General features: G+C 48.0%; 5 protein-coding genes and 1 long non-coding RNA gene across 12 annotated transcripts in view; 2 read left to right on the top strand and 4 right to left on the bottom strand.

Annotated features, from left to right (window-relative positions):
- Positions 1-17,281: 17,281 nt before the first annotated feature.
- MRPL22 (mitochondrial ribosomal protein L22) lies at positions 17,282-24,091 on the bottom strand. The gene is made up of 7 exons (XM_057412097.1): positions 24,012-24,091; positions 23,878-23,923; positions 22,104-22,242; positions 20,209-20,274; positions 19,621-19,698; positions 18,722-18,791; positions 17,282-17,572 (listed from the first exon to the last, which is right to left on the bottom strand). The coding sequence occupies exons 1-7, from the start codon at positions 24,037-24,039 to the stop codon at positions 17,361-17,363; spliced, it is 639 nt and encodes a 212-aa protein (XP_057268080.1). The 5' UTR covers positions 24,040-24,091; the 3' UTR covers positions 17,282-17,360.
- Positions 24,084-40,966, top strand: GEMIN5 (gem nuclear organelle associated protein 5). The gene is made up of 28 exons (XM_057412083.1): positions 24,084-24,305; positions 24,482-24,636; positions 25,319-25,500; positions 25,994-26,145; positions 26,362-26,493; positions 26,679-26,811; positions 27,269-27,428; positions 28,035-28,247; positions 28,775-28,860; positions 29,351-29,445; positions 30,047-30,183; positions 30,667-30,740; positions 31,135-31,316; positions 31,411-31,550; positions 31,962-32,133; positions 32,339-32,566; positions 33,014-33,127; positions 33,990-34,118; positions 34,682-34,777; positions 34,911-35,048; positions 35,499-35,646; positions 35,752-35,871; positions 36,692-36,902; positions 37,130-37,387; positions 38,011-38,173; positions 38,553-39,111; positions 39,567-39,663; positions 40,362-40,966. Exons 1-28 carry the CDS (start codon positions 24,149-24,151, stop codon positions 40,515-40,517), a joined length of 4,587 nt encoding a protein of 1,528 aa, XP_057268066.1. The 5' UTR covers positions 24,084-24,148; the 3' UTR covers positions 40,518-40,966.
- A 1,950-nt stretch (positions 40,967-42,916) lies between these two features.
- On the bottom strand, positions 42,917-50,077 carry CNOT8 (CCR4-NOT transcription complex subunit 8). 4 transcript variants are annotated; one of them, XM_057412095.1, is made up of 7 exons: positions 50,022-50,077; positions 48,995-49,192; positions 47,024-47,217; positions 45,481-45,642; positions 44,516-44,660; positions 43,790-43,900; positions 42,917-43,465 (listed from the first exon to the last, which is right to left on the bottom strand). In XM_057412095.1, exons 2-7 carry the CDS (start codon positions 49,109-49,111, stop codon positions 43,316-43,318), a joined length of 879 nt encoding a protein of 292 aa, XP_057268078.1. In that variant the 5' UTR covers positions 49,112-49,192; positions 50,022-50,077; the 3' UTR covers positions 42,917-43,315. The 4 variants fall into 4 exon arrangements, with proteins under 4 accessions (XP_057268078.1, XP_057268076.1, XP_057268079.1 ...); XM_057412093.1 differs by lacking the exon at positions 50,022-50,077 and adding an exon at positions 49,897-49,989; XM_057412096.1 differs by lacking the exon at positions 50,022-50,077 and adding an exon at positions 49,569-49,708.
- Positions 50,078-54,202: 4,125 nt separating this feature from the next.
- FAXDC2 (fatty acid hydroxylase domain containing 2) lies at positions 54,203-65,732 on the top strand. Of its 2 annotated transcripts, XM_057412090.1 has the most exons (10): positions 54,203-54,652; positions 57,297-57,361; positions 58,427-58,474; positions 61,017-61,105; positions 61,206-61,309; positions 62,025-62,146; positions 62,473-62,678; positions 63,565-63,670; positions 64,236-64,402; positions 65,320-65,732. In XM_057412090.1, exons 3-10 carry the CDS (start codon positions 58,427-58,429, stop codon positions 65,474-65,476), a joined length of 999 nt encoding a protein of 332 aa, XP_057268073.1. In that variant the 5' UTR covers positions 54,203-54,652; positions 57,297-57,361; the 3' UTR covers positions 65,477-65,732. The 2 variants fall into 2 exon arrangements, with proteins under 2 accessions (XP_057268073.1, XP_057268074.1); XM_057412091.1 differs by lacking the exon at positions 58,427-58,474 and having other exon boundaries at positions 54,206-54,652.
- Positions 65,733-71,331: 5,599 nt separating this feature from the next.
- LARP1 (La ribonucleoprotein 1, translational regulator) lies at positions 71,332-111,285 on the bottom strand. Of its 2 annotated transcripts, none has more exons than XM_057412086.1 (20): positions 110,888-111,285; positions 95,449-95,475; positions 83,013-83,074; positions 81,400-81,465; positions 80,469-80,637; positions 79,777-79,908; positions 79,446-79,589; positions 78,606-78,768; positions 78,193-78,337; positions 77,806-77,980; positions 77,028-77,197; positions 76,359-76,718; positions 75,495-75,618; positions 74,692-74,897; positions 74,488-74,594; positions 73,837-73,988; positions 73,464-73,608; positions 73,115-73,224; positions 72,526-72,653; positions 71,332-71,950 (listed from the first exon to the last, which is right to left on the bottom strand). In XM_057412086.1, exons 1-20 carry the CDS (start codon positions 111,231-111,233, stop codon positions 71,729-71,731), a joined length of 3,153 nt encoding a protein of 1,050 aa, XP_057268069.1. In that variant the 5' UTR covers positions 111,234-111,285; the 3' UTR covers positions 71,332-71,728. The 2 variants fall into 2 exon arrangements, with proteins under 2 accessions (XP_057268069.1, XP_057268067.1); XM_057412084.1 differs by having other exon boundaries at positions 80,469-80,640; positions 110,888-111,284.
- A 27,323-nt stretch (positions 111,286-138,608) lies between these two features.
- The window catches only part of LOC130600625 (uncharacterized), a 10,651-nt gene continuing 8,546 nt past the window's right edge, over positions 138,609-140,713 (bottom strand). The window contains exons 4-5 of one of the 2 annotated variants that reach the window (XR_008972497.1): positions 138,986-139,123; positions 138,609-138,889 (exon numbers count right to left, since the gene is read on the bottom strand). This is a non-coding gene — a long non-coding RNA (uncharacterized LOC130600625). Of the gene's footprint in view, positions 139,124-140,713 lie in introns of both variants that reach the window. The other variant, XR_008972498.1, reaches the window with a different exon arrangement.

A 140,713-nucleotide genomic window follows, 5' to 3' on the forward strand; every position in this document is an offset into this window, starting at 1 on the left:
ACTACTTCTCGAGGAGAAACCCAGGCAGATGGTGTCCTTCCTCCTCACACTACTTTCACACTTTGCATTGCTGAGCTCTACATCTTTTTCTTGCTCTGAACGCGGTAAGGTGCAACACCTTTTTATTCCACCTTTAATAACATGGAAACTGGCATTTAATTTTTAATGTTAGCTTGAAACCCAGGTGGTTGCCGAGCTTTACACATCAGCAAAATCAATCTCCTTTTGGGTTATTTAGAGAGTTCAGGAGTCCGACATTTACTGCCTTCAACTAATCCCTTCCTCCTCCCTCAAACACCCTAGCAATTTTGCCAGACTAAAGGCAGGGTAAGGTCAGACAACAGCAGGGCTGCCGGGGTACTGCAGGGGCCATAAACCAACAGGAATGAAAGCAGGATGTATACACCAGGTTATCAAGCCCATTTCCCTGCTAGTGCAGTTCAGTGCCCCACGACACATTCCCTTGTGTGTTACCTACAGCTCTTGAACAGAGTTTGCTACTATTTGCTTCCGGTCACTAGGACCTGGCAGCTTTTAGGATGACCTGCAGGCTGGTTTGATCCTACCTGCAGAGCCTGTCTTGTCTAAGAAAAAAAAACACAACCCAAACCAGTGTATAAAGGAATAGGTAAGAACATGTTCCTGCAGAGATGAGCCCCGTTGGTTTTAGGGTTTCATGCGCTACCAGCGAGTTCATCGCACTTGTGAGATATGTCCGTGCCATCAGTGTTTTAAAACCTACATTAGAGAACAGACTGCTTTTTCTTCTCTTTGGATTTGCTAAAAGGAAAGATCAAGGAACTGGAATGGAAGTGGGGGGGGGGGGGGGAAGCCACAAGTAGGACTAGTTCCAAGAATCAGCTACTTGTCAGCTCTGCAAAATAGCTGTTAATTTATAGAGAAGTGTGCAGGTTCTTTCAGAGCTATACGTCAAAGCTTTCTCACTATGACACCTGGCTTTATTTGGCCTTCATATCATGGACCAAATTGGATTTCTCTGGTTCTGGCTAAGCCACACAAGGGTGATGTACATTGTGATTTATTGCTGTAAGTGCTCAGAATGCCTCCCACTAAATTTGTTGTGACCTTATCACACTATTAAAACCTGAAGTAAATAAGTGCACTGAGTAAAGGTTAACAACACACCAAATAAAACAAACAGGAAACAGAGGGGATAGGACCTACTCACTCACATCGCTGGCACGCTCCAGGGAATGAGATTGCTGCATGTTCTGGCAGCACAAGGGAAGAGCCTCAGAGCATGCGGAGCCATACAAAGATAAGGAATGGGGGTTAACTCCCCAGAGCAGCCCCCAGCCCTGCAGCCCACTGACTGTGACAGCTCTGCTCATGCTTTTCACCTCCAGAGGCCCCTGGATCAGGCCCCATGAAGAACAGCATCCCTCTACTTCCAACTTAGGTTCACAGGGCTCCCTCTGCACATAGGATCCTAACACCAAATCCACTGAAGAGGTCTCTATACAAAAGCATTCAGGATTATACGTACTGCCAGGAGGTAGCAGCCTTCAAGATGAGCCTGAAAGGAGCTATACAATTTATTTGCCTGCTTTAGCCAGATTCCTCTTCCTAAGGGGCAAGATGCTCCCAGCCCATACTCAAAAGTACTCAAAGCAATGAGCACAAGCAGGTTCATGAGACCTTCCCCTTCTCAAACAAGATACCCTGAGCTAGAAGTTCCCCATCTCCACAGCCTCCCTGAGCTAGCTGGAGCCGAAGGGCTGAACACCACAGGAGAGGTGAGAGGGCAGATATGCCCATTTCTGTAGCAGACTTAAACCACCAGATACCAAATCAATAACACATCAGGTATATCACTGTCCCCCTTTTCAGTGCACCAGTTCACATCCCTCTCCAGACAGGGCAGTAACTTCTACAGCAATAGCTCTGTTGCCACGAGATGCTTTAGAGAAAGAAACTTTACATTGTGGTCTGAAGGTAAGAGCCACGAGGAACAGATCCAGCTCAATGTTTTAAAAAAGGGCTGAGTACTTTTGTTATAATAATTGTATTAATTTGATTTTCTATGAAAAAAAAAAAAACAAACCATACCTAGGTCATGCCCTGTATTATCTTTCCCAAGCATTCAGACCTTATCAAACACCTGAACATAATCAGTGCCAGGAAGCAGAGAAGCCTTTGGAGAAACAGGAGCAACATGAAAAAATGCAGACAATGACTAAGAGAAAGAAAAAGAATCATTTAAATGCCTGATTCAAACAGATTCTTTGCTGTTCTGTAGGAGGAGATGCTCTCATCTCCAGGTGCTCATTATAGCTAAAGAGACTAATAAAGCTTTATGAAACTCAGACCAACAGGACACACCTGCCTGAGGGTCAGAGCTGGCTTCAGTGAGAAGCAAAGGTTAGGGGGTGGTGGCATTTTTCATTAGGGAGCCTCGAAAGTGTTTGAAATCCACAAGAAAAAAAGGCAGAAAAACCCCAAGCAAACAACAATTTCTGAATAAAAACCAAAGCAAGTTTGTCTCTGTGTTCAGCTCCATTAGGAAAGGGGGTTTTGCTCCAAAGTAAGTATTCACATCTCAGGGAAGAGTGAAGTTTCTCCCCAAATATTAACCAGAGCATAAAATTCGGTATTCCAAACCACATCTTCTCTTGATACACCAGCAAAGGTGAGCAGGGCACTAACAGCTGCTTCTTTGTTAGCCCAACAACAGTTGTGATAAACACGTTATTTTCATAATTGCTCCATTATAATTCAGTAACAGGTTCACATTCATTTCAAAAGTCCCACCATGAGGCGTTAGCAAACAAAACGACAAATTAATCTGAAACCCTGCTTATGAGAACCACAGAACTATAAGGCATTAATAAAACAAGTAACATGCACCATGAAGTTCACCTAACACCCAATTAAAAATCGTGATTTTGAGGTCAAAATAGAGCATTTCTTGTACCTAAAAGCATATAATTGACTTTTTCTGCTGGGCGAGAGCAGCCAGCCTGTCGCAGCGCTAGAACACAGACGCTGGGCAGCCAGGGAGGGCCACCACGCCAAGGCTGGTCCCAGAGCCCAGCACCACCTCCTCTCATCCAGCCCCTTTCGCCCTCTCCCGCGTTTTCCTCTATCAACTCAAGGATGTTTCCACACCATTCACTCACTGTTGGCAGGGCAGCTCCTTGGGAAGCCTTCTGTGCAGGATCCTGCTACCGTCAGCCCTCAGGGTTAAGAAATCCCTCCTCTCTGGCTGCAGGGAACCACCATAGCCGACATCTTCTTCCCACCGGGTAACCACAGCCTCACCCGTGCTGCTTCCCATCCCTACTAAGCCCATTACCCTACAATGAGGGACAGCTGTGGCGAGAAGCGCTCAGCCCCTAATCACAAACACCTTTTCAGCTGCTCTGACCTGGGTCCCACCTGCTCAAACCAGGGTGTTTTAAGGAGAAAAGGCTGATTTTAAACAACAGGCACCTGCTGTGCCTGTCTGCTTTGGGTGTTCGTGCTCCATCCTTGCAGGCATCGCAGCAGACCGCTATTTGGTCCCCGAGGCTTCTCAGACTTTGTGGCACCATTACCTTGAAGCTGCTTTGTTGTTACCTGTTTTGGGGAGCACTAAGCCCCACCTTAGAGTGCTCTTTCAAATGTCCCTCCATTAGGTTGTAACCACTTTTAAACTAAACCCCTCATAGTTCTTTTGTTTTCAGCATGTGTTGAACTGCTCTTGCTGGAGGAACGCGTTTTCTCTGCAGCAGTGGAACTTGTATTAATGCAAACCAGCCTTCTCTGTAACACATACATGGTAACCTTAACGCGTTTCTTCAGTACATCTCAATATGTAGGTCATAAACAGCATTAAGAAAAATGCTACAGATCAGATTCCCATCTGCCATGCCCCACAAGGGGAACTAATAGCATCATTTTATACGAGTAACTTGAGCTCAGCATCCATTTTTACACTTCAGAACGTATATCCATGTTCAAAAACATATTCAAGCAAACACTGAATTCCACCCCTGTCACTTATCTCCTGTCTCTGCCTTCCTGAATGAGTCATTAACTGCATTTCATCTGTTCAGCTCCCAAATCCTCAAATTCATCTGCAAAAATGGAACCCCTTTGATCTCAGATTGCTGCTAATTCATTATTGATGACCCAGTCTGGAAAGAAGGGATAAAGCTCCGTCCCCATTAGTTGTTCCACTTAGATGTTCTGGTGCTTCAATTATGCAAAACCCAACTCTGAGGGTGTGACTGCCTTCCACAATGTGAGTCAATGGGGGGGAAACAGAAAAACTGGAATAAAGCTGGATTGAATTAATCCAGCTGTAAATCTTTGTAATAGCATAGATGTCACCAGAGTGATATCCAACACTGAACAATCCTGTTTGTTTCCCGAGCTGCTGCTTTGTAGAATTCCCAAGGCATCCATTAAGGGTTTCTCAGTGAAGAAGGACTCATTCTCCCTCACTCACATTTTTCTGGTCAAGTCATTATTCTGTGTGCTGTAATGACCCTTTTTGGCCCAAGGCACTAAAAGCCTTGGAGTAATATATGAGCTGGTGAGTGAGTAAGCAAGAAGGAATAATTAACACAAGTCATTTTGCTCTTTGTTTTGTAGAAGGGAAACTTCCACTTCTTTCTGAAGATGTCTGAACTATAAATGTTATGAATATGAGCCTGAAAACACCAACGTGCAGACATCACTGGGCCAAAGCGTGCTTTTCTACAGGGATGCTCTGACAGAAGCAGGACTACACAGCAGGAAACACAGCTAAAAAGGCTCATACACCTACATCATCTTATATGAACAACCAGCAGTCAAAAATACGGATATGCCTGCACCTATGTTCAGTCACCCAGCAAGTTTTTGGGCTTAGAGAAGAATCATTTGACTCACATTTCTCTTAGACTAAACTGTACAAACATGCAGCAAGCTCCCAGGAACCGGGGGAAATTGAAGACTACAATTGGACAAGGACTGATTTGAGGCAGAGGATGTCCCATTGAAATCAGGTGGATCAGCTCTTCAGGACATTCTGGTTCCATAATTCTCCTGAATTCACCCACATTAGCACAAAAAGAATGTAGTTGAATTTTCTGCTAGCTTTTGTCAAGTGACTGATGGGTTTCATGCTTCAGGAAGGTGTTAGCTCCAGTTGTCCAGGACCAGGTCTCTCTTCTGGAGCCCATCACAGCTTTTCTTATAGGATCTTATGGGACCTCTGCTCTACCTGTCACTGGTTTTCTATAAACTTCATTCTCTTCCATACGTGTCTTCACCTGTCAAACTTGATCAACAGATCCTGGCACTGTTGGGAAGTCTGGCTGATACACAGAGTGCAAAGGCTTAAGCTTCCTTCCTGCAGTAAACTATGCTAAAGAAAAACACAGATACTTTGCATCAGAAATTCACATCCTTTTCTCTCCCATGCACTGAGTTCCCCATAGCGACAGAGTAAAGTCAAAGGCTCAGAGCAAATAGAGGAAACCTTCACACCACATTTATTGCCAGAGTATGTCAAAGCCATCACAGAAACCTCCTTGCATTTTCAAGTACATTTTAAGGGCTAAGCCATTAACCTCTTATATGGCCAAATGTATGCAGTTCTCCAGGCTTCCCTTGCTTTGTCCATACTTCCCTGCTGAAAACTCTTTCAGTACCTGGAAATTGCAGAGTAGACAATGGCCTTTATAGACAGACAGATGCTACCTGTCCTCACAACCATCCCCTTTCCCCTCTCCGCCACATGCTGCAGCCCATCCACTCTTTCTTTTGCCCTCCTGCCATTCCCAATTCTGATTCGCACCCAGATTTCCCCTTATTTCTTAAGAGAAAAACACACCCCAGCCTTACACAAGTTGATGAGAGCAGGATACTGTTATCTTGCTTCCTTGGCAAGACCCTTCCCCATGCCACAGGAGAGGTTTGGGAGTCCCATTTCAAGGCCAGGAGGACCAGGACCATTGATCAAAGGCCAGTTCTTGACTTACATTTTGCACCTCCTGCTTTGCTGCATGTTCTCCTCTTGGTTTTATTTCTCACAGACACCTGGCAAAAGAAAACCCCTGCACCTCACAGGCATTTTGATCATTCATATTCAACTTCAGTGACTGCAAGTGTAATAAACAAGCACTTATTAGAATACAATAACTTCTTAGGGCAGGCAGTTTTCAGGAATAAAATCACAATAATTACCTCTAAGAATATGTATGAATAACAAACATTCAGTCCTCCTGGGTTTGTTGTTGCATTCACTTGCGTGGAAGCCTTCCACTATTCCTCTTGCCTTTTTTTTGCTTAGCAGAGACCTTGCTTTTAATTGGATTAAATATTCAGCTGGGTTCAACCCCAAATTTGTAGGTAAAGAAGCCATACATGGCAGGCAGCTCATCCTGGAATCCATTAAATAGGGACTGAAATGAGATTATTCCAAGAGCTCTCCTGCATTCATAGGAAACCAGATTTACTGCTGAAGAGCAGCTTTCCCAGGCCAGGGAGATGCAGGTGATAACATTGAGTCCTTCTGGTTTTCCCTCTTATCCACAAAGCGGAACCATGCACATTTCTGAGCTCATTTCATACCTGAGAAATGGCTTCCCATGCACAGATAGCCTGTTATCCACTTCTACACCGAGACCAATTGTACTTTAAGCACAGTGATGTGCCAACACTGCCTGTTTCTGCAGCCTCTTTCCTTCAGCCCTCCCTTTGTGTGCTTTGCAGGCCCCCATGAAATTCAGCTGAGCACTAAATGGGAGCAATGGAGAATACAGTAACCTGTACAAAACAAAAACAAACTAGTCACTAAGGGGCGACTACGATAAGCACACCTCCAAGACCAGAAAGCAGGTTGAAAAGCAGCCTCAGCATCATGCATCCCTACCACCACCCCGGCAAGCACAGCCACCCTCTCATGGGGCTTTAATGAAACTGAGGCTCACCACATCAGCAGCATTGGGTAGATCACAGTGCCAACTGCAGCCTGCCACCTCAGCTGCTTCTTCACAGGAAGAAACCCTACTTTAGCAAGGTAATGAATTGGTTTTGGGGACCTGCTGTGGAACTGTTTAATGGCAAAGAACATGGGGAAAAGGACAATTCTGACTTTCTCAGCAGGGAAAAGCGACACCTTTATAAGTCAGAGGCACACACTTTCAGGCTGTGGCTGAGTTTTTGAAGGGAAAGCCCTCTACCAAGACTTGCCTTGCTGGTTGCCCTCTGGGGACCTCATACAGCAGTCCCAAAAGAGGCCTTGAAGTCATAATCTCCAAGCACACAGTCTGGGATGTGCCTCCTCTGAGATAACATTCCTTCCCGGGGAGAATGTACATTTGACTCCAGGACTACAAACAGAGGTCAGGGTGAAGCAGCAGCATGTTCTCCTGTGTCAGGTAAAGTATGGCCTTTCAAGTTGCTCTTCAAAACAGAGCATCTTCCTTTGGACCACAGAGGCATACACAGCTTCAGCTGCTGGTGAAAGGTCTGTGCTCAGAGAGGCTGTGATTAGAGGCCAAGCAAAACAGGATAAATCTGTAGTGGTTTCGAGAGCATGTTTTACTGACTGTCACACACCTTTAAGTCTTGAAAGTCTGTTGATCCCCAAAGGTTCAGGCCACTAAACAGAAGTCACAGGAGCCAAGGCAGTTTCTCTGAAGTCTTGCTTCTAGTTGCTCTCAAACCAAATGAGCTGAAGTTTGGCTCTCTGTAGATAAAGGTCTTACATCTGCAGTATACCAGAAGAGCTCCCAGAGCACAGAGTAATTCTTCTGTGCCATGCAGATTCCTGTAAGAGTTAATCACTGTAAAAGTCTTTGGGTGAAGGGCATTAAAGAAGTCAAGCCCCATTTTTTCCTTACACACTCCACATCAAGCTAGTTTGTTTTTTTCCTAAGGGTGAACTGACCGTTAGCATGGCTCAGTTCTGAAGTAGAAACTTAGCTGATGTAAATTAACAGAACTCTGACCCATATGACTAATGCACACCTTCTTGCCAACCCGATTAGATGTTTGGTGGTGAAGCACAACCAAGATAACTGAGTTAACTATAAAAGCCTTGGCTTCAACAAGGTTAAGGACTCATCAACTTACTTCCATTGTGATGTCCTCATTCTAAAACTAGAAGAGGAAATAGGCTTTCATTTCAGTATCCTAGAGTTTTTCCACCCTCCATATGAACCCAGAAGCATTTTATAGGAGCCTGTGACTTCTGTCATTTGCCAACTCATTTTCCCTGGTGTATTGGCATAGAAGCATGCTGGGCAAAAGCAAAAACCAACCCAGCAAAAACCAGTGACCATGTTTGGATCTAACCTAGTTTGGGAATTGATGGGATGCAGGGGAATCTGAACTGGCTACCCAGTTCTGGCTGTGTGAAAAAAAAAAAATGGCTTCTTTTTAAGCTTATTTATGTACAGATCAAACAAACAGACTTCCAAGTGCTTTCATTTAACTTTGATGCCAAACTTTGATGTCTTCACCATTTGCAGTAATCATTTTTATGTGCATTTACTATTATTTTTTAAGTACAAAATGCCACACATAAGACCAACTTCATTTGAAATACGCAGCATTTTTGCTATTTGAAAACTGCGTTTTTAATTTGTTTCTTATCAGCAGAACACTTCTGGGGCAAAGAGAGCATCAAGTTTAGAATGCCTTTCAGATGACTTAAATTCACATTTTATGTTTGTATTCAGAAGAGCTGGCTAATAGAAGGGTGCTGACATCTTTTCACACTCTTTCTTTGGCATGTGTTATATGCAAAGTAATGGTTACTTTTCAAATGTTTGGTGCTTTGCTCTGTGATGAGTACCCAAAGGTGACATTTCCACACAATTTAATCCACTTGGATCACTGCTCAAAAGCCTTGTGCCCAAGCTGGGGAGGAGAGGTACCCCAGCCTCTCAGGACTAAGATTTAGTTGATATTATCAACCCTTTGCTTTAGATGCAAATACCTACTTTTGTGTGCTTGAAAGCCCCATTACCCCCCCCCCCCCCCCAAAACAGAGGAGCATTTCTCATCCTAGCTCTGTATTTCTGCCAGGCTTTTTCCCCAAGAACATAGGAAGCCAGAGATAAGAGTGAAGCTTTTAATCAAAAGGGGCCTGAATGATTTCTATTGCATTTAATAACCACTTCATCACTGTCACTAGATGAAAGTTCTGTATTGGATTCCATAGCTGACAACAGTGGTGAGGTAGAGGATACTCTTCAATTAGGAAGCGATACCTCTCTCCTTTTAAAACTGATGGAGGAGGACAGTATCTGAAGTTACTTTTTCACTGCTGAACACTCTGGCTAGCTTTAATCTAGGTAGCTCAGAGGCTCATAGCAATCTAGTACCAATAGGATGGAGCTCAGTTTCTATCTATCATTGTATTTAACAGAATTAGGGTCAGAGTGATGCCATGGTCATAATGACCAGAAACCTTCCAAGATTCTGTTAAGAAGACAGTACTAGATGGCTAAGGAAGTTGGGAATCATTCCCAGAAGGCATTTGCTAGTCAGAAACTGAGTTAACTCCGTACTTAGGATTCACTTAAGAGATGACCCCTGGGCTTCCAAAACCAAAAGTAGCTTTTTAAGTTGGGATTCTTGCCATGCTACTCCTGTTTAGAGCACAGCTAACTTTTAGCTCACTGAATCAAGAGCACACCTTCAAGCAGGAAGGATTACCATTCTGCTCCTGACATAGCCACATATATTCCAAACATTTTCTTTGTGTTTGCGTATAGACACTTACAGCCATAAACCTCCCCAGGGGTCTGACTACTCTGAGAACTTCATGTACACACAAACTGCTTATGTTCCTCAGTTGAAGCTACTGGAGTCAACCTGGACCAGCTGCACAAACAAGCCAGCAGAAGGTCACCACACACATAAGAGAAGTCCTCACCGAGCATCTCCTGAAGAGTCTGAAACACTCTGGAAGCGTTAATTCTTCCATCGCTTTGGTTTACAGGAAGCAGTCGAACAGCTCAAAGAGGGGTCAGCAGAGATGCAAGCTCTGAGACTATCCCTGCTAAAGCTACAAGGACGGACAAGATCTACAAATTAAGTGAGGACAGGGAGGGAACTCAGAGGAGGAACATAATTACACAGCTGACTTCCGTGCAGGTGTTAGCACCGCATTTTTCCAGAAACCATTTATGCCATTATCCAAGAGGGCAGAGTAGAGAGGAGAAAGTTTTCCTCTCGAGGGCAGCTGAAGGAGGAAAGCACTGAGAAGCAATCATTAGTAAAATAATTGGCTGCCTGCTTTGCACAGTTGCCACAAAATGTTTACGCTGTCAGTGCCATGAATGTGTTGGCTTGCCAAAGGCACAGCTGTGCCAAGGAACTGTCTGCTGCTGGTGCTGCTGTGGCATTTCACCTTGTAGGTACATGATGCACTCCTGGGTCATCATCCAGATTCCCCTGCTACCCCAGGAACCAGATTGGGAAACTTTATCATTAGTCTCCTTCTGAAACCAAGAATGCTGTAATTGCTATCAGAAATAAGTAAAATACCCAGATCCTACTTCTGATAAACAAAGACACTGAGCTGTCTGATAAAGGATGTGAATTAAGGAGGTCTTAAAAAAGCAGTAATAAATTGGAAGCTTCCATGTCAAAGAATAAGACCTGTTGTTTGTTAATGTTCTAGATAGAAAGAAACACTGATGTCTTACATTCAAGGACAATGATACTGAGTTTATTGCACTGTGCTGGAGTGGAGTAGAAGTGTTATTTAGTGGAAGTATTTTTGTTGCTTTTCTCTCCTCATTTTCCAACTAACTTTAACAACGTACACCTTGAAGAATGAAGAATGTCTTTGCTTCGTACCAGAGGATGGGCATTGAAAAGAGCTCCTAAAAGACCCCAAAAAGTGGTTAACTGAGCACAGGCTCGCTTATGAGCAAACAATCATATTAAAGAAGGGTATGGTCTAGGAAGGAAAGACATGCACCACACGTAACTTATTCATATATTCCATGTGTAAAGAAAGCTTCTAAGAGCACAATCCTGAAAGATGCTGCAGGCTCCCTGCAAGTTACTGCTGCTCTCAGTTCTGGTGGTGTGGAGCATACTCAGCACACTGCACGATTTAATTCTGAGGGCTAACTGATCCAAAAGCCAAACTGTTAAATTAATAAAAGCCCTGCATGCTAGAGCAGGACATGATTAGATTGCCTATGCTGCAGAGAGATTATCAAGTGAATAAATCTAGCATGCGATAGATAAAACAAATACCTATTAAAAATACAAATCTCTCAACACTAGGAACAGAAATGCATTCCCAGCACAGAGTCTGAAAGCCTTCAGAAAGACAGGCGTATCCAGCATCAGAACAGATGGAGATGAACAATAATTGCTTTTCAAGCATCCATCCCCAATGAAGTAGTGAGCACAGGCCCCCTAAAGAGACAGATAATAAAAGTGAAAGGAAAATGAAGAGTATCTTTGAAACACTTAGGATTAGATAAGAATGGATGGGAATCTCAGCTTTCAAATGTGACATAGGAGAGACAAACCCAGACATTTCTAGCTGCTTAGCCGACAGTTTAGTTGCTATTGCCTTGATCTTGGATAGAAATTTTCACTGACTTTTTGTAGGTAAGAGAGGTTTCACCGCACCAGAATTCTGACCCTTAATCTTGGCTCCAGCCAGCCCAAGGTAAATCCAGGTTTCACATCATTTTGTCCCTTCCTTTCACTGACTTTAGAAATTGCTTTCCCCTTCCGGTCACCAAAGTTCCACTTGATTCACACTCAGATTTCTCCAGATATATCTCTGTCATTTTACATTTACCTAGGACCCTGGGCACACTCAGGATGAAACTTAGCAACAGCCCTATTGAAGAGGTTGCCATCAACAGGGCTCGAGTGGCCTCTCCAATTCACATAGGGCAGAAAGCAAAAGCTCTATCAGTTATGATAGAGCACCTTGGCAAAAGGCATTTAGTTGCTGCAAGGGAAACTACCACAGGGCACATGTCCCACCTCCGTTCTGCACCACAGTGGGGCTCAGCTACACCACCTTTCTGGTGAAAACTTTACTGATGTGCAGCCCTATGAAGAATTTTGCAGTACGTTCCGCTGTACTGGAATAATTCAGGGAATTCAAACTCCAGAAGAGAGGGCAGCAGGATGAGACTCATTATTAATGATTTAATCAGCCATTTGTGGGGGTTTCTGGGTTGGTGCCAACTCCACCTTCAGAATTTTAGGACACACACTGCGTGAGGGGAAGTAGGGCTTCTGTGTGCTCTCTCAAGCTGTTCCACTACACCTGATTTATGGCATGACTCCGCTTGTTCTAGCCCGTAACCTTGAGCTTGTAAACTATACAGGGGAAAATTTACTGAGTTCATCTTGAGACACTACTGGGCACTATTTTAAGTGGGGAAAAAAAAGAAGGCAAGTAATCAGGGGCAGCTTGAAGAGTTGTTTTTGAACATCAATCCTTTTATGGCCCAGTGCAGTGCACCTCACAGTCCACTCTGTTTTCACTTAATTAAGGTTTTAATTTACATGGCCAGCATACAGTAAGGGCCCATGTTTGTCTTGCTCTGAAGGAGATAATCAATAGGAGAGGTGTAGACACATTTCACTGCTTGTTAGCTGCATACCCTGATGGAGTTTACCATAATAGCATGTACAAATGCCTTTACTGCACTCTTAGCTAGCCTGTTTGATTAATAACAGAAGCCAGAAAACCATTTTGCAACTTTTCTATTAGGAAAGACAATTATAATCCACACAGCAGAACAACAGCCTAGTGGTAAAGGGGTCCTCATTAGCGTACACTGGAAAGCAACAAGAGCTGGGACACAGCTGCCACAGGTACTTACCGCAGTTCTGATGAGCAGCCTAAAAAGGTCCTGGTTTTTGCATGATCAGGCTGAATATGAGCCAACATGCTCTCATCACAGTTACAGCAAACTGCATACTTGGCTCCACTAAAAGCATGGCCAGATGACCAAGGGAAGTTATCTCCCTTTCATCGGTGCTGCTGAAGCTGTACGAGGAACACTGAATCTCGTTCTTGCTTCCCCACTGCAACAGACAGGGAAACTGGAGAGAGTACAGGACAAGGGCTAGAAAACGAGATCTATGAGGACAGGTTGAAGCTGGCTTGTTCATCCTGCCAAAAAGGTCATTAGCAGGGTGATCTCAGAGCAACAGGAGAGTTACAGTGGGATAGTCAACCACTTCTCAGTAGCACCAGGCAACAGAATGAAGGATGAGGACAACAGAGCTTCAGAGACTCAGGCTGGGCTTTATAAGAGGTTCTCAGGGAGAGTAGCATAGCACTAGTACAGGCTACCAGAGAGGTAGCTGGATTTCCAAGAGACTTAATGCAGTGTTAATAATGGTCCTAAATCCAAGCTGGTTTAAAATAAAGGTATCATATGAACACAAATATGGTTTAAGCCTCCATTTCATTATATTTGGAAAAAAAAAGGCAGTGAATCTAGGTCCATATATGAAAAATTCATTTTACCACACAAAACTCCTACACAATACACAGAAGCAGCACCCACAGAGGCAGCAGTTATTCAGATGCTTTGCCCCACACCTTTGGTTTCAAGAATGCTCTAATCAAGTGTAGGACACAGACATTCAGCTTAATTTCCTCAGCTAGTATCGGAGGTGGATGCCTAATTTGCCCAATATAAAGTTACACTCTCCTTGGCATGTTCTCTTCAATGTCAGTCTGCCCTCTGTATTACCATATAACTTCCCTGAAACAGGAGTGTTGATGTTATAGAGCAAATACAAAATTATCTCTGCATTTGCTGACTATGCCCAGGAGGTATCGTGTTCCTTACTTCAGCCTAGTACTCAAAAGTCAGTTCCTGAAATTCTTCTCTCAAGTTATTTTCCCTAGGTAAGGCTCCAGCAAACACTAACTTGTGTGATTATTATTGCTGTTTCAGTCTCTTGTTTGTTTAGTAACTATTTTAACTTACATGGCTGAAGTGCAGCTGGACAGATGTCACTCGGTAATAACTGCTTGTTCTTTGAAAACCTTGAAATAGGGGCATTTTCAACAGGACTGTATGGTGAAGAATGTCACACTTTGTTCCTATGGTTCATGGAGGATATTAGGAGTAACAGTATTTCTATTTAAAGGAGAATTTTGTTTGCAAATGACTTTCCAGCCTCCCAGCAGTGTGTTTTCATAGGGACTGGAAGAAAGCAAACCGTGATTCCTGTTGTTCCTTCACTCCAGTGGCTGAAGGACTGTCCAAGCAACTCCGCAATGCGGTGGCAGCACTGTTACACACCTCCCGTTTGTGCAAACAAGAGTAATGGGAAGATTTGTGCTGTGTGACCTTGATCGAGACAAGTTCATGCCACATACAGTGACACAGCTGAAGCACTGGGCAAAACACGCTTGTCTGGGCACAGATACCACCCAAGCCCAAAACAGCAGTTTCCAGTACAGACCTGAACAGGTCCAGTCACTATCACATTTATCTTCCGTATTTGTCAAGAAGCTGATGACCACTTTATAACACTATCCCTGAGTCTTTTTTTACCTTTGATGAACTACCTCCCCAATAACTGCCCAGGAGTTTTATAAAGGAAGAAAAAATAATCAAAACATCCAAAAACCCATCAGACTGACAGAAGTACTTCAGCTTTCTCACTGGATACTTTAAAATGCTTGTGAAAACTTGCTGTTGGGCTTGTTAACTTTTCCTCAATTAAACCTCCCATTGCTGAGCACAGCTCACAGTGCTGCTCTCTTCAGATTTCCCTGAAGCCTTACTACACCTTCATGCATACTTGTTCCTTCTCCAGCTTCTGACATCAGCACATACATACATGAGTAGCGAGTTTACAGTGCCCCCAAACGTCACTCATAAAATCAGCATCAAGTAGAGGTGCCACTCTCGCTCCCTCCTGGTGATGGCTCATTTAAGAATGTTCTTTTATTGGAGGTCACAGTAATAAATTATCATCTGCTAAAGACTTGTTGAAGTTAGCATGGCATTTTCTGTCTGAATCCGTATCAAATACTTAACTGAAGTGTAGATGTATCACTTGGCAAGAAAGCATGGTGGAATCAATCCCCCCAGATTTTATTTATATACAGAACTTGACAGTATAAAGTTTTATCTCTAGATCTTAACTGAATTTTATAAAGGTTCAGACAGGTTTTTATAGCAATGTTTTAATGCTTCTATCACAGAAATCACTTCAGACACCAGTGCCAGGCAGAATAAGCCAGCTGAAGCCCCTCATCTCACCAAGTCTCCCATCTTTGTATGTTACTGACATGACCATGGAGCTTCCTTGGCCAGCACCATAAGAATCCATGATAGGTGATGCTTAAGAAGGCAGAAAGGGGTACTAAGGAGTAAGAGGAATGTTGAAAAGCAAGTCACAGTCTTCCCACATAGTATTTTGAGAAAGAAAACAAGAATGAAAAGCAAGAATCTTGCTTTTTTGACTGAGAATTTTAAAAGCCAGGTCTGTTTATCTAAAGGAGCGTCAGGGCTCCTTTTTGCTGCATAACAAACAAGCTGGGAAAGACATCAGTGACATTCTCACTTCTCTCCCCACCTGCAGATTCACAACTATAGTGATGATATATATAACGACACAACCTTGTCTTGGAGGTCCAGAAGGGACCAAAGCAAAATATAGAGCATGCAGGAGAAACAGGCCCTGGAATAAAATATCTAGAAGGCAGATTTTACATGCTTAGATGACAAGGGCTTATTAAGCTTGGCTTTTTTTGCAATTCCTTAGTCTTCTCCCAGATCACTGACTCCAAAAAAAGATTAAGTCATTTAAGTTTGCTACAACTTGTAAGAGATTCAGTATGACAAAAGAGTGTAAGAGCAGCTGGCAGAGCAAAGCAGAGCTGTTTATCACAGCACAACAGAAACAGTTCTTCAATCCCCCATCAGGGACTGCAGAGATAGTTTTATCAGGAACATACCTTTCAGAAAAAAGTTACTAAATCGGAGGTTTAAAGCAGGTAATGTGTCTGAAAATGCACTGCAGAAAACCAGACTGCAAGCAAGCACCCATTAACAATCCCAAGCTATGCATGTACTGCTTGTGTAACTTCACAATCACTCTTTAACATCATGAGACCTTTTCTCTGGTAGCCAAAAGAAACAGCTGTATACAACCTTCATTAAGACACAAAGCTAATTTGTTTCCTTACAGGAACTGTCCCTTTGTCATCATTCGATTACTGCTCAAAGAAAATACCTGTAAGAAAAGCTACCGCTGGTTGGTGTGGTAAAAAGACCCAAATTTAAGCAATTTATCTGACATTCTAATGTTCTCAGAATGGAAAAGGTCTAAATATCAGACATTTACATAAACAAGCAACTACTCATTCTTTTTATGCTGATGTGATTTTATGCTGATATTTTTATCCTGATGATCTCTGGCCATCCCAGTTGAAAATGTGTCTGAGTGAAATGAGATTGCCCCCTAATGACCTCAGCCTTTTTCTCTCCAAAGAGTAATGATAAAAATGGAATTGTTTTCAGAGTCTGGATTTGTATATTCAACAAGCCATTCCACATTAAATCCATCAAGCATCTTACTTGCCTCAAAATTAAAAAAGCAATTTGTTTCCAAAGCAGAACCATTAGTTCACTCTTCAGCAAGACAAGCTTTTCTCCATACTGTGCCTGTTGCCCACACTCAGTTTCCAGAGAACAACCTGAACCCCATGCACCTATCAGACTGTTAACGCCATGGTCAGAATAAAAACAGTTCCAACACTTGAGTTTTCACTGCCACTTCCCTCTCTGACAAACTAAACATTGCCACCTACTGACTGACAAAACCTGAACTTTAAATGGGTTTTTATTCCCCACTCCCAGACACAATGCCCAAGATGCATAGCAGACTCTAAGAAAAAACATGACAGCCCAGATAAAGAAACCATAAACTGATGCCTGATAATCTCAACTATTATTGTTACTTGTTTTGTTCCATTGTTGTAGCTACTTTGTCAAATTTTAGCAATTTTCGTGCAAGTCTTGGTCTTGCAACATGGCTGTCAAGCACTGATTTTTACAATAAAACACCCAACCATACATAACCAAGACAGCTGCATGAATGTAGGACAAACACAGCTCCTGTCAAGCTTTATAACAGCACTGTATACTCTAGATCTGATAGTCCAAGGTAGAGCCTGAATGCTCTGGTTCGAATAACTCAGAAAAAGTAACATCTGTTGCTGCTTTTCCAAGACTTTTCCATACCTATGGCTTAACAAATAAGAACAAAAACCTATGACCATTCTTGCATCATCCAGCTCCAACATCAAAGATATCACTAAAGCATTATTTTAATTATTCTTTTACATAATTACATTATCAAACAAATACCTAGACAGTCACAAAAGTTTGTCACAGTGTGTTAACAAGGGTTCTACTCCGCAGCTGCTGCACGTATTCTTTGGCTTGGTCAAACCCAGTCTTTGGTGGCTCTGGAGGAGGAGGGGGACCTTCCACCAGCTTCACAAAATAATGGCACCTGACGATTTTCATGATGCCAAACATGCCTTTGGCATGGTAACGAATCCGCTTCGTATAGCGGCCTCGGCCCGTCGTTGATTCGGCTGAAAGAAAACGGCAGGAGGGAGAGAGAAGAGTGTTCAGTGACTCAACTACTACACATCTGCAAAGAAATGCTGTCTTGCCAGTGTATTTTTCATGGCTGCATATGAAAAGTTAATTCTACTCAGGATTCCCTCCTCCATCTTTCTTCTACTACAGTTAGCAGATTACTGCTATAGAGGAGCCTGTTAGTTGAATTAACTCTCTTCAGGAGCATCAAAAATGTGAATTTAGAAAGTATGCATGCAAAGATGAATGTGTAGTAAAGGAAAAATACAAAGGAAACCACACTGAGCACTGACTGGGTTATACAGCTCTTCTGAAAGTGGTATTAATTTCACTGCTTTTCGGCAATTTGTCTCATGAATTCCTGCAGAAGTCTTACAGAATTCATTTCTCTCCTTTCTCCCTTTATTGCATTCATCATGAGTATTTTCATTATCTACACATCCAGTCCTGCACTAGCAGATAAACCTTCTTATGGCAGAGGCCTGGAAGGCTCCAAAGACTTCTAATCAAATCTGCTCTCCAGTCCAGGTTACTTGAAGCTTATGAGGTCAGCTTAATAACATTTATGCCATATTTGGAAAGATGGGACTTTTCTCCCCTTTGGGAAAAAAACCACCTACAAGTAAACATTTCTCTAACATTTTTTAGACAGCACTGTAGTTACTACAAACTTATCGTGTAGTCATCTAGAGCAAAGCCTTTTTATAAAGAAATCTACTGTCAATATTCATTTATACTGTTTCAAACAGAAGTTTAGGTTCCCATCCTGCAAATCTAGTAGTACTAAGCCATGGGCAAAGCTTCCAGCATCTACAATAAAAAGTAGTAACTGTTTGCTTCTTGTTGTCTAGTCTTTCATGATCATGTCAATCATCCTCCTCTTCAGGACTTTCTGTTCACATAGAGAGCAGAAATTCAACTTTAAGACGAACAGGTCTTAAAAACAATGCATCCAGGTGTCAGAAGAACACCAGTCAGACACCAACACAAAGTGATGGCTGAAGGCTCAACCACCTCACTAACTTCTGTACACTTGCCTTTCATGTTTTGGTAAAGCCAAGTGTACTAGAAACCATCCTCCATCACTTCAGCTGATTTAAAGCAACAAAACCTCACTTGAAAGAGCAGGGAGGAAAAAGTACCTATATGTAAATTTGATTTGAATTCCACGTTGTGCTTTTTTACTGCTAATTCCTGAGCTTCTAACAGAACCTGTAACAAAAGGAAAAGAAATGGAAATGCTGAGTAGGAATTTAAGCAATGCTATTTCTTATCTCCAGATAAGATGGAACAAATTGCAAACTTGTAGAATACTTTTTCTGTTAGTGCCTTAGAGATCTATATTGTTAAAAGACAAGCATCTTGCACATAAATATGTTCTTTGCATACAGAATGAAAAAGGTGCAGGACAATTTTATTACATTTTTGGGAAGGAAAGGGAGTGGAAAAGATGGTTTCCACCAGCATGTATCAGCCTTCCATCCATGGACCTTTGTCTAATTACACATCAGACTGGAAACAAATTCCATGACGGGCAAAATGAGCTTAGGCCATTCAGTATTTTCAGCTAATACAGTATCCTACTTGGTCATTATGATGCCAGAAATCAATACTTTGGCCAAGAAAATGAGTAATTTGAGACTCCTAGTAACTACAGTCTATGAAAAGCTTTCATGCCTTTACAGAACCTTCCCTGATGGTTATCTTTCATCTCTCACAACTTTAAGAACCAAAGCACATACATGTAGGAACTGTTAGTGCAAGGATTCTGCATTGTTTACCATGAACTTAACACCAAACACTGTTAGAGAGGTACCCAATGTAATTTATTATTATTACAAGTTAAACCAGCAGCACAAAGGACCTTGGCATATTCCTAAGCCACAACATTACATGACTGCTACAAAAGCATTGTTTGACTCTGCTCCCAACGAGCTTAACAGAAACAGAAAAACACAGAAACAACTCCAAACTTCTGGTGATGGGTATTGATTTGAAAGTTTTCTTGAAACTAGGAATGTTAAAGAATCCTACTGCATACCTCTTTGATCACCTTTGCTCCCTTTTTATCACTGAATTCCAGCTGAGCCAGAGCCTGATCAATGGACATCCCTTTTATCTGAAATCAAAGTGTTAAAGTTAGCTTCTGCAATTACAAACATTTCCCTTCTCTTATTCAGAAGACAGTATTGAAATTATTTTGCCATTATAAAAAGCAAATCAAAAGAACTTCTTTAATTACCATTTCTTCAATGTAATAAATACAGAACTTCTGAGCTAAGTATTAAAAAAATCTTGATATTTAATTATGTTTTCTTTAAAGAGAAAACTAGTCCATTACTATCCTTCAAAGCTCCACTTGCCAGCTACTACTAGGCAGAAGCTAACACAAAAATGCTTCCACAGTGCATGATCTGCACCTGATCCTGGGTACACATCTGAGAGTGTAGTAGGATAAAGCAGCTAAACCAAACTACACACAGCCGCTCGCCTGCACAGATGCATGTTCTTCCCCAGGACTCTATTACAAAGCTGCTGATTAGACTGTGCCTGAACAAGGCTGTTAAGGCAAATACAGCACTTGAATTTGGTGTTCTAACAAATACAGTACAAAGCACTTCTTGCTTACCAGTTTTGCTAGGTACCACATCTTATCTTTGCTGTATTTTATCTCCCTCCGACAGTGATATATTTCCTAGGTGCGAAAAAAGAAGTGGGAGGATCAGTAATTCTGCTGTGAAAACAAGAATCAAGCATATAAGCCTTACACTGTGTTCTTACTAAGAATAGAACTAATATGACTTCTCCTGTTATACCATGAACATCACAAATCAGGCACACTTTTGAAGCTGAAAGCATTAAAAAAAGAGAAGTAGCTAGACAATCACAAACTTTTTTTCATCATCTCTTCATTTCCTCCTCCCCACATTTTGAAGCAGTCTATGACAGACATGACCATTCAGTCTAAAAACTACTACTCTTGCTGTCAAGTCAACTTACTGGAAGAGCAACTACACAATATTCCAGACTGAACTTCAATAGCTCTTCAGAAGTGAAGAGGGTTTCAAGTCTGACTGGCATGAATAGCTGTCTGAAAGACCCAGTTAACATTATTACTTTACTAACACGGATTAAAACTAGCAAGTTTTAACACCAATATATATGTTTGGGTTTTTTTTTAAAGAGGTGGCATTAGCTATGAACAGGTAAAAAACCCTGATTTAATAACAGAGTTGGTTGATAACTGCATTTTCACATACACTGCATTAGTTAGCACAGTATTTCTATGTCCTAGGCCATAACGTTCACAAAAGTGATAAATTCTCATGGCCCAGAAAAGCACATCCAAAAACCCTCTATCCTTTTGAGATGCAAACACTTCACTTTGCTGCCTAACAGAGGCCACAGCACATTAATTCTTAATGAAGAACAATTACAAAAATGCAATTTCAAAATACCCGTTCTTGAGAGTGAGGAAATACTGAACAATTAACCTAAAATTCTCCCAGGTTGTGCTATAAAGAAAGCAGCACTGGTTAACCCCTTCAGTGATCAAACACAGGACACTCAGTTTTCAAGCACAACTTAAGAGGCTTGCTCCTATTCACAGGTAACTGTACTTCCCAGGGACAGGGAGAAACAGGCATAAACCTGCTGTTATCAAAACCCAACCTATTTTGACTATATTGAAAAATGTGACCGGTTTATGTATGCTGACTTTACCAAAAGTTGTCTTGAACAGTAGAAGACCCTACACTGAGCATACAGGTAACAAAAGGATGTTTAGATTCTTTGCTGCAGTTTATGGCTTAGTAAAACACAAGTTCTTGTGCACCAGACTGAAGAAACAAGCCCACTGACAGCATATATAAAACAGTTTCCTAAGAAAAACACCTCAATAACATGCCATATCTGATTCACACATCCCTCCCCATAGAACCTTTCTCAGTACATATTGAATGTTTTGAGCAATGGCTATGACAGAAAACATCTGAAGAGCTTAGTTAAAGGGGAGACCACAACAACAGGCAATGCATTATATATTCTGAAGTCCGATAACACAAAGAAATTAAGAAGTGAAAAGAGCACGTCCTCTATTGTACCTACATCAAAGGCACCACTAGTTCCACTGCTCAAGGAAAGTTACATTTATATCTTTGTGCACAGAAGCAACAATATAGTGACATTCCTCTCTAGTTACTTACTGTCACTACAAACAGCGTATAATGACACATCCTTGGTAACTTCTACGTCCTTGTAGTTCAGAGACTTCTACATAGAGTGAAGCCTCAGCAATTTACATCACATACTTGCAACGTGAAGCTCCAATATAATTTGTAAATGAGAAACATACAAATTGATGTTAACTTTTACAATATAAGTGTGTTAAACTAACTAAAATATTAAATAACAGACAAATAAACTATCAAACCAATGTCTTGTGGAGTCACTCAGAGACAATCACAATTTAATCAGAAGCAGCCAAACACAAACAGGTAAGTAAGTTCCCTGGGACATCCTTACAGCTGGTCTGCGAGGTTCTCCAGGCAGTTGTGGAGGGTAAACAATCCTGTTCTTTTTCTCCCACTTTCCAATTTGCTGCAGAGCTGTGCATGATGTGTGGATGCATGACAGAGGAAAAAGGCTACTGGCTGCTAGCCACCTGCAAGACAAGACCACAGTGTTTGCTGCTGAACATCAGGGCTCTTTGTCCCTACCCAGTTTATCTGGAAACTTGTGAACTTACCTGTCCTGACAAAGAGAACTGACACATTTGAGTACTCGCAAAATAAAACTGTTCAAGTCCTCTATAGCTTACATTGAAAGGACACTTTAATTCAGTAAGAAGCCTCAGGCTTCCTAAAGCAAACCATGACAGTGGTTTGGTAAGTGGCAGTGACATAGCATGAGGTTTCACATTCAGTGTCCCAGGACTGTCACACAAGGATGTAGTCACCTTTTTGTTCTTATGGAGGGTTTATTACTCCCACAAACCATTTACTTCTTTCCAAGACTGTCCAGTATACATTTACCTTTTACCTACAACATTTTGGCAGTAAACAGTTCATTTTTCAACTGTGGACTGAGTATCCACGAAATAATATAAGTTTATAAACCTTCTGAGATTTGAAAGGAAAGACAATCAAAACTACTTTCCAAATGCAATCACATCAATGTAAGCCAGTGACAGCAAAAACCTCCAGTTCTCAGTCGCTCACCTCGGATTCAGTAGAAAAACCAAGCTCTATTTTGCCATCTGCTGACCAGATAAAGCAGTACAGGGCAGCCACTTCTAACTACAGGAAACACACGAGCTCAAGACCAGACACTGTGAATTTGACTAAGGTTTGAACAGCTTTGTGTACATATTGATCAGTTTCAAAAGGCCGTTGTACACCTTAAAGGTTTCACATCCTAACAGTAGGGAGTAGCAGAATATACAGATTTAAATGTTACAGAATATATTTCAAAATATTTAACAAAAGCAATTTATTTGCTTAATACTTAAAATTTTCACTCACCGGGACAATAATATATCATCACCAGACACAATAGCATCCACTAATACAGGGAAATATTTGAATATCATTTTTGTCCTTGAACAACTTAATCACTAATGAACTTCTGGTATTAACAGAACATTAATACACTTAACTAAAGAATCGTGCATTCTCCCCACCTTAAGGTAATCCAACCTCATATGAAAAGCAACTATCATAACGTTAGAACAGGACACAAACACTCATAAGCAAATGGTGACAAGCAACAAACAAAACCACATTAGAGATGGGTAAATAATGGGAACAGGAAATAAAGCTTTCTAGAAAGCATCATGCATAAGTAACAAGTGGGACATACACAGACTAGAAGAACTGAGTAAAGCATCATCATGTAACTGTTCAAATGCAAGTCAGTAAAGCACAGGAGACAAGATGCCTGTTTCTTCTTCCTTCAGTGACACAATGACTCCAATTTACCCCCACAGGCTCTAGGAAAGACCAAAGCTCTGCACTTTGAGAGCCCACACCAGCCTTTCTTCTGAAGTCAGGGATACAGCCAAAAGCAACCGATGCTCCTCCAGCACCACTCTGCCGTTCCTCCAGATTGAGGGGAAAGACCAGCAACTACAGAAAAGCAACGACTAGGGAGAACGCAGAGAGAAGCAACAGGCACTACATTCCCCTGACCTGCACCAGACACCACACCACACCATGCCACAAGCACACAGAAAGACACCTCAGGGGCACGGAGCGGCCTATTCCCTGCAGCTCCAGGATCACGTCAGCGCCACACTCACCTCTCTGGCCGCGCCAAACCCAGCAGACCGCGCACACAGGCGTTACCTATAAAGAACCAGCACAGGAACAAGCGAGGAATGAGCAGGCAAAATCCTCCTGACACCAGCGCTCTGCCCCGGCCCCTCATACTTACCCACACCTGCAGCCCACCGCGCCGCCATCTTCCCGGCCTCGCTTCACGGCAGTCGCACGCGCGGCGAGGCGCGTTGTTTTGCGACGGCGTGCGGGGCGCTTGGCGGCAGCGCCCGTGCGGTGGGCGGAGGGGGAGCGATGGCGGCGGCCGGAGGGGTGCGGGTGCTGCCCGCCTCGCCCAACTGGTACAGCAGCCGCTGCAGCGACGCCAGCAGCGACGGCCGCCTCTTCGGCTTCGCGGCGAGGCACCGCGTCTGCCTGCTGGAGATCGGCGGCGCCGCACCTGCGTTCTACGGTACCGTTACAGCGGGATGCTGGGCCCTCAGCCTCCCTGGTTTATACGAGCGCCACGGGGCCGCGCTTCCGCCGGGAGCTGCCGCTCGGACACGTGGGGGGCGGCGGGACCCATGGAGGGGGGGGGGGGATGCTGAAGAGCTCACGGGGGTCTGATGGCGGTCTCTGTCGGTGCAGGAGAGCTGATCGGGCACACGGAAAGGATCTCCGGGTTCGCGTTTTGCCACTGCCCGGGGCAGAGTAGCCTCTGCGCCAGCAGCTCCGACGATGGGAGCGTCAAAATCTGGGATACGGAGACGCTGGCTCCCGTGGTGGAGCACAGTCGGCACCAGGTGGGATGTCCCCGGGGGCCGCGGGGCTGGGGAGGTGGAAGAAGGCACAGGGTAGGGAGGGATGTTCGGGTCTTGCACACAGAGCGGGGTAATGTCGCTGTAACCACGGTTGAATTTAACCAGAGAAGCTGTGGTTGCCCCATCCCTGGCACTGTTCAAGGCCAGGTTGGACACAGGGCTTGGAGCAACCTGCTCTGGTGGAAGGTGTCCCTGCCGTGGCAGGGGGTTGGAACTGGATGAGCTTTAAGGTCCCTTGCAACCCAGCTCAGTCTGGGATTTGATGATTTCAAAACCAATGAAATAAATAACATTGAATGCTTCTCACCAGCTTTTTGTTGTAGCCTTAGGCCAGCGTTGTTGTTACATCACCTTAATAAGCTGTTGGTTACCATCAAAGCCTCAGTAAGTGCCTGTGCTTGTAGCGTGTACTCACTGCACTTAACCCAGCTTGCTTTAAATCTGTTCAGCAAGTTACTGTTCCACAGAGGAGAGACTAAGAACCAGCATTTGAACAGCTATCTTGACTCAGGACACCATATCGGCCAATGCCTAGAAGAACTGAAAACCTTTAGAACAAACTCAGCTGATGCTGAGGTGTACTTGCAGATTATTTTGTACCTCTTATTCCATGTTAGATGGTAGCAAAACAGCTTTGAAATGTATTCAATCCTCTTCTCTTCAGAATGCGATCTCAGCACTGCACTGGTCACCTCTTGTGAAAGATCTGATTGTGTCTGGTGATGAAAAAGGAGTCATTGTTTGTTACTGGTACAACAGAAGTGACAGCCAGCAGTTCTTCCCAGAGCCTCGGACAGTTTTCTGTCTCACTTGTTCTCCTCATCATGAAAACCTGGTGGCAATTGGGTAAATATTCATTAAGTTTCGTTTTCCATTTTTCTTCTGCAAGAACCTTATTGTGAATTTTTGCTGCACAGTTGTAAGGTTAATTTTAAGTGGTTTTCTGGTATAGAACAAACTAGAAATAACATTTAGATTTGGTAGACCTGCCAAACACAGAAATCTGTAACAGTGTAAGGGCCCAGGTTTCGTTTGCTGCTATGGAGTATCTTAAAACTCTAATTTTTTTAATTAGACTTGACTGGAAGCTGTATTACTAATGAATTGCTGACACTCTTTAAGCCAAATATATTGGTTCTTGAAAAAGCAGCTGCAGGTACACCAGTGCTAAATGGAGCTCCCCTGGACTGTTAGGCTACTGCTGCTCCCCTTGTGGCTTGTGATTTGGCTTCTCTGTAACACAGTAATGGTGATCCTAGTAAAGAGCTTGAAAATTGACTTAGGTATTATTCCAAAAGGATCCAAGAATCTTTTCATTAATTTAAATCTCTGGTTTTAGCTACAAGGATGGCATGGTGGTTATAATTGATATCAGCAGGAAAAGAGAAGTACTGCATCGGCTGAGAGGCCATGACGATGAAGTACATTGTCTGGCCTGGTGCCCTGTGTCTGGTGAAGAAAGGTTATCTGCTTGGCAAGATGAGTTCCCAGGTATGTAAAACTGATTAATAGTTTATAAAGTTGGGTTTAGTTTATGTAAATGTCCTTCTAGTACATTGAATTCCTTATAGAAAGTCAGTAAGTCACTAAGCAAAGTCAACTGGTAAATTCAGTAATGTATATTCTGCTAAAAATCAATATATTTTCAGGTAATTTCTATAAAGTTTGACTTTTCAAGTATAATAACATGACTTCAATGGTATTCAGTTGTTCCTTCAGAGGAAGGCGAAGTTCCAAATGGGGAGCTGACACCGGACACAACCACGAAGAAAGGTTGTTACCTGGCTTCAGGAAGCAAAGATCAGACCATACGAATATGGAGCTGCACTAGAGGCAGAAGTGAGTAAGATTGATAATGTGAGATAACAGGAGGTGGAAGAACTCTCTAAATGCAGCCTTGATTGGTTAACTTGATAGTTTAAAGCATGGGGAGCATACTTCAGATTGACATGACTTCTTTTTCTCTCTGAGAATGTTGATGTGTTTGATGTTGAGGGTCTAAATGATCCCTCTTGCTTCCATAGGTGTAATGACTTTGAGGTTGCCACCCACAAAGAGAAGAGGTGGAGCTGTTGATCCCACTGTTAAGGAGCGAATTTGGCTGACTGTTCACTGGCCGCCTGGTCATCCCACTGAAATTGTATCCAGCTGTTTTGGGTAAGTAAGGCACACAGATCCCAGCAATAGCTGTGGATTAATTTATTGAGCCTTAAGGAAGAACTGCGTAGGAAACGCTGACATCCCCTTCTTCCTTCCCAGTATAACTAGAGAGAAAACAGACCAAGAGTTAAAGTGTGAGTTCAGACTTCTAGAAAACTACTAGTCCTATAATTTGTCTGATAATCTAACTTAATATGTCTGCTATACTGGGCTTTTGCCCATCTACTGGGAGGAAATGATGTCAGTTTTCAGTGTGGGTAGCTAAGGATATGGTTTGTAGGGTGAAAGCTGCATGTGCATATCTGCTTATAGTTGCACGATGTGGATGTGTGTCAAGCTGTATTGCTCTTGTACTTGCAATATGTATACATGTTATACGGTGTCTATATATTATTATATTAACCTATATTATAATTTTGAAGTGAACAATGAAGTACACATTTACATCTTGCAGAGGAGAACTGCTGCTCTGGGATTTGACCCAGTCTGGCAAACGCAAGTGGACTCTTCTAGGATCTTCAGAAGGACAAAATCATTCCCGGATTGTGTTCAATCTGAGTTCTGTGAAGCATCAAGACAAAGAACTGCTTTTTTCGATTTCGATGGACAGAGATGTAAGAACCATTCATAAAGTTAACATAAAAATAGCCCTACCTGTATAGTTTGACTGAGTGAGCCTACCTCGTTTAGGGCCACAGATTTTCTCTTAAAGTGGGTTTACTGCAGCTTTTTGTAACATCGTTGCCTAAAATTTGTCCGAGTCCCTGTGTATATTTTTGTTAGTTTATAAACTCAACCGTTACCATGTTGGCGTGAATTGTTAACATTCTAGACTTGAATGGTAAGCATTTAATAAGGGAGTTTACCATCTTTTTCCTGAATGTTTCATTTTAAAAAGGTCTTTTTCCTTCTTAAAATCATCTACTTGGTATAAACTAAAGGGATTTTGTTTTTGTTTGGTTTTTAACTTTCTGCCTTTTCCAGGCAGGAGAGTGCCTTGTATTTTTAAGTTAGAAGAGGACCATAGGATTAAAATCTAGCCATTTTGTCCATTCCATTAGAGTCTTCCAGCTATTGCAGCCCTGACTGTGACATGTAATCCGCAGGATGGAGACCACATACTATGTCAAGCCTTGAATTTGACCCTTTATCTCACTCATGCTTTGCTTCTCCTTGTCATCCCAGTCTCTGTTAACCATTCCTTTTTCCTTACTCTTCAGGTAAAGTGCTGGGACCTGTCAACTCTTGATTGTATCTGGACCATGCCCTCCCTTGGGGGATTTGTCTATAGTCTTGCATTCTCCCCTGTGGACACGGGCTGTCTTGCCATTGGTGTTGGAGACAGCATGATCCGGGTGTGGAATACTTTGTCCATGAACAATATTTATGATGTTAAAACCTTCTGGCAAAGCATAAAGTCCAAAGTTACAGCAGTAAGTGTCCTTTTGATTCCTTCTTTTTTATCTTTTCACTCCCATTTTTTTTTTTCTTCCACTCCAAAGAAGGTTCTTCCCAACTAACAATATATAAAGCCAAGTTGTTCCTTTTCTACTTGATTCTTTTGGTACACAATACATTTTAGAATCTGGCAACAAATTTTCACCTACCCTAGATACTTGCATTACATAGTGAAATCAGCTGAAGTCCCGCTGGCTGTTTCACTGCTCTTTGACTTTTGTCCTACTTCATGATCCTTCCTTTCTTTATCTATGACTGCACTTGCTCTGCTAGGTAGTTTAACACGCTCAAAACCACACCAAAGTCTTCTCACCATTCTACCACAGTCTCCATTTCTATTTTGTAATGCAGACGTCAAATAGTATTTCACTGATTTTAATCCTTTTCATCTTATCCCATTATAGCTGCAAGGGGGGAGCCTTTGCTCATAGCAGAGTGATCAGATCAAGTGGCTGTAGTTGTAGCTTGTGTCATTCTGAGTCTCTTTTTGTTTTGCTTGCAGTTATCCTGGCATCCAACTAAGGAAGGCTGCTTGGCTTTTGGAACAGATGATGGAAAAGTTGGCATATTTGACACCTTCTCCGGCAGGTAAGAAAGTAACTTTCAAATTCATTAGTGTCAGATCCTGCTGGTATGTTACCATGTAGAGGGGCTGTGGTCTTCTCTGAGGTATATCTTCACTGTTAGACAAGAGTAGGATTAAATTAAAACTAGTCAAACAGTTGGATTGTCAGTGCATCTTTTAATCTCTCCATTATTGTTTGTTAGCTTCTAAGGTAATCTTTACTTAAAATTGCATGACCAGAGAACCCCTGTGCAAGAATATCAGTCAGAGAAGGCTTTAGACAGAAAGGCATTTTCAGAGAATGAAAAGCAACATGCAAGTAAAGGTCATCAGGACAATTTTGTTACGATTTTAGTAGTGTCCTACAGGAGATGTTAAGGAAGGCTTGGTTATGCCATGGCTTTAGGATGCTAAAGCGCGTGGTGTCTTATTTCATCATTGGAAATATGTTGATTTTATTTTTGTATTCCTCTCTGCTGAAATCTGTCTCTGCTTCCTTATCTTCCTGCCCAGTGCTAAGAATAAGCCACCTCAGATCTCCAGTACGTACCACAAGAAGACTGTGTACACATTAGCCTGGGGGCCTCCAACTCCTCCTCTGTTTCCTGGTGAGTCTTCCTGTGCCTTGTGATGAAGTAGAACATCCATGCAGAGCACACAGATGCCATGAAGTTGGTATGCCATCCCTTCATAGGAAAAGGAGCCCTATTTGCTTGGTAGCAATCCTTTCTAGCAGCTAAGGATGCATTCTGCTGAAGGAGCTGTTAATAGTTTTGCAAGGGAGCAAAACAACCTTTTCCAGTTTGAAATCTAGGAGCTTCAGGAAGTAGGTGTGCACCACACCTGCTCTTACTTCAGGGTGTTACAGAGCAGTATCTGCACAGGCTTCCTGCAAATATGTGTTCCTTAGCTCCAGAAGTCTGTTTCTACCATTTGAACTGATCAAAACTCCATTAGCTCTTCACAACTTGAATTTAAGGACTAAACTTTAAAGGGAGTTTTAATGACTGCAGGGATGATGCTATGGAGAGATCTGTTTGTAGAAGCAGAGGACTGAATTGTGAGAATTTCTTAGTCAATTTCAGCACAGGCAACTGAAGCACATCTATATCCTTTTAAAATGTTTTGATTTATAATAGGAGTGATTCCTTCTGGGAAGACTGATGAAGAACATGGTATATTTAGGGTTTTTTTTCCTCTATTGGATAGGAGGAGAAGGTGAACAGCCCTCTGTGACGTTATATAGTTGTGCTGGAGAAGGTATTGTTTTTCAACACAACCCCTGGAAGCTTAATGGAGAGGCAAATGACATCAACAAAGTCATCCGAGACACTAATTCAATCAAAGTGAGTACAGTTTTGAGGGGATTTTATGGATTCATGGTAACTAAATCATAGTTTCTATGCCCTTGTAGTTGTAGGTTTCTGATTTTGCCCGCATGATGTATCTGTAACAATGAAAAGTTTGAAACCCACAGTCTCCACAGATGAACTTCAGACATATATTGACTCAAACAATTTAAACAGTTTGTCTCTGAAAAAGGGTCTCTTTACCCCCTGATCTCAACATGCACATCTGTTTCCAGCATCAGTTACTCCATTTTCTTAACTAGAAAAATAAAATTGAAGTAGAATCTGGTTTTAAAGCTGTGTGTGGCGGTTTGAAACAATCAGTTTATATAGAGCTTTCCAGTTTCAAAGCACTTGAAATAATATCCTGAATAATGTCCTGAATGATTGCTGCTCCATCCAGTTGCCAGCCTTGCCCTGTTGAATGCACGTGAAAGAGATTGAAGAGTTTTTGGCAATCGTTGTGTCTTCTTTCTACAGCACAAACTGCCTGCACGTACAGAGATCAGCTGGAAGCCAGATGGCAAACTCTTGGCTCTTGGCAATGAAGATGGGTATGTGTCACTTGGAGGTTAAGGTGGTTTATGTGCTGATCTGACCAGAATCTCTGTCATGAAGCAAAAGTACTTTTTGTTGCCCTGGTTTGTCTCTGTTCTTTCACTGATGATGTATTTGAATTGTGATAATACCGCATTCCTTGCTGTTAGTTGGTTTAGCTGCTCTTGGCATGGAGGATCCACATCATCATGTCAAATTACTTTTTAAGGACCCACTCATGATTAAAATGCACTTTTACTGATGTGTTAAGTGAGGTTTTGAGTTGAATCCAGAAAAGAAGCTCATTTAGTTACTCTCTTTCATATCCTGTAATTCTGCTCATGCAGGATAACAAAAAATACCCATTTTCACTGACTGCTGGAATTCTTACACTGTTGTTCTTACTTTCAGCTCAATTGAAATATTCCAGGCACCAAACTTGAAGTTGCTCTGCACTATTCAGCAGCATCATAAACTGATTAATGCTATTCGTTGGCATCATGAGCATGGGAGCCAGCCAGAGCTGAGTTACCTGATAGCTTCAGGCTCAATCAATGCCACTATTTATGTGCATAATCTGAAGAGCGTCATAGGTAACAGATTATATCCCAAGTTTTGGCATCTTGTTCTGGTTTACTCTCAGTTTGTTTTGCTGCCTGTACCCGATGCTTTTCTTTTTTGTTTCAGAGAGCACTTCAGAAAGTCCTCTGACAATAGCAGAGCCGTTTCGAACTCTGGCTGGGCACACAGCTAAAATCACAAGTCTCTCTTGGAGCCCCCACCATGAGGGAAGATTGGTATCTGCTTGCTATGATGGCACTGCTCAGGTATTGCTCCACAGCCTCTTAGATGTGTATCTGAGATCATCCATTGTATAGTGTTTTAGAGCTGACTAAACAGCAAAGCTTCTGTGAGATAAATGACTGAAGTAGTGCACATTTGCCCTTGGGAACTATCTCCTGGCTCTGGATACCTGATTGCAGGTATCTGTGTGGTTTTGCAACTCACAAATTGATTTGTAAGTTCAGTTGTTACCATTTTCATACTGGCACTTTTAGATCCTTAAAAAAGATGTTAGGCAAACAAAGGAAGCTCTGATTTTTCTCCATGGTGGTATTTGAAATACCTGTTCAACATGCATAGAGAAGCTCCTACAAGTGCAAATCACTGAAGAGAAAAATGCAGAGTATTAGGGAAGATGAGACTTTCTGAGTAACTGGATTTCTTCTGTTTCTAAGGTATGGGATGTTATGAAGGAAGAGCCGCTCTGCAACTACCGAGGGCACCAGGGCCGGCTGCTGAGTGTCCAGTGGTCACCAGTGGATCCGGATTCTGTTTATACAGGAGCAGATGATTTTTCTGTTCATAAATGGCACATCTCAAAGCAGGAGCATACACGGCCTCCTCAAGGTAAGTATATTCAAACATCAGATCCTTTCCTGAACACGATGTTGGAACTGGGAAATAGAGGGTTGCCACATTGATGTGATAAGTTCCAATGCTGAATTCCAAAGAATAAACTGTGTCTAGGTTTAAATTGAGTTGTATCCTTACTTGGAAACTAATTGTTGATCTCTAGAGATAATATCCAGGTAACTTTTGCAACCTTTTACAGGCAAAAAGAGTATAGAATTGGAGAAGAAAAGAAGTATGCAACCAAAAGTCAAAGCCAAGAAGAAGAAAAAACCTATAGGAAAGAGCCCAGGCAAGCAGGATCCAAGTGATGCCATGAATGGAGATGAGAGCGCAAGGGAGATGTTGCCAGAGGAAAACGGAGTGTCGGACCATGAAGAAGAAAAAGAAGCTCAGGAGGCAGAGTTGCCTGATAAAGTCTCCACAACTGGTAATAATAAAATCATCTTAGCTCAATGGTTCCCAGAGTGTTCAGTGCTCAGATCATCATCAAGTTCAATATTTTCATGAAGATTTTCTCATAACACCTATTGAAATAGTCTTGGTGAAGGAAATGTGGTCCTGGAATGTATTTCACCATTTTCTAAACTAGTTTGGGCTGAAACAACGTCATTTTTGATCAGTGTTGGCTTCTGGTCATAAATCTTAAAATAGCGGTGGACCTTAGTGTGTTTTACACCTTGTTCAGCTTTCTGACAGCTCTGTAATGTTTTCTTAATACTTGCTTGCCCTAAAAAGCTGTTCAGTGCCATGGCAAAGCAAAGCTTGCTTTCTGTGTATTTCAGAATCCATGTAACAGGATGTGAATATATCTAAGTGTTCTGCTATGGGCTTTTCCATGAATCGTGTTTCCTTTTTTTATCACTTACCTCCACAGTGTCCAAGGATACACCTTCCTTTGCATATGATTATTCATCACTCAGCTTGCCAAAGACTTCTGTGGCCCAGAAAGCCATTCCTGTGAAGAAGGATCCACCTAAAGAGAAAGCAAGTTAGTATGTTTCAGTTCTGGTGTCCTCAACATAAAAGGGACATGGAACTGTTGGAACAAGTCCAGAGAAGGGCCATGAGGATGATCAGGGGACTGGAGCACCTCCCATATGAAGACAGGCTGAGGAAGTTGGGGCTGTTCAGCCTGGGGAAGAGAAGGCTGCGTGGAGACCTCATAACAGCCTTCCAGTATCTGAAGGGCACCTATAGGGATGCTGGGGAGGGACTCTTCATTAGAGACTGTAGTGATAGGACAAGGGCTAACGGGTTCAAACTTAAAACAGGGGAAGTTTAGATTGGATATAAGAAGGAAATTCTTTCCTGTTAGGGTGGTGAGGCACTGGAATGGGTTGCCCAGGGAGGTTGTGAATGCTCCATCCCTGGCAGTGTTCAAGACCAGGTTGAATGAGGCCTTGGGTGATATGATTTAGCGTAAGGTGTCCCTGCCTGTGGCAGGGGGGTTGGAACTAGATGATCTTAAGGTCCTTTCCAACCCTAACTATTCTATGATTCTATGTTTCAGGTCCTGTATCAAGGTCCTCATTCCAGGCACTCTCAGAGCACTTCTAAAATCTCTTGAACATTTTAAGTTGCTGCTTCTTTTACCTGCCCGGATTGTCAGCTGTTCAGTGTGGGCTTAGACGCTGCCTTTTGTTTGCTAGTTTCATTCCAGACAAGATGGGCAGAAAACTATGCCAAGTGATCAGTATTCAGAAGTCGTAGTAGAAGTGCATGTGGCACTTGGCATCTGGTTTTTGTTTTCCTGTGTGAGGAAGAGGGGGTTTGGAATACCCTGAACTGGAGAGCTCTGCTGTAGGGGACTTGTAGCTCTGCAGCAGCAAGTAAAATGTCTGATTTTTCAGCTCCTGATGCCTCTCTGAAGAAGAGGAAGCCTCGTTCTATTCTACCCTTCAGCACATTCCTGGACCACAGATCAAAAGACGAAATGCATCAGGACTGCTTGAGGCTGGCTGCGTGTCTGAAAACCAAAGGTATCAGTCTAAAACTAAAATACTTGGAGGATAGGGGCTCAAAAGTATTCAGAAGCACATGTCCAAGGACTTGACTTTGACCAGTAAGCATTATCTTTCTAAAATACTTCCCTTTATCTAAGTGTGTGACTAGTTGTGGTCTCTTACCTGACTTCTGCAGTGTTCCAGCACTCTAGCCACTCCAGCCAGGCTTTGAGTAGGATACAGCCAGGCCTTGATCTGCGAAGAGTAGGATTCTCTGTTCATGTGCAAAGTATTTTTACCTGCAGAGGCATAATATGGGTGGGAGAAAATAAACCATGAGGAAGATGTTAGTATTCTCACAGTATTGCTCCTTAGAACATGCAAAGAGATATGCTGTGCTACATTTAGAATAAATGCTTTGCACATATATGGTCCTGATCAAACTTAGAAGTATGTTCTAGCTGCTGATCTGACAGAACATAAGAAGACTAAAGTATTTGCCACCAGTTGAGTGCAATGTAGTAGTAGAGTGACATGGAAGGTCCCAGTTCCCAGTGTTGTACCAAATCTTCAATATTCATTCTTCTTACCTGGTTTAGATCATAATGAAGACGTGTCCCCTGACCTCAAGGATCGTATCCACTTGGGACTGTTCACAGACAGGGCCTCTCTGCACAAAATGATTGATGTGGAAGGTAAGTGGAATAATGAATCCACTTTGATAACGCGTTCATTGTAACTTATATTCCAGGAGAAAACAAATTGGGAAAAATGCTTGAATAATGCTATTGCATTCCAGCTGATAGGAAGTGTGTTTGGTTCCAACAGGAAAACACCACTTGGAGAATGGACATCCAGATCTCTTTCAGCAGCTCATGTTGTGGAAGGGTGATATGAAGGGTGTCCTCCAGGCAGCTGCTGAGAGGGGAGAGCTGACAGACCAGCTGGTGGCCATCTCACCCATGGGTACGTTTGGTCTTGTAACACATAAACAGATGGAATTAGCTGTCAAGAGAAGCCCCCTTCTGATTGTTCAGGGTTGGAAACTCGTGATTGTTCCAGACTGGAAGTTGCTTCTTTAACTGCCTGATAACAAAAATCAGATGTAAAACACATCCTGTTTATGACTGAGACCTGAATATTTCCACAGGCACCCACAGGTTGGGATAGCAGGAAACAGAGTGGCTTCCTTTGGGACTTCTTGAAGGAGCAGGCTCTTACTTCCAAGCATAAAGTTGGTACTTTGTAATATGTTGTGGTCCTTACAGCTGCCTGATGTAAATATACTTTAAACTTTTTTTACTGGTAGTGAAGCCCTACAGTTGGTTAAGAAACTAGTCTGAGGCAGAGAAGAGATACATGATGTCATCCCGCCGGAGTTCTTCCAGTTTTAAAACTTTGCCTTCTCTTTTGCAGTTGGGTATCAGGCCTGGGTTTGGACAGTAGAAGCCTTTGCAAAGCAGTTGTGTTTTCAGGAGCAGTACGTGAAGGCTGCGTCCCATCTCCTCTCCATCCATAAAGTGTATGAGGCCATTGACCTCCTGAGAGTGAACCAGTTTTACAGGTTGCTGTATATTCATGTTTTCTAATGGGTTAGATTTGATATTTGGGTTCACTTTTTGTACACAGTCAATTAACTTCCCTATCTTGCTTCTCTTATGTGCATTAGGGAAGCAATTGTAATTGCTAAGGCCAGGTTGCGTCCAGAAGATCCAATTCTGAAGGATCTCTACACAAGCTGGGCAGCGGTATTAGAAAAGGATGGTCATTATGCTATGGCTGCCAAATGGTGAGTGGGACTGGGAAGAAGACAGAATCGGTTCCATGCCTGAAACAAAGAAGGTTCTTGGTTTGTAGTAGCTGAAATCTGTCAACTGCTCTGGTTGTTATTTGTCTGAGGTGGTTTCTGAGCCTCATCTCACTCGATTCCCTCTAACACAGGTGGGAAAGGAAGCTACAGAGGACAGTTCAGAGCAGAAGGTCCAAATGCTGTATTAAAGGAGAGCCAGCTCCTTCCATAGGCATTACTGGCAGTCTCTGAAAAAGAGTCTAGCAAGACTAAGAGTAGGATGTCTATGAAGAGACTGGGGGATGTTCCCAACCTTTCCACTGAAAATGTGCAGTGTAGGACTTGTATCCTGATCACTGGGTCATACTCCTCCAGTCAGATTGCTTCAAATTTGTGATTATCAAAATTACTAACACTGCTTGAAATACTTTGGCTTGGAATAATGGCCTTTGCTTGATGCTGGTTCCAGTTCTTGCTTGTGTTCACGCTTGTGAAAGTATTCAGCTGAAATCCAGAGCAATGCATTAAGGATAAACTACTGTAATCTTCTCTCTTCAGTCTATCTCTTTCTGTTCCTTATCCAAGGTGTGCACACCACCAGAGGTTTCAGTCCAGAATATTAGGCTGTCCAACTTCCCCTTTGTAGCTTTGCAGCAGATCAGGTACCATACGTCTGTTGTAAACTTTGGTAAGGCAAAGTCATGACAGCTCTGAGAACCCATGGAAAATACAGGTTTATCTCCAATTGTATGTGCTGCAGTACAACTCAAAACCAGTATTAAAGTACTAACCAAGTTGACTTGCCATTCTCTCTTTTCAGTTATTTGGGGGCTTCCTCACCCTATGATGCAGTTAAGGTGCTGGCAAAAAAGGGGGATGTGACATCCCTTAAAACTGCTGCTGAGCTTGCGCTGATATCTGGAGAGGAAGAGTTGTCAGCAACTTTGTCTTTCAGATGTGCCCAGGACCTGCTGCTATCCAGGAACTGGGTGGGAGCTCAGGAAGTCCTTCAGCAACATAAAACACTATTTGTGAGTTTGGTAGTTTCCTCTCAGCTTTCTTTAGTGTTGTTTCTCTTCAGATTAACACGTACCTCTGCAGAGGCAAAGGGCCCATGGTGGGGTAACAATCTATCACCAAGCTGCTGCTAGCCATGATGTTCTTACATTTGTCTATCTGCTGTGATCAATAAGGATTTGCTTTTCTTTGGGCAGCAGCTCAGTGCTCTCGATTGATTTATTTTTCTTCCTTGTTAAAGGGACAGAGACTTGTTTTCTGCCTTAATGAACTGCTTTGCAAGTGCCTTAGTGAAAGAAATCCCTGCAACCGAAAGAGCCCTGTGCCTCCCTGCTACCACAGCTGGGAGCTCAACAGAGAGGCCTCATTTTTGGACATGGTGATAGAAGTGTGGCAGAATGTACTGGGCATGGACACCACTGAACAAGCCACATGTGCATGGGAGCAGCTGCATAGTGTTGAGCATCCTCCTTCTACCAGCAACACACACCCAAAGCAGGTAAATGGATTTAGATCCATATGCACACTAAGCTTTACTATGGCATATGCAGGAAAACACAACCCATGGTGCTGTGCCAGCCATTCCTAGGGGCTGGTGTTGGCACCCTGTTGCAGAATGAGGCTATAATGTGGGAGAAATAGATTATAGGCAGCTGGGACAGCTTACATAGCCACCAGTTTGTCTGCATTTGTTTCTGTGCAGGGTAAGAACTGACAGATGGTGTCAGTGACAAGCACTGAGATGTGCTGGCTGTGACTGGCAGAGCTGAGTGGACTCAGCACTGATTTAGGGCTTTGTGTCGAACTGTTGGAGTCAGGGCTGCTTGTTATTAAAACACTCTGGAGTTCAGAAGGTCTGTTCATTGCCTGGTGCTCCTGCAGCTCTTGTGATTGACCTTTGATGTGCTCCCATCTCTCATCTGTTTAGTAGGACACAAGTAAGCACAGCTGCTGAGTTTACCATTATAAGTAATGTTGAAGTGCTCTTATCACCTGTGTGAAGACGACTATGTAAATTGCACTGTTGCTAAAATTGCTTTTGGTTAAGTGCTGTGTTTCTTTGCTCCTCCTCAATGTTCATACTTTACAGTATTCCATCATGCTCCCTGGTGCTTCCTGTAGGTGCTTTTCCATATCTCCCATGACCTGAGCCTTGCAGCCCTGAGCTATCGGAGTGCTACTTGGCATGAGGCAGTGAAGAGTATTCTTGGAGCCGTGACCCGCAGTTATGATGCTGGTAATTTCACTCTGATGCAGGAGATTTGCAGGATCATCCTTCCTGAAGGTAAGGCTCTTCTCTTGGCACTGACAGCCAGAAGGATCTTCCCTGTAAGTGTCCATTATTATCAATAGGCATAGTAATGCTTGGAAGGAGCAAGACATACCCATATCTGTGGAAACCTGTGGAATTTGGCTAGTGCAAGGGCTATTGGGCCATCAAAATTCAGACATGCGGTCTCATGGTAGAACAGAGTACTGTGTTTAAAAAGATGGCAAACATGTCTGCCTTTGCTTCCTCGCTTCCTGCACCGCTCCACCAGCATCCAAGTAAATCTCTGGTTTGGATTTCTGGGAATAGCTGTTAATTTAAACCTCTTTTTCTTCAGAAAGTTGTAGAAACTATTTGTAATGCTTGGTTTTTGGTGTTTGTTTTTCTTTACTAGGGTGTGATAACTTGAGACACAAACTGGACAGCACACATCCTCAGAGCATGGATGCTTGTAGAAGTTTAGAGGGCTTTGTGGCTTATGGACTGCTGTATGACCTGTGGTGGAACCCACCCAAAAACTCCCTTGCTTCACAAAAGGCTTTGGGTCCTGTGCTGTGTCCCAGTGAGCAAACAGGTCTTGAGAAGAGTTATATTTCAGGTCAGTCCTCCTCTGAAGAAACTCCTGATCGAAGTGCAGTTGAGATGGATGAAACTTGCTGCCATACAACTGTTCAGAGAAGTGAGGCAGAAAGTGACTCGAGAACTACCTCAGTTGATTTAGTAGACAGACAGTCAGAACTGAATGGCTGCAAAGTGCTTCTTGTAGAAGAGATTGCTGCTTTACAGAACACCCAGAGAGATATAGCTGAGGTCCAGCAGATTTTAGCAGGTATGATCCGTCAGCATCAGCAGGAGAGGAATAATCTCCAGGAAAACACAACTGGAAGCACCCAGGAAAGTAACCCGGAGCAAAGTTCAGACAAACCACACTCTGACAGCAACCAGCTGAATGGGTAAGCTTCAGAACATGAATGAATGGATTGAAAGTTTTGCTGCTTGTGTGTGTTTGTGCAGCAGATTTCTTGCTTAGCTCAGATTGCCTCTAATCTCAAGATCATCACCCAGGGACACTTTAACATACAGCTTTCAACACTTCAGAAGTCTTGCATTTTCTTGGGGCTCAGCCACTGTATACATTCACTTATTGCAGCTGGAGAATTCCCTGATACGCAGGGTCTGTTGTTACAGTGAATAAATAGGGCAGCCTGAGAAGGGGAGGGATAATGAAAAGGACAAGTGTGGTCTAAGAGGTCTGTCTTTTTGCTGAACAGTTACTTAGGACTTTGGCAAGAATGAGCTAGAGCATGTTACGCTTGTCCAGCTCTCTCCTGTGCTTGCTGTACAAGGAGAGGCAATGGGGTCAGTTAAGCAAACCAGTTGTTCACAGCAGCTGCTCTTTTCTTGACAGTAAGGATGAAGTAAAGCAACCAATTACGCTACCTGAGCTCACAAAGCAACTTCTGAAAGCAAAGGAGAAACTAGCAGAATTTCCAGACAATCTGAAGGTAAGTTTTCAGAAGAGACATTGTGGTTCTGGAAAAAGACAGTCTTTTTATAAGGGGCAGCCTCCTCATAGAATCCCTTTCATACAGAAAGTAAGGAAAAGTGACTTTCTTTCTGATCCTGTGGCAGTTTTGAGAGAGAACTGACACATGGCATCAGGGTGATAACTTTCTTTAAAGCATGAGTTTCTCCATACAGTTGGGAAGTATAGGTGAAGATCCTGCATGGAAAAACTTAATGGGATATTCACAGAGTCTAGAATGGTTTGTGTTGGAAGGGTATTCTGAATGAATCTCTCCCATGCATTTTAAAAGTAATCCCTTGTTACTTAGAATTAATTATGTAAGCAAAATCATTGTGATAAACAGATCAGAAATTTAAGGTATAAAATGGCATTTAGGAACTATAAAAACTACACATGACATGTTTGAAAACAGTGTTGCCTAGGTTGTCTCATCTCCTCTGTTCTTTAGTCTATAATATAACTAAAGGTAATCATGGTGATTGTGCAAAAGGGGGCAAACCTGGTTACAGGTAATGCTCATGCACTGGAAGAAGAGTCAAAAATACATTCAATTTATGACTATCATCTGTTCTAAAGATACTGCAGAGCAGTGTCTTTGGAGAGCTGCTGCCTCAGGTATGTTATAGCTGAACAATTATAATTGAAAGACATCACCTCGTGTTTGTTGTCTTGCAGATCTTCCCATTCCCGGATGTGCTGGAGTGCTGCCTTGTGTTCCTTCACACTGGGTCACAGTGTCCTCCTAAGCTGTTGGAACAGGCTCTGGATCTCCTTCGGAAACACGGCAGTGCTGGTGCCTATAGGAAGGGTGGCAGGAGGTTCTTGACGTGACATCTTGAGACCACACTGTCTCCCTTGAGCTTCCTACACTACCACGGCTCTTCTTTCTTCAAGTGAAGGCTTGTTTTGATGGCTGGGGTAATTTTGGATAAAACCACAATAAATCAGGAGTAAACAGACTCACTTGCAGTCAACTACTACTCCTTAAGGAGATTGTGTTAGCAAATTGCAAGGCAGTAGGTTGTGGGCTTGAACTGTATACAGGAGTTTTGTATAGTCTTTTTTTATTTGATGGAAGTTATGCTAATGAAAGCTCTTACTACTGACATGCAAGAGAAGCAGTTTGGAGCAGCTATATTTGTTTTTCAGCAGAGAAGGAATAGTAGCTACCCTGAAGAAAAACAATGGTTTCTGTAAGCAAACTGCCCCTTACCTGAGTATTGTTCTTAAAAGTATTGTGAGTTTATCTTCCCTCCTTTCAATAAAGTCTTCTACCAGCATGAACTGGCATTTCATTTGATGTATAGAAATCAGTATCAGTCAAAGGCACAGGTACTGAAAATAAGCCTGGGGTGGTTTTGTTGTTAAACATACTCTGTAAATCAAAGTTAGTAGATAAGTGTGCTATGATTCAGTTTTGCATGGTGAAGCCACCTACACAACGTAATAGGGAGGGTGAGATCTTCTATATTTGTTTCCAGCACAACTAGCAAAAGGTAAGGGATTTTTCTAGGTCAAGAAAAGTCCCTGCTTTTGGCAACATACGTGGCTGAACAAAGTGGTTTCTGCTCCAGCAGTGGTAAATTTAAGGTACTATATCAAGTACTCTAGAAAAGATGCTGTTTTAGAAGTGCCAAAACCAACCCTAAATTACAGGGTCTTGCCCATTCAACACTTCAGCCACTCTTAACAGTTTACCTGGAGGGCTTTGCCTGTCTTGTTAGCAAAACTAACTCTTCTTAAGAAAAGAACAAGACTGCATAAGCCTTAGTGACCACAGCATATATCTTAGTAATTTCTAGAAGCAAGTTTTCAATTGCAGCAAAAAGTGTGGTAGGATGGGGTAAGGGGTGTCATGAATCTAGACAGATTCTAAGTACAATGGGAGTAGGAGGAATGGATTTATCAGATCAAGACCTGTTCCAGATTCTTTCCAGACAAAACGCAGACTTGCTACTGATAATTTCCTGCTCCAGGCTGAGTAAAGCCTCAGAACAACGTGAAGAGCAGTACATGAATGCTGGGGGTTATACTACAAGATGCGTTAATGCGGCAAACTGCTGCCACTAACTTTAACTTGCCACATTCTGTGCAAAGTATTTGCAAACCAGGAGGGGGAGCCAGTGCTTCACCGAACCGCCTCTTGCGCTTCAAGCAGTAAATTTAGATGGAGCACGGGAACTTCACACAGAGCACGAGTGAAACAGCTTTGGCTAATACTGCACTGAAAGAACACTCAACACCACCAGCTGTGCTAAGGTGAGCAGGAAGAGAGCACCAGTTCCCCAAAGAGAGCTTGAGCTCAACTTCCATCAGCTCCTGTACAATAACCTCAAAAGCAGATTTTACTGAGAACTACCACAGTAACACATCATAAATGGTAAAGTTGAGCATCTTTAAGCACGTATCACAACTTTAAAGCCTCAATTTTGGGAATTTTAGTGCTTGATGGAAAATCCAAACCAAAACCTGGTTTAAAAAAAATATTTATTTTACAAAAATTAAAAACAAGTAGTATTTACAAGCATTTGAAAAACTAGCTCTAAACCTCGGCTCCTACTCATGGATCAGTTAAGCCTGTTTAAAATGCAAGATAAAGTCTTAACATTTTAAGCTTGCCATGTCCAAAAGGGTTAAAGGGGCTTTTAAGAAACATTAGAGCTGTTGAAAATAGAATAGCTCATTGTTTAAAAAGTCAGAATCCCAAATTGTTCCTCCATCCTCTAATGACTTCAGATGTTTATAATGAAAAGAAAGGGAGCTGTTTCATTTGTTGTTAAGCAGACAGTAAAATTAGGGGCTGGAGAAGAGGATCAAGAAGAGGATCAAGTATTGAAGTTCTTGTGTTGCAAGGAGAAGAATAAAATTTGTAGGTTAAGTGAAAACTAAAGTCAAAGCATTGGTCCAAGTCTCTGCCAAAGGCAAACTTCTAGGCCTCAAGCTATTTCCAGAACAGTTTCTTAATACCCGTAAGAACTAAGCTGAGGCTCAGTGTGGGTCAACCTGTACCACACAGAATTAGAAACTATGGAGAGCTGTTCAAATCAGCTCCAGGAGTATCCATCCGCACCGTTGTTCAAGCAAATCTCTGAATATTTTTAGCTGCAAGGATCATTTTTAATGTCACTGTTACCAAACCTCCACAGTGATCAAAGGGAGCCATTTCCACAGACCACACCAAGATAAAATAAGCAACAGATGAGGTGAAGTAGTCACCCTCACAACATGCAGAAGTTTTAAAATAAGCTTTATAAAACACAATTTACAAATCTGTGTGCATGTCTGTGTCCATTTTCACTGGATTTCCACACCCTCAGCCCTACTCAATATTCTACCCTTCCTTGCAGATTCTGTACAGTATAAAGAGGAAAAAAACAGAGGTATGTACAGTAGGTTCTTTTGCCCTTGGTATTAAAAAGATGGCAAACCACAAATGCTGGCATTAGGAATTCATTCAACTCTCTTCTTGTGGGTTTCAAATGAAGATGTTGCTCTTCAGCAGAACTGCAGGCCTTGTGCAGGCTGGATGTGCTGTAGATGCCTTTTGTTTGAGACAGTATTAGGGAAAATGGCTGAGGACAGCAGCTGCCAATATGGTAAAACCACGTTGTGCTGAGGGGTGCCGCTCATCACGGCTGCATGTTGTTGATAATAGCCAAAATGCTCATTTTCTCCTGGACCGAGTCCACATCTTCATTCTGTTTCTGAGCCACTCCTGTGCCGAGGCCATACAGCCGCCCGCAGTACTTTGCATCATCAATTGTATCCTCAAAAAACAACTGCAGGTTAAGAAAAGGAAGAAATGGGTATTGTTTAGCTGTGCCTCCAAATCAGAAACCCCCCAATGTAAATTAAACAGCTTATTTGAAGTCAGCCACCTCTAAGATGCAGCATGTGAATTAAAGGAGGTACATGAAAGAGGAGTAAACAAAAGTCTGGGCCAATATCAACACTTCCTATTGTTGACAGTTTGAAGTGCGATGGCCACAAAGCTCAAAAAAAAGCCCCCCCCCGAAAACCAAAACAAAAACCACATTGTGCAGATTGACATTCATGGATAGGAACTGGAGAAAGGAGAACTGTAAAGAAGAACACCACAGTACCTCTTTCATTCTGAAGAACGCCATTCCCGTGAGGAGAGAGTCCGATCCTGCCTGGTGCTGTCGTCCAATTCGCTGCAAATCCAGCTGATCCGCCACTTCCTGAAGGCCACCCTGCAATGTGAACACGACAGTGTTTATGTTGGAAGACCCATCTCTTACCAGAATTGCCACACTTTTCCAAAGCATGCTGAGTGAAACACAGGAGTAAATATTGTTTAAGAATTCATAAATACTCATCCCAGATTCAGGAACCTTGCTTTCCTGCTGCAGATACTTGAGATGACTGTGGGTACATTAATAGGTTATAAATGCTGGCCCTCTCTCTCCCTCCCCTCCCTCAAACAAGGCTGTGATTCAGTAGATAAGTTATTTTCAAGCCTCTGAGTGTCTACCAGTTAATCAAGTCATGGAGCAGTTCATGTAAGAAATACTCCACCTTGCACAGGGAAGATAAGCAACGCTGCATTGTAATTAGCCTCTGACATTACTGATACACAAACCGGAAGGTTATGGGAACATCCCCTATGTAAATACATATTGATAAGACTAAAGTCAGAGAGGCATTATCTATGAGATACCAACTTAGTCATAGGTACTTATGTGCGACTACGAGCATTTATACAAGTTCCAGTTCAAGGATGACATATGCAGCAGTTCTGTCACTTGGCTTTACAATTTACAGGGTTGATGCCCGTCATCACTTGCTTGCTAGGGACATACAAGTACCTTGAGGTTTTTGCAGCTCTTCATTAAGTACTTTACATCATAGATAGATGGGAAGAAAAGGTTCAAGATATGGAAAAATTCATGTTCCTCTTCTGGTAACCTGGAATCTGTCAACAACTTCACCATGTAGCCAAAGTCATAACCACTGGAAACAAAAACATACAGAAACCAGATAAGCAGAAAACACCTACACTCGGTTGGTACCAATATCTCGTTTTTCACAAGAGTTTTACTTGCTGTAGCTTTAGGACCTTCGCATTTTCTGACATTCATAAAACTTCTCTGGACCCAAGCCAGAATTCTCCCTGATCATCTATGTCAGTGTATGACTTCTGAATGCTCCCTGGGTGCCTCGCTAACCTCTTGTGGAACAGCTAATCACTGCAAAGAACAAGCTTCTCTTCCCAACACTGCAAGTTTCTGTAACTATGGGCAAAAGAGGAAAGCAAGGAAACCCTGTAAGCACCTGTTGTCACTGCCTCCTCCTCTCTCAAGTCCTTTCACTTGTGATGGTATCAAGGACCAGAGGATTTGTCATCAAATTGCTCGAAACTCTACAATAAAAGATATCTTAGCTACACAGATTTACATAAACACAAGATGGAAGTTGGGAACACCACCAACACTGTAAGGAATAAGAAACAAAACCCTTACTTTACAACGCACACAAGTTACTAAGTGTAGAAATCATATTTCAACTTCTTCCATAGAGGAAGACTGTAGCAGCAAAAGGATTTGCAAGCAACGCATACACAAAATCCAGACCACAGCAAGTGCTAGTACAAAATCAACTGCTAACTGCCCTGGCTTCTTAAACTTGCCCTTCATATCTTCAAGCTCATTTTAGGAACTGCAGAGCTGGTAACTCTCCGTAGAATCTGTGTCAGCCTCCATGGACAAAAGCAGCGGTATTTCAATCAAAAAGATTTCCCACTTGCCAGCATCAGTGACCATCCCAGACCTACCTGTGGAAGGACAGCCACTTCACACTGTCACTAAGCACGACCCCAGATGTCATAAGCAACTCAGCAAAATGCAGAGTATCGATCCCTTCTTCTTCATGCTTCTGGAACTGCAGCCCAGAGCTGGCGAGAAGGTCTATGGAATCCTGAGAGTACATGTCCTCCCTGAAGGAGAAAAGCAGCTTTGCACTTCAGATGTTACCAAATTTCATCAGTATTAAAACCACTGCTGCAGCCTCCCACATCTCTAACAACCTGCTCTGCTGTCATTAATAATTCTGTTGCTATTGCAAATTCCAAAGATTCCTCTGTAGAACTGAATGACTTTGAGAAATGTCACTTCCGCACGACAAACGGAAGCACCATGGATGAGAGCCCAGAGAAAAGGGGAATTCTCTCACGTAGGCAGATGTGCAACTCCAAAGCACTGAGCATCATTCCTGTCTACATTTTTCTTTTTCACTTCACAGCACACAGCATTGTGTCATCATCTCCAGCTCTATCTCTGGGAGTAAACAAAATTGCCTAACACTTGACTCAGGAAGGAAGGCAAGGATGAGTGATGAGATGCTTGGTGGAGAGCTGAGCAGGAACCCGACTTCCACACTGGTTGGTCTCATTCGAGGGTTGGGGGAGGGAAGGACGTGACAACACACAGCAAAATTCAGGCCAAATATGATAACAGAGTCACATGAAGCGATTGCACTATGCAAACTTCACTGCGATTTCAATGCTTCAAGAGGCTAACAAGTTTGTGGAAGCAGAGATTGCAACTTCTGGGTTCAAGAACTGGATGATCAGCACACACTAGCTATGAGTTTTTGTCATGTTCTCCAATGACAGTTTCATAAAAACACTGACCGGTTTCCTAGAAATGTGTGGGTTTGCCAGATAAACCCTCTCTTTACTTCCAGGCAGCTCTAGTGGTAATTATGCCGAGTTTACAATTACTTTACTATTACAGGGACAGGGATAATGAAACTTCTTTCAGCTGTAACACAGGATATTACAGTATGGAGGAGAGAAGAACAACTGCCACACTCCACTGAGCAAGACCCATTCTCCTGAACCTGGTGTGACAATTACATAAACATTCTTCTTTAGATCCTAGTTTATATTTTAGCAAGGATCTGTAAAGAGGTATTTCTCTTTCTGCAGAAAACAGCACATCCATGTATTTTTAGCAGAAAGAGATAGATTTATCTATATATTCATATATAGATATGTATACGAAACGTATAAAGTTTCAGACTCTAACAGTGTCCCAGAAAAAAAAAAATTAAGGAACACAGAACTACAGGGAAAGGGTATTAAGGGTATCAAGGGAAAGGGTATTAAGGATAGTATTCTGACACAGCTTTGGCTTCCAGAGACACTGCAAACTCCATTCACACCACAGCAGTTTCCCACAAAAATCTGTTAGAATCTGAACATTTATTGCTCAGAACCAGCCAGTAATGAACATACAGGCACCTGTGTTTGCCAAAGGAAAGCATCACTTCAGCAGGAGAGAAAAGGCGATTATTCCTGAGCTCAGAAGACTCACGTGAGGTTGAATTTGAAGTTGAACTGCCAGGTATTGATCCCAGAGGGATATTCTCCTTTCTCATTTGTGAAAGTCAGGCCCAGCTGGATAATTTTTAGCAGGTCAACATTACACCGGAGGAGCTGGTACTGATAGTCTATGGAGCTGCGGAATTCTCCAATCGGCCTTACAACAACTCCAGGAAACTCCGTGTCCTAGGAGAGAAGGGAAAAGCTTATTGCACCACTTGTTCTACTAGGAGTCATTATTATCACTCTATACGGAGTCTACTCAGTTCCACACTCACAGGTCTCAGCACTGCATTCCCTGAATTGTTTTGTAAAAATCACTTCCCCCCTCTCCTTTTTTCATATTTATAAAGGTTTTAAACTGCTACATGTCAGACACTAAAAAAACCCCACACAACTTGCTAACCATTCCATTATGTAATAGTTCTTATTCCACAAGAAAAACGTTACAAACTCATCCAATATGCACTACTGTATAATCTAAACATCTCTCTCGCAAAGGACTCTCTCGTTTTCCCTAAATCTACTAAAATGGACTTTTATTTATTCAGCGCTCTTTCATGTTCTAAATACAAGTGAAATTCAGCACTCTGACCATCTTCGTTTGACAGTCCAGGTGGTGATAACCTACCTGGTTTTGAGGAACAGCCAATGCCTACATGAACAAACACTACTACCAATCAAAACAGACCTTAACAACAGATCAACCATCAAGTAGATGAAAAACATTTTACTTGGCCAGTGACCACGAGCTATCTTTGCTGAAAACCCAACTTTCACACTATTTTTATTCTCAGATGAAGTCATGTCACTTCTACTGACTAGAGTGTGTGCAAAATCTTTAATGAAGGGTCCAGTGCTGCATATGTGGCAAAATCTCTCCCAGGCTCAAGATCTCTGTGTGTCCACTCTGGCAGCACAGCTGCTAACACAGGTCACAAGCACACTCTCAGTGAGAGAAATTCTTTACTGTTAGGGTGGTGAGGCACAGGTATGGGTTGCCCAGGGAGGTTGTGAATGCTCCATCCCTGGCAGCGTTCAAGACCAGGTTGGACGAAGCCTTGGGTGAGATGGTTTACTGTGAGGTGTCCCTGCCCATGGCAGGGGGGTTGGAACTGGATGATCTTAAGGTCCTTTCCAACCCTAACTATTCTATGATTCTATGATTAAGATAGCCCATTTCCCACTGACATATGGTAACAAAAAATCACATTCACTTACACAGCTGTGTTCTACTCTGAAATACCACACACTCTGCTGGGGCATGTGGTTTTATGACATGCTTTTATTTAGGACTTCTCATACCTTGAAGATTAGTGTTCCTAAGCAAAATTAGTGTAACTTCCAGTATCATAACTAACCCCAGTTATCTATGTAAAAAACCGACTCCAGTCAAGACTTTAAGAGCAGGAAGAGATTCCTCCAACCTGGGGGAGATTTCGGTCTTCTTAAACAGAGCTTTCTGAAGACGCTGTTGTACTTACAGCCAGAATGTTTCCCTTCCCTAAGAATCAATATTTGAGCTCAGTGAAAGCCCAGCTGACCAGTCAGCAGCCCAGCTGACTAGTTGTCACTTCCAGACTTTTTGTCCTACAGGACCACAGCATCTTCCGTAACCAAACAGAGAAAGACATTCAAAAGACAAATACACTGGTGGAGAACTAAAGATTTATACCCAATTGTACATCTGGCACATTTCATTTTTCTGTTGTGCAAACTCATAAATTATAAACAGCTAAATATTAAGTGAATTCATGTTTTTAAGGTGTATATTTCTCCCCTTTCATTCAATCCATACTCAGCACTACTTGTATTAGACTCCAGAAAGCTTCTGCTGAACAGCTTTCTACCTTTCTACCGCTTCTAGCTCAGTTTGACTCAGTTTCTCACTCAAGAATCAACTTCTTCCTCTACCCCCAAAATCCCTTGACTAAGGCAACTAGATCCAGTATAAAACACTTACCATTGCAATGTAGCTGTAACTCAGAACAATCTCTCGGATTTTCCTCATCTCTTCCTCCAGGTTGTTTGCCCACACCTCACAGATAACCTGGCTGTTCTCTGCCAGAGCCGCCGGCATCTTGCAGGGACCAGAGGAAAGGGACCGATGCTGAATTCAGATGAAGGGTTGAATTGCAAACTATGCGATCTTATCGGTGTGCTGTGTTAAAGAGATCAATAAATAATGCTTTATAGGAAGAAATAGCTACATATAAGAATGAATTATAAGTCGGAGTCAGTCACACTTCCATTTTCAGCTTCAAAATAGCCCATTAACGTTTATACCAGCTCTTTTTCTTGCTTTTATCGCTTCCCATAAACACACTGAGAGAGATCTAGAGCATCCGTTCAGGTTACAGGAGCGGCCGTGCAATTAACAGAGCAGTTATTCATGAAGAGAATCATTCTCCCCGTCTTTTTCTCCTGCCACAAGCTCAGAAACTTTCGGCCATCAGCTGTACAAGCAGAGAATCCCGATGTTTAACATTCACCTACTGCAACAGCTTTTAGAAACAGCCACACAACGCCTCACGGACCGCACTGACAGACACCAGTTCCTCCGGCGTAACCCAGGAAACACCGAGGTGAGGTCTTTCAGCTTACACTAACGGCAGCTTCAGCGGTAAACCGCCGGTTGTTCAACATTCCCTGCACCAACACGGGCACAACGACCCCAGCCTCTGTCATCGGTGAGGCCGGGGGAACACGGTGAGGGCGCGGGGGGTCAATGAGGCCGCGGGGGGGGGGGGGGGGGCTCAACGCTGCCGGTGGAGCCGCGCTGGTGCCCGTTTTCCCTCAGCTCTCCCTCAGTCCTCCCGCCGTCCCCTCAGGCTCGGAGGCCCCGGTCCGGCACCCTCCCCGCACCTGCTCGCGCGCGGGGCGCCGCTCTAGCCCTCCGTCCCCCCCGCCACTCCTCTGCCCCGCCGCTCCCCATCGCCATTCCCTACCCGTACACCCTCCCCCCCCTTTACACACACACACCCCGCTACCTGCCCGGAAGCCCGGGCCCGACCAGCCACTGCGCATGCGCGATACGCCCCCTCCCCAATCGCCGCTCGGGGGGGAAGGGGCGGGGTTGCGTCCGGCCCGTTGGCGGGGGGGTTGGCGGGGGCTGGTTTCCCTCTCGCGAGATTTACGGGGAAGCCGCCCCCGGAGCGCGCGCGCGTTCCCGCGGAGGTGGAAAGAGGAGGGGTGTGACCGCCGCGCGGGGCTGTGCGCGCAGTGCGCCTGCCCGCAGCCGAGGGGCGCGCGATGAGCTCGCTACCCCTGTCCACCCCCCAGGGCGGGTAATGGCATCGCCCGGGTTGCCTGAAGAGGGAGCCCGGGCGAGCCCATTCGCCTCACTTGGGAGGGGCGTACGGGTGGTAGGTGTGCCCTCTGCCTGGGGAGCACTGCCTGGGATGGGGCAGCCACAGGTTCTCTGGGCACCCTGTGCCACAGCCTCACCACGCTCTGCCTTATATCCAGTCTAAATCTCCCCTGCTTAAGCTTGAACCATCGCTCCTCATCCTATCACTACAGTCCCTGGTGCGCCGTCCTTCCCCAGCATCCTTGTATGCCCCGTTCACATACTGCTATTTAAATTGCTATTTAAAATCTGAATGGCTATTTAAATGATATTTAAATTACATTAGCACAGATGTCTGTATTCAATAAAGCAGCATAATATAAGTTCTTGTGTAACAGAGCTGCCAAAGGTTGCTTTGCTGGCTGATGCTGATGACAGATACACAATTTATTTGGAAGCTTGTCTACTATAATTAAGCTTAGATAGTATTTCCTTTCTTTTAGAGTGCAGCATTCTGGATCAGGTTGTATTTGCTATCAAATAATGCAATTCTGGTACTGATGCAGAACTGGCCACCAAATCTCAGCTACTTGCCTACTGTTTTCATGTAAGTATCTGGAAGCCCAAATCATGGCATCTTTTACCCTTCAGACATAGTTCAGTGCCTCACATTTAATGTTCATCCCTCAGCACAAATGTAACTTCTAGAAAAGAGGAGGTTTTTCCACGTGCTGCTCTCCATCAAGTGACCTTGGTGCTGTCAGCATCTTATGACATCCCATTATTGAGCGCTACTTTGACTCACAGTTTGTCTTCATGGATGATAGATAGCCACCATTCCTCCTTAGCTCTGCAGTCTCTGGTGTTGCATAATTTATGTATTAGGCAATAGACTGGCAGAATGTAATCGCCTTTCTTCCTGTGCTCACTTGAGGTTGGGATTTCATGCAAGAAAACACACGTTGATAGCAGGTAAATAGAGCAGGTTGGTTTACAGCACACAGTAAGTATAAGGTTAGGGTTTTTCCCTGCAGAATTCAGAGCAAAACATAGATATCATTTGTCTTGCTCATAAACACAGCACTTAAAGGTATGGTGAATCCAGGGGGAAAAGGGAGGATGGATCATCTCAGGACAGGAAAAATGTGTGTGCCTTGCTACTGGAATAAAAAATGTATTGCAGGAAATAATCACTTGGGATAAATTGCGCCTATAATGTTTGTGTGTAGTTGGAAATAAAGCTATTCAAGGATGCACCTCCCGTATGAAGACAGGCTGAGAAAGTTGGGGCTGTTCAGCCTGGAGAAGAGAAGGCTGCATGGAGACCTCAGAGCAGCCTTCCAGTATCTGAAGGGGGCCTATAGGGATGCTGGGGAGGGACCCTTCATTAGGGACTGTAGTGACAGGACAAGGGGTAATGGGTTCAAACTTACACAGGGGAAGTTTAGATTAGATATAAGGAAGAAGTTATTTACTGTGAGGGTGGTGAGGCACTGGAATGGGTTGCCCAGGGAGGTTGTGAATGCTCCATCCCTGACAGTGTTCAAGTCCAGGTTGGATGGAGCCTTGGGTGAAATGGTTTGGTGTGAGGTGTCCCTGCCCACGGCAGGGGGGTTGGAGCTGGATGATCTTAAGGTCCTTTCCAACCCTAACTATTCTATGATTCTATGTTTAGAACCACTGCTGGGGAGAGCTGGAGACGTACTTTACTGAAGGAGATCAGAATTTGTTTCAATCATGGCTAATTTTGATCCCTGCTAATGAGGATGAAGAATAGTGGGAAAAGGCACCCTGCTGTTTAAGAAAGTCCCATAATTCTTGTATTTAGAAGTAACCAAATTTGCTTTCAGGTCCAGCCTCCAAAGGAGGTTACTGAAAAGCCCTCGTACCATCTGTTGTTAGCACCAGAGTTAAAATGCTTTGTGTAGATGCAATACATCATAAGGTGGAATAAAGGGCCGTAGCTCAATATTTTCACATCCGCTCACTGGAGCCCCATGTCCTGGATCATGTCCTGTTGAAACAGTTCTGCATTTCCTTTAGAGCTTAGTAACAGCACCACAAATGGTAAAAAGCTTACTTATGGAAACCTTATAAAGTGAATAAAGAGTTAAAAGACACAGCTACTGCTGAACATGTTTGAACCCTAACAACAAAGCCATCATTTGCATTTTCCTAACCTTTCTGTTGCCCAGAGATGCTCCCAAAGCCTGCCACTGCAGTACTGAGTGGTGGCACACATCTGCCCTGGCAGCTGGATAGGAATACAGTTGAGAATGCAGGGGATTAACAATGAAGTGAGGTGCACTCAGTTCAGGTTCCTCTTCCATGCTAGAGGAGCCATCAGTTTGGGTTTTCACAATCCTGAGACACAGTTCATAGCTCATATCCTTCTCATGATTTTTTCAACCAGTGAAACAGTGACTATTGCAGAAATGGAGAGTGAGCAAAGAGAAGTTATTTTATAAAGCATCAGATCCAAAAACCTTTCTGCTGAGAAGAGATCAGACTTCTTGCATGCCTCAGCACTAAGGTTGGGGTGTTTGTAGTGAAGACAGCAGAGCAGGACACAAGCCACCTGACAGAGGCAGCTTTTAGATTGCTGCCCACCAGCCCTGGACACAAACTTGCAGTAGAAGGTAAATGACGTTCACATCCTCATGACTAATACGCTGAGCGCTCTGTTCCTGTTGGGTATAAATATTTCAGACATAATCAATGTCAGAATCAAACAGCGCTTTAAAAGCAGCACTGACACCTGTGAAAGCCACCAGCTTATCTCCACTTTTGGCTATTGGATGAACAGTCCTCCCAGTGCAAGCTCCAGCCCAAAGAAAGGTCATCGCAGGACAGCGTTCATACAGCACCCCTCTTGAAATGCCAATTCCCACTTCCCCCTCTGCACGTGTGGAAATAGCTGGAAGGGATCGCATTCCTCCCTGTTGAGTCTGCTGTCTTATGACAAATAACAACTGGTAGCATCAGCTGAAAATTACAAACTCTTTTCCTACTAGGGAATAGTTAGGAATAGTCAAGAGAAAGCGACAAATAGAACAGTAACACAGTCTTAAATGTGAAATGAACCAACATCGAATGTTTACCGTGCCAAGAGGACAGTGTGAGGGGAGTTCTGGGAATACTCTCTTTCCAGAAAGAAGTTAGTAGTGGTAGGGATAAGGAAACGGGCGCAGGCAACGAGGCATCACTGGTCTTCATGCTTGCAGGTCTCTCTACAGCAATAGCTGGTGCTAGCTTGAGGTTTTGCTTCACCTATGGATGGCCATACAGGGCTGTGAGGCCAAGGTATTCCTTGTTATTCCTTGTGTGGAAAAATAAATCTCAGAAGTTATGGCAAGCAACACCCTCAATTCTCCACACTTAATTCATAATAGAGCGCTGTATATGAGGTAAGTAACAGAGATTGGGGCCACATTTGCATAATAAAGACCGATGCTACTGCAAATTCCATCTTGCTCTTTGCAACAGCATAATTACAGACTTTGTGGTCTCTAAACATTGTATTTAAAGACAACTGAGCCCAACTGCATTCTAACCTATTTGCATCTTGTCCTTACAGATGGAAACTATACCTGTAGCTGGTTGAGGACACCATATAGTAGCAGCATTGGTTTAACTGCTAGACACCAGGAAAACTGGACTGCTGGTGTTTTGCCAAATTCCATGGTGACCCTTACTGCTTTTAGCAAGTACACTTTTGGCCCATTCAGTTGCACTGGCTATTTTGTGCCCAAAACATGAGTTAGTGCATTATAAAAATTATTTATCTTTAAAGGTTAGGTGGCTTTTTTATTCTCAGATACAGCCATTAAGACTCTTACCTGCAGAGATGTATGCCTAATGCTTAACCGAGTGACAGCTTGTGTATGCATGCTGGGAACGCTGCCAGTACTAACAGTGACATGGCACTGGCTTCACATGACTTGCCTGGGAGGGGACAGCCAGCTCCTGCTTGGAAACACCCCCGTCTCCTTCGCCTAAACCCTCATAAAGTTTCCACAGCAGTGATGAAAGGTGAGGAGCTGAAGCCCAGGCTGTAAATGGGCACAGAGGACCTCTCCTAGGCTGCCGTCAGCAGAACGGACAGGCAGAAGTCAGGGATGTAGCAGCTTGAAAAGATGTGATAGAAACATTGAGGAAGTCATTCAAAGGCAATGTATGTCTGTGTAAAGGATGAGTGTAAGCTCTTCTAGGAACTCTGGCTGCCTTCAGACCTGTGCAGTGCTTGGCACAGTGAGACGTCCACCAAACACGATGTCTAGTCCTGTGTCTGCCCATATAGCGTGGCTGATATGAAACTCTTTGGGTGACCAGGTAAGCTGGCCTTATATTTTTCCCTTTCTATACTTTCATGGATGGCTGTAGCCTTTTTCCCTCTCAGGTGGGTTGTTTTCCATTGTCTGGGCACTGTAAAGGTTGATTCCAGTGAAAGAAGGTTTACAACAGAAGAATCAAGCAGGAGGGAGGAATAGCAACAAGCTGGCGTGGGCAGGCAGTCCATCACAGTGATGTACTTAGTAGTAGTAGTGTATTACTGCGTGTTAGTGTAGTGTATTACTGAGCTGTGCCTGCCAGCAGCAGTATGGTCTGGCTGTTGTCAGGACACAGTACTGGGTACAATACGCGGAGAAGCCTCAGCTTGGGGCAACAGAAATTGATGGGACAGCCGAGATGAGACATAAATAATAATATGACTGTTAAATATAAAAGGGCAGTTCTTTCCTTTTCAGATGATGTTGAGCATTTTAAAACATGATTCAGACAAACTGGCTTTTTCTGATACCTGAAGTGGAAAATTCAGTGAAAATACATCTCTGACTTAATGAACAGTTGTTGGACAAGTGATGAAGTACATGGAAATAATTAAACAAAATGCATTGGAATTCTTTATGGACCAGTGTATGTTTTGTTTCCGCTTTAATATCAAGGCCCTGATTGGAAAAACAGTTACTTTAGGGGTGAAAATTTAGTTTGAATCAAATTTTGTGTTAACTAATTTGAAATAAGCAAAAAGGAACCTTTTTTACCCCCCTTTTAAGTGAGCACCAGTTCTAGCTGATATTTGGAAATAGCTGCAGGCAGCTGAGATCTTCACTGGTTGATTCGGGGCTGTGTAACATGCCAACATGAGAGCAGTGCCAAGCAGCTGAATGGCTTTTTTGTTTGGCAAAAGAGCTGTGGTTACACCAATGCTTTTTTAATGTATTTGATGTATTCTGAACCAGAAGAGAGATTTTCCAACAATAAAAGAAAGTAGGCAATGATATATTTTGGGAATCCTGATCCATTGAAGTTTATCTTGTTTTAAGGCACGTAATGTCAATTTCTATCCTGTAAATACGACTTGACTGAGATTCTGGGGAGAGGGAGGGTAAGGAGATGCACAGGATTATTTTGAACTGGAAGTCTTTGCCCAAGCAAGACTTGTAGCATAATTTGGTTATTTAAAAGGAGTACTACTAGAAACATGATTCTAATTTTAACTCTTTCCTAAACTCACAGAATCTGGGACTTGGTGAAGCAATGGCTCTTCTTCCTCCTAAACTCTCAAAGCAGAATCACATTCTCTTTTGTGCTCTGCTTTTGAGCTCATTCACACACAAAGATTCATCAGCCTTCCATCAAGCAGCTAGCTGAGATACCCCTCTTATGTCTGCCTCCCTGAGAGGTAATGTTGTACCGCAAGGTCATCAGAGCTGAATAATCTCTTTAACCACAGAAAACTGTGACAATGCTCTTTGCTGTACTGTGTCAGCAGAATCATTTCGTATTGCTGTTTTCATCTCCCTCCTGGGTGGTGGTAGAGAAGATAACACAGCAAAAGGGCAAGGGATACGAGATATAACAAGGGACATTCTGATTAGGAACTGCATTGGGGATATCACAGCAAGGGTAGTCAAATCCCTGGACAGTTTTCCCAGAGAAGCTTTGGAATCTCCCTCCATGCTGACACTCAGAACTCAACTGTTCAGGGCTCCAACCAACCTGCTAAGAAAGGTGGAATGGAGCAAAGCCTCATAAAGGAATGGATTATTCAAGCTTGACATGTTTTGAGCATTAGTAGTGCTTTCTTGGAGGCAGTGGGCACACCTGCATTGAGAGGACCTGTGTGACAAGATAGGTGCATAGTGCATGTTTCGTAACGCGAATGCATCACTGCAAGCAGAAGGGCTTTTGGAAATGACGATAAGATCCATTTGTCCTGTGGCAAGTGATTTATGCTGTTCTGTTCAGGCTGGCAAGTTATTTGTGGTTGCTTTCAGGTATTCCTCATAAGATATGTTAGAGTCCAACTATATTTTTTCAATCAGGTTACGTTGGCAACCTTGATACAGTGGAGAAATAAAATACACAGAAGACCTCTCATACTGGCTTCAATAGTTCACAAGTCTAATAGTGAGGAACTGCAGATCTCAGGAAACATGAGAAGTCCTAGGACACTGTGACTTCCTTAACACATTCTCATTTTAAGCAACACCACCTCAGGGCACTTCTCTCACTACTGCTTTGGCCAAAGGAGGCAGAGTTAATTTGTTTATGTCTTTCAAGGCTGCTACCAAAAGTGAGCATTTCCCATAGGAGCACATAGAGCCCTGTTTCGAAACAGGGGGGTTGGGAGTTCAGATCCATGGCTTCAGGTTTCAAATTGTTTCTTGCCTAATTTTATTTCTTCTTCTCAGAACCATTTATCATCAGCTTCTTCCACTGAAGTATATGGTGTGGTGACTGGGCTTGTCTTTTCCTGTCCTTGGGAAAACAGGAATACGAGCAGAAAGATGGTCTCCAATTTTTGTCTCATGCTCCTTGACGTGCATGCTAACATAGGGGTATAACATAGGGAACACAGGGAAACAGAGCTGGAAACTCCTGTAAATAAACTGAGTTGCATTTGTAAGGATGTACCCAGAAAGCTATCATTTCAAACCTTCTGGCTGACATAGGGACTTATTTTTGGCAGTGTATTCCTCCTCTCTGAAACGCTGCAAGAGGAGTACTCCCAAGAGGCTTGCTACCATCAGAAAGGTAATGGAATATCATCTTTCTAATGAATACATTTCCAACTGTTTCTCTTTATACTTTAGGTAACACATTTTGCCTCTGCTTGAATATTCTTCTTGAGTATGAAAAGCAAAAAGGATTTAATTCTGCAGCCATGAGTAATCTGGCCATCATATTAGAATTCATGTGTTTGTGTTCAGGTGAAGCCACGAAGACATTAAGGAATGTTTTGTTAGCTTTTTCTAGTTAATAATTTATAGTAAGAATGCAGCAATATCAAAACAGTTACAATAATTCCTAGGACAGCAACAGCAGGTCCTGAATCACAGAGATCTTGCCATGGCCACAGCCAGCAGTGAAACCCCAACAGCTACTTTAACCTCGGGGCTTATTTTATTTTAATTCTATTTTATTTTTTACCAAAACCAGCAACAAATGGTCAAATGCAGGGAGATTTATTACAAGATTTTGTCCATTTAGGACTTTAAACCACCAAACTGACCATAGCAAGACTTGAAGCAAAGATGATTTCCTCACAACTCACAGTTCCTCTGCCACAAGAGTGAAGGCTGTGGGGGGCTCTACTGTGTTAATTCTTCATGGCACAAACTCACTTTGTTGTAGCTGGATTTTTGTTTCCATCCTTGTGAATTTAACAACATGTCACCATTCTGGAAGAGCACAGGTTCCACATCATTATTTCCCTGCAGTCAGTGAAGGGCTGGAGTTCTCACTGGGTGCAATGTATTCCTGGGCCAGATCAGGGGAGGAAGCTGTGCCACAACACGAGTGGCACGATCACAAGCTTTGGGTTTGGCTGTTCTCCCATGTGTCTTTGTTACCCTTGCATCCCTGTTAGTCTTGTAGACAATACTCATCAGGACATAAGGGGATTTCTCTCCTCAAGAGCTCAGTTTGCTCAAGTAGCCAAGACGAAGGAGGGAATAGGACAGGACACAGCACAGAGATTAAGTACTTGACAGTTTTGCAACTGAACTAGAAGCTGAGGGGGTTTGCTGTTGTCAGCAGTGTGCTCTTCCACTTTTCAGCTGTACAAGGCTCACTTACTTAGATCACCGTTTATTTCAGATGAAAAGAGTCTCTGGGTATCCCACCATGGCTGAGCAGCAGAAGCAGGTAAAGACTCAAGGTTATCTTTTAAAGTATCATCTCTTGCCACTACAGCAACAGCTTCCCAGCATTTTTCCCTTCCAGTGAGCTGCAGCTGAAGGGTGTGTTACCTTTGCTTGTATGGCAAGAGACCACAGCACTCCTCTGTAACCAGAAGCTGTGCCACCTAACTGAGCCCAGTCCTCAAAGTGGTCCTGCTGAACAATGTTTCCCTCTTCTACACTAAAGGAATATTCCAACTTCTACAAGCCCTTTAAGGGCAAGATGGATCAAAGTCTGGCAACTAATGTGCTGGGGCTGTTGGCATGAAGAGAAACAGGGTGTTAGCACTGGGACTTGATGAACAAGATGTTTTTTTTCCTATATAAACTTCTGTGCTCCTACAGCTCATGTAATTCCACAGTGTGGGATTCACTCATGTAATCACTTCATCACATGAAATAAAAACACAGCCTCAAAACAAGCCAAAGGGCTTTTAAAATAGCTTAAGTACTGAGCTTCAGCCACTCTCTGTCCTGTCTCAGAGCAGGACACACAGAGTGATGAGCATTAGGAGTTAATAGATTTTGAAGCTCAGTTCTTCAGCTGGAAGGTGCTAAATAACTGAAATACTGTTTGGTCTAACTAAAAATCCTGACCTTGTGAGACATCAGAGTTTTTTCTTTGCTGTGTTCTTCCTTCATCCCAGAAGAAGGATTTATGGATACCACTCCCTTAAGAATGTTACAAAAGCTTTGTATAGCTTTTGTAACCTTTTTTCCAGATAATAAGAAGATGGTATTCCAGGGCCTAGAGATTAAGAGAGTCTTATCTCATGTCAGCAGACACGAGATACCACACGGATGCGATTGGAAGTATGAAACTGCTGAGAGAGCAAATCTCCAACCTTGAATCCAGCAGGCACCCTCTGAAGCTGGAATAGGTGGCTTTTGCCAGCCTTGCAGCTATAGCTCAGTGCGCCAGTGATAATGCGGAGGCCCTGGTTGCATTGCTTCCAATGTAAAACTGCAGGGTTCACAAACAGCAAGCTGTAGGGCAAGAGTCCTTTAAATTACTCCCAGTTCCAACTCGATTAAAAAGAAATGATAAGAGATGAAGGTTGGTTGTTTTAACAGGGAAAGTTTCAGTGCTAATGAGCAAAGTTCTATCCTGGCACAGACGTAGTACTGACAAGTCTTGGGCAGTGTTTAATGTTCTGTAGCTGTTACCGAATCTTAAAGCACTGAAAGCTGTGTAGAGAGGATTCCTCCGTATTGCATTACCCTAAACACACCTGCATTCAGCATTTATTAGTGAGCTGCCTCTCTTGTTTGACCTCTCTGATGGGAGACAAGCAGGACAGCAACTGTGAATCATGCTATTTTTACTCCAGTCTGTTTGTGCAGCACAGCAACACGTATTAAAAACAGGAAGGAGAGAGTAATGAAACAGACACTCACTGGTTAGTACACTATAGTCTTTTAGAACTGCACTGATTTCTTTTTAAACAGTTATTCTGCAGATAAATACAATACACAGCAACCCAAGAAAACTGAAACTAAGATTGCTGAACTCCAGAACCAATTCCACCTTGGGCTACTCTAAAAGATAGATGGTTAATTATACAGTTGTCGTATATTTGGCTAAACAACTTGGGTTTGGATCTTTAAATGCTCACATTGAAGATGCTTTTTGTAGTTAAAATCCTTACTGTAATAAAAAAAGTCACAGTAACATCACATTTTATGTCCTTATGCTGTACACAGGAATATTTGTTCAGTAGATATCATTTCTGTGACTGATAGCAGAGACTTAGAGCACTTTAGAGTATTTTAGCTCCTTGTTCATGTGCAATTGTTCCATACAGATGGCACTTATTAGCCAAGTGGTACTCTCAGTACTAGAGCTTAGCTGTACCTGTGATGGCCTAAAGGCACATAAAGTGCATTATGCAAGGAAAGGTATTAAACCTCTCTTGCACTTGTAGGGAAAAGAATAGGCAAGGTTCTGGGCACATGAGCCTGACTTCACAATCAGTCTTCAAAGCAAAAGTGGAAAGGAGTACTTCTGGATTAACTGGAGCTATTATTCAGTTCATCTGAGCACAGCAGGTCTTGACTGCTACAGGGAGGAAGCATAACTGCATACTGAGAGGGAGAAGATACAGAGGGAGGGAGCTGTTGAGGTGGAGTTCCTTACACTTTCTTCCTTTCCAGCTGCTTGTGGTTATCCAGAAGCCCCTTATGCTGTAGTCCTCCAGGTACCAGGAAGTGTGCCAGATGAAAACAGAGGGAAAAATCAGTGGCCCGTTCTCTCCCTTTGATTATTCCAGAGAAATTCCATGTCAGACCCGTCAGGTCTCTGTAAGCATGGCAGATGGATGTGTGTGTACTTCCCCCCTGCTCAGTCACACACAATGTCCCATAACAGCTTTGTTGTTGTGCTCTTTAGAGAGTTTGTGAAACAAAACAGCCCATCATAGGACTGCCTTCATCGCCTGCGTTTCAAACACAGAAAGTGCTAGCGCAGGACACAGCAGCACACGCTCACTCTTGTTGCTTGCTCACAGGAAGAGAAGCTCTGGGATGCCATGAAGGTCACTGCCTGTGTCCTCGGAGCAGGTCTTCTCCTATTCACTGCCTTAGCGAGCTCTGCTTGGTAAGATGGTTTGAACAAAGGGGCTTGAGGAGAAGCTTTTCTGTGGAGAGGGGAAGTGGGTGATGAAAAGATGGGCAAGCAAGAACACTTATTCCTGCAGGTACGTGCAGGATACCTGGGACACTTTGGGCCATTTCTGGCAAACAATGTGGCTAAAGCTCTACTACCTGTTAGAGGGAAAGGAGTCAACACTCTTCTTACTTGGTGAGTTTTAACAGCTCTCTACTGTAGGAACCATCCTTGTGTTACATCTAAAAATGGGACGTGGGCATGCCTGCCTAAAGTCACTAATCCTCTCACTGAAAAAGCACATGTAAGCTTCAAAGAGAGACAGAGCTGACACAGTGCCACTGTGCTGGCTTTGGACTGTTCACATTAGACACCCTATACAGATCAAAAGGTTGACCTTTCTGCTGCTGCTGAAAAGACTTCATAAACTGGATACACTTTGTTCCTGTAAGAACTGAATGACTCAGTAGAATTACTGAAAAGTGAAGTAAAATCAGTTAATTTCACTCTTGCCATAGCACCTATATAACTTCTCTGTCTGTGATTACAGCTGGTGAACAGACCTGGTAGGCATCTTGCAAAGGTCCTGTAGATCAACTCAACCTTATCCTACTTGCATTTAAAAACCACCCATGATAAAGATCCCACAGCCTCCCAGAAAAGCCCTTCTTGGCCTCAGCTGTGGCACGTTTCAACTGATGAGACATTTGTCTATAACCTTGTCCCATTTCCTAGGTCTTACTTGGATGTTGAACGTACCCATATTCCATTTTAAAGCACCTCACTGCAGGGGATATGCATCTGGCACATCTGGGTCCTAGCAGGATCCTCTGGGTACGATGCCACTGTATTTTGTTTTTGATTTAGCCTCAATATATTCACACATCTCTGCCCTTTCCTCATGCCACAGGGGCTGCACTGGTGCCTGCCCTTGCTTTCTGGTGCTTCAATGGAATCCTTATGGTGGCTGATATAACAGGAAAGCCAACTTTCATTACTCGCTATCGCATTCAGCTGGGCAAGAATGATCCTGTAAGTATTTCTTACTCTGACTCTTCTGCTTGCTAAACACTTCCTGCTGTCTCTCAAGCCAGGAGTAGGGAGAAGAACCTGTTATGCTTTCCTCTTGTAACCAGATAGGGTTCAAGGACAACCAAGCTGAATCTTCCATATGTACTGCAGAGAGGAAGGCAGTTCCTGGGATGAAGCTACCGATCAGCTCTGAATTGGCTGCTTGTTAAAAAGCTGATCACAAAACTAACATGGGAACTGCCTACAGAACTTAGAGCTCTTTCTCCTTCCCATTCAAAGCTGCATTGCTCCTGACTTAGCCTCAAATCCCGAATTCTCTTTTGCAGGTGGACACAAAGAAGTTGCGCCAAGCCATCTACACAGCGCTGTGCAATCAGGTCTTTATCTCCTTGCCCATGCTTCTGCCCATGTTCTACATCCTGCAATGGTGGGGTAACACCTTCAGCAAGGAGTTACCCACCTTCCGCTGGTTCCTTCTGGAGATGAGCATCTTTACCATAGTGGAGGAAATTCTCTTCTATTATACACACAGGTGAGCTGAGCACAGGAACAGGACTTTGTGGTTTCCTCCATGCCTTTAAGCTCATACCCATCCCTTGAAACAGCTGTAGTCCCAGTCCCCCCTCTTCTACCTATCTTCTATACATATGAGATGACTTACAGTCCTGAAATCCACCCTTACAACATGAGGCTTTGGTGCTGCCAGTAACTACAGTAAGAAAAATGGGTAAAATTACAAAGGTGGATCAGCTTAAAGGCTAAGGAAGAAACAGCCCTGAGGGCTTTACACCAAAGCTGTGACCCAGTGTTCCTCGAAAAGAGAAGAACAAGACTGACTGTCCTGAAAGAAAAAAGCTCAGAAGGTCAATGACTGAGGTACTGTTCATTTGTACGGCACCTACAGAACAGGGCTGCTGACACTGCAGGCTTTCTAAGCACTAAAGCAAGGAAGAAAAGAGCCTGCAAAAGACTGTGCAGGAGCAAGCGCAGCATTCTCAGCAATAGGTTTCCCTTTTGGACAAATACAGATAAAAAACTCAAAAAGCCATTTCTTACAAAGAACCCACAGAACCTGAAGTTCTGACTCTGGTAGCTGCCAGCAGGAAAAGTCAAACCAGTGAAAATACAAAGCATGTCTTTCCCTAAGGAGTGCTCCCAAGGTTGAGCAAGAGTCATTCAGGGACTGATTTATGGGACTTATCTGGACTTAAGTTTAACATCAGCCAGTGGGCACATCAATTGAGTAAGGCTACAGTATTCAATACAGAGAGGAAAACTACACTCTTATTTCCACTGCTCCAAAATTGTTATGTTAGAAGGGGTATGAGCAAGTCCCCAGCAGGAATTCTGTGTTATGATACCTTATGTTCCTTTCCTGCAGAGCTCAGACCCTGCCTTTCTCTGTGTTCTCTGCTTAGGCTTGTTCACCTCCCACTCCTGTATAAGCACATTCACAAGAAGCACCACGAATGGACAGCCCCCATCGGTGTGGTCTCCATTTATGCTCACCCAGTAGAGCACATAGTAAGTGGATTCTCCCATGGTCACCCTGCACAGTGTGATTTCCATGGGATGTGGAGGAGTGGTAAGAAAAGCAAATTAAACAGCACTTCTTTCTTAGGAAGTTCAGCTGCACTGCCAAGTGCTACTTGTCTGTAGAAGGGTTGCAGTATCTGTTTATACCAGATGCTTTAAGAGCACAGATCCAAGGACCTGGGCAGCAACAGCCGTTCATGCCACTGGTAGGACACAGTGAGGTGATGCAGCCGGATCATCACACTGATGCTGTTGAACATGTGCACAGGCTCTGCCCTTTTACACTGAGGTTTCCCAAGAGCAGCTTCAGATTATTCCAAGATGAAATTCAGACCTCAGGCTCCAGGGGGATTTACTGGAATGATGCTGCCTCCACAGCTGTGGGTTGATCTCAAGTCTAACTTCTAGTACAAGCTTAGAGCTTGGGGTGGGACTATATTAGTAAAACTCAGCTCACTAATTCTTTCTTTGATGCTGCTGTGATTTTAGTAAGGTGTTTGAATCTGCTTGTCATGGACCCATTAATAAGGCTGAGTTTGCTATTCATTTCTAGCTGTCCAACATGTTGCCTGCCATGACCGGCCCGATGCTCATAGGCTCTCACATCGTTTCCATCGCAGTGTGGTTCTCCCTTGCTCTGGTAACAACGAGCATCTCACACTGTGGATACCACCTGCCCTTCCTGCCATCACCGGAGTTCCACGACTTCCACCACCTCAAGTAGGTCTGGGAACCGCTCGGCTCCCTCTTCCCCTCCTGCAAAGCTCCTTTCTGAGGGTCAGATAGGTCTGCATAGGAGAAGCTTACCCCATCCCAATAGGCGGCTGAATGCTGTTGGTTCCTAAAGCAGTTAAAGAGACCGGGGCTTTGGAGGACTCCAGCCCTACAGCTGCTGGGCACTTCATTGACATCCAGCCTCCTCCAGCAGCTGACTTGGAAACCTCCTCCAAAGCATGAATGCTGAGGCTGGCATTCCAAGTTCCTGGAGATTATATGGGAACAAAGCACATAGTAGGGTAGAAGTAGCAGCTACCACTGGACTTTCCCCAGCATGAACATAGAGCAGACAGTTCTGTGCAAGGCTCTTCCTAGGAGTTCAGGAGAACTGCATGTGATCTAGAATGAAGACAGAGCAAGGGCAAGCCACAAAGCTGGAATAGATTTGCAGGAGCCTCTCTGTCCCTTTCCCATAGAGGGGGATTAGTAACAGTGATCAGGTAACACCTTGCTTAGGCAATCCCCATTAACCTAGAGGTTCCAGGCCACCTCTTACACTGGAGAGAGCAGGGTTCCAGCAGGTTGTTCCAGGAATATAATGCCATAGCAGTGCAAGAGCTGTTCCTATCTCGCACATGTGCTCCCAGTTCAGACATATTCTCCCCTCAACAGCTTGCCCCTCCTGCAGGAAGAGCCAGCATGACAGCTCTATCAACGCCCAAGTGCTGAACACCACCCACACCACAGTGCTGGTTCTCATTAGCAGTCCTATCCGCAAGCTCAGCTCATGTCAGCACTGCAGAGCTGAGATGCTCTCAGTGGCAGAAGTTGCATGGATCATCAGGGCTCCGAATAGAGATGGAAGTGGGGAAGTCAGGGTAACCCCAATAACATCCAGTGATGCTCGTTCCATTTCCCAGGTTCAACCAGTGCTACGGAGTGCTGGGAGTGCTGGATTACCTGCATGGAACGGATACAGTTTTCAGACAGACCAAAGCCTACGAGAGACACAGGGTCCTGCTCAGCCTCACGCCGCTCTCCCAAAGCATTCCTGACGCACCCAGGAGGGCAGAGTGAGCCAAGGCAGCAGCCAGAGACAATGATTTGTGCCAAACAGTACTTGCATTGGGACCCAAGTTATTGTTCACACATAGCAGAGCCCAAAGCTGAACATAAACACACTACTTGAGATGACTGCACTTTTGCTGCTGTTATTTTCTCCCCAAGGCACAAACCACTGCTCTAGGAAGCTATTTTTAAACAAAGTTGAGTGTTTTCATTACTTGCACTGTTGCTTGGTTCCAGCTGCCTGCACCGGGGCAATGTGCTCTGTGCCACGGGGGGAGTTCCTGGGGTGCTCTCATGGCTTTAACACTGCAGTGTTCACAGGCCATGCTTTGGCCTCTCTCGGCAGCATTCTATAGAAATACCAACCAGATCATGGTAACTACACGGGATTAAACCCGCTATTCTGAGAGTCAGGATGCCTGGGATGTGCGATGCAACCCCATGAGAAGGCACGGAGCTTTAGAAACACCTTACCCTGCACATGCGGAGGTCTGACTTCCCTTGAGCAGTTTCTTTGTGCCAGCTCTGAATGAAGGGCAATCACATCCTCATCTGTGCTCCACAAACCAACACCTGCAAACAGTGAGTTTCCCCTCATGGGACAGGGAAGGAGAGCCGGGAGCTGATGCATGACACGGCAGAAGCCTCCTCTGAGCTGCATCTCATTCCCCACACACCCTAACGAGACACAACCCAAACCAATGTACAGTGACAACCTATGGAAAGAGATTTGCCAAGGGAAGAAGTTGGGTGGAGAGCAGTGGAACCCTAAGGAAGGACTCAACAGAACACAGCCTCATGCACATGAGTTTGTATCTACACAACCAAGATGCTGCCAGTGCCCTCCAGGATCTTTTCAAGCCTCCATCCTGTCTGAAGGCCTCGGGCAACAGTCATGTATCTCTCACCACCTCTAGACCAGGCCCAACGGGGGCACACACACAGGGCAGACTGCTCACCCCCCCCCAGCTGAGTAGAACACAGCTCTGTTGTCTTTTGAAGTTTTTATTTTTATACATTTTTTTTGTATTAAAAAGGAAAAAGCATAATTACCACAAATTACAAAGGACTAAAGCATTACTAGAATAATGAATCACATCAGCCTAGAAAGCAGATACTCTGAATAATATTAATGTTATAATACAAGCTCTCATTCAAGTATTTTACATTTTTTTTTCCTCTTTTCCTTTTATACGTGATGATGATCCTAGCACATGGGTCAAAGATTATGTTCTATCGACAGAAGATGGATCATGTACAGCAGGGCCATATTAACAAGATTTTTCCTCCCAAGTGATACATGGTCTGTGATGAGTCATTTTAGGTTTGTCTCTACGATAAATGCAGCTGAAGAAGGTTGCACACACTTTCTAGTTTGGGGGAACAGAAGGCTGAGGTTGGGACACACACGGGGTTGGAGAAGGGCCAGCACATGGAAACACCCCTTTTGCTCCAGGTGAACGCGCAGCTCAATGAGGGGTTCTGAGCCACGCATCCAAAGGTTTCCAACCCCAATGGGACCAGGACAGGAGGAAGAGGAGCAGGGCTGCTCCGGGGAGGCTCGAGGGACCAAGAGGTGCCACTTGGGCTGTCACCCAGAGGGTAAACCACAGGGGACAGTGCAGGGACCCAGGGCAGGCGGTACCCAAGGTGCTCCCTGCTCCCTCTGGAGCTTCCCACTGAGGGGATGTGCTTGTCACAGATACATCGGTCCTATGTTCAAGTGTCTGCAGAAAGTGAAACTGTAAACTACTCATTGAAATGCTGCCCCCAGCCCCGAGATGAATGTTGTCTTTACAATAAAAAACAGAAAAGGAAAAAAGGAAGTAATCCATCTATTACCTGGACTGGAAACTTGGGGGGGGGAACCCAAAGAAAAGAGTCAGTGAGTCATTTAACACCAAGTGTAGCAACCCTCTCTTAAAAAAGAGCCTAGCAATCCATTTCAGAACAGTGACAAAGGGACATAACCAGCCTCGGAGGAGATGGAGAAATGAGCATTGCAAACACAGCTTGCTACATGTACAGTTTTCCTTTTTTTTTTTTTGTCCTTTTTCTTTTCCTTTTGATACGATAACTGGAAAGGCATTAACAGCTAAAGGCCCCCTCTGCTCTGCCGTGCGGAGCACGTACGGACGCGTGGCAGGATGCTGAGGTTAACACATCGTATTGTTACAGTACAATCGACCAGTCCCAAGCAAGATGAGCAGTTGCTTTAACTCGAGGGACCCCGAGGGCTACAGTGGCACCACTGGGGTGCAAGGGGGGCAGCAGAAGAGGGACAGGCAGGCAAATGGAGCAGCAGGATTATTACTTTAATTTATACCCCCCATCTCCCCCCCAGATGAATATGGCAAAGCAATAAAGACCCCTCCAAACACACCTCCTATGCCAGGGCTGCGTACCTGTTGCAACTGCTTGCATCCCAAAGGGAGGCTGACCCTGCAAGGAGCCCTGGGCTGTAGCAGCCTGGACATCCCAGGAAGAGGGGTGAGATGGGGAGTGCTCCCCATGCTCTGCATCCCCCAGCCTGCCCGAGGGCAGCCAGGGCTCCCCCTGGCTGTGCCGGTGGCACAAGCACCACGCAGCCCATGTGAGCTGTGGGGTGGAGCCGTGCACACAGAAGGATGCCACCGAGACCACTAGGATTAAACATAGCACAAATACGATCATGGGCAAACATCCAAGCCAGAAGCAAGGCCTAACACAGGAGAGCAAGAGCTTCCTCCGAAGCACAGCCCCTCTCTGGACAGCCTGCGGTGGTGCGAGCAGTGCGCGATGCCTTCTGCATGCAGCTCCGCAGCACGAGGTCCAGTGTCTCTGCAGACCTATGCAAGCTGCAGGACAGGGAGAAGCCTCGCTGCAGTCAGCCCTGGCACTGACCGCACGCTGCACAGGGGCTTTGCCATGGCCACCAGCAGCACACGGGTGCAGGACACTGCCATAACCAGAGCACCGTGGAGCTATGACCAGTGGGCATTGCAACCCAATGTGACCAGCCCAGAGACAGAGCTGGGAGCAAGCCACAGCTACCTCGGGCTGTCGCATCCTTCTTTCCCTGGCTCCCTGGCTAAACTGCTATCCACAGTGAAACAAGGCACATGCTCCACAAAGCTGGAGGGCAATGGGACCGCTGGGACTGATGTCCTGATCCACCTCCCCCTGGGAAACAGGGGAGGGGATTCACACAGAGCCCTCAGCCACACTGAATGCGACAAACCACTGACTCAGCAGAGCGGGGGAAACCTCTCCTGTGCCAAGAGCCTCAGCCTTAGAAAGTAAAGAATAATTTAAAATCAATTCAGATTTGGGGAAATTCTCTGGGAAATGTCTTCTCTCTTCTACCACCTGGCAATTCCACAGTCTGCTCCACAAGCACCGACTCCACAGCAGCAGCTCCTTCCTCCTCACTTCCTATTTCATTTGTGGCTAAAACGCAGAGAGTTGGCTTTGAAAGAGAACACGCACTGACAAGGAACACAGACACGGCAGCAAGGACCACCCTTGGCGCATCCAGACCCGCTTCAACTTGCAGCCAGCCAGCAACGCATCTCCAGTGTCCTTGATCAACCCGATCTCTGAGGCTTTTCCTTCCCAGATTGGAGCAAACCCGGCCGCATCTGTAACCTCAGAGATCTGACTCCATCCAGCTCACAAGAGAGGGGAAACCCAGGGATAACAGTCATGGCCACAGCACTGTACAAGCATTACTTGCCTGTCTTGCCCAGTTACCACCCTGCAATCCTAGAGCACTGCTGCTGTAATGGAGCAAGCCCCGACAGACTGGTGTGCTGAAACAGGGCCTGTGAGCGGTACCAAGCTGCAGGGTGGTGGGGCAGAGGTGGACAGACCAGGGCAGGATCACACCAGCAGGAAAACAGCAACGTAGCAGCTACCCTCACTCAAACCCAGCTGTGCTTTCAGTTCCAGCAGCAGTTCACAACGCTGCCCCCCACCTGCCCCATCACCAAAGCAGCACCTCCGGCGCAGTGTCAGTTTGGGGAGGTGACAACTTCAGCCAGAGCCGCTGATGGACAGCTTGCCCCAGCTCACCCTCTTGACCTCTGCTCACCCATCAGCCTCGCAGCTGTGTAGGGATTGAGATCACTCCTCCCTCCCAGCTATGAGACTCCACATCAGCTGGATACGCAGGGGAGACACTGTTCATTACCAGCTTGTGACTCTGCAGATTGAGTAACGCAATTAGCTGCATCCAAGTAGCCCATCTGCTCCACACTGTACACAGGAGCGTGCTTTGCAGCTCAGAGTGCCAGCCAGATCCACAACCAAGCCAGCTGCAAAGCAGGTATTCCAACCCAGGAGATGGAGCACAGCAGCAGCAAGGCAAGTGGCTGTGGCGGTTTCCCACCCTTATGGTAGGAACACAACTTTCCAGTGCTACTTCTGGGCCCCAGGAGAAGATCTTGCCCCCTAACACAAGCCCCATGTGAGGGAACACAACTCATGTGCCTGGGGAGGGGTTGCCTGCCAAAGCCACGCGGTGCTAGGTAGAGCAACCGAGTGAATGCCATAGCAGCTCTGCAGCCATGCCCTTGCCTCGGACGAGCAAGGAGCAGTACAGTGTTAGCTCAGCCCTCGGAGATGCAGAGAGACTCCAGGCAGCCGCCTGCCAAGACACGGCGCACAAGGAAACCCAGGCAAGAGCTCTCCTTTGCCAGGCAGGTCCCCAGCTCACCCTCAGCACAAGTCCCATGAACAGTGATGCTGTGAGAGATGGGTTCCCTGCGGCTGCATCACTCCTGTGTCAACAGCAAGGACCAGTCCCTCCAGGTGCTGTGACCCCCCTGACCACACTGGAGACACAGACAGGATCAGAGCCACATCCAGCCCCAGCTTGCCTGGAGACGGGCCACCAGCACGTGCAGTCGCAGGGAGGATGCTACAATGGTCTATACACAACGGAGCGGCTTCAACTACTTTGCGAGCACAAGTCTTGGATTCAACTGTCCTCGGCAGCTTCCCCCGTGAGGAGCAGGGCTGCAGGGGCTCCGGGCGAGCTGCGGGGTCGGAGGGAAGGCCGCGGGGCAGGATCAGCTCGGCAGCAGTGCCGGAAGGAGTCTCTGGGCCGAGGGGAGCAGGAGCCCAGCGTGCCCTGGGGTGCAGGGAGCCAGCGGCTGCCCCAGGCCAGCTCCACCATAAGGCAACTTTTTTTTGTTGTTTTTAATTATTTTTTGGGTTTTTTTGTTGTTTTTTTTTCTTCAATAATATTTCCAAGGAAGAAAGCAAAGGGAGATGTGTCTTTAGAAAGTTTTTTTTGTTGTTTTTTTGAGGGATTTTGGGTATTTTTTTGTTGTTGTTTCGTTTTTTTTCAAGGGAAAAGGAAGAGAAAAAAAACCTCCAGCAAAGTCCTGTCTTTGCATGCAATGGGCATTCCTGGGGCAGCTGGTGCGCCGTCCATGCAGGCTCGAGTCCAGGTGACCTGCTGGCTTCCCACTAGCTGTCCTTGCAGGAAAGGAGTCAGAACAAGCCTATCCTTGGCAAAGGTCCTTTGGTTGACTTCCAAATTGTCCGTGACAGAAGGGAGAGAGGTGGGCAGAGGGAGAGCCAGACCCTTGGGAAGGCTGGAGGCGAAGACACTGGGAAGGAGGGACCAGGAGGACGAACAGGACGATGCTCCTGTTGCGGCGGAGGGGCACCGCCGTACGTGGAATGGGAGATGTCAGCCAGGTCATGGAGATCAGAGGCTCCGCAGCATCGCTGTGGCATCGGTCCCCCATAGGGAACCTCGCTCCTCCGAGCCTCCTGAGCGGGCTGCCCTGCGATGCGAGAGGGGACACGAAGGGGAGGCGTTGGGGCCGCACAGAGCAGACTTGTTTTGGTAAATCCAGACAAACTTCTAGCAATAATTTAAAACTTGATATATATATATAATAATAAAAAAATCTCCCCTTTCTAAACCCAGCCAGAACGTGTTTGTTTGTTTGAAGAGACACCAAGACATGAGTGTGCGCACAGGAGGGGAGAAAAGGGAAAGCAAAGGGTTGGGTCTGCTGGGAGCGGGTCTGGCTCTGGTCATGGTGTTGTAATAGCAAAATGGTGTTTCAGATGCAGATCATCCTTGCTTTCCAGCCACAAGAGAAAAGAAATCGTGTGCGTTGAAGGTTTCTCCAGAGCAGCCTATTCCTGGGCACCCACCTTCCAGCTCCTTTCCTGTCTCACCTCCTCATGTCTCCCCTTCTCCGAGCCAGTCCCCCACAAACCCACCCCATCCCCTGGCAGGAAGCAGATGCTGCAGCCTCTCTACTTCCCCACTGTCTGCGATTCTGCAGCTGCCGGGGCAGGGGATTGCTGGCTCAGGTTTTTGGCATCCTCTTGTGCAGGCTGGCTGGGTGAGGCGTGGGCTTGGCTGGATGGGCACTGGCTGACCGTTTTGCTGGAAGACTGGGATGGGTAGCGCTTCCTGCCGTCGCCCCCTGATGTCGTCGGATATCTCTTGTGTCCACCTTCCTCCCCCATGGGTGGCTGGAAGAGAAGCACCACCCCAGGATCAGCAGAGATTCCCCCCTGGATCAAAGAACAGTTTTCCTGCAAGCTTCCAGTTGCAGCTTCTCTCCCTGACCCACAAAGAACACACGTGCCCACCCCAAGCCCACAGATGCCCTCCTCCCCAGTCTACTGCTACCAAAGACAGACTGGCTTCTAATTAAGAACAATGGTGACAACTTGCTTCCCACCCAGGGGCACAGCCCAGAAGCCTGGGAGCCAAAGCTCCATTCAAGCCAAAGCATTTAACTCCCTCCTCAGCTCATACAGAAAGATGGGCTCATCCACGGGTCACTGCCCACAGCAGGGGAGTTGGAACTAGATGATCTTTAAGGTCTCTTCCAACCCAAACCATTCTATCATGCAGTTCTCCAGAGAGCTGTTCTGAAGCAGATCTGCAGTATTCCAACCCTGCAGCTTGTTCTTGGCCAGGCTGCAATGATCGGGTATGACACTAGGTGTCACTGACTTCCCCAAAATCCTCCATCATTTGAGGGGGGCCAAGGAGCTTTTGCAGGGGCCATCGGTGTGGTGAAGGCACCGTGGCTACTCACATCCACTCGGAAGTCCTCGAGGCGCTTGAACTTGCTGAGGTATTCTTGCAGTTTGCTGTTAATGTCCAGATTTTTGGCTTTGGAATACTTTAAGAAGGCCCAGAACTTTTCCAGCCCATAGAGCTGTCCTGGAGGGGAAGAAAACCAAACCAGACATCAGAACACTTTCCTGCAGGCTTCCCCACCACTTGCCTCACAGACCCTCCTGTCACACGGGTAGGCACAACTGAGGAAAGATGGAGAACCTAGAGGGAAGCAAACAACTGTAATGGGCAGCCCTCTTGATAGGGGATGTTCTGGTGGTGACAGAGCATTGAGAAATCCTAGAGGAACTGGTGCCTCTAGCAAAACATTTTGGAAGCTACAGCCTCTCATTGCTCTCTTCCATCCCCCCAGCAGTCTTCATGATGATGAGCATCCACTCAACCCTTTACCATGAAGCAACAGGACATCCAGCTGATCCCTGCTGCACATGTTAATGTACAGCATTACGTGGCTTCCCCAAAATCACAGGAAGAGGCCCAGAAGCAGCCATGCAGCTGGACTATATTGCTGTCAACCCCAGGGGAAGGCCAAAAGAAGCACATACCAGCTTCATAATCCTTGATGGTCTCTTCTTGAAAGTCCTTAAATATGTCTGGCCGGAATTTCTTCTCCAGCCCATAGCTGTAGTATCTGAAAAGGCACTCCAGACCGTACCTGGAACAGAGCAGCACGTGGTGCTCAGACACTGTACGTAACACCCGAGCAGAGAGGCTCTTGAGGCAGGAGCCCTGCTGTGCACCAGCAGCAGGAGTGGACTGAGAGCAACCCCAATCCTACCTTGGAGCAAGGCAGAGATGCTGCCTTTGCTTTGCTGTGAGCCCTGCAAAAGACTGAACCCTTCTTCTTCCCTCACTCCCCTCCCAGGAAAGGCCACTCTGCCCCTCCTCTCCTACCTGTATCCCTCCTTCCCGTCCTCCACAGCAAGCTGCTTGAACTCCTCATACATTTTCTTGTTGAAGTGATCTCGGAGGAAGAAGGACCAGAACCGGAAAAGTGTGTTCATCTCCTGGGACTGACCAATGCCCAGTCGTTTCCGCTCTGTTTCGGGAAGAGGGGACATCACAAGTCAGATCTCCCAGGGACCCAGCTCTTGCACAGGGGCTCATGCAGAGCACCCACTCCAGTGCTGGACACCCTGAGCCACTACCCATGCTCACCAAACACTGTGGTGAAACATCAGCTACCAGCAAGGTTGTCCTGTAGGACCCTGCTTTTCTCCATGTGCTGGTGGCACAGACACCCTGCCCCACACCCCAGTGTCCCTACCGTTAAGGCAGCGCCGACGGTACTTGTGGTAGACATGTTGTGTGAAGCCATTCTCCTTGAGCAGCTCGTGCGAAGGATGCTGGAACTTAGGCAGGGACTGCGGGGTGCAGCCATAGCTTCCAACAGCCGGGGTCCCCTCCGAGGGGCTGGAACTGAGTATCAGAGACTCCCATCAACAACCTTCCTTGGCATCACCCAACTGGCAGTGGAGTGGGGTCACACTCTGCCCCACAGCACTTGCCTGTTGGCACCACTGACTCCCTGTGACTGTCCACTCTGGGTTTGGGACCTGGGCCATGGGGATATCCTAACAAGAAGGGAACTAGTATTTCCAACCGAGTCTCATCTTGTTGTTCCAAGGCTTCAAACTTCCCTCCTTTCAGGAGGGACAAGTTGGGTCTCAATCCTTTCTGCAGCCACCTAATAGGAGACCTCCCCTGCAAGATCAGGGACCTTTCCTTAGTGACATAGTTTACTGGTGGACTTGGCAGTGCTGGGGTAAAGGCTGGACTCAATGATCTTAAAGGTCTCTTCCAACTGAGCTTATTCTATGAGTCCAAGATCAGAGCCTGATTTTTCCCTTCCTTTCCACACTTACTCCCTTTCCCATTTCTAGCTCCTCCATGACCACATAACACCCATCTCTGGTACCTGATGGACGCAGTTCGTGGCCTGTGCTCCCGTGAGTCCATCACCCAGCCCACGTGGCACTCCATCGGAGGGTTCGAACTGTGCCTTGTCTTCCTCTTCCGTGGAGTCTGCAAGACACAGCGCATCAGGGATGTGTCCCCTTTCTCACTAGGCCCCAGCTGGGAAACCCCCATCTCCTACCCCATCACCCAGCCCCGGTCCCACCTTGGCATCTATCGTCCTTCCCTCTTTCACCACTGGGTAGAACCTCGGCGTCTGCGTTGGGTCCTTCAGCTGAGGCGTGCGAGGGGTCCGGGGGGTCCTGGCGTTGCGGTAGTTGGGTGATTCTGGTACAGTTGTAGGCAAAGACCGGGCGATGGTTGAAGGTTCAGGGACTCCAAACAACTTGTTAGCCAAAGCGTCTGTGGGTACTGCAGAGAGAAAAGCCCCCACCACGGGTCAAGCTGAGCTCTGAGCATGAGGGCATCACTATAGCCAAGGGACATCCATCTGGCAGTTGGGAAGCAGCAGAGACAGGAACAGAGACACATCCTAGCCCCCTGAGACAAGCAGCTTCAAATCCAGCATGCCACCAGCTTGGCCACACAGCCCAAAGCCTAGCAGCAGATCCAAGGACTGAGCTCTCTGGGATCCCACAAGGCATCTGCTTCCCAGTGTTTAACAGCGGCAACAAATTCCCCCATTCCCAAGAGAAGGTGCCAGGCACAGACAAACAAGACCCAGCAGGCAGCTGCCTTCCAGCTACTCGGAGAGGGTGCAAGAGGAAAGTCACAGCCAGGGAGCTACATCAAAGCCTGCCAAGTTTTCCTCACTCAACTGGGACACCCCTGCTTTGGGGCCTCCTCTTCTGAAGCCCCAAAACATTCAAGTTGTGAGAAAAGCACTGCTCTGGGAAAGATAATCCCACATTCCTGTGGCCACAATTCCTTCTCCCCAGCTGCTACCCAACCTCCGATGGCCTCTTACCAGGAGGAACAGGGACAAACTCAGTCACACTTGTCTCTTACCTTGCTGGAACCTGGGGGGACCAGGAGGGACTTCCTGGTTTGGATCCACTGGGGGCTCTGGAGTCAAGGTGTCAAACTGCTCCCTGCTGATCATGTTCACCTTCTTGAAGTTCTCCACCTCTTGCTGCATTGGAAGAGGAAGATGATGAAGCAACAAACTGCCCTCTTTTCCCCTTATCCCATCAGCTCATCATGACCCCTCTCTCCACACTCTCAGCTTCTACCACCCCAGAGAGAAACACTGCTTCATGAGTGTGTCAGGTACCAGCCATGGGAATCCTGAGCCCAGCTGATAGCTCCAGCAGCCACCCCACCTTGCAGCCAAAATGATTTCCGTCGCTGAATATGTGTAGCTGAATCCCCAACTGTGAGAGTCACCAAGCTGGAACTCCAAGGCTTCAAAGCAGCAGATGGGCTTTCTATGAAAAGCCCAAGTCTGTGCAAACTGGCACCAAAATGGGGAAGAGCTCAGGCAAAGTGCAGCCCATCCATCTCTGAGCCAGTAAGCGCAGTCTCCAAGGGACTGTGCCATAAAGCACTGGGCACTATGGACAGTGCAGGGACATCCAATTTCCCCCACAGACCTGGCATTGCCTGCCAAGACCCTGGCAGCAAACAGAGCAATGAGCCCCAAGTCATCTCATTATTGTCACTGTGTTTACCTGGCTGAAGCCCTACAACCATGTTACAGAGCTGTGTTTATCCCTGATACAACAGAACACGATGCTGGGAGCCAAGAATCGAGCTCTGCAAGAGGACTAATTCCAGCTTAGCTCTAACCCATCCCACACCAAGGTGGTCAGCCTCCTGCACGCGTGCCTTCCTACACCCCCACACGCACTCCCTTCAATCAGCTGCTCTCACCTTAATCTGTGAATACTCTGGCTCAAACTGCTCTGTCCACAGGTCCTGCTCGTAGTAGTACAGCCCATCGTTGATGACCTTGGCCAGCTCCGAGCTCATTTTAGCCCTGGATGTGTGGTTGCCAGTCCGGTCCCCGCCAGGATGCCGGCGCAGGTAGGGAGGCGTCTGTGTCACGATGAGGATCTTGTTTACATCCCTGTCATCAATCTCGTAATCAGAGTCTTCGTCTGACCAGTCGGTGAAGGTGTTCTTGCGGCCGTCCATCTGCTCCATCTCCTCATCAAACAGGAAGTCTAGCTCCTCTGGTTCATCTTGGTCCTTCTGCTTTTGCTGCTGCAGTGTCTTTGACTCCTCTGGTTTCTATAGGTAGGGGTACAAGGGTGACAAAGAGTAAACACCACACAGTGACACAAGCATCGTGCTTGGAGACACAACTATTGACCCCTGTTTCTTTACTGAAGCCAAAGCTGCTCATATAGGGAGAACACCTTGTTTACACCACTGAGTATCAGCTCCAAAGCGGGTCAAGATGGGTCCAGGAAAGACCTAGGACATCACTCCCATGACAAACAGACCCTATCTGATTTGAAACCTGCCTACTTATGATTCACTCAGACAACTGGGAGTGGGAGACCCCCCCAGCCCAACAGCACCTACATCAGCACCTACCTTGGGCCTGGCTGGCGAGGGCCGAGGTCTCTTCTTCACTTCAATCCATGTCTCTGAATCCAGGTCTGGCAGACTTGTGGACAGGCCCTTGGGCATTGTCTTCAAGTTACTGACCTCCTCTGTTTTGGTGGGGACTGGGCTGGCAGCACGCGGGGAGCCAGGAGCAGACTCTAGAGCCAAGAAGAGACACAAGGTGCTTTAGAGGAAGGAAGGGAGCCTGGGGAAGTGTGTAAAGCACTCGACCAAAGAGGGAGTTACTCTGGCAGCATGGCACAGCTTGATCTCCTGCCAAAACCAAGTCTTACAACAGCCCCAAGAAGATTCTTCACTTGACCTCTTGGGCCCAGCCCTGGGATCCTGAGAGCCCATAAAAGGCAGCAGACCCTTCCCCTGCAGTCAGCTGACAGCTCCATACCTGCTGCCCTATTTGTGCTCAGCATCTCCTCGTCCATTAAGGAAAAGGTGCATCTGTGAGTGTCCTCTGCTCCGCCCAGCAGTAGTAGAGTATTTCTAGGCACAGCCAAGAGACTTCCAGCAGGACTAACCCCTCCCTGAATCCCTTCAACCCCTCCAGACTCAGTCTCTTTCATGTTTCCCCACATACAGAAGTAGCAGTGCTCTGGAAGTCTGAGGATAAAGCCCATACCAGCTCGCACCACCAAGCAGAAAGCAAACGACAGAGCCTTGCCTGGGGAACACCCCAGACTCTCAGGATCTCAGTCCTGCTGCAGTACCAACACTGCATCCCACACCTCCGTCCACATTCCCCAGTGCCCACCTGTCTCTTTCTGGAAGCTTTGCCGGGGCACAAACTCAGGGCAGTTGATGAACTGTGAGAAGTCAGTCTGTGTGTAGTCTGCCATAGGGGGGCCAGGCAGAGCCCATTTTTCTGGCTGCTCTTTTCTCCTTATCTTCTCATCCACGATTTCCACCACCTTGCTGTCCTTCAGAGCCTGGAACCAAGGGATACCTGGTTAATTTATAGCCCTACCTTGGCACACTGAATGGCTCAGCCCCAGCCCTTCCTCCCTGGGAGAAAAAAGAGGAGGAGGGAGCAAGGAAAGGACAAGGGAAGGCTCCACTTGCATCTCTCCCATAGCCCATCTAGAAAACAGGCCTCAGAGAGGGATGGCAAGAAGGAAAGTTAATCTTTCCTTGCCCTCACCTTGATGATGAGGCTGATATCAGTGGTCAGCGCCTGCACCCGGTGGAAGCTGGCAATCAGGGTGATGGGAAGGAAACCATCTGAATCCATCTTGCGGCGCAGGAAGAAGTCTCGCTCCAGGTTGTCCACACTGAAGTAGTATTCACTGTATGGACAACACATCAGTGTCAGGCAGCTCCAAGCCACCTTCCTCTGGACACCCCATAGGAAGTAATCCCCCACATTTCTGCTGCTGCAAGGCTGATAAGAGAGCCTGTGGAGCCCAGACGTGGGGCAAGCTGGTGCTCTAAGGTGTGTGGCACAGAGTCAACACACCCTGGGGCTCTAACCCTACCCACAGGATTAACTACACAGACCCCAGGGAGGATCTCTGTGAACATCCCAACGATCAGAGAAGAAGAGGTGGTGCTTACATCTGCCGCTTGATGTAGTCTTTGAGCAGTTCCTGGTCCACACTGTAGAGCTCAGCACTACTGATGTTGTCAAAGTAGTAAGTGATGTTGCTGGTGTACTTCTGCGTGCGAGAGCCATCCGAGCCCTCGAATTTCCGGTACCCATACTGGTAATCAAAGTGCCCTGTGGGACACCAGAAAGGATCAGCACAGAGCTCCTAGGATCTGCCAGACAGGGCTAGACTCTCACACAAATAGCTCCCTCTGCACTGTTCCTGGGGCCCCATGGCAGCCCACAGTGGGGCATCACCCACATCCCTCATCCTCCTGCTCTCAGCTTTTGCCACAGAAGGGATCTCAGTGAAGTTTCAACACACCAAGCCAAAGAGAGGCCAGGAACCCTCTTACCCAGGAGCAACTGGGCAGCCCAGATGGCACATAAAGACCCTACACTGAAGCTGTGCCAAGCTTTAGATGCTGGTTTGTCAAGTGCCAGTGCAGATGCTTCCCCACCCAAACCATGACTCCTGCTTGGCTCTTGCCATAAAGCCTACACAGAGTATCAGCATGCTTCAACTCCTCCACGCTGGAGTACTACAGGAGACAGAAAACAGGTGGAGGAGCTTGGTCTTTGCAGCAGAAGGGCATCTGCCTTTATTAAAATACTAGAAAGAATAATTTGCTTTCATTAAAATCAGCTCAATTTACTAGCTGGGATGACCTGCCACAGTATTTCCCTGTATCCCTACAGGGCTCTGCCCTCCCCAGCCTGCTCTGCAGCCCCAGGTCTCACACGCACACAGCCATGCACACTTCAGCACACGCTTCCTGCTGCCACAGGAGCACACATCCAGGGATCACCTCCTCTGCCCCGGCCACGGCCCCTGCCGCGGCCCCGGCCTCTGCCCCGGAAGGTCCCTCGCACAGCTCCTCCCTCGCTCTTCACGCTGGAGGTTTCATCATGGTCCTGCCAGCTGCGCTCGTGCTTGTTGTCCGGGTGCCAGCCTGCAGCAGACAGGGAAGGAGGGGCAGGAGGAGTGTTACAGTGTGAAAACACCCTCCTGGAACAAGCCCGCTGCACCCAGAGCGCTTTGAATGCAGGAAGGGTGCCCGCTGTGCCATGCCTGGGCACCAGGGCTTGCTCTGCCTCATGGCCAGGGCAGGGAGAGGGGTCCCCAGGCTGAGCCCCCACCTTTGAGCTCGCTGCGGTTGTTGGAGGGGTGCCTGTGCTGCTCGTTTTGCCGGTTGTTCCGAGAGGCTGTTTTGTCCCTAGGCACCTCTGACTTCATGTCTATCTGCAAAGGGACCCACTTGTGTTTGTTGCCTGCAAAAGGACAGGGTTTGGGTGTGACACAGGTTCAGAGAGCGTCTGCTTCCTTCCCCACAGCCCCATCTTGTCACACAGTCCCCACACATGGAGGGGAGAAAGCATCAGGGCCTTTTGGACCGACCCTGTCCTCAGACATCCCTCCAAGCCTTACTGGATGGAGAAAGTCTCCAACCAGAACTCTCGGGCATGGAGGGACATGGCACAAAACTCTCCTCCTGCTTCACTGCATTTGTCCTTCTGCCCCCTTCTGCTCATTGAGGCTCAAGCCAGACTGAGCCCATGTGTCGCCCATGGCTGATGCAATCCAGTCAGGGAGTGTACTGTACCTCCAGAGTGCACATGGAAGGGTAGACCACTGCCACACTCAGACACTGAAGACACCCCTGCTCCACCATAATGACACTCAGCCCGCCTTGAAGCCTGCAAACACCCTAGGTGTCCCTGCACTGGGACCATGTCCTGCAGCAAGGCCCCCAGGGAAGACAGTGGATGCTTCCACCTAGCTGAGAGTCACAGAACAGGAGACAGACTGTCCCCATCAGGTCCTGCCTTACCTTTCTTCTTCTGGGATGACTTCTGGTTGTCATCGTCACCATTCTTCTCCTCCCCAGACTCATCTGATTTGGTTTTCAGGCTCTCTTTGCCATCGCTCCCATCTCCTTTCTCCTGCTCTTTCATGTCTTTCTTGACAGGCAGCTTCCGAAGGGATGGTGCCTTATGTGGCTGCTGGAGACACACCAGTGGAGGGAAGATGTGAGAGGTGGGAGACATGAAGTGCTGGAGGCAGACCTCAGCTGGCCCAGCAGCAACAGGAACCAGAGGACCCTGTCCTAGGCTGGAAGCAACCCTGTTCTGTGCCCCTCAGAGATGTTCTGTTCCTGGCAAAGAGCAGGGCAAGGGCCTCTAGAGAAGCTGGGAAGTGCTCAATCTGAGACACAAGCCCCAGGCATAGAAGTTACTAACATGGACTGCCAGGGAGGCCTGGTGCTCCTGGACAGTTACCCTGCAAGGGACCAGACTGCCCCAATGGCAAAAGGGTGAGTGAACCTCATGCCCTGACAGACAGCCACGAGCTGGCAGAGCAGCATTTAAAAATAGAAAGGTTTCAAGGACAGCCATGTCTGGAGCAGGAGAAGGCCATGCCCCATGGGCACACGAGACCCTTCTCACGCATTTTCTCCTATAGAAGACTTCTGCCCAGGCCCCTTCTTGCACTGAGCACCCTGAGGAGAGCGGGTCCAGGAGCTGCCTTACCTGCTGCACCCAGCCCAGGGATTTAGACAGGGCTCCAAGCTCCCAGAATAGCACTGAGGGAGAGAGCTGGACAGACAGAGCAGCCCTAAAAGGAAATCCCCTGCACGCTATTCCTGGCTGCTTCTGCACTGACGGCACCCCAAATGGCCCCAGCTCAGCCAGTGCTTCCAGAGGGACAGGGAGGTCTGCAAGGGCCTTATCCTGCTCATTGGCGTGATTCTGTGTTCTCACCTGGACGCTCTTGTGGGCTATCTCTCCTGGTGTTGGCCAGTTTGTGGCATCACCGAAGTCACCAACCTTGTAACCAAAGAGAAAGGTTCTGTTAGTGCACAAACTGCAGACACCATTCCCTGCATCAGCAGCCAGAATCCCTTCCACTACCTACCACCATCCTGCAGATGGGTGTCCAAGTTTAGGGATGCCATCCAAACATATATACACACAGACCCTGTCCCCACCCAAGCAGGGACCCAAATCCATCCCAAATAACTGCAGACAAATTTTATGTCTATAAGGGGTTGTACTGAGGCTGCCAGCAGCCCCGTAAACCACCAGCCTCTCAGCTGCCACCATTTTGCCCCAACAGCAGTATTTGGCACCAAGTTATGGAGGTTAACTCACTCATCACAAGCACTATCCTTGGACAGTGAAAGCACACAGCTTTCAGCATCCGAAATCCACCTGAAGCAACTACATCCCATTAAAGAAGCTGCTTCCACCTAGTGGCAGGTGACAGCCAGGCACAGCTTCACTTCAGTGCCCAACTCAACCAAGGGCTGACACTAACAAAGCAAAGGGATCATGAAGTAGAAGTGGTAGGAAAACTCATGCGAGTGTCTGATGGTGATGGGTGCTCCCTCATTCCAGACACCACATCAGGGACCACCAGTCACTTCTCTGCTAAACAAATGACCTGGCCACTACCATCATTTCTACCTCTTCCAGGTTTCAGAGAGGACCTGCAGGACACAAAGGACCCAAATACTTGCCCAGACACACCATGAACCACGGCTGGGCACTGAGTTTATCTGGTCACAGAAACACCTCCTTCCCCTTGTGGGCTTATTAGTTCTAAGTTAATTTGGAGTCATTGAGTCCCTTGGATCACATCTCTACATGCAGGTGCCATGCTCCTCTCCCCAGAAGGCAGGTGTCCTCGGAAAACTACTTCCAGTGCAAGGCCTGTTTCAGCCAGGAGCACCTTCCATCCCAGGACCCTCCTCTCCCTGATGTGGTACAGATAAGGAAAGTCTTACCAAGTTTTAGATAGGTCTTCACTGGCTGTTGGGAGCCAAACCAACAGCCCGTGTCCCTGCCTGTGCCCCACCTGCATGCAACATCCTCTGAAGCAACTGTCCCTGCATCACATGCTGATCTGGAACAGATTGCCCTGGTTCCTCCAAAGCAGTCGAATTGTTTGAAATCAATTACCCTGACTCTCCATGTGCCAGGAAAGAACAGATTGCACAAGAAAGGACCTGCAGACACTGCTCCATCACACCACCGCCCTGTCTGCACTGCAAAGCAGGGCACTGGCTAAGCTCCCAAGGGATTTGTGTGAAGGGGAGAGGGTTTCCACATCAAGGACTGTGTTCCAAGTGCCTCCCTGTGGAAGGCGAGGTGAGGTCTCCCCTGGCCTAACTGGGCAGAAAACTAGTCCAGGCTGCATTCAAGACCATTAAAACACTTCAGAGGAGATGGAGAATCAGGATGTTCTTCTTGCAAGTGGCCAGGCCAGTACATAAACCCTCCATAATCAGGCTTGTGATGCGGTCTGCTCGTGTAGCACTGCCAAAGGCACCAGGAGCTGGAGGCCAGCGATGGGACAGCAGACACAGCCTTACCTTGCTTCCCTTCCGCGGTCTGGGGTTGGCAGCCCTCACCACCTTCGCAGGAGTTGTATGTTCTGCAAGAGGAGGAGAACAAAACTTAGAACACAGCTGAGGGTTTGTGGAAGTGTTAGCCCTGGAGGAAGCAAAGGGTGCCCAAGAAGAAAAGCTGAACAGACAACAGAGCCAGCTTCTGACCTGGATCTCAGAAGGGCCGCAGCAAGATCAGAACACTTCTGATTCATCTAAGTGGCCAAGAAATGGACCTTTGCCCCCATCCTGCTGCAGGAAGGCACTCCCTGACTTAGCTCAGCCCTCCCTACTTGGCCTTGCCAGCCAGGGAGGAGGGGTGGCGAGAAGTTCAGCTCGCTCTGTGAAGCACCACGCAGAACTTGATCTGCTGTTATGCACAGCAGAACAAACATGCCCTTGAACAGGCAAGGCCCATCACCACCAGTGTGGCCAACCCTCCCCAAGGGAGGGGAGAAGGGCTCCGACACAGGGACGCACATGGGTGTTGCTCAGCTCGTGCTTTCATCTCTAGTACATCCCAGCACGGGGCAGTGAGTTCATGAGAGGGAATGTACAGAGAGAAGAAGCCAGACCGGGGAAGTGCTTCAATCCTGCTACAGGCAAGAGTATTTAGGCACTTGAGTGCCTCCGGGGAGTTGTAAGTAAGAGTGCAACTGCTGGGGTCTGCACCACTATGGACCTGTAGCAAGTCAAGACCTCAGCTCCACCATGATGTGCCTTGCTTCCTGCTCACACACCACCTCCTTATAAGCAGGAGAAGAAATCGGACTCATGTTCTCCCTCCTCCCAGGGTTGGCTGCAAGGTCTGCAGATCAGGCTCAAACAGAATCCAACAGAGCAGCACACCACTCAACGCAAGAGGAAAGCCCGCTGGCCCTTGCCTTGAGAGGCATTTCTGCTGACTCCACTGGTTCAGAAGACAAGCACCCAGGACTGGGGTGGAGGGTGAGGGTGGGAGAAAGGTGAAGAGCCCTGAGGGATGGCAGAGGCTATGTGGGGATGTCCCAGGAAACACCCTGAACAACCTACCCAGCCCCACTCAAAGGTGGCTTTGATCTCCTGTGTAAGGAAGGACAACTTTGCCTAGATGATCAAAACGGGCCCCTTGCTAGCCTGGAAACCTGTGATTCATCCTGCCAGCCCAGCCTTGCTCAGGGCTGCAGGCTTTGAAGTGTCAGCAAGGCAGAGGCAGCCATGGCAGGACGGAGCCACGTGCGCTCCCCTTCCCCAAGGTTCCCAAATGGGGATTCCACCCCCAGGAGACACCAGAGCTCTCAGATAGGTCCCTGAATCTTCCCCTTTCCTCCGAGAGCCTCTCCCCACAAGCAGCATCAGTCTCATGTGTCCCTCACTTATTCCACGTGCACCTCATTGAGAATCCCAGCTCCACAGCACAAAGCTTGCCACGAGGCTTTTAAACTTCCCTGTTAGTGTAGGAAGAGCGAGCACTTTCCAAACAGCCCCTAAAATCCTTCACTCAACACCCACAGATGTCACCTACTAAATATAGCTTCAAAAGGCACCCAGTGCTACAGCACAAACCCACAGCCAGCCCACTTTTCCACAGGTACGGAGCACCCCTGCTTGCTCCTACAGCACCGACATGCTGGCACCGCAGGGAAGGAGAACTGAACTTGCTCTGCAGGCTCATCAGACACCCATCTTAAGGCTGGGGGAGAGCAGGGCTCACTGCAAGCATCCCACCTCAGTGCCTGCTCCCTCCACACTGCAGCCCCAGCCTTCACATCTATGGCATCCAGCCGTTCTCTCCAGCTGCTTTCAGTTTCGAAGCCTCATGGCCATGAGATGTTCTTCTGGGGGTCCAGGCAAAGAGAGGACCTCTCACAACCCCTAGTGAAAGAGGCACACACAGGCTGCAGGGGTGGGTGCCACAGACTCCATGTCTTTATGGGGGAGGAATGAGATTGTTTGAAACAAGTTCTGCTGCTTTCCTTATCTGCAAGATAGGAGCAGGGATCCCTTATCTAGCCGAGGTGCTGAGAAGACTCATTAGCATCTGCAGAGCGCTGCGGAAGACAAAACACAAAGCAAAGCAAAGGGCTGCAGCCTGGCAAGGAGGCTGCTCCAGGGAGCGAGGCCAAGCCAGCGCCACGGCAGGGGCTGAGGCACCTCTCAGCAGCGTGGATGGAGTCAGGATCTGCAAGTCATGGTGGAGAGCACTCAGAGCAAGGCGGGAGGCTGAGGGTGTAACTGCTGTGGACACACAGACACACACAGCCAAAAGCCATGGCAGGCAGAAGCTGAGTGTGCCTGGCACTCCCCAGGGCACGCCAGCCTAACCAAGGGCCCCCAGGCTCCTGGCCATCAAACCCAAAACTGCTTTTCATGTTCCCTTGCAGAGACTCAAACAAACCCAAGTGTTTAACAAACCAAACCCAAAACACATTTGGGCTAATCCAGGTGCTCAAAAACCTTCCTATGAGGACAGGAACACATCTTGGGTTCCAAACCCCACTGGCCTTCATCACTGCATCAACTTGGGTGATAGGGAGCAAGTAGGCGATGCTCACCCCCCTCCAGTAGCTTGGACAAGGAGTGCTAGCGAGGGATACTAGCCCTGGCTGATAGCTGAGCCCTTAAAAGCTGCTCACAGATGTCTCAGACCTCCTGGCATCTCACAAACCTCCTTTTGCATCTATTTGGTGCAACCTTTAGTTGCACTAACACTGCCTGACTGCCTTCCCCTCAAAAAACAGGGCCCTTCTGTGCAAGAGGACAGACAAAACAGCTACAGCAGGAGCCAGGGCTTTAGTGGTGTGAGGCTGGCAAGGAAACAACAGGCAGGGAAGGAAGGAGCAGCTCTGCCTGCAGCCACAGAGCAGCTGCTGGCACAGCCAGGAACAGAAAAGCAGGTTTTGATCTGCTGCCTGCAGCCAGAACCAGATCCTTTGCCCATGGGGTTTGCCTAGCCACAAGATTATTTCTTAGCAACCAAGGGGATGAGGCAGAGGTGGGAGCAGCCCAGCCCCATGCCAGCACTGCAGCCAAACCCCTCCTGTGGCCAAGGCACAGCAGGAGCATTCCTTGGCTTTTGATGCTCGTTCCCCAGTGAGCACCGAGCAGGGCGATGCTGTGCAGACACCTCGTGCTTCCCTTCCAGCACAGCACAGCAGCCCTCCATGCACGAAGCTCAAGGGGGTGACCAAGTGAGCCAACACTTTGTACCTGGAAGGAAAAGAGCTGTTGCACAAGGACCAGACAGGGTGACAGCAGCTCCACAGCTAAATGCGTTATCCCCTCACGCTGAGATGGACACGTGCTGTAGGACCACTGAGCTTGGCCCAGGAGACCTATCTACTAACTCACCTGGGAAAATCAAACCCAGTGATGCCACCCTGTTTCCCTGCCTCTTCTCGTACCTAATGCAGCTTCTAATGGGTTTGTAGAGAAGGCAGATGAAGAGGAGGAATAAATCTGCAGGGCTGGTGTTATACTGCAGAAACACCTGCACCTCCATAGAAAGCTGTAGTGCCTGCTCCTGGTGTATCACAGCATAGACAAGGGCTCAGAGCACCACAGCAACAGCTGGGACAGCCTCAGAGGGCAGCCCAGGTTCCCGTCAGGAATGTAGGGTGCTCAGCTCCGGCTCTGCCCCGGACACAGCAGAGCCCTCCTTCCCCACACGAGCTGCTGCAGCCCACGGGACAAAGTGCTGATGAAGGCCATTCTGGAGCCAAGAGCCCAGACTTTCCGCTGGAGAGGCTAAGGCAGGGTGCATGCTCCGTGTGTCCTGCTGGGAATGGTAGAGCTGAACTGGTATTCCCAGAGCCCCAAGGGTGTCGTGTGGGACAGCCAGACATGCGCCCTGCAGTCCAGTGGGATCCACTTCACTACCCAACAGTCTGAGTGATCCCTTCTCCTTCACATGCTCCATGGGACAGTCCCAGCACACAGGACGATCACAGTTCATAACCAACATGATGGACACCCACTCTGACAATGCTTCTTCAAGGTCTTCAGGTGAGGAAGAGCAAGTGCAGCTCAGGCAAGGGTGAGCTGAGTCCTGAGCAGTCTGGGCAGGTTGCAAGGGGAATATTGTCCCAGTCAAAGTGACACAGCAAGAAAAAGTTACTGCATTAACCTCCTGAGAAACAATGGACACCCGGTATGACAGCTTGTGAGAGAAGACAGAAACCATCAGCTTACACTGAAGAGGACTACTACTTGCTCACAATTACATATACATGCTCATTGTCCAGGCAGAGAACATCAGCCTGGGAATTAGCTGTTTCCCTGTAGATAGCCAGAGTCTTTCCAGGAGGGTCCCTGTTGGGGTTGGGGTACAACACACAGGAGGGACATGGTGGGACAGCACCAATCTGCAAAGCAATTCCTGTAGGAAAGAGGGACCCAGCAGGCAGCCAGAGCCAAGGCTGCGAGGACCCCACTATGCCTGCAAGAATCCCCTTGCTGGTCTCAGAGGCGACCCCAATGCAAAACAGCTGCACAAAGGCACATTCCCACCTTGCCACCATGGGAAACTCAGGGCACCAACCCTGTCTCAAGCAAGCTGTCCAACAGGGCAGCCTGACCCACACAGCAGCAGGGACAAGACACTGATTCAGAGGCTCTCCTGCGGCACTCATCACTTCCTATGCATTCACACTCCATGACTTGGCATTTCAGCCTGACTGAGCCATCAGAGGACACAGCTGATGAGCTTCACACCCACCAACACTACACCTTCTCCAGAGACATTTGCAGAGTCAGTCGTGCAGACCAGATGTGACCTGCAAGCCAACAGCAGCCTTCCCCCATCCCACCAGCAGCCTCGCATGGCTGCTGTACCTGGTTCTTCATCAGCAAGACAGCAGCAGTGACAGCATATCCTTACTGTAAAGGTGTTGGGAGGCACAGGCAAACAGGAGGGAATTCAGTCTCCGCAGGTAGCAGCCCTGCATGCACAGAGGTGCTGATACCCCCAGAGACCAAGCAGCATCTTCCACCTGTGCAGGCCTTCAAGGAGCTGCTCCCAGCACCAGCTTCAGCCACATATGAGAACTAATGTCAGACTGAGATGGGAAATGCTTGCCTCTGCAACTCCATGCACGAGTCTGGGATTTACACCACTGACTGCTTGGCATGCTCACATTTTACTGAAGACATCCTAAAGCACATAAACACCAGCAAGGATCAGGGCAAACCAGGCACAGACTGCATCTCCTCTCGGTTTACAGTGTCTTACAGCTTTACATCTTGCTAAACTGTAGTTGTAGTTGGACGGGCATGAAGGGGGAGATCAAGGGAGCATTGGATGGAGTCTCCAACAGCTTTAAATGGGATGTTATCACAAGGACATCTTCCAGCATAAAGGAGTCAGTGTGTCCACAACAGCGGCTGAAGAACCACACCACATGCTGGATGCAGTCTGGTGGCTCCCTGCTGGCACCCCAGGGCCTGGCCCTGCTCACAAAGGTAATAAAGGTATTTGAAACACCTCTGTAACACCACAAGTTTCCTGCATGCTCAAGAATGGGCAAGGTCAGGACCAAGCAGAAGACCGGATCCCTAAGCCGCATGGCTGAGTGGGATTCAGGCTTGTAAAGCATGTGGGAAGCCTGTTCAGCAGGAGCAAGAGACAAGCTGCAGACACCACAGCTCAAAGCCTTCCAAGCCATTTCTCTGCAGCTCCTCATCAGACAGCTCCACCTTCCAAGCCCTACTGTAACAGCAGAGGAAGCAGGGAGCTGCCTACACTTCTCTGCAATGTAAGCTCTGCAACTGCTGCAAAGATCACCCGCTAAAAATAACTTCAAAAAGGGCATCTGACAGCTCCGCAGAGAGCATGAGGAATGCTCCCTCCCACCTGGGTGTCCTCGCAGGCTCCGGAGTCTGCCCTGGAAAACTGCATGGGAAGAGGTCGGGGTACGCGCAGGTTCAATACCGCATGTGTCAGGCACCATCACAGGCTGCAGTGTGGGCACATGAGTGATGTTCCCAGCTCTTCAAGCCCTCGCATCCCTCAGCTGATAGTCCTGAGACAGCCCCGGAGCAGGCGGAGGTAAAGCAGCTCGAGACTCTTGCAGAGCCTGTCTCTCTGCTGACAGCACAGGCCTTCCGAGCATGCAGGGGCATCCTATCTAACAGCCCTGCTCACAGGGAGCTGATGAACAGTACCGCTTTCTAAATGCATTTAGCTCTGCACACACAAGTTATCTGTAGGGTCTGATTTATTTTCAAGGAGAATGAGGGACAAGAAGGGTCTGTACTTACCAAAGATGCACAACAGTCCTCTTTGCAGTCTCTCAGTCCAAGACACAAACCCTTCAACTTGTGGCTAAGATACACTGCAGAAGGAGCGGGTTAAGAAACGCTGAGAGGCATTTCTAATGTTAACCGTGGCAGCAAGGGCACCGTGGATTCTTCCTGGCACAGAGAACTACTATTAAAGGTAGCAAATGAACTCTCTCCAGGGTGAGTGACATCTTCCCACTACCTTTTCAAGCCAGGCTCTTCCCTGAAGAGGGTTTCTAGGAAACTTTTGACACATGATCCATGCTTACTCCACCACACCAGTCCCAGAGACACTGGGCTCATGCGGAATGAAGAGGCACAGGATCCACCGACCCCCAGTTTTCCAAGGAAAGGCACCCATCATCCCACCAACCTGCATGAGAGGCTACACCAGCACCAGTGCCTGACTCAGCTTGTCCAGTGCAGACAAGTCTCCAGCCAGCAGAGCATTTAGCCAGCAATCCCTCTGCATTCGCAGAAGAGAGACAAAGCCTTTTAGCCTCCTAAAAATGCTCCACTGGGTTAAATGGCTCAGGGCTGGAAAAGGCAGCAGCCTTCCTGGGCAAACACCAAGTCAGTCCATTATGGAGGCCTGAGGAAAGGCATCAGATGATCCAGCTGCTGCTCAGGGTAACAAAGCAGAGCAAGGACACCTCGGCATTGGGAAAGGCACTGCAGGCAAGGCTGCAGGGGCTCAGGGCATGCCAAAGCATGGAGGAGCTGGAGGGTCAGGCTCTCCTCCAACCAAGGCAGCTCAGGGACCAGCTGGTAGTTCATGACCTACAAAACAGAAAAGCAGTGGTGGGGAAGAGGGAGGCAACAGGAGCAGGAACTCCAGGACAGCAAGGACAGACACACAAGGCAGGGCAGGACTGAGACTCCTAGAAAACACAGCAGAACCCAATCCACTCACCTCTGGGGGCAACTGCTTTGCAAATTACAGGGGGGTGTCCACCCTCCAGGAGGGACCAGAGTTTCCTCTGTTCTTGCTCACCTGCAGGGCTCTGCCAGGCTCTAATGAAAAGCTAGTTAACAGCTAATTACTACCCATTCAGACACACGATCCCCTACTCTGACCGACTGTGGGCCAGAGGGATAAGGCAGTCACGTGTTGCAGAAATCCCAGCCTTATGAAAGCACGGGCAACTATATTTAGTTGGAAAAACGATGACCTAGCAAGCTTGTCCCTCCCTTACCCTCCCACTTGGAGAAGCTGACCTGCCACCTACACAGATCCTACGTCCATGGCACCCAGGAAGTCCCTCATCCAGCCAGGACTGAGACTAGAACACCCGGCACAGTGGGAGTTCAGTGTGCATGCACACAGATGGGCTGCCCTAGGGGGTCATGCTAGCGTTCAGCCTGGGCCAGGGGGATCTTCCCTCCCATCCTTAGTGCTGCACAGCAGGTCACCTTGTCAGCAGCAAAAGCTGATAAGCACCAAGAGCAACAAATAGGGCCCAGCCCAAGGTCCTGCACCTTATCTTGAAGGTGGGAGGCACACTGGGAACCTGACCAGTGTGACCAGCTGAGGTGCAGCATTCAGCAGTGATGTTTCGGCTGCTGGCCCCTCTGTGCAAGTGGCTGTGGATAGCAGTTTGCCTTGCCTGGATCAGCTCACCCTTCTCTCCACAGCACGGCTGGGCAAATGAGACAGACACAGCCATGCTGAGAATGGAGAAGGAGCAAAGGCAGCCACACAGTGGTCACACACCCTCCTGCTGCAGAGAGATGGTCCTAGAAGCGAAAGCGTGCAGCAACAAAAGCCAAGAGCATCACCCACTCCCCCTCTCATTGCAGTGGAAGAGCTTCAAAGAAGAAGAAAAAAAAGAGCCTGAGGACCAGACATCATTAATCTCTTGTCATCAGCAGAGGGGTGCTCTCCACCCGCATCCCACTGCGGCCGATGAGACAGCACAACTGGTGGTGCCCACGGCATCAGTGAGAAGAGGTCACCACGTCGCAGCCGAAGCCAATGCTGTGATCCCTTTAATGGCCGTCAGCCTCTTCTGCAGCTGCATCTGGGGACTTGGAAGCTGACAAAACCCTTCCTGGGAAGCATCTGGTTCGTCTCACTGTAAATACTTCACACTGAAGAGACACAAATCGAGAGCCAAGCGCCTGCCACGAGTCCCTCCTGCTGAGCATTCGCACTGTCTAGAAGTCTGTGCAGCTCCTGCTGCCTGTGCCAGTGGAGGGGAAAGGGGTTGTACAAGGCAAAGGTGCAAATGTGCTTCTGGAAAACCTGGCACCTCAAAGACAACAGAGGCCAGGCTTCTAGAAATGTAATGTAATTTAAATAACATCATTTCTAGTTCTTCCCAACGTGATTCCTGTTGCTGACTTGGGCTCCTTCTACAGAGGGATCTCTGCAGGGCCAGTGCGTCCCCTGTGCAATGGCTCCTCGTAAAGTGCCAGCTACACCTCACCCTTGAACCCTGCACCAGGTCAGCTGCAAACGTGCCTCCACGACTGTGTATAATGCAAAGAGACTGAGCAGCAGCAGGCAGAAACCCAGCTCCATCTCTTGGGACAGGGGAAAGCAATAGAGATTTGGTGTTGCAAACATTCCCAGGAATTTAGGGAGGCCAGACCCAGGTCACCCGCTAAGCAGGGTGTCTCAATATAGGAGCTGAAGAAAGGCTACAGTCCCAAAGCTACCTGGATTGAATAAACTCAAGCACAGGTATGGGGGCCTCCTCCTGTTGGTGAATCCAGTGACACCCGCACAGGAACCAAAAACCCTCCCAGTCTCTGAGAGCAGGCAGAAAGGCTCCTTTTCTGCTACCTAAGCATCACCGTACCTCAGCTGAGCTGATTTCAGGACATGCTCTCCAAGCACAAGATACAGCATCATCACTTATGCTGCCCACCTTAAGGCAGACCCAGTGAAATTCAAGATTTTTCTAAATAACTTGGATACAACAAACGCTGCCAGCTTCCTTCCTGGGTGCACAATCACATGGATCCTGCTGCATAAACCACTCTCTCCAACCCAGCTAATTCCTGTGCTGTAGGTGGCTGCCTCCCCTGCTCAATGCACAGTATGAAACAGTAAAAAAACCCTAATCAGAGCAAGCCTTTCCAAAGGAGTCAGGAGTACTCAGCTACAGGAATGCAACATGGCACTTTCTCTCCTAACTTAAAGATCCATCTCCTTTTCTTTACAAAAAGGCTTAAAAACAGCTTCCTTGCAGTGGGAGCATCACCCACATCTCTGTATGGAAAACTTCACAGCGTTCCATTCAAAGTAGCATTTATAACTCAAGACCTTGGCCACTTGGACAATTCTTCAAACAAAGAGCATCACTTGCTGCTCTATGGAACACCAGCTCATCCACAGCGGCACCCTGCAGTTAGCTCTGGTCTCTGCATTTCAACAAGAGCACAGCAGTGCTACAGATGCACAGAGAAAAGCAATTAAACTGCTCAGAGGTAGCCCCTTAAGAGGTGAGGCTAAAAAGGCTGAGATCTTCCACCACTGAGGAGGACTGGCTGCAGAGCAGGATACCAGGAGGGCACCGGAACAGCACTTGAGGCTAGCAGGAGATCCATTTAAAGCAAGCAGAGTATTGCAGGCAGCAAATTTCAGCACACCATGTGGCAAGAAGTCCTGGAAAGCAGAGAACATCAGGAGAGCATGAGCAGCCTTGCAGAGGGGTTAATGTTCAGGTCCAACACGTGTGCAGAGGTCCAGGTGGAGACGTGCCCTCCTCTGTCAAAGAGTCCATCCCTCTGCTCTGCCACCACACTGCTGGATGTGGGAGAAGACCAAGGAACTGCTGCACTAGACAGAAGGAAGTCAAAATGCCTCTCTGAGAGCAGTTTTACTTCCAAACGCTGTTAGGTAATTGGGATGCAAACACTGGTGCTCTTCCACCTCCACAGCACTGGCTCGTGACACCAGGCTGAGGGCAGAACGCCTCCAGCATCCATACACTAAACAAGCAGGAACATGCTTTGGGGCACACTACAGCTACTGTGCCTACAAAATGGCTGAGTTTTGGCTCAGGCTCCCCACCTATGCATAGAAGTCCCAACTCTGTCACCACAGCTCAGCATCCTCAGTCACTAAGCTAACCACTTGGGTGGAAGGACAATGGACTCCTCACCAAGAGGCAAAACCAGCCACACAGACCCACCTGGCTATACAAGATTAACCTTAAAAAGTAGGCACAGACATAGACATGGGAGTCCTGGGGATTTGCAGAAACAGACATGAGCAAACTAACTCATTAAACAACCTCAGCGATGAAAGGGAGGTGAGGGAGTCAAAGCCAACAGCCTCAGGAGTGCACAACTCTGATGCTCGGGGCAGGTATGCTCCAGGCAAGGCTGCTGCCTTCACACTTCACTGTGTTTTGAGATATGAGGCTTCCAGATAAGCTGGAAAGAAAAAGCATGGTACCAGCTTTACTGGAGAAGGCTAAGAAAAGACTCTGCAGTGTCCTGTGAAGCGACCATTAAAGGAATCCTGTTTAAGCTTTCACTTATCTCCTTAAAAATACCGAACTGTCAAAAAAACTCCCCAAACCAGGCTCCATAGGTAATGTTTTGTGCAACACTATTGACACGCAACATGCACTCACTGAAATGCTATTATCTGCTGCAAACACACACTCATGCCCCACCCTGGAGGCAGTGAAGGTCCCTAACCAGCTGGAGAGCAGAAGATGGGAGTTGTGCCAATCAAAGGATACCTCAAGAGTCTGAAGCACAGGCAGACAAAACCCAACACCTAATGAAGGCAGAGCTTCAACAGGGTGGAGAAAAGCCTGTTGTGAACTGGACTCATGGGAATGTACCTTTACTTCTTCAAAATCAGTCTTAGTTTTTCACTCACACACATGCTCTGAAAGCAAGAAAATCATGACTTATGAACGGGTTGGGTTACTACTGGGGTTACTCCTCTAACACAGGCATTTTCTGTTAACACTCCAGTGCACCCAGTTATGCACCATGGCCTTGTTAGCTAGCTAGAGCTCTGGAAACACACACATACACACGGCTTTAAGCCCTCTGTTCAGTTCACAAAACCAAATTACACTGTCTCAGATGTCACATCAGATTGTTCACAACCAGGGATTTACTTTTACTGAAATCAGCTTTAAGACAACAGAACCTATTTCCATACCTCCAAATCCCCATCACGCAATACTCCACAATCAGCAGCGATTTATCCTCACTATCATGTGAGCTGGGGAAATGTGGTTCCATGCAAAGCCACAGATGCAAGTAGGAGGTGGACACAGCGATGTGTCCAAGCCAAGCACTGACCTCCACTCCCAGATCTTTTGCTCTGGGACATCCCAACCAGGCACTGTAGGTTTGAGACAACAGGACCTTACTGACTGATCTTGGCATCACTGGGTAAAACAAACCTGTCCTTCAGTCTTGGCATGTCAACAACATCCACCTGAATGAAGAGCTTCCAGCAATTTGGGAAAGACAAGAAACTGAGATCACCAATACCTTGCTTTTAAATACTATAACCCCTAATTTGGGACCTCCTTGCCCTACCTAGGGCACCAATCCACCAATGCAGCCAGGCTGCACACACTACTGGGCCCAGGAAGTTCTCATCCTGCACTGATGGCAATGCAGTGTGTATCTCAGTTGTCATTAACAGTGATGCTCAGCAGCAACACACAGACTGAACAAGCCAAAGGGGAAGTCTGCATCTTTCCGAAGTATTGCAAATTCAAACATACATCTTCAGATTCATGGACACATCAAGCTGTACATAACAAACATACAAACAGGAGCAATTCTGAGTTCCATATTCATCTTGACACATCAATGTTTTCAGCTGTGCATGATGATCAAGCCTGCCAAGTTCTGAAGCTCTTTCACCTTGGAGACCCAAACTTGCCACACTGCAATGCATGGAAGATAAGTAACCTTCCAGCAGTTGTAGTCAATCACTGTGGGAAGGCATAAACCATGTCACTGCCCACAAGAATAGCCAAATATGAGGGACTTTCTTGGTTTGTTTTTTTTTTTTTCCTGAGGAAGGTTGGGTTTTTTGGGTTTGTTTTTTCCAGTTACTATCTGTTACATTTTCCTGTAGCAATCTTCTAAATCTGGATAGAGCTGACTCTGCAGGAAGAGAAGCGCAGGGGAGAAGGAGGTTTGAAGAGCTCCATTTGCAATTGATACATACCAGACTGGCCGTCAGCTGGGAATATATCTGTAAAAGAGAAAAAAAAGAGAAAAAAAATCAGTCCTGGTTGCAGCTGGAGTGTGAATCATTTAAAAGGTCCCTCCTTCCTTGATTTGTTTGCTTTAGCTAAACAGAGGAAGTATTTTCTTAGTATCCCAAGTTAAACAACAATCGAGCTTGGAACCCACCTCAATTCAACCACTTGTTGGGAGAAAGATTTTGAAGGAGGCTGTGTTTACCTGCATGTATTGCTCTAATAAGTAACTTTCTACGTTGGCTTCTAACAGACAGTGGGCAATAAAAAGCTCGTACAGATGTACAAATATCCATACAATGAGCTATCTGGTGCCACCCCCATGCTCCCCCAGCCAGCATTATCAAATGGAAAGCTGCACAGAGAGTATCTACCACAGTGACCAGCCAGGGAGCAGAAGTGGCAGCCAAAGCAAAAGCAAAACAAGCATTTTCCTGATGGTTCTTGGTTTTTGCAGCCACAAGGGACGTCAACAGCTGTGCCCAGCTCCAATGCAGCTCCTGTACCAGAGAATCACCCAAATGATGCCCTGCTCCCCAGTACATCAGCCGAGGGAGCACCTTCCCCATGCCATCTCAGGTGGCTCTACCAGCAAGCACAGCCCATTACTGGAGTCTAGAGGGGATCCTGAAACAGATTACTCAACCTTTCCACTCCCCCAAGTTCTTTCCAGTTAAGAGATGTGGGTTCTTCTCCTGATGGGCCCTATTTATTTCTGAGAATATTTTTATAAAGTAGCTGGGAAGGATCAGATTCTTTTGAGAAAGGAAAAGATTTTTTCTTTTGAGGAGCACACAGGACATCGTATGTGGAGAAACTGCTGGTAAAGGCTCCCTAGAAGCTATGAAAACAACACTTCTGGGAGAGCAATACACTGTATTTTCTTCAAGAAACTTGGAAGAGGAGGGGAAGGGAGGCTGCCAGCAAGGCAAGGTCCTCTTGGGACAGGGGCAGGCCCCTGGCTCAGGCTTATCAGCTGCCCAAAACACACATTCATCTGGAAAGTCACAAGAGTTGCAGCAAGGCCTACCCCTTGGACAGGGCAGTGCTCTCTGGCCAGGGCTCAGCCAATGCAGCAACAGCAGAAACACGCCTCTACCAAAATAACTTTAATTTCTCCATCTTCGGCAGTGCACCGCATTCAAAACATCCTCAGGCAGGGATGCTTTCATCCCACCTATGAGCAGCAGAAACAAAGGGACACACACAAAAGTAACCAAAACTCCTTCTGCCATTATTCACTGTGGCCATGCTGAAGGTGTGATCCCAGGGAAAATCCAACACATCCAGAAAAGCATCCAAGCACCAGTCTGGATCCTTTGCAGACTGCATGTTCTACTGCAATCCTCCACCAGCACATCACCCGAGCGCATCTGAACACCTTGTATTTCTGTGATGGATGCTGAAGAGGTCAACCTTCTACAACAGTGAGTACAAACACCCTGGACTCAATCTAACAGGTCCTAAACAGTGGGGCAATTTCCCTACTTGGGCAACTTGTGCACAGCTTCTCCACAGAGGAATAAGGTGGAAGCACTGATACCTCACCTGTCTGGGTTAGCTACCTGAATCAGCTATTACCAAAACCCCCCAAATCGAGTAAAAATAATACAGTGGCTGACAAAAGGAATTCCTTTGTGTCAGCCAAGAGCTATAGGTCTTGGCAATCATACCCTTACACACAGCAAGGTTCACCTGGCTTCTCTCGAGCTCACCCACAATAAAATGATAGCACATTTGCCACCACATTCACTAGAAAAGCAGTGGAAACTTCTCAGTGGCTTAGACCAGTAGAATGCAAGGACCATGCCAGGGGCAAATACTGCTCACATTCACCTCCAGGTTTTGCCAGTGCAGCTCTTGTCAAGGAAGGATGCTTGACTCCAGTCCTCAGCCCTCTTGTTTGGAAGATATTGAGTTTGTCCAACTCATCACACCTATGATTAATGCAGCTTTGACTCCAAGCTCTCCAGAGCAGAGAACCAGAGTACTGGGCTTGCAGGCAGCTTTCCCCACTGCTGACAACAAGCACAAAGCAATGTCTGCAGGACTTACTCTTCTCAAAAACAGGGCTGCTGAGAGGACACATATGAGGTAGGGCTGGTTAGGGACTGCCAGGCACAACAACCCTCTGGGACAACTCCTTCCCCTGCAAGCACAACAGACTAGAAATTAGCCTGCCGATTGAGAGCAGCACCTGAGGTGCCCAAGAGGAGCCTAAATCAGGCAGAGCTTTCCTTTCCCAAGAAAACCTTGGTAAGGAATGAGGCAGAAACGCATGTGGCTCACAGGGCAAAGGGCTGCTCTCCAAGGAGGCTGTCTAGCACACTGCAGGACTGAGGTTAAAAATCAAACATGAAGGACCCAGGCACACAGACCAGGCTGGGGTTTGCTCAAGTAAAGTCCCAATGTGGAAAGCAGAAGCCTCAGCAGTCCCACAGATTCCTCCCACCACACACACTGCTCTTCCCCCCCAGGGCACCCAGATGTCAGGTATCCTGATACAGGCCAGATGCTGCTGAGGATGATGACGATACAGCTGAATCCAGCCTGTCCCACTGGGCCAATACAAGCTAGCCCCAGAGAGCCAAATGGGAAAGAGCAAGGAGTAACAATATGGTGATGTAGACAAGGAAGACCCATAAAACTTGGACCCTATAGTCTAATATTTCCTTCCTCTTCTTCCATGCACACACTTTGCTTCTCAGTATAGGCTCAAACCCAAAAAAGATGGTGTCTGGACAGAGGTATTAGAATCGTCACAGGAAACAGTGAGCTCTTCATTTTAACACCAGTCTCTGCCAAGCCAAGTATTTCCCAAGCCCTTTACCACCCTCCTCAGCTCTGTGCATTATCCATACAGCCTACAACATCCCAGCGGAAAACACGTCTCACAAATCTCCCTGTTATCAGCAAATGGGGGTGGAGGAAGGAATGAGCAGGAGGAGGTCAAGGCTGTGTGCTGCAGCTGGCAGGATGTTGGGATGGGTGCAGAGCATTCCCTTCAGGACAGTCACATGAGGGTGTAGATGTGGCACAGCAATACCCAGATTTGCTGCACAAAAAGCCCAGGAGACATAACTAAATGGAGGGCACTTGTCCCTTTTGTAGGTGATGGATACAGAATCCCAATTTTTGCCTAATGGTATTTTTATACACAGGAGGAGCCATATGCTAAAATGGGGCATTTAAAGAGAAAAGCTGATGCATCCACACACATACCCCCTTCCCCAGGGGCTATCCGGCCACCACTGCTATTCAGGTATCTGGGACAGGTCCAGAAAGGCCACCCCATTTATGAGCCTACACCTCCCTTCCACTGCAGAAGCACACTGCCAGCCCAGCTCCTCCACCAGCCATGCTTCAGCGCCAAACCCCAACATCCTCACAGGAAGCCTGCCTTCTCCCTCCTGAGAAGGGACCTCCACCACCAGCTCCCCTGCCAGCAGCACTCCTTCTCCACCACTGCTTCTTCCTCTTTGGACCCGAGAGGCAGCGGCTGAAGAGCAGCTCATCAGCCCTGACGCAAGAGAAGTGCTGACTCGTTATTACAGCAACCCGCAGGCATAACTGCCGAGCATGGCCGGGCCAGAGGAACCGGCTTCCTGAGCCCCACTGCTCCCCCCTAGCTGCAATTACCCTTTTGCTATCCAAACTGGGGGGGGACAGGGACGGGGACAATCTCAGTGTGCTTTATGTCACCTACCAGTCACCAAAGCACACTGACTGGTACCACTGCACCGGTGTGCTGAGCAAGGGCTGCCCCTCTGCATGCACTGGCACACATGACAGCAGGCTCCTCGGCTGCTGGGGGAGGACACCAGCTGATTCGTCCTGAAGTTGTAACTGAATCAGCCTTCACATTCTGCAGACAAAAGACTCGGACGTCAGCACAAAAATGACCTCTCCAAGGTCACGCGAGGACTCAGTGGCAGAGATGCGACCAGAGCCTGGTTGCAGTGGCTCAAAGGCTGTGCTGGCTGCCCAGGAGAGGGACAGGGAAGGGAAGCGCTGGTGGATGCAGTATTGATGGGGATCTCTCCTCTAACCCAACCTGCTGCCCAGCGGGGACGGTTCAGTTCTCCTCCTCTGGCTATGATGGCAATCCTCCCAGTGCAAACAGCACAGGTGGGGAAAAGGTCCAAATTACAGAGTCCAGCGTCTGCTGCAAAGATACCAGCGCTGCTTGAATCTCTTCTCTGCCCCAGGGCAATGTTTCAGCTCAAATACCCATCCCCTGGCTCCCTCTCTGAGGCCAAGGCAGTGCCCACACAGGTTCCTGAGACAGTTACCTTTGTCTCTCGGTCTCTTTACCTCTCTTTGACAAGCCTCTTCAAAGCAATGCTCAACAGAGAAGGGGGCAAGGTCTGCTAGGAAAAAGCAGCAAAGCAAGAAACCCCAAACCCCAAGGATTAGCATGGACAATTAAATACCTCATGAGATCTTGCTTGCTTCCTGCTCCCCTCCTTCGTTACCTGTAGAGCAGGCTCAGGGAGGGTCCAGCTCTGAGCCACCCATATCTTCCCCAACTCCCCCTAAGCTGCCAGGTCCCAGCAAAAACCTCTCATGCCTCTTAACAGCTACTGTAATAAGAAGTATTTTTACCTCCTCAAAGAGAAGCTGAAGCTTGAAACTAACATATCAACCCTAACCTGGTATGGTCAGGTGCTAAGACACCAATAAGGTCAGGGCAAGAAAAAGATAAAAAGCCACAGTAGCATTATCAGCTCCCAAATCAGTTTCTCTGCAAGGGTATCCAGACCACTGGACCCCGGGGTAAGTGATTTTCTGCTCTCCACCTAGAGGAGAGGCTTGGTTCCTCCTCAGACACCCTCATCGTGTACACTGCCTGAAGAGCTGCAGCCAGCGTGAGCTCCAACATCAATTTCCCACAAACCACATGGAAACAAATGCCTGAAATAGGTTTTCAGTGTATGAACAACTGTGGTTTTGGTGAAGTTCAGCTGGGGTGACCCTGCTAACTTCATGTACTAGAAAATGGATGAAGACTTCCAGCATCACCAAGTTGCAAAAGGAACACCCCTACAAAACAAGTCACCTACTCCAAAATCAAAGCATTATCTGTGCGAGATAGGTTTAACTTCACACCACACACTGAACTACTGCCGTACCTTAATGCTGATGTTCGCTCTCCTCCAGACAGAAGGGGAGCATAGCTGACCAAACGGGGCTGTGACTCAGGCTTGAATACGCACTCACCAGCGGGACCAGCGCTGCACCCAGCAAAAGCACCTTTCTGAGATCCACTTGCAAGAGGGCTCAGGTCTCTTGTCCAAGCACCAGAGGTGCTGATAGGGTTCTGGGGAATGCATCTGGTCAGCCTGACCAGAAAACACGAGTGCTCTCCAAACAGACAGTCCTGTGAATCCAACACTCGTGTATGCGCAGGCACACAAGGAATAGCTGTAAGGTCACTGCTGTTTTTTCTCCCATGCACTTATCAGTGCTTGCACTGGAGAGAACAAACACTGGTTGTTCCCTCCTGTTAACCCCTTCTCCCCACATCTCCGAAACAGAGAAGCAGCAAAGAGCTGCCGCTCCAAGCATGAGTCCTGACACTCCTATTCACACACCCAACAAAAAGCTGCAGAGAAAGTACAAGCACCTTAAAAGAGCTTGACTGCTGTTCCCATGAAGCCTCTCTGCCTCTCACATCCTTTAATCAGCAGTAACTCTGAAGTGACACTGCTGGAAGTCTCCAGTCTTCCAGAAGGCCAATCCTTACATGAGTCTGGGCCCAATGATCACATTCACCTTCCTTTAAGCTACTGGATATTGAATGAGCAAGAAAATTTCAGGAATGATCCAGCAAAATTAAGGTGTTTTGGAGACTCTTGTTGAAATCCAGGAACCACTTTGGTGTGGCCCAGAAGCCAACTAGATCCCACGCTATGGAAACCAATACAAGATGGCATTTCCTTCTGACAGGGCTATCACACCCCGTGCTGCAACACATGCACATCAAGGGCAGGCAGGCCCAGACACCACAGCAAAGCAATGCTTGAGGACAGCTCAATAAGCAATAGGCAGGATACATCCTTCTCCATTGCTGTAGCCAGAAATCCAGCCTCTCCATGAAAGAGGATCTCCCCCACCTCCTCAAAAGCAGCAGTATCAAGGGCTTGCCCTGTAATGTCAGGCAGGGATGCCATAAACCCCTGTGAGAAACCCCAGGAACTAAAAACTGCAAAGTGTTCTTCACCTTAGGGCTGCAGGCAGCAGGCCAAGCAGGGGATCTGTAGGATGCACAAAGCAGCACAGTGAAGACAACATAATTAAATCCCTTAACTGAATTAGAAATCATCAGACTCACAGTCTGAGATGTTCCTCTGCTCTGGTCCAGGTTATCTGGTTGGTTTCAAACACACAGCTTTTCCAGTCATTCTCCAAACTCCATCTTCGCTTGGTTCCACTTCTCTGCTGATAACTACACCAACTCAGATTTCAGCTCCAGCTCAAGTTAGGAGGGCTGTCTGTCTGTCATCTGCCACCTCTTTTCCAAATCATCCTCAGCTGTACTTACTAATTTTTCATTTTAAAAACATGGGTCACCTACTGCAAATTCCCTGCACAGCGTGCAAGTGTCCTATCTGTCGTTCTCCAATGAAAAACAGGGGCACTACAAGAGTTCCTGGGATGGAGAAGCCAAAACAAATCAGTCCCCCTTTTGCTAAGCTCAGTGCAAGACCCTCTGCAATGGCAGAGGATTTCTGCGCACTCGGAAGATGTGTTAGATTATATTAGGTATTCCCCCCAGCTCTCAAGGTTTAGCTGGAAGATGGGAAGTGAAACTTAATGCGATTACAGCCAGCAAAGCCTCATGCTTTGTCATCTGAGCACACGGTGGAGTCACCTCCATGATTCGCTTTTCTGTCTTGCTGGGTGGGATCTTGTGCACAAACACCCTGCCAGTTCTGTTTCACTCAGCTCACTTTCAAGAACAATTTGGGGATGTGTTACTCCACATTTCAGCATCTGCTGCTACAGTCAGCGTCACACATACTGGTGTCACTCTTAACTATTCACTCCGCTTTTACTTGCCTCCTTGCAGAGCCTTGTATCTGACTTGTCAACATGAGCCCGTCTGGAGGTACAGGTAGTAAAGTGCTTCAGTCACTCCTTTACACTTCTCTTTGTGTGCTACATGAAGCCAAGAGCATTGCTATTTATTACAGTCAAGCATACTATTTTCAGCAGGCTTGTTTTGTGAGGCTGGGATAGCTGACAGAGACACTGCTCCTGAGCTATGTGGACTTTGTGATGATTTGGAAGGGCTACAGTAAAGATATAAAATTACTGTCATGAGAATCCTAAGTGCCCTGCAGGAATAAACTCTGCTTCTCTTCCAACATTTAATACAAAAAATGGAAGCTCTGACCTTGGAGAATCTGAAGAAATTAATTTCCTGTATGAAGTGAAATGAATGTTGGCTTATCACACTCTGAGTGTTGCTTATTCTCGCTATTTCATTCCATCACTAGCTTCATCATCTGTAAGTGCACAAAGCAAATACACTGGTAACTAACATTTGGTAAATTGAGAATCACTCATCTACATCACTGACCAGAAGCTTTCAAAAGCAGAGTTATAAAACAAGGAAGAATAATAATAGCAGAATGATTTAGTGTGAAAGCTGAAAATACACTACAAATAATCTGCTTAGAGACTAAGTATTTAGTGATGTACCCACTTTCTGGCAGCACCTCCGAGTTACCAGGCAGGTAAAACATCAATCTCCCCACACACCTTTTGTCTTACTTTCCCATCAGGAAAACTCTACCCTTTCTTCATTTTTGTGGCTTTTCCAATTTCATACTTGTTTTCCCACATATTTAGTCAGGAAAAAACCTCACCTCTTTCTCTGTTTCAGACTTACTTACAACCTAACTTACCCACCCTGAAACCCCTCTGTTCCCTCCACATGTGCATCCAGCAGGCAAGTCAAGAAACTCAAGTGACTGCCAGGAAAGCAGAAGAGATAAGCAGCCCCCCTGCGCCCTCCCTCCTGCTGGCGGATCCCTTCCAGCACGCAGCCATGCCCTGCAGACTGCAGAGTCACTCTGCAGAAGCTCGGCACACGCTGCCGCTCAGCTGGAAAAACGTGCTCAGCAGTGTGCAGGGGATGGACTCTGCTCCCTCCCTCCGCCCCCCCCAAGGCTGTACCCCCATACCTGGGAAGGGAAGAGTGGAGCAGCACCGGGCTCCCACATGTGTGCAGCCCCCCATGGGATTACACAGCCCCTCCGGGGCATGCAGTGGGAAGGACACGCAGCACACTTCTGTCCCTCCGTCCACCTTCCCAATCACGGTTCAACTCTGGCATGTGTATCAAGGACACGTGAGGTTCACAAGCCCCATGCGAGCCCCTGTTTCTCCCCATTGCCCCCTCTGACTATTGTGCTCATCGTCACCAAGGGATCTCTGCACAGCCTGATGGAGACCAAACAAGTAACGCCATAGGGCACCAGAGATGCTTTTCCTCCAGGACTTTCCTTCTGGAGCTGGGATGCTTTTCCTGGGCCACTCTGGGGAGTAAAAAATGGAGAGAAGCACCTGCAGGCATGTGGCCAGGTCATGGGCCAGCTCTGCCTGCTAAAGCAGCAAACTGCAGACCTGCTCCCAGCCACTTCAAGTGGTGCCCGGCAGGAAGTGAACGCACTTCCCGGGAGCACAGGTTGAGGCAAGCTGCACCCGCCAGCACATTGTGCCACATGTGCTCTGGAGAGAACCAGAGTGCCATTTCCTACATCAAGGGCTCCTGTGTCACCTCTAAGTGCCACCAGAGCCACACTGAGAAGCACTGACACCTCAGTCACACCAAAAACCACCTCTGTTGGCCATTCCTAAAGCAAATGGAGGCTTCCACCTGACCTGCTGTGCCAGAGCATCCACCACGGTCATCTCCCACAGATGGTCAGCCCCAAGCTATCCACAACAGAGATGTCTACCAGCCCTTCTGACCTATAAAGGAACAGGATGACTCAAACCCAAAAGAACAGAAATAAAATCACAACCACACAGAGTGCTGAAGCCTGTACAGTGCTGCAGCACATAGAAGCGTCGAGGCAAGCTGCTGCTCCTAAGTCAGCTTTGCTCCAGAAGGACACTGAAGGTAAACCACTGATAATGCAGGCATTAGATCAGCCAGTTCACAGCCCTTCCTCCTGCTCCTTGCTTGTCACAGCAGAATATCCCCAGCACACGTAGCTCTAATGCTGCAGGAAAAGCTCTGGATCGAGTGTCACACCAACGCTGGGCTGGATGACTTGCTAAGGATGGCTCCAGCAGCTTAACCAGCACCATCAACCCAGTGCAATACTGAAACCAGAAGAGCTGAAACCAACACATCACACGCTAATTTACTCAGAAAAAGCAATCCACACACAATCAGTCCACAGAAGCCCCCCTAAACCACAGCACAATGCATACTGTGATAGAGAAAAGTTCAGTGAGGAGGATCTTCTGGGAACCTGCAATTACAGGATGAACCTGTGCTTAGAAACATGTTGCCACTTGACTTGACCACCCTTCCCACAACCCTTCCTGAAAAAGAGAGGTGTACCGTGTGCAGTATAAGGATTACCATCAACAAACCTATTTTCACCAAATGCTTTGTGCCAGTTTTTACCCCATGTGCACACCCACTTCCCCTTCCAGCCAAGCAACCCAGACCGACCCTGACCCAGGACTCTCCCCAGAGTCTGGTAACTGATTTATTCAAGGCCAAATTCAGTTCCCATTTGTTCTGGTCACCAATTACTGTTGCCTAAATACACAAGTAGCTGCTTTGAGTTCTCACAGCACTGCATTAACTTCTTCAAAGCCCTTCTTTTACCTCTCCTCTGACCCGCTCAAGTCATGTAGCTGTATCATTTGCTACTAGATATTCAGATTAGCCAGTTGTTTCAATGCAAAGGGGTAAGTCTCCCAACTCCACTCAGAGATCACTAACAAGGACCTGGACCTGGCAGAGTGAGTTTGGAACTGAAGCATGGTCTCAAGTAAAGAAAAGGACATGCAGAGCTGGCCATGTCGGAGACCACATCCATAGAGTACCCAGAGCTTTACCCAAGCCCAGGACATGACTTCTTGCCCATGCAAAGCTCTACCTAGACAGCATTATCACCGTGAAAGAGCCCAGCGGGTATGACCATGGCAGCACCACTTCTTTCCCTGAGCTCTTGCGCACACAGCAAGCCAGGGATTGACAAAGCCAGCAGCATGGAGACTTAAGACCTTGGCAGGAAGTCAGCATTGGTTCGGGGGCCAAGATGACCAGAGGATAAATAACATTTTAAAGACCAGAATGTAAATGCATATTGTGGTTGGGAATGAACAAAGCTCACCACCCCCAACTGGACTTACAGTAAGAGCAGAGCAAAAAGCCTTCTATCGGTTATCTGCCGGATCTACAGCAAGGCCATGTACCTCCATTCACCTGGTTACTGAGGTGAAAGCAGAGCTCCTCCAAGAGGTGCACCACCATAAAGGCCACCACAATCCCCTGGCACTATTCAAGTATGTTTCAGTTTTCATTGAGATCCTTTGGTTTTTTAAACCCTTGCTATTTGCAGATGTAGTAACTGAAGGATTAAAACATTCAACCTGCTCTGCACAGCACGGCTTTGTACCAAAATAGTCCTTGTTTAGCCAAACAAGCACTACCACTGAGGTGGTGTTCGAGATTCGTTCCAAAGTAGTGTCAAGCATGCAAAGAGTAACCTAACTCTATCCAAGCTGGCATTTGGCATTCCCCTCAGGATAATTTCACACTATTTGAATGCAGCAAAAAGATCAGGTGTCATAATTAGGGAGGGAGACCAGAGCACTGCAGTCCCAGTGCCCCCATTCCCAGCCCTGCTTTTTGCACTTGATTTGTCTTCATGTATAACCCAAGTTCTTCTGCTGCTCAGGCCAGCGATCCCAGATGCAGCCCTGGTGAAAACCCCCATGGCATCACAGGTAATAAGCAGCTTAAAAGAAGAGGTGTGAGGGTAAGGAGGTGATTGGTGACAATCCTCCAGCGATGCCTTGGACCTGGCAATCTGGAACAGGAGGTCACAGCAGAAGCGAGTGTTGAAGCCAAGCAACCAGGGCCAGTGAGTCAGCTCTCAGGAGCTGCACTGCATTCCCCAGCCTTCCCGAAACAAACAGTGCAGAACAGGGCAAAGGTCCAGCACAAAGCTGAAGGGCAAAGGTATGTGGGGGAGGGAAAATACTAAGCTTCACAGTTTTTTGGAGCAGTGAGTTCCAGTTACCCTCATCCTCCCCAACAAGATGGGAAGTTACTCAAACCCAAGGTATGGGATCCAAAGAGTATTTCAGAGAGGAAACCTGGGGCAGTAGGGGTGTGGGGAAGGACTCCTGCTGCGATAGAAGCTCTGTTGCAATAGCCAGGAGAGCTCCACAATTACATGCCACGACAGAGCTAGAATTGCCCAACACTTTGGAAATAGGTGTGTGCAGCACTACCGAGCTGGATACCCAAAGCAGGCAGATGCACGCATCTATTCTGAAGGAAAAGAAATGCCAAAAGTAAAATAAGCTTCCCATACATCTTATCTCCTGTACTGAAGGCTGGTTTCAAGGAAAGCCCTATGGGCAGTTAAGTCAGTGAAGGGTGAGGAGCCAACAACACATCTTTCCCTGCTTTCTCCTCAGTTCTGGTAGCCAACCCAGCCTCTGCTCTGCCATAAAGCAACACATGCTCTCACTGAACAATAGTCAGCGAGCCTCTGGTGCTTGCTGCTAGGAACTAAGGTGTGCCTTCTGGAAAGTACTGCTTATCCACCCAGTGCATTTGCCAAACGACAAGCAAGAAACTCTACTCAAGAAATGAAAACACCTCCTGCATCTCCACTAGGAAATATGCCATTTTCTCCTGGCTGAGTCTTTGCAATGAGAACACAAAAGTTAGCGCAGGCAAAGCTCAGCAATCACAGTGCTAGGCATTAAAACGGAGTGTTCTTATTTCCAAGATATAAATGGCTTTAAAAATTAAGAAGTGCCAAGTGCCTTGATGCAACGTTTCTTGAACTAAATCCAGCAGGTTTTCAAAACGGGGTGCTGTTAACACCTGCCTGCACCAACGCTTGCATCAGCACCAGCCCTGGTGCAGGGCACAGTGGAGCAGTCCAACATGTTCCAGAAGGTTGAGCTGTCTTAACTGCAAGCCACTCTGCTCTAGAGAAAAAACTGAGAAAATACTTTGAATTTGGTTTATAGCCAAAAAGTGCAAAGCTGTTTTTGCCAGAAGATGTTTCCTCTGCTGCTGCAGACACACACGCTGCCATCATGCCTTCGCCAGTCAGGCTGCTGGCTGCATTTATTTACATGATAAGAAGAGAGCATGCAACAACCAAGGGACAGAGGACAGACCTCATTCCTAGATCATTAGAGAGTAAACACAAGGCATCATCACCAGCTCTGCCAACGTCCCTCACAAGCACTAAGCAGTGTCCAGTGCAAACCTTGCCATAGAGGACAAGACCACGAGTTTTCTCAGCACTCAAAGGACCCCAACTCTGAAACACACACAAACAGAAACGTAACACACATCTTGTCAAGACAGCACGAAAATCTTCTGCTGTGCCACTCCAGCTGAGCCTCAGCTGAACAGCACCAGTTGTCTAACTCGATCTAATAGTTGCTCCACTTAACTGCCACGCCGCTGTGCTTTTGGAAGGAGGGGTTAAGCAGCAAGGAGAGGCTTCGCTTCAACAGTCCTTCCTGAAAAAGCAGAAGCATTGACTCAAACACCCAATTACAGACCTCACTGACAACCTTGAGCGTAAACGCCACAGCAACTAGGCAAGACACCAGCTTCTGAAGATAAACCCTAACTCATCAAATTCCCCAGTCCCTGCATCAGCCCCCAATGCATTCAACTTCCCCAGCTGCAGACTCAAACAGCTCAGAACAGCCAGAGGTAGATTTGTTAAGCTCTTCCCCATCCATATTCTGACACAGCAGAAACTCATAAAGATCCTGAAGGTGCCTGTGTTTTCTGTGGGCCAGAGCTCAATGCTCAAGCACCAGTTCCAACACAGACCATTAGAGAAAGGATGAACACCTAAGGAATAGGTCTCGTCCATAAAATCTGCTCTATGGGTCTATAATTAAATAATCATTATTAAAAAAAAGAGGGTTTTCAAAGCCTGTAAAACAGGCCTTTATCTTTACAGATACTAAGCTCCTTGGTCTTCTCACTCACTGAGGGCTGGAAACATTTAGCATCTCCAGCACACAAGCACTGCTGGATCATGAGGATGGTTTACTAAGCTCTGCTGAAAAACCAAAAGCATCCAGCAGTGACTTCCTGGAGTTTAAAAGCTCTCAGTTTACTTCAAGTGTACAAAGGACTCACTTTTTTTAGGCCATCCTCCCAGAGGTCACTGCAACACAACAACTCACCTCACCAGCACCATCTTTCGCACTAACTCAAGTTCCAGATCTTGGTTTCTGTAAGCATCTGCCAAAACAAATCCTCTACCTGAAGCAGTGAACACCCAATGGGAGCCTGTGAACTGTACAAGAAGGTTCTTGGGCGAAGGGCCACCAGGCAAGGTCAGCTGCCAACCTGCCTCTCATGGGAGATCACCAGCCGTGTTTGTTTTATGCATTCTCCCTTTTGCTAACCAACAGGTAGCAAAAGAAACAATGCCCCAAGAGAAGAGAGCCAAGTAGCAGCGTCTGGGGCATGGCAGGATCCAGTCACAGCTTCCAAGCGTCCCAAAACATACTACTAACCAACTCCATTATTTAAACACCTTCAGGAACATCGAGATGGACCCAAGAAAACTCCTGAGTGTTGCAGCATTACGCCATTGCCCTACCACAGGGTGGACATGCTACTGACACACTCCCTCCCTCATAAAGTCATCTCAAGAGTTGGCAGGGCCCCTTCCTCATGCTGGGCAGACTGTTCTGCTTGCTTTGAAGAGTCACCCACTTCTGCGATGAGCACTGGAACAAATCTGGAAGCACCTTAGATATGAGCCTTAAACAGGCACATTTAACTACGTGTTTTTGCATGTTTTCATTTATTTCTAAGGATTTTTACTCAAAAAGGCAGCACAATGGAGGGCAGCTTCCACACAAAGAAGTGATTTGATCAGTTTTGTGTCATACAGCAGATGTGGACAGCAATGCTGCCCTGGATTTCCTTAGGCTTTGCTTATGGTGGTGCGTACAATGACAAACCGAAACAATCTGAACACAGACTTCTAACTGACACAATTAACTTCTCCTCTATACTCCCTATTGAGGTGACAGCTTTCCAGGTGGAAACTGCCAAGCTGTCCTTCTTCCAAAGATCGACACCTCTGACGAATCATCACGCTAGGCAGTAAGAGTTCTTGCAAAACACCAGCACATACAGTAACTGGGAATCTGATGTCATATCTGGCAGCGCGATTTTACAGTTAACAGAAGAAGGAAGGAAAAACGCCGATTCCTTCCCAAACAAGCCCCTAGTGAAAACTTCTGTTTTCCCCTCTTTGCACCGATTCACTCGAGCCAGGTAGGAGCGATGCCCTCCAGCACCTACCCCAACTTCCCAGCAAATGGTGCTCAGCAATTCCAGCCTCTGCTGACGACAGCAGAGGGTTGCAAACGCGATTTGGACAGCGTCGCCCCGTCGCTACCGTTGGAGCCGCGTGGGGAAGCAAAGGACCAGCGTCCACTTAGGGGTACCCCCCCCCTTCCCCAAGCCATGCAGTTTCCATTGCCGACCCCACCATCAACACCCAATGCACGGGCGCGCCGGAGCAGAGCCGTGCTCGGCCGCAGCCCCCGGCCCCGCCGCCATGAGTCGGCAGAGAAAGGCGGCGAGGCCTGCGCGCCGGGGGCGAGCCGCCGCACACGTGGGCAGCGCCAGGCCGCGGTGAAGGGAAGCAGCGGCACCACCGGGGCCGGGCCCCGCTCCCGGGGGAAGCCGCTCGCTGGCCGTGCCCAGAGAAGAGACCACGTTGCGCTGCGGCGGAATGCTGGGAGCTGGAAGGGGGGGCACCGCGTGCCCGCCAACAGGCCCCGGGTCCGTCCCCCCCCCGCCCTCCGCCGCCTCATGGCCGCTGCCCGGGCCGCGCTCCCCTCCCCCGCACACGCGCTCCTCGCCTCATGGCCACGGACGGCGCCGCCGCTTCCGACTTCCACCGACCGGCACCCCCCCCCCCCCAACCGAACCCCGCCGCGCTGCCCTCACGCCGGCCGCGGCCCCGCTGCCCGGCCAGGCCGCAGGCGCCGTCCCCACACCGTGTGCCGCATGGCGCGGCCGGCCGGGGCGCGGTCGGCGGCGCAGCCAACCACCCTCCCCCCCCACCACACACACACACACACACACACACACACTCCTCCGTTTCCCCGGCTCCAACCGCCGGCACTCACCTGGAGGCGACTGCCCATTGACCGCGGGCGCGGCGGCGTTCTTCGTCCAGGGGTTCACCTTGGGCGGCGGGGCCTCGATGAACTCCCGGCGTCCCGCTCCGCCCGCCTCGCCGCCGTCCTCCGCCTCGCCGCCGGCCCTCAGCAGGCTCTCCTTCTCCTGGTTGTTGCTCTCCTCTTTCTGCTGCTTAGCGCTGGGCGGCCGCGGCGCCGCGAGGCCGCCGTCGGGGCCCATGGGCGGCTCGCCCTTCTCCCGGCTGCCGTCCTGCGGCGGCTTCAGCACCAGGGCGCGCTCCTCGCCGGGCAGCAGAGGGGCGCCGGGCAGCAGCGCCTCCACCTGCGTCGCCATCTGCGCGCACCCGACGGGGACCTCCCCGCGCCCCGCTGCCCCCCCGGGGACCGGGCCCCTTCCCGTTCCCGTTCCCCCACCCTCCGCTGGGCTTCACCACGGGGCTGCCGTCGGGGAGAGCCCCGCGATGCGCTGCTACAGAAACACGGGGTGGGGGGTGTGGAGGGGGGGGGGGCAACGGGGGTGTTGCTGCGGGATCAACCCGGCGCAGAGGGATGAGAGTGGCCTCGGGTACCCGCACCCGGGGGTAGCGAACCAATGGAAGGACCGGGAAAGGAGCCTGTGTGTGACCGAGGGAGATGACTCTGTCATGGGGAAACCCCATCCGGTGTCCTCAGCCCGGCATAGCACATGGGGCGCCATCCGAGGAGGTTAAAATCTGAGGCTGGTGGGATGGGCAATGGGATGTCACCCACCCGTCATCGCCGCTAACACCTTTGGTACTTGACCCCTATTTCTTATAGCTATCAAGACGGAGAGCCCAAACCCCGCTGGTTGTATTTATAACACACTTCTCAAACGCAGACTCCGCTGCTGATACAGTTTTAGTGCAACCCTTCCAGTTCTCAGTGGCCCTTGGTGCTTTTTCTGTTCTGATTAAGCCTCTCCCAGCCTTTTCCCTCTACCAGTGACCATACCACTCTGCTTCTTACCAGAAAGGTTTACTTGGGAGCCCCTTGGTGTGTCCTGCAGCCCTGGGGATACATATGTCCAAAGCCCAGCAGTGTGACAAGGCACTAAAGATGTTGGTTCACGAAGGATGAAAAGCTGATTTCCCAGCGGAGCTGTTAGAAGGAAAGAACAGGGTGAGAGACAGACAAAGCTCAGCACTCCTTTTGGAAAAGCAGCAGCGTCAAGGGTCTGGCAGGTCTGCAGAGGGAGTCTCAGGCTGTCAAGGATGCTCTGCTGGGACCATTGCTGCTCACATGTCCCTTGGTACCCAACCCTTGAGTGCTGCAACCTCAGGGATCACCAGTGTGTGCTGCATCCAAATTACATATAAGAATTTGGACAGTGAAATTACAAAAGGAATCATAGAATCCCAGACTGGTTTGGGTTGGAAAGGACCTCAAAGCTCATCCAGTTCCAACCCCCTGCCACGGGCAGGGACACCTTCCACTAGAGCAGCTTGCTCCAAGCCCTGTCCAGCCTGGCCTTGAACACTGCCAGGGATGGGGCAGCCACAGCTTCTCTGAGCACCCTGTGCCAGCGCCTCAGCACCCTCACAGGGAAGAGCTTCTGCCTAAGAGCTCATCTCAGTCTCCCCTCTGGCAGGTTAAAGCCATTCCCCTTGGCCTGTCCCTACAGGCCCTTGTCCAAAGCCCCTCTCCAGGTTTCTTGTATCCCCTTTAGGCACTGGAGCTGCTCTTAGGTCTCCCGGGAGCCTTCTCTTCTCCAGGCTGACCCAGCCCAGCTCTCTCAGCCTGGCTCCAGAGCAGAGCTGTTCCAGCCCTTTCAGCATCTCCATGCCCTCCTCTGGACTCACTCCAACAGCTCCACATCTCTCCTGTGTTGTTGCCCACAGAGCTGGATACAGGACTGCAGAGGAGTCTCATGAGAGCAGAGCTGAAGTGGAGAATCACCTTCCTCAGCCTGCTGATCGTGTTCCTTTTGACACAGCCCAGGATACAGCTGGCTTTCTGAGCTGCAGTCACAGTTTAGAGGAAGTTTATAACTCCAGAAGAGCAGGCCAGTGTCCTGGCTGGCTGGCTGAACACCCAGAGAGGATGCTCTGACACCAGAATTACAGTAACACCAGCGACATCCTGTACTGCATATAGCCCAATGATCTGCTCCTCACAAGCACAGCCCAGGGGCTACACAATTCCCACCAGCTCGGGCCACCTTCCTGCTAGCCATGCTCACACCTTCACCCTCTTGAGGAGCCCTTAGTGGGGAGTACAGCCTGTTGCTGGTTGAGGATGGTGTCTGTAGCTGGGGGACATGCAGCTCAATGGATTTCCTGTCCTGTTCCCCATTCCTGCTGCTTGGTCCCTTTGGGATGCTCTTCCACCTGCCATGTGAGTGGGATGGGGCCCCTGGTGAGAGCCAAACTGGCTCTGGAGCTGCCAGGCAGGAGGGAGGTGGGTGAGCCTCAGTGGACAGCCAGGCCAAACCTTGGCAGAGCTTTCAGTGATAGAAAAGAGATGCATGGGCAAAGGGGGAGAAAGGGAAATGTCCGTGTAAGCTTTCCAGATCCGCCACAGGATCAAACTGCCTTGGCTGGCCAGCTCTCAAACACCCATCCTTCACTTGAAGGGAAGCTGGGTCTATCAAACTCCACACACCCCAGTGCTCCTCTGCTGGACTCATTTTCTCCTGCTCTGACCACATCTCCAGCACTGGGATATTCTGCTCCTCAGGTCCAACAACTTGCAGAGAAGCAGCAAAAAAGTCACCACTTTTCCGCAGCACGTTTCACTGGTAAATAATCCACCTTTGCCTTCCCCAAATTCAATGAAAGCACCTAATCATCACCCTCAAGCCTGCTTCTCCGCTGCATCCCTTGTCCCACATGTGTCCCCAGGCCCGCCTGGCTCACACCAAGCTCTGAGTGCTGCCTCCCAGCCCTGTGCTGGCCGCGCAGGCTCCAAGGAAGCAGTCTCCAGGGAAACTCCGCTGGCAAGCAGTGATTTGGGCAGGAGCTCCCACCTCCCTTGCTCCATGCACAGCAGCTTATTTCTCCATGACTGAAGCGTGGCTTGCATATTTATCACAGATGCCTGGATGCTTTGACACTGGCCTGGAGGTCTAAAGATGCTTCGATGGCAGCTGCTAACGTCTTTGAGCATCTCTGGGTCTTGCTTGGCCCTCAGTATCCCCAGTTTCTCCTTTTTTAATCCAGCTTTTAACCTCTCCTTACTCCAGGTTTTTAACCACCAAGCTCACACCCCTGCTCTAGGGAAAGGGGCCCTGCACAAAAGCACAACACACGGACAGAGAAACAAATTCTCTGCTTCTCCTGCGAGGGCAAGGGGATGAGAACACAGTAAGTGCTCATGGACAGTCCCATAGGCTTGTTCTATCTGTAGCTCTGTGATCCAGAGGGATGAAAGATACTCAGTGGCTCTAAGATAAATGCGTTTGGACCCTCCTAGCGAAGCATATGAACAATCAGCATGAAGATGGAATGCATTCACACTAATAGGTAATTTTCAACCTGCGTAATAAAACAGCAGACACTAACGAGTTCCATTATAACCCCATTAAAAAGTGCTTTCACATAGCAGGGCTCCACAGCCCTGGGGCTTGGGCTCCGAAGTTTGACCCTGCAGCCAGCTGAAGGCACCGTGCTGCTCAGGGCACTCATGCCACATGTGGGGTGGGAACCAGCTCCCATCAGCTTTGTATGGAGCCACTTGCCCTTTGCTGCTTCCACCCATCTGCTGCTACTGGGAAGTGATGCTGCAAATGTGTTTGTGTCCAGAGTGCACCCCATGGATTTTCCTGCTTATTATTAAGCTGTTCCTGCTTTTACTTATTAGGAAGTAAGATTGAAATGAGAATAAATATCCCATAATAGAAAAATCTGCTATGCAGGTTTTGCATGTTTTTTAATGATACAGAGCTACTTTTATCACAGAATCATAGAATCCCAGACTGGTTTGGGTTGGAAAGGACCTTAAAGCTCATCCAGTCCCAGCCCCCTGCCATGGGCAGGGACACCATCCACTAGAGCAGGTTGCTTCAAACCCCATCCAATGTGGCCTTGAATACCCTCACAGGGAAGAACTTCTGCCTAATGTCTAATCTGAATCTACCTTCTTTCAGTTTGAAGCCATTCCAGCTTGCGCTATCACTACTTTCTCTTATGAAAAAATCCCTCTAAAAGGTCACAGGTTTTTCCTCCAAAAGCCACATTCTTGTAGGATTCTCCCAAAGCCAGTAAATAACCTTGTCTGCACGAGAAAAATCCTAAACCCACCCCCATTTCCTAGTTATTGATGACATTGGCTGTAGAAAGCAATACCTCCTCTAGACCAGAATTTCACACCTTGTCTGTTTTGCTTTAGATATATTAGTCCAAGGTTGCTTAACACCTCCCTTAAATCATTTGAGTTTCCAGGTGCCTGTGAAAACATGGCACAAGTTGACCTCTGATACTGATACTTTCTTTGAGGAATATTTCCCTCCATGCCACCCCTCTGCCACCAGAAATCTCAGCAAAAATATTCCAGATATACTCTTGCTCTTTTCAGTGGCTTCTACAAAGAGAAATGAGGTATATATGCTGTAGCATCCTTCTCCAAAATGCCTTAAGCATTCTGTGCTTCAGATGAGATGTCCTGCATCTCTTTCAGGTGCCTGCCCACAGCAACCATGGAGGCCCCTGGCTCAGCTCAGCCAGGGATGTTCCATTCCCATGGAGAAGCAAAGCATGCTGGCAATATGCTGTGAGTACCAAGAGCCTGTGTTTCTCTGCCATCAATACCTTGTGCCAGAGCTGGCTGGGGACATACATCTTTCTGCCTCATGCCTAATGTGCAAGAGGCACAAGTGGCTGCTCCATGGAGCTCAATCAGTTCAAGCAGTGGCAGCTTGTGCAGGTGCCCTAAAAGCTCCCAAAGCCTCAAGGTGAGAATCAATAAGATTTATGGGTGGAATTGCTGGGACATTTTCCTCTAAGCACCTAAGGATAATTAACAGCCAAAAGGCTTGGAGTCAACCACCAAAGTTATGAAATACTAAATCAGAGGCAGCTCTCAGCAGCGTCCTTTGCTCTCTTTGCAGGTTGTACATTTGCAATAAAACCATCAGGCACACACGGCTGCAAATTCTCTCCTTTCCCATGGGATTCCTGCTCCTTCCAGTGCCTGGCAGTTATTTAAATATTGTTTTACCCATCTGCAGTCAAAGCAAAGCCCAGGGCTTTGCCATTCAAATCCTAGCCTGGCCAGCAATGCAATTACATTGCTGCCGGGTGTTTGGCAAGCAGCGGGGCTCCGATACGTATGGATGTGATGGGTGCTGTTCTCCTCCTCATATTGCTAGGGGATTGAGGAACAGTGAGAAGAAAAGTTAAAAGCTGCTTGTTATTTTGTGTGCAAGGGTTCAGACTTTTACCCTCTGATTTCCAAGGGTACCATGCATCCTATCATGATGCTTTTGCAGCCACATGTACTCCAATGCCAGGCACAAGCAGCCTGGGCATCACAGTGGTACCAGAAGAGGAGGAATCAGGCAAGACCCCCATCATAAGCCAGTCCTGAATGGTGGAGACAGTTCTCCCACATGAAGTCCAGGTCTCCATCACCAGCAGTGGAGGGTCTGTGAGTACAGGGGGGACCATGCTTCAGCCTGCTCTGAGCATCCCTCTTCTCCACTTGTGCACTGCAGTGAGCTGGGCTCTCTGGCTGTAACTCCCACCCAGCTTCACCAGCTTTGTTTGCTTTCCCAAATATTTTGCTGGTGCAAAGGAAACATCAGCGTGCTAAATCATGTGCCGAGCCACCTCCATGTCCAAGCTGAAGGCCCACGATGTGGGTGAGATGTTGCTAAAGAATAGAGATGGTGCTAAAGAATAGAGCGGCACACACTGGTCCTCCCCATCCCCTGACAGCAAGTCAGTCTGGGGACAGTCCCCTTAACCAGAATGCTGGCACTGCCACTGAGCTCACCACAGCCTCCTGATAACACCCTGTCAGCAGCTGATCAGCGAGTCAGAGGTAAAAGGGCTTCAGCAAAGTGCAGTGCCAGCACCCAGCTGTGGCCACTGTTGTACAAGCACGGTCCGTGGGACACAGGCAAGGGGGATTAAAGGATCTGTGTCAGCAACAGGCCTGTGTATACAAACACGGCAGCTAAAAGGGATCATGTTCATGCTTTGTCCCCACGGAGGTCATCAGGGATGGGAAATGGGTTGTGGAGGGGCAGATATGCCAGGTCTGTGCCAGCCCTCCCTTTGGCTGAGCAGTGATGGGACTGGGGACAGCAAAGAGACATTGGCCTGGGTAAGGACAAATCCCTCTTCCCCTTGCTTCCCTCCCTGCAGAGACCTGGACAAGGGATGCCAGATAATGCTTAGTACCTGGAAGGTTGTGGGGAGCTCCCTGGCTCTGTAGTGGCCCTCAGGAGAATCTCACTTGGTTCTGGAGACAGGAGGAACACAGAGGAACTGCTCCATCAGTGGTTTTAAAAAGTCACCCTGAAGCTGTTGCTGTGGGAAAGGCTCATCAAGATTAGCAGCTGTAAAGACATCAACCAAAGTATCTCTAATTAACCCCAGAATATAGCAGGCCTGCTTTTTCAGCTCCCGGGGGCAAGCACGACTACAGGATGCTCATGGAGATGCTCGTATAAAAAGCATCAAGAGGATCCTGAATCCATTGCCCACGAAGAGCCAGTGGACCAGGACTTCAGGCTGTGAGATACTGTATTTTATGACTTTATACTCATGCTTGCCTCTCCTGCCCTTGAACTTGCCAACGAGGTTCTTGACACCAAGCAAGCAACAAGGGAAAAAGAGACCCAGCCCAGGGACCCAAAGCATCCTCTGTCTCCCAATGCTGTCAGTGGAAGTTACTGTGGGATGGGAAGTTTAATTGCAAACCTGGGAATACAGGGGCTGTGCTCTGCATCACTGCGTTCATTTGTACAATCATATCAAGCAATATCAATTATATCAAGCAAATAAAGAAGTCCTGATGATGTTCTAGATCGTTGTTGCACAGTGACAACTACTGACCAGCTCCAACCACACTGGGTGAAGGGGATCTCAGGCCAGAAATGCAGAATTTACAAGTGGGTTTTGTTATATTTTAGCTGCCTGATTTCATGGTGATACAAGAGGTGCTCCCATAAAGGGAGTCTGACCTCCTGCCGGGCTGGCTGTTAGACTTTGAAGTTCAATCACAACCAACTTAAATGCGATGTGAAGCTGCATGCAGCCAGAGCCAGGATTTCTCACCTGAGTTTCAGTCTGTTCAATTTTCATGCTTGTCAGCAAGCCCCACTTGTTCTTGAACACATTTTCATCTAACAGCAGGCAGGGCCAGGACTCCAGAGTGGAAACAACAGGAGCCAGGCAGGAGTTCACCCTCTTCAGAGAGAAATACCTTTCAGTTCCTCTCCATCCTCAGGAAGAAAAGACAGGGGGAGATGCACACAGTGCCCCTCTCCACCCCTGTGAGCTGCTTCTAAGCAAATCTTGTCTCTGTTTCAGTGGAGGCAGTGCAAGGTGAGCACAGGACCACCCCAATGCAGCACTGAGGGCTTTCCAGCTCTCCAGGAGCTCTTGGCAGTAATTTAAGTCCTAACCCAAGTCTGCCGGTCAGGAGATGCCTCTACACTCGGAGCAGGGTTTTCTGGGCTAGCTTCCACTCTACAGCCTTATCTTATTGTTTGTAATTCCTCTGCAAAGGATGCAAAACCAAAGCTCGCGCCAAACCAAAACATCTCCGGGCTTTATCTGGGTAGGGAGGAGCCCATAGTGGTGGCTTAGAGCAGGGAGTGGACAGCAGCTTGAGCCTGCAGGGCAGCCAGGGGTTGTGAGTGCTGGTGGGGCACAAAACCTGCCCAGAACAGCACCAGAGGAGGACAAGAGCCATGTCATTGACTTTCTCCCTTTCCTGATGATATAAGGCCATCAGAGAGGGGAAAATTGAAGGCAGCATCAGTCACACACCTGACTGATGATTACTGTTAATGTCATAACTTTCCTCAGTGATCCCCATCAAGGCACCTCCTATCTTTCTTTACCTGGAGACAGAGTGTTATGATGGCTGATAACGCTGGCAGACGCTGGAGCATTGAGCCACTTGTGCTCACAATAGCTGCAGGCACCCGGGCACATCGTCTGCTTGATCTTCAGACTGATACCTCCTCCCAGGGCTCTCCAGCCTGTCTGTCCCTCCTCATGCTCCCAAACACTTCGATGTTGCTCCTTTTCCAAGCAGGGAACCCAGTGACTGAACGCAGGGACCCCAGCTGCTCTTTGGGATGGCACTGTCATTTCAGAAGGCAGTGGAAGATGCTCCTGTGGAGCTTCCTCAAGTGATGCTGTTTTGGATGCTTTGTCTAGTGAAGCTATTCTCCATGCAACCCCTTTAGTGACCTACTTGGTTGTGTGATAGCCCAAACACCAGGAAAACCCCAAGGGAAATTGCAGTGAGGTCAGATGCTCACACTTAAACATTTTCTAACACACTGCATAACCCTTTTCATCCCATTTTGAAGGTCTGATGGCTGCTGGAGGGCAAGCCTGCCCCGTCATCCCACTCCCAAGGACTGGACATCAGGCTCTAGGGCTGGACCTGTCCCAGGAGCTACTGGTGTTCAGGGGAACACAACACCAGTGTGAGAGCAATCAGGACCCATCCTTCCCTGGAACAACCAGTTCCATAGGCAGCAGCAATGGCCCTCTCCCCTGTGCAGAGGCCAGTGACTGTGTCCTGCTCGTGGTACCTGTCAGATAGGAAGGCTGCAGCTCGTGTGACTCACATGAAGAGGGGAGATAGCACAGCCGGGCTCTGAGCATGGGGCTCTTGGGAGCCTTCAGCGCTTTGCCCATGATAAAAGCTGCATCACCCCTGTGTGTAATCAGGAGAGGGCAGCCCTGGCTCCAAATGCATCTCTGGTGCACCAGGCTGGGTGGGGTGACCAAGGCACCCTGGACACCAGTGCCAGAGATAACTAGGAGCCCCAGGAGGAGGCAGAGCTGGTAAAGGAGAGAGGGGCTGCCTCTGGCAGGGGGAATTTTCCACCACAGCACATGCTGGTGAGGCTTAAGAAGTCACGGAGCTGTGGTGGGCTTCCCTGCATGGCTGGTCCTTTGGGAACTGGCAATGCCAGTGCTGGTGCTCTCTTACCCTGGGCCCTGTAAGAGAAATCTTCCCATCCCTGCTTCCAGACAGAGGAGAGACAGTGAGTAAAAGAGAAATATTTGGTGGTGGCTCAGCACTGAGGGATGCAGATCCTCCACTTCCAGCATCCTCAGATGATCCCAATCTTCTCTCCCACTCAGAAGCAATTGCAGGCTCAAAGACTCACTACCTGCTGGCAGCAGCCTTCATGTGCCCCTGTGGCCAGGTTTGGACTTCCTAAAACCATACAGCACCAAAGCAGGAGCTTTGCAACCCCACTATGCCTCTGGGGGCTTCTTGACCCCATCCCTGTGCCCACCTTCCTGGTAGGAGCTGCTCCACCAACAAGAGCTCCATGCTTGCAAAGCAGACATTGCTTTCTCCCTATTTAATTCCTTTTCAACGAGACAGGGTGTTGGAGGAGCCCAACAGGCTGGAGAAGATGTTCCCAGCTCCCTGCCAGGGGCTTACACTTTCTTCCCCTCACTGTTTCTTTGAGGGTGCATGGCCTCAAGCCTCCATCCAGCACTGGGTGCTTGCCAGCCCTGACCTGTGACTTGGCAAAACCATTCGTCCCTGTAAACAGGCACCCCAGAGTGCCCTAAGAAGAGGATGTCCTTGGCCCCCTCTCTGTCATCAGATGACAATGGAGAGCTTTGGCTGCTTCAGCCAGCCCTGCATCCCCATGACCCAGCCATAGGGCAGGTGCCATGAAATCCCACTGGAAACCTGTTCATGCTCTCACAGCCTTGTGCTTTGTTTCATTTGTACCTTCCCAGGGGCTTTCCACCTCTCCCTGACCCACAGGGTTCCCTATTGAGAGGGATGGGAAACCACTGCTCAGCACAGTGGGAGCTGCTTATCCTTCCCAGGAGGGGCAGGGAGAGAAATGTTTGGGCTGTTGCCATGCCCTACAGAGCCCTGGCAAGGTCATGGTGGCAGCTTTGGGATGGCTGGGGATGAAGAGCAGCCCAGAACCAGCTTGAGTTTCATAGAGTCATAGAATGGTTTGTATAGGAAGAGACTTCAAAGCTCATCCAGTTCCAACCCCTGCCACAGGCAGGGACACCTTCCACTACAGCAGCTTGCTCCAAGCCCCTGTGTCCAACCTGGCCTTGAACACTGCCAGGGATGGGGCAGCCACAGCTTCTCTGGGCGCCCTGTGCCAGCGCCTCAGCACCCTCACAGGGAAGAGCTTCTGCCTAAGAGCTCATCTTAATCTCCCCTCTGGCAGGTTAAAGCCATTCATTCCCCTTGGCCTGCCCCTACAGACCCTTGTCCCAATCCCCTCTCCAGGTTTCCTGTATCCCCTTCAGGCACTGGAGCTGCTCTAAGGTCTCCCCTTAAGGAGCCTTCTCTTCTCCAGGCTGCCCCAGCCCAGCTCTCTCAGCCTGGCTCCAGAGCAGAGCTGCTCCAGCCCTTTCAGCATCTCCGTGCGCTCCTTTGCCAATGTGCTTCCCCCTCCCTGCTGGTCAAGGAGCCGGGGCACGGCACAGCCAGGAAAAGCCCCTTGTCCCGCAAGGAAAACCCCTTTGGATGGAAGCGCATTTGGGTAGTCCCGAGCTGAGCCGGGAGCCCGGCTCTGCTGCCACCTGCCGCCCGGCCGGCCCGGGGACCGCTCCGCAGGGACACCGAGGGGGGGATGCCCCGTTCATCCCAAACACATCCAAGCCAGCGCTTTCCCTCCTTCCAAGGGGACATGTTTGACCTGCGGGCACAAAGGGCTTGCTTGAGACTCAGGGAATCGGCGGCGGGGAAAGCTCCCGCAGGAAGCCTCCTCCTGCCTGGCTTCGGACCAGAGGTAGATCTCAGGGACATGTCAAGATGATTGCACGGTGTCCTGAGCACAGGACAGGTTGATACGCCCTGGTTCTACCTGGCACTGCCAGCTTGTCCCGGAGATAGCATCTCAGCTCCCAGAGCCAGCATCCCGGTGCCGGGTGAAACAGCGATGCTTCTGCAAGAGCCTTTGTGTACATACTGTGGCATATTATGTGCAATAAATGTATATAAAATCCCATTTTCCATGGGTTTCCAAAAGAGGAGATTTTTTGTTCCTGTGTCCTCTGCTCTTGGGGCCAGAGAGAGATGATTCCTTCCTCCTATTCCCCAAAATCTCAGCTCCACAGATACCCCATCTGCTACCAACCCCAGCTACACCCCAGAGGGATGGCAGAAACTGTGACAAGCCCAGAGGTTTCGTGCTCTTTGCAAATTTGGAGAGGATTTAGTGGAACAGCTCCTAAACCCCACTGTTCCCTGTCGTGTTCTGAGATCCTTAGGGCCAGGAGAGCCCAATTCCCCCTGAGACAGCAAGAGCCTGGCTGGGAGGATGCGCCGAGGGCTGGCAGGGCTGTGGGGCAGCATGGTAAAGTCCCCCCCACACACACAGCACCCCAGAGGTCCATATCTAAGCTTTGGTGCCCCTTTGGGTCCAGTGTGCCGGGAGGTGAGTCCCAGAGGTGCCAAATCTTCACCTTTCCCACCCAACAGCAGCCAGACCTGGAGGTTTCTGCCGCGGGATCCGGCGGCTTCCAGTGGCTTACGCCGAGTGTCCAGAGGGTGGCACATGTGGGCTGTGGTCACCGGCTCCGCTCGGGGTTTGGTTCAATCCAACGCTCCTGGATCCTTCTGAAGGATCATCAGCAATAAGCATTATCCTATGGGATGGAAATCGTAATGGGGGGGAATGCATCTATAGAGAGACAAAGTGTGGCAGAGGAGGCTGAAGGGCAGTCCCGTATGGCCTCACGAGCCACCTGAATCACAGGGAAAGGGGATGTGGCAGCCTGCTTCCCAACCACCCTCCAAGCTCCCACCTCCAGCAAGGGGTGTGTGACAGGGCTGTCTCCAAAACCTGTCCCCTCCACCGCCTCAACACCTCCTGCAAGGAGCTAGTCAACCCACCTTGGGCTTCACAGCCATGGCTTCTCCTCCAGCTGGATCCTAAAGATGGCTGTGAACCTGGGAAGGTGCTACAGTCCTAGGGGACATTGTATCCCTGGACCACACTGCACCCCTGCACTGTACCCCTGCACTCCACCCCTGCACTGTACCTCAGCGTGGCATCCCTGTACTGCATCCCTGCCCTGCACCCCAGCAGCACAGAGCATCTTTCCCCTCCCTTGCTGTGCTAGCTGCTGTATTTGCGTATCAACAGATGGAGCCACTGGCCTGCCTGGTCCCCACCACCTGCACCTGCTCCCCAAGTGTGGGACCAGTGCTGGGCCGAAGGGATGGGGGTCCCAGCAGGATGGGGGTCCTGGAGGGATGGGGGTTTTGGCAGCCAGAGCAGCCACATCCGACACTCCATCCCTGACCTGTCCCATGGCCATATCTCATCAGCGTCCCTTTGCCCAGACAGTGATGCCAAACTGACACCCAACCCCAATCGGGTTTGGCATGGGAGAACTTGGGAGAGCAGCCTGGAGGAGGGTGATGGGTGTCAGTGGGAGCCATGAGGCTAGGACAGGCCAGGGAGGTGCATGGAGGGTCCCATGCCGGCCAGGCCAGCGGCTGGAGGAGCCAGATCTCAGGTCTCCTCCATCTCAAAGGGTCGGCTCCTCTGTGATTAACTGCTGTGCTGTGCTGCACATGAGCTGTGGGATTGCTGTGTTTGATGTATGGGGCAGGAGGCCAGCGAGGGATTTTCCTCCCCTTCTGGGGTTAATCCTTCCCTGCCTATTGCAGCCCTTTGATTGCAAAGCCCTGCAGATAAACCTCCTTAGTCACCAGCAGTCAGCAGGCACCGACCAAAAGGATGCAGCAGGACCATGGGCTTGGGGTAGATACTGGATTTGGGAGCATTCCCTGGAGCAGCCAGTGGCTACGGGGCTATGGAGCACATGTGCTCCTTGCAGCTTTGTAGCCACCCTCTGAAAAGGGAGGAAGATGCTTTTCTTCATATAATTCTTGATGAATTCTGCTTATTTAACCAGAGATCTAACTGCACATGAGAAAAGCCATCAAAACCCCAAGTGAGCACAGCTCCCCACCCTCTGTTTGAGTGAAACCTTTCCAAAGCCAGAGCGCTTCAGCAAATCACTAACACACCCGTGAACATGCAGTTTGGGATATGGCAATAGCCACACCACTCTGCTGCTAGCCCCAGCCAGCTTTTATCACACACATACAACAGCCATAAAAGCCAGCTTGGAACAAGCAGGCTTTTTTCTGCAGGAGTGGTCGAGTTTGGGATTTTAATAAGCCTCAAGCCTCTCATAATTTCTCTGTTTAAAATGGCAAAAGGCACCAGCCCAAAACAAGGAAGCTTAGGGAATTCCTCTAACATAGCTTGTAAGTGTCTAAAAGGCTCCAGGTTTCCCTCTTTTGAGCTTAGAAATGCCACCTCCAAAGCAGTACCACAGGGTCTCACTGGTCCTTGTTCCACTGCAGGGCAGGAGCTGCTTAGAGGATGCTCAGGATGCTGAGAGAATGAGTGGTCCAGGCTGTGCTGCGACAGAGGGATGGTTTGGTCAAGCCTGCCCAGGAAATCTGGAGACAGACAAAGCTGCTGGAATGGGGACGGGGATGCGGGATGTCCTCAGCACATGGCATCACTGTCTGTCTCTGCCTGGCCACTGAGCTCAGGGGATTAAACTCCTCTCAAGCCCTATGTCAGCACCTGAATGCTTCACACACAGCCTTGTCCAGCTCACTTTTAAATACCCTTCACATGGCCCAGGCTTCACTGTCCTCCTATGGTGCCTGAATCGTTCATCTTAATACCTAACCTTTGAGCTTTCTCATTGCAAATGAAGTTGATTACATCTTGGCCCAACTCCAGCAGACCCTGAGACCGATTGATCACTGTTGTCTAGGAGGTCTTAGGAGGCTCTTATCACATCCCCCTCTGTCTCTAACTTTCTAGAGAAAACAAACCCCATCTCTTCGGCTGGGTCGGACCATCCACTTTGTCATCCCTGCCGCTGCACCGACTCCAAGTGTCTGCATCCCACCCTGAGCCCTGTGGGGCTCACTTTGATCTGTGGTCAAAGGAGGAACCCAATGCCCTGAAGACCACCCTAGGTCGCTTGCTTTGCCTACACACTTGAGTGCACACATAAGTTGAGGCGTGACAGATGACTCGCAGGTTTCAAGTGTGGTTTGCCCATATGGGATCCCTTTTTGGCACACACTGGCCCCAACGTGCCTCTCAGGGATGCTGCATGCAGGAAAGCACTCTGCCATCTGTTTCACTCAGTAACACAGCTCTGGTTTCCAGTAGAAGAGGTTCATCCATTGCTGGACATGGGGCTTGGGCTCTTCAAACCTTGAGGCTGAGACAGGACATGAAGGTGCATCGTGGCTGGGGCTAGAGGGACCAAGCTGCCCATGGGCTCCAGGCTGCTATTTCTTGAATCCTCACCCTCCCTGTGAGGGCCTACAAAATGCATATGCACATCTGCACGCACATCTGCACACCATGCGCTGCCTATCCAAGTCTTCAGCCAAGGATGCTCCAATCTGAAGGTAGAGTGAGCCAACCAGTGGAATGCCCAGAAGATGCCATGCTTTGCACAGTGGCTGACACCCCAAATCCCTCTACATCTGAGGTCAGCACGAAGACCCCTCCAACTGCCCAGATTTTAATGGTAGGGATATAACATTTTTCACCCACCCCCCTGCCAATCATCCTCCCTTTCCCCTGGCTCTAGGATTTAAAGTAAGAAAGATCCACAAGGCAAACAGCTCAGAGCAGCACCCGAGCAATTATAGAAGTGCTTTCTGCCAGCTGCTAGACTGCTCGTCACCAATCTGATCGGTAGACTAAACAGCAAGGACCTGGGCTGATCCCCCCCTGCACTGCTCTGGCCTGGAAATGGAGTGGGGCACAGGGGAGCGCAATGGTTAGCATCAAAACTGGCAGCAATGTCCTAAAGGAGAAGGCCAAGGGAATCCTGTGGCGGATGTTAATGGAGGAGGGCGGGAGGAGGCGGAGGAAGGGATGGAGAATGGAGAATGGAGCCTGGGCTGTGTGAATTGGGGACCCCCCCAGGGTGAGGTGGCTCCCACAGCTCTCCAGCTTTGCATCGTCCTTCCTCCGTCACCAAACCTGCATCACCAAACACACCAGGGCTGGGGTTTCAATGGTGATTATTTTCCCCTTCAGTTGCCCAAACCCTCCTCTTCCTCTTGCTCTATGAACAGATAACACAGGCCGTTTGCGCCAGGGGGCTCATACGGAACATCTGGTGCCATTATCTGTGAGTCTCTCCCTTATCTGGTCACTGATTTTGTTTCCAGGGAGTCAGCACCTCTCAGGTGAGGAAGGCTGGGACACCAGCTGCCATACCAGGCACCCAGGGGGAGTTATCAGCGTGGCCACCTCCTCGTCTGGCCAAGAACCATCAGATAGCGGTGCTCGGACATCCCTGGGGGTGATGGTGTGGAAATGCATTGGGGAGCCCCAGGAAATGCTTGCTGCTTCCTAAAAAGAAGGGAAGAAACCCCAAAGTTTGGGCTCAGGTTTCTCTTTCCATCAGTTTAGTATCAATGTAGGATGGAGCCAAAGAGAAATGCAGTGGCAGTGGTGTTGGAGAGAGCACTGCAGCTTTTATTGCTCTTATCTCCCGGCTTCTGGAGGAGCGCGCTGCCTGCGAGGGGGTCTGGGCAGGGACATGGTGCATACGCCATGGGGAGAGCAGCTCCCCTCTAAATCACGGCTTGCCATGATTTACACAGAGGCTCACAGGTTAGGTAACTGCAGTAAACAGAATAAACAGGCCTCCCTCTGGATTTATGGACTGACAAAAGGACCTTTAACCACAAAAGAAATGCGCTTTCCAGCCCTCTTCTATCACCAGATCCCAACTGAAGGCTTAAATGCTTATGTCAAGCCTACAGAGCTCAGGATTTGGGCTAGATTCAAACTACCCCTCCGTCCTGCATGCTACACAAGTAAGTCATCTCATAGTTCATCTCCTATTCACCTTTCAGCTGCCCACTGACATATATGCACACATGATGCCAGAGGAGCCAGAGGGAGCAGGGAGAGGGTTTTTCCTATTACTTGGGCTTCAAATAGGTGACTAATAAATGCACAAGCAGAAGAAGGTGTGCAAGTGCTCAGCAAAGGGTCTGCTCTCTCCTGGAGCTATCTAAAAGAGGGGATACCTTTTGGGATGCTGCTAGGCCCTTCCTCGCCAGCAACTACCCACAGTTAAGTGAGGAGCTTTGCTATTGCCAAGATAAACCTTCCCTGCTGCCTAAAGAGAAATTCAGGGTGTTTTTCTCTACTCTTGGAGTAAAAGAGGTGTTAGATTTTCATGTGGTTCTCAAATATCTGATGAGTTTCTCCCTGTCAATGTGGAAACTTGTATAATGATGATATTACCAATGTTTTATCCCAAATCGAAGGGTGTGTATAAAGGCATAGAGCCCAAGGAACCCTTTCTTACCAACCTTTTGACTGTCATTTTTAATGTGGCATCCCACAAGCAGCTTTAGAAGAGCCTGTCCATCCGCAGTTAGTCATGGCTTGTGCTTGGGGAGCTGGTTCCGCTGGTGGTAGGAGCATGGTGGAGAACACAGGAGGAGAGAGTAAAACCAGGAGCAGTCTGAAAAACACTGGAAAATCTGGCATTAATAGGACTTCTTGCTCTCCTGTATTCATCAGCTGAGTCAGCCACAGCATCAGCCACACAGAGCAGGCAAGAAAACACATTGCTACCAAACAGGCTCTCAGAGCCCAGTGTTACCTCTTCCCTTGACAGCCGGAGAGGGAAAAGCATCCAGGAAAGCGCTGCCTCCTCTCCATCTTGCACATCTTTATTTAATTCCATTGAAAGCAAGCACACATATTTGAAATGGAATGATTTAAATCCACAAATTGTTCTAAATCCAGGAGAACTGCCAAACTCCGTGTTTTAATACATTTTCAAATTGCCTTTTCCTCCTGTCTTGGGGAGCCAAGATACGGCTATTTAATTACAAGCATAACCTCTACTTAAGAAGCCCTGGTAATGAGGCTGGCGTGGAAAAGGCATCCGAGTTTTCCATTGTCTGACTGACTAACTGCAATTAGTGTGTTTTATTCCTGGTTTGCACTTGGCATGGCTCAGTGAATGATGCTTTGGGGAATGGGCTAACAGTAATCTCTGTGCTCTGGGCTCTTTGTTAGAGCCTGTTAGAGGGGACCGAGTCCAGACTCCTGCTTTCTGCAGCCTGAACCTGGGAGCAGAGGCATTTAGTCCTCCATAGTATGGCTTGGGAAAAAGGGAATTGGAAAGAAATATAAAAGGCAGAGAGGTTTGGGTCAAAGAGAGGCAACGAAAAGTCATGGTAAGGGAGGGAAGCAAGAATGGCCTTGCAAAGAAACTACAATGTGGTCCTTGTGGTAGCTGCATGAAAATGTTTCCCTTGGCTTGCTTTGAGCCAGGAACAAGAGCCGACCCATGGAGGGGCTGTTCCAGGCATATTAGAAGCTGCTCAGCTCTGAAAATCACTGCAAAGGGCTTCCCAAAGGACAAGGAGATCCAGATGTAAAGGGGTGGGATGCAGCATCATTTCCCATCTGGAATGCCCTAAACTGAGAGTAGGGACCTCCCAGTGCTGGAGCCACCACACCCCACCAAAGGGACCAGGATGTGTAGATCCCTCTTAGCCCTATTCCCATCCCCAGAAGCCTAATTTAGGCAAAAGCACCTCCCTGGCACAAGTGAGGACCATCCACTTACAGGACCCCCCATGCCATCAGGCTGTTATGCTAATAGAAGTGATGTCAGTTGTCAGTTATGTCCCCCCATCACCTGTCAAAGCCATAATCCCATGGAGGGGACCAGGATGGGCTGCAGAGCCACCCTGGAGGTGATGGAGCAGGATGGGGGACACCTCCTCCCCACTGCCCTGCCACCAGGCAGCAGATTTGGGTCTACATTGCCCACTCCACTCCATGGGCGCTGGGATGTGGAAAGGACTCTGGCTGATGTGGGGGTACCAATGCGTGGTACCAACTGTTGGGGCTGCTGGAGGGCTCAGCCTCCTGTGCTGGCTCTCCATCCCTCGGGTGTACATTCCTCCAGGCTCAGGGAGTGCTGGGGCTGCTCTGGCTCCCAGGAAGCATCCCGGCCGTGGTGGAGCCAGCCTCCTCCCCATCCATCATCCTTATCAGGCGGCGCTGTCAGCCCAGTGGTCCCTGGCAGCGGGGCTGCACGGACGACGAGCCGGAGCCGTGCGGCGAGAGACAAGCAGGAGGCATGGCAGTGATAAGCAATACTGCAAACAAACACAACAACTCCCCTCCCTGGGGACTTCAAAGCACCAAGCTGAGATTTATGTGGCCACGGAACCCCTGTGGGTGCTGGGAGGGTGGGGGCAGCACAGGGTGGGGATGTGGGTGCCAGGACCAGAGCTTGCCCGTGTGGAGCTGTGGATCTGACAGTCTCCTGTGGGATGTAAATGGGATGGAGGCAAGGACCAAAGCAGGCTGTGATGGACACAACCCAATAAAGCAGCAGCTCAGCCCCAGGCAGGGCTGTGTCCTGTGGCCATGGGCTCTCTGCACCCACTGGCTCCCAAAGCATCCCATAACAACGTATTCCAAATGATTTGCCCGGAGTGATGAGGGCCATTTGCTTCTCACATGCAACTACCTCACCAGGAATAAAGTAGCTTTGAAAACCGGCTCGTGGGCTGTCAGGTGAGAGATTTAGGGCTATTCCCAAGGAGAGTGAGAGCTCAGACACAACTGCTCTCCACCTGTATCAGAGAGGTCCCACGTGCATTACCCCCGCTTACATTAACGGGTATCTTATTCCTCTGGTGGTCCCAATGAAATCCGTGAGACCTCTTGTGGCACGAGCTGAAACTCCACACGCATCCCTCAGACATCGCATCAGGGCATCACGGCTCCGGGGTTGTTGCCAACCTATCCAAACACCTCCAGGAAGAGCATCTGGGCAGTACCAGGAGAAGAGATATTTCAGGAATAACTGGAAAGGAATTCTGCTGTGGTTAACGCAGGGGTGAAAGCATCTCCAACCGGGGACGGTGTTTGGATGATCTACTGCTGCGAGCTGCAGGGAAAAGAGACAGAGAGAGGAGACCCAAGGGAGGTTAAAGCCATTGCAGCACAGCAATGGCCTTGGGGAGAGCTGGCATGTGGTATAGGGGAGGTGATGTACAGCAACATACATGTACTCACAACATGTATGCATACACATGTTTATAGACATGTTAACTTCCAGCTGTACATACACATATCCAAGTGTAATAACGCTATTGAAACAAAATGAGACCATTGCTGGCAATTGCTTCTTTTTCTCTTTATAGGATTCAATTTCATCGAGCTCTGTCTGAATGCCAAGTCATGGTGAAAAGTTAATGATCATTAGCTTCCTTAAAAGTCTCTTGAACTTCTATAAGCATTATTCATCAAGGACTCTTGTCTTTATTTGTCAACATAATGATGCAAAATTAGGATTTTACCTTTATTTGATTTAACTTCCTTTCCCCCAAATTTAAGAACTTTATCTTCCAGTTTTCTTTCTTTCCTCCCTCCTTATTTTTAGTAAATGAAAAAAGACTTAAGAGGATCCCCATCTATTTCACTTGAGTGAATTAATAGCAGAAGGAGTGCCATTCTTAACCTGGCTCATTGCAGATCAGACCTATTCCAGGTGAAGGAAGAAGTGTTAATTTCACTCTGTACCTTTTGTGGAGAAAAAGCCCATTACCTCAGCTGCCCCCACAGGAGGTGTGGACAAAAGCTCCCATCAGATGCACTTTGGTGAAAGGCATCCTGATGCTGGAACACCCACATTCCCTGCTTCATCTCCTACACTGGGACAGCCCTTCTTCTGCCTTTCTCTTCTTACCATGACTATGGTGCGGGCCTCCCTTGGCACACTGCAGAGTCTGCTCCTTTGCTTCTAGCAATGGCAATGCACACCAGCCCTACATATGAGCACCAATCACCTTGCACCAGGATCATAGATGTGACCACTCATCTGCAGCAGCCAACCACCGTCCCGTCCCGTCCCGTCCCGTCCCGTCCCGTCCCGTCCCGTCCCGTCCCAATCTCCACCTTTCCACCACCGATCCCCTTCAGCTTTTATACCACAGGTGATGATGTCAGTAGTGCCTGCCACACCTGATTGGCTGGTGGGTGCTGGGGGGCGTGGTCTCCCTGCTCAACCCCTCTTTAAAGGGGGCAGAATCCGCCACCTTGGTGGAACTGGTTTTGCCTTTGTTGGTGGCATCCTGCCTGGTCCCCTTCCCTGCTGCCCTGCCAGCAGAGAGCACGCCTGCACATATACCTACTTACATACATTGTGATATCTTGTTTTAATTACATTAGAGCAAATGACTCCTTCCCCTTTGGTTTATATCAGTACTTTGGGTTTGTAATTTATCTTGGCACAGTCTAGACTGGAGCCACTTTGAAGCTGTTTCAAACAGGATGAGAACAAACAATTTTTCCAAAGTGGCTGGATTAAGAGAACTGGCAGCCATTCATCTTTAGGGGAAGGCTTGTGGCAGTGCCGTGCCCCTGCTGGAGCCCTGCCAGCCTCCTGCTCCCTGTCCTGCTGGGACACAGAGGTCCTAACCCTGCGGAGGGTGGGAAATCAGAGTTAGCTACTGTGTGCAGGGGAGGGGCTGGCAAAGGGCACCGCCAGGGGGGTCTGTGCAAGGAAAACCTGATTTATTGCTAATTATTTGTGCTTAGTTTATTCCTATGTGTGAGATGAGGTGGTTGTGTAGCAGGAGATGCAACGTCCTGCAGTCTGTCCTGCTGCTCCTCCAGCCCATGGGGCCATGGTCACCCCATCCACACCCAGAGCACTGCTCCCTCTACCCCTTTTCCTATAAACCTTATTGGCATCTTTAATGCCAGGAAATCTCTCCTTATTTTCTTCAGATAAAAGTAATCCTGAAAACATCTATACTAACCTCTATGGTTTCCCCAAGACATTTCTTTCTTTAAAAAAAAACCAAACCAAGACCAACTCTTTCATTGACTGGGAAAGTGGTTTTCTTCTGTCTTCAAGTACCCCAAAAGTTGGAGGGCTCATTGTAGAAGCATAGTAAAGGGAATACATCTTCTTGAGCCCTGCATTGAGCTTATACAGACCTCCTTCCATGTGCAGGGTGCGAGTCCTGGGGGTCTTCATGGCCACTTATTCCCTCAGGCCTTGGTCCCCCATCCCTGCCAGGGATGTCTCTTCACCACCTTGGCTGCCATGCTCCCTGGCTGCCCTGCACTGCCACAACTGCAGCTCTGAGCAGCAGCAGAGCTCACATGGAAACACATGTGTTTTCTATATTCTTCTGCCCAAACGCTGGGTTTTAAATATTCCAGCAGCGCTGTTTGCTCGGCAAAAGCTGCCAGGGTTTATGACAGATCCCTCCTCCTTAAGGCTTTGAAAGAAGGCTGTAAACATGCTCGCCAGGCTAAAGTGTTGCCTGTAAAGGGGGTTGCTCCCCTCATCATGTGCCTATTGGCTCCAATTAGCACTGGCAGGAGTCAACCGCAAAGAGAAGGCAGAGCTTATCCCTGGGAGTGAATTGATTTATTTACAGCATTTTCAAAGCAAGATGAATATGGATTTTCTTCTTTTTTTTTTCCCTTATGAAGCTACCCATTTGCGACAGGGAAAAAAAAAACAAAACCAAAACAACCATCCCCTAAATAGCTGGAAGCAGAAAGAAGCTGTTTGATTTGCTTGAGATGGAAATTCAGCTTTGTTTAAAGAGGGTGGGATAAGATCACCTGGCATTTTACTGGAGCCTTGACCTGGCCATCACTGGGCTGGGGGACAGGGAACCAGCCATGCTTGGAGCAGAAGACCAGCATCATGGCACTGATCTGGGTTTTTCTGGGATGCCGCCTGGGTACCACTGGATTGCACCTAGGGAGGAGATGGAGGAGATCAGCCCAGCTGCAATTCCAAACCCATGACATCCAACCATCCCATCACAGATTTAGGTACCTTGGGACAGCTATGTTGGGAAGCAGCAGCTCCACTCTCTGCTTTGGGACTTGCTGGATAAAATGCAGTCTTTGTGGGGCCAGTTTCAGTCACTGGGGAATGGGCATCCTGGGGCAAAACCTGCGGCAACCCCATGAGGAAAAAAACCTCCTCATGCAGGAGAGCCAGGGAGCGGGCCAGCCAACACCTCCCTGTGGGGCTTTGTGATTCCATGCCAGCATCCTCAGTGGGAAGCAATAGGAAGGTAAAGCTGTGTGCTCAATGGGTCCCATAATACCACATCCAATCATGGCTTCAGGTTCACTTGGGTTCCTCACCCCATCAGCACAACAAGGCACCCACGTTCATCCATCAGGTTCCTTTCCATGTCTGCTGCCAGCAACCTGAAGGTCCCTTCTCCAGCAGAGCAGCTGCTTTCCGTCACGGTGCCGTCAGGAAGGAGCCGGGTGAGGAGGTGTTTGTACAGGCAGGAGTTACGGCCATCGCCTGCTACCGACAGTGCTCTGCTCAGCAGCGATAACTCAGTGCTGGAGCTGCCCAGGCAAGGTGGTAGCTGACAACAGGGGGGTTATGGACTCTGAAGGGGACTTTGTTAGTGGTGACCTCAGGGGACTTTGGTACCAGGACACACTGGAAGCTTGCTGTGCTCATCACAGGAGGGGAGGCGATGTGGTTGGCAAAGGTGGGAGTACACTGTCCCTGCAGGTCCCTGTGCCATTGCAGCGGCTGGCAGCTTCAGTCCTTACTAGAGCTCTGGGTCCTCTGAGTGTCCCCTGCAGTGCCTCAGCCCTCTGTCTCATGCTCACCAGTGAAGGGAAGGGCTGCAGTGTTGCGGGAAGATGAGACACGATAAAAATCACAACTCTATCGGGTCTGCCCAGGGATAACCTGTGCCTCAGTTTCCCTGCAAAACCTGCTTGTGACATGCTGTCCCAAGGCAGGAAGGCAGCCTGGGCTTGGGCACTGCGCTCAGCTCTTCCTCTCAACATTAAACAGGCGATGCTGAGCCCTGAGCATCCCTAGCACTGAGAGCCAAGGCCCTGCTTTGGGGCTGGGCTCAGCTCAGTAGCTGAATCAGCAAATAATTAGCAGGACCAGAGCCGGGGGATTAGCATCCCTCTCCTCTCCAGCCATCCAACACAGCTTAACCCTTTCATCCATGCGTCTCCAAAGCTTTGGGGTCCCTGGGGGATGCTGTTGTTGGGCTGGTGCCACTGTGGGGATGGTTTCCTCACACTCCTCTCACCGGAGCAGTGTCCTTGGCACAGTAGCAGCCATGGAGCTGGTGTATGGCTCCAGGCGAGCTGTCAGTCCCGTGCCTGGCGGCTCGTTTGTTCACCTCCGGGCAGCCCGATGACAGCGCTTCCCTTTACTACCAGCTGCAAAAACCTGGCAGCTGATTTAGGAGAGCTCCCGGGGCCCAAAATGTAAACCGTTTTTCACCAGGAATGTATAAGCAAGCCATAAAATAAGGGATTTGAGTCTGGTCACATGGGACAAAGCCTCCCATAAAACTGAAGCATTGATCTGTATTTTAGTGAGCAGCTTCGAAACTGCCCAGATGATTGAAGACCTGAGCTTTAACAAACTCTGTAATCTCCCACCATACATCTGAAGTGGCATGTTTGAAGTCTGAGGACGAGTTATTTATATGATTTGTATAATACATGGTGAAAGGACATTAGCCACAGCTCAAGCACCGGTGATGGGTACTGCTGCCAGAGGGATGTAGTCGCTCCATGTCAGTGCTGCCCTGCACATTGGTACTCATGTGTGATAGATGAGGTGACCCTAAACTGCAGGATCTGGCCATGCTACTGCACAGCAATGCTGTCCTGGCTGCCCTGTGCCATCTGTAGCTTCTGGTCAGGGAGTTGTGGCCATCTCCTGCCTTCCTGGCATGTGTCACCCCCTTCCCACTAGGTCACCCCCTCTCAATGTCTGTCATTCCCTTAATGATGTCTGTCACCCTCTTCCTAGAAACCTGCTCCTCTTATGTGTCATGCTCTTCCAAGCATCTTTACAGCCACCATGGTGGTGTGTGTCACCTCCCTCCCAGCATATGTCACCCCCATCCTGGTGTTTATCACCTCATTCCCAGTGTGTCATCCCTTCCTGACATGCATCACACCTTTCCCAGCATATGTCACCCATTTCCAGCGTGTCACCCACTTTCTGGGATGGATCACCCTGCTCCTGGTGTGTGTCTCCCTGCTCATGGAGGAGCAGAGGAAGCCATGTGGGGAAGAAACCCACTGCCACCCTTTCATTTCCATGACCAATAGGAAATTTGTTTGAGAAGTGTATTTTCACTATAAAAAGTGTAAATCTGGGGATAAACAACATTACTTATAAATTCCAATCAAATCCTGGTGAGGCCAGAGGGGTGTCTGGGATATGGGCTGAGAAAGGCCAAGTGCCATTTAAAACCATGACTTGCTTTTCCATGCCTGGGAGATGTTTCCTTTCAGCCCTAACTTCACTTACCTTGGACTTCAAGGGGTTAAGCAAAATATAGTTAGAAGCTGGAAAGTGTCTCGTCCAAACCCAAAACAAAGCAGGACAATTGGGGTCACCTAAAGCGTATCACAACCTTTAGATGAAGTTTCTCAGTAGCTTTACTGCCCCAAAATCTCCATGGTTCCCTATTTTATATATATACGCATTTTGGGGACAGCTGTGAAACCCAAACCACCCGGTGCTCGGCACTTCCAAAAATCCAATTTTCCCATTTCCTGCTTGTCTCTCTTGGAACATCAACTAATCACAATAGTTTCCCATGGAGGTTATCATCCAACCAACCAATAACCCCTGGAAAACCCCACAAGCTCCCTACCATGCAAGCCACAGCCAGTGCTGGTGCAGCATTCTGGGTTCAACCCTCCTTTCCCCCTGCAGGCTTCATGGATAGGTGGAAAACAGTGCAACATTCATCCTTCAGAGAGCATTCTGTGTCTCCCAGCACTGGGCTCCCGTGCCCTTGGCAGGACGATGAGAGGTGTGATTACTAAATCCCTTGCCCACTTAAGGCAGGCTCGGAGCTCCAGCCCACAGCGAGGCATATTTGAAATGCTTTGGGCCAGATTCCTGTGCTGTGCAAGCTTTCCAAAGGTGACCCAGGAACACCCCCCCTCCCTAAAATAGCCCCTGGCCATGACACTGAACTCATGCTATTGCTGGGGTCCTTGGGGTGGGCACTGTTATGCCTTTGGGAGCACTGGGATGGGGAGGACACGGGGGACAGGGTCTGCTTTGTCTCATAGAAGCAACCCCGAGCAGAAGAACCAGGGTGGGACATCCAGGGCTTTGGGATGTACAGCTCCATTTGGGAGCTGTACACCATGGTCCAGGCATGGAGGGGTCTGGGGGAGCCACTATGATCCCTGTGGGGTGCATTGCTCCCATCCAACCAATGCTGCTGGAAAGGAAGCAAGGGAACACTTATAAGAGGGCTTAAGTGTACAAACCTGATAAGGGATTAGGAGGGTTATTTCTCACTCTCTTCCCAGTTACCAGATAGGACAGGACTGGGGCTGCTGGTGAGGGGGCCAAGCTGTGGGGTGGGCTGGGGGCAGAGCCCCCAGTGCTTTCATCAGGGGGGAAACCACATTAAATGTCCAAGGTTTCACCACATGGGGAAATTATTAGGGCAGCTTTTTGGCAGGGGTCAGAGCGTCACTTTAATAGCCCTGGCTTTAATGAGTGAGCGTGTGTGTGTTGTTGATGGCTGTGAAGTTCCCTAAACCAAGGGAAATCACTTTGGTTACCTGCTTCACTTCCATGGACTGGCACAATCAGCATCTGGAAAGGACTGAGCCCACCTCTTCATCTGTCCCGATAACCAAAACTCCTCTCAGTGACTCACTGCTTGACCAGAGTTAAGGATCAAACCTCATCTTGCAGGGAAATAAGACAAATCAGCTTTGAACCCTCCTTACAGCCAGCTATGGGGCAGGTTTTACACCAAACCTGCCAGAGTTCTCCGACTGTGTGAAAAATCAACTTTCGTTCAAAAAACATACATTTTAAAAGCTTTAAATGTATCACTTAAAAAGGGGTGTGTGTGTGTGTGTGTGTGTAAATAATTCTAAGTCAGTCCCAGGAGCTTTGCTTGCCTGACTCACGATTAGGGGTTTTATATTATATATATCTATATATATCACATCAGAAAATACTGTAAAACCCACTTTCAAAGCCTCAGAGGACCTCGGCCTCCTCCGAGTATTCAAAAGCATCAATTACATGAACATTACGGGCAGGATAGTTTGTACGAACCCTGTTAAAAAGTCAACCTGAGACCTGTGCCTCTCAATCCCCTCGCTGCCCCCAGGGCTGGAACTGATTTCTACCTGGGCTTTGGCACTAGGAAATGTTTCACTTGAAAAAATGTTGAAAAGCATTAAAAGCAGCCCGTATGCACTATTATTGAGAAAATCCCACACAGATGGGCTGCATTGAACCCCCAGCAATTATTTTCTGCCTTTCTCGTGAGCTAATGAGATGATCAGAAGTCCCCGGCGGCCTTCTTTTGCCTGCAGACCTGTGCATCAGCCTCCTCCTCTGCAGTGTGGGGCTGGCACGAGCCCCTTTGCCAGCCATGGTGCTCCACTGAGAAAGCAGCAAAGGAAAACTCTTGGGGTTTATGGCTTTTTTAGTTCTGAACATGTTTTGCTGTACCTGCACATCAAGGACCCACAGGCTGTCCTATGGCAAACCCATGGATGAACAGGGGTAGCCAAAAGGAGAAAAACAATCATTTTATCCCATATTAAATTGGATTTGACATTATGCTGCCAATAGGGACCCTTTTGCCTCTATTGCTGAGCATGGGATGCGGGTGTTAAGCTGGGTCAGGGCACAGCATTGTCTCCCATCACTCCCCCCAGCATTTCCCCACAGCTCTAGCAGCAATGGGGAGCCCTGTTCAGGCCAGACTACCCGTTGTTTACATCCCCCGGTGCCTCTGTGCCGCTGGGAGCCCTGCACGCAGCCGGGCGGGATGCACACTCACCCCTCTGGCATGAGCAGAGCAGAAGGTGGCTGAGCTCTGCGCCCTTATCAGCACCAGAGCCCTCATTACTGTCCAGTCTAATACTGCAGGCTTGGCCTGTACCTTACGGGCCTGATTCCCTTAGACAGAAGCTGTTATTGTCCAGATGAGGGGTTTGAAGTCTTGCAAACACAAACCTATCCTCAAAGGGAATTTCTTTCGCTGACACTTCCCGAGACAAAGAAACAATTCCTGCCTGTGCTTTCTGCAGATGGATCTGGCCTTTTTTCCTCTCCTCCTCTGGATATTTGCAGGGTTGCCTGCTTCTGCTTTCAGTAAGGAAGGGATTGGGGTGACCACCTCAGTGTGGGGCAGGAGGGGAGACCCCGCTGCATCCCATTTTACCACTGTGCTGGGATCTGCTTTACCAACACTATTCACACAGGTCTGGGCTGGATGGGGGTCTGGGCAGTTGCTTGCCAGCCCTTTCCCAAAATCTCCATTTATAACTGGGAAACAGCTGGATCATTCCTTAGTGCCCATTGCTTTCCTCCAGCACGATATGAGGCTCCTGCTCCAGCTGGGCTTGGCCAAGCAAAGCAGCAATGGGAAATCCCATGGCCTTTCTGCACTGTAAGCTCATCATATTGTACCTTGTTAATGGTGCACGAGGCAAGAGCCAGCTCCTCGCTCACCGAGCCCAGAGCAAGGCTCCTGCTGCCCACACTAGGATAAGAGCAGGCTCTTGTTCGCCAGTGGAAACGGCATCTTGAAGAAGTAATCTGATCAGATGCAACTAGTTATTATAGTGGACTCGGTGACTTTAATGAGCTCCTGCACAGACTGGATTACCGCGGTCACTCATCCATAGTTCATTAGGGCTTCAGAAAGGGGATCCACGAGCACTCATGAAATACGACCTCCTAATCTCACCTAAAGCAGGAGAAGCCTGGCTATAAAGAAAACACCTTTTAAAGAGCCCACAGAGTGAATAAATCTCCCTCGTGCTAAAAGGCAACGAAAGCGGACCTGTGAGGGGAGGGGATCTGCTCATGGGATGCGTTTTCCGTGTGCGCAGTTAAAAGAGTCCTCACTTGGCTGGAGGAGCAGAGGTCCTTCTGGTTCTCATTGATCCAAAATATCTGTCTAATGGTTTTCTTGGGGTTCCTGGGGAAAAGGAATGAATGCTGGTTGGGTGGAGGAATGAGGTGGACAGTTCTGCTGTCCCCCTGGACTGCAGTGGGCAGAGAGCCAGAGGAGAAAAGTCTGCCCATCCTGGAGGGATGCCCAGTTTGTGTGTCCCAAATGCAAGGCTGGAAACATCATTTATGGGCCAGCTGGTACCCATGCCCCTGAGCCTATCCCCAGCTGATCCCTTTCCCAGGAAGAAGGGCAGGTTTGGCATCACCCCAGGTATCTGCTCACAAGAACAGATCACCAGGGTAAGGATGCTCCTCTGAGCATGGCACATCACCTGGTACCACTGTGGTAACATCCCTATGAATGGAGGAGAAAACAGAGCTCCAGAGAACGTGGGGACAGGGATCCCATTTGCACAATGCGAAAACCATTAACTGGGAAACCCACCTCACTCCATGGGCAAAGGAGGTTGGCATGGCAGCAGCGATGCCGGTATGGACGGATGCAGAACTTCACAAGCAGGATACTCAAAAAGAAAACCTGAGAAGATTCCTTGTCCACTACAAACCACCCCAGCCCTTATCAGGGAGAGCATTCAGCAAGCGATTAACTGAAGACTTCATTAATACTGCTGCAGCTGGGACAGCTCAGGGGCTTAACCTGAAGCATGTGCTCCACTGGCTGAGGGTCTTAATGCACTTAGTGAACATCTGGATACAGCCCGCCCCTTCCAGACCTTTCTTCTCTCCATGGGCAATCAGGTTATCTGGAGGGGAAGGAAGCCTGAAAGCTGACTCTGTCCTTCAGGGCCGCTCTCATTCCTCAGCAGCCCTGGGGGACGATTTGGCAGACAGGAGCATCACAAGGAATGTCCTGTGATGGACAGCTCTTAACGGGACACCTCTGCATGTACCCCTCTGCAGAGTGACCACAGATTCAGACCCCAGCCCATCCTCAGCAGCCTCTTGGCGTGGAGCAGTGATGCTGAGGTTGAAGGATGCTGCTTCCCCTCCAGACACCTCCGCGCAGGCACGGGTACCTCTGGACACGCAGGCTCTGCAGACTCCAAGCGCCGAGAAATGTTTGACAGAGCAGCGTACATATTCCAAACACTGTTTGATTCATGTTTTAAAGTCCCACTTGCAAGCATACTTCCCCAGCTCAGGCATCAATCACTGCAAATATGTTCTTATAAACAAAGCAATACAGACTGACTGTCTCTTCCACCCCTTACCATGTGCAGGTCACTGGGCAGCACCCTGAGGAGAGGCACTTCCCAGTACATCTGAGCCTCCCTGGAAGATACTAGCACAGGTAGCTAGGAATAAGCAGCAGGAAACCCCTCACTGGTGGCACAGTACCACCTAAGGGCATGGATCCCAAAGATAGATGAATCCCTCATCGCTGTGCTGAGGATGACTTGCTCCTGCTGCACAGCTAGAAGAAGGTTACCCTTGGATGGAAGGGTGTCCATCCTTGAGGTGACCAGGCATCCCACTGGATCCTCATCTCCATCACTCCATGTCCCCCCAAACACACATCCCTGCCAGAACAGTCAGGGATGACGGATGCCGTAGTCAGGACAGAGCATTTCCCAGTACCCAGAGTTCCTGCATG

This window comes from Pezoporus wallicus, unplaced genomic scaffold (genome assembly GCF_028554395.1).
Source record: "Pezoporus wallicus isolate ANWC-B61680 ecotype Strahan unplaced genomic scaffold, APGP_CSIRO_Pwel_v1 contig_6354, whole genome shotgun sequence".
NCBI classification, from domain to species: Eukaryota; Metazoa; Chordata; class Aves; order Psittaciformes; family Psittacidae; genus Pezoporus; species Pezoporus wallicus.

Bases quoted from the DNA above. Each gene is read 5' to 3' on its own strand.
- CNOT8 (XM_057412095.1), bottom strand. From the start codon at position 49,111: ATGCCGGCGGCTCTGGCAGAGAACAGCCAGGTTATCTGTGAGGTGTGG. The intron at 45,643-47,023 runs GTGAGTCTTCTG...TTTCTCCTTCAG, and splicing joins AACTTCAAATTCAACCTCAC to GGAGGACATGTACTCTCAGG. The intron at 43,901-44,515 runs GTACTTGTATGT...TTCACATTGCAG, and splicing joins AGAGCTGCAAAAACCTCAAG to GGTGGCCTTCAGGAAGTGGC.
- FAXDC2 (XM_057412090.1), top strand. From the start codon at position 58,427: ATGAAAAGAGTCTCTGGGTATCCCACCATGGCTGAGCAGCAGAAGCAG. The intron at 62,147-62,472 runs GTAAGTATTTCT...TCTCTTTTGCAG, and splicing joins AGCTGGGCAAGAATGATCCT to GTGGACACAAAGAAGTTGCG. The intron at 64,403-65,319 runs GTAGGTCTGGGA...TCCATTTCCCAG, and splicing joins CACGACTTCCACCACCTCAA to GTTCAACCAGTGCTACGGAG.
- LARP1 (XM_057412084.1), bottom strand. From the start codon at position 111,233: ATGGCGACGCAGGTGGAGGCGCTGCTGCCCGGCGCCCCTCTGCTGCCC. The intron at 74,595-74,691 runs GTGGGACCGGGG...TGTGTCTTGCAG, and splicing joins GAAGGACGATAGATGCCAAG to ACTCCACGGAAGAGGAAGAC. The intron at 73,609-73,836 runs GTAGGGACACTG...TTCCCGAAACAG, and splicing joins CCGTCGGCGCTGCCTTAACG to AGCGGAAACGACTGGGCATT.
- MRPL22 (XM_057412097.1), bottom strand. From the start codon at position 24,039: ATGGCGGCGCGGTGGGCTGCAGGTGTGG. The intron at 22,243-23,877 runs GTGAGTGTGGCG...CTTGTCTTGCAG, and splicing joins GGTTTGGCGCGGCCAGAGAG to GTGGCTAGCAGCCAGTAGCC. The intron at 19,699-20,208 runs GTAAGCAAGAAG...CTTTGATTTCAG, and splicing joins TGTGGTACCTAGCAAAACTG to ATAAAAGGGATGTCCATTGA.
- GEMIN5 (XM_057412083.1), top strand. From the start codon at position 24,149: ATGGCGGCGGCCGGAGGGGTGCGGGTGCTGCCCGCCTCGCCCAACTGG. The intron at 24,637-25,318 runs GTGGGATGTCCC...TCTTCTCTTCAG, and splicing joins TGGAGCACAGTCGGCACCAG to AATGCGATCTCAGCACTGCA. The intron at 26,812-27,268 runs GTAAGTAAGGCA...TACATCTTGCAG, and splicing joins ATTGTATCCAGCTGTTTTGG to AGGAGAACTGCTGCTCTGGG.